The sequence below is a fragment of the Nelumbo nucifera genome, chromosome 7, assembly GCF_055504915.1.
Source record: "Nelumbo nucifera cultivar China Antique chromosome 7, China Antique-T2T, whole genome shotgun sequence".
NCBI lineage: Eukaryota > Viridiplantae > Streptophyta > Magnoliopsida > Proteales > Nelumbonaceae > Nelumbo > Nelumbo nucifera.
This window is the reverse complement of record NC_142655.1, coordinates 17664900-17793918: the sequence shown is the minus strand read 5'-3', so window position 1 is coordinate 17793918 and position 129019 is coordinate 17664900. Positions and strand designations below refer to the sequence as shown.

Here is a 129019-nt window from a genome sequence, read left to right as displayed (position 1 = left end):
GCTGGTCGTTTCTTTTTCTTTTTGGTACAGACTGGTGGTCGTTTCTCGTTCCTCATTGTTTATATCAGACTCATCAGTATATTCTCGTGCTTTTCCAACTACACCCGGAGCCGCAGGAGGACCTGCAACTGCTATAAGGGAAGCATAGCAGAAAATGCATCCATGGGAATGTCTCCACTTTCTTTTCCGGTTATTATTAGAACTAATCCAATCCAGAAGAAAGCTGTCGTGTCTCCATTAGTTGAGTTCGTTGACAAGTTTGGAATCGACAATAGAACCAATCCCTACAGCCGCATAATGACCGTCAGTGATTCTCATAAGTCTAACTTATCATTTAAAAAAATCTATTGGAATGGTCCAAATATAGAATGTGTAGAGATGGGAAATTGACCTGCCTGGTCATTAATTTAAGCACAACATACATATACCCTGCTTAGACGGAACCAGAACTATAAGAATTGTCATTAATTTTAAGCTTTAATTATTGGGTAAATTTCTTAAGCTATCCTTATGGTTTAGTTAATTGACTAAGTGTACTTTTACTGTTTGAAAATTGACTAACACTACCCTTATTGTTTCTAACAATTGACTAACTCTTCCCTTACTGTTAATGTCCGTTAACAAAAAGGCAAAAAAGACTATTTTACCTTTTCTTCTTCAAAATTTCAAAATAAAACAGAGAACAGGGAGAGAAACACTTACTTGATAGTCTGATTCCGATCCACAGAGAGTAAAAAAAAGAACAAATAATAAGAGAGAGAATGGCAATTCCTCAACTCGTACCTTCCCCATCTTCAACTCTCACTTACAGATGGAGAGAGAGATTCCTTAGCTCAGTCCTCTTTCTTATGAAAAAACCGATCATTACAGGTTTTTTTAGAGCTGATCCTTGGAAGGTTAGGGGTGTGGTGTTTCGTGAGGTAAGGCGGAGGCCACCGTTGTGCTCGTGGCTGGATAGAGAGGATCTGCCCCAACTCTACGCTTGTGCTCAGATTAAACTGGAATTTCCCGTCGCTACTTAGGCATGAGCAACCTGATTCGTCCTTCTTCGTTTACCCCTTCTCTTCTCTTCCTTATTTTCCTCCTCTCCACTTTTGCAACCTCTCTCTACTCATCTTCACTTCTGCTACCAATTTCTACTCTAGGTTTGAGATCAGAAAGTTGTTTTTTCAGGTTTTGCTACCGCTTCTAAGAAAGTTGAATTCTCCTAAATGGAAGAACAGTGTCATGGGAAGCCTTTCTTTGATTATCTTCGGCGCAGTCCAACCTATTTACGCCATAACCATCGGTGGCATGATCTCTGCCTTTTTCGTCTAGAGCCACGAAGAGATGCGTGCACGGTTCCAAACATACTCCTAGTCTTCTCCTCCCTCTCCCTCATCTCCATACTCCTTAGAAGTCGAGGTTTTTGAGGTAAGAAATTAGAAAAGAGTGGATCTTTGGTTACTCTGTTTCATTGTTTTCTTTTGAATTTTCTTCTATTTTTTGTCTATTTGTCATACCAAAAGCTTTTTCAAATGTTGAGTTTGTCAATGAAGAAACATGTAGAGAAAATTTGCTCTGCCGTATGATATGGCAGAACTGCTATGATGAGAAGGGGAAGACTCGTCGTGAACCAGTGGTCAATGTGCGGGCAAGAGAGAGAGAGAGTGGGGGGGGGGGGGGGGGAGGATTGAGAATGGAGAGAGATAGAGGTGGAGGGAGAGGTCTTAGAAGAGAGAGAGAGAGTTGGGGGTTTCAGGGTACGAGGGTAATATTGAATTTAAAAAAAATTGTATTGGTCACGTGCAGTCACATGTGCATAGATATTGATGGAGCATTAACAGACTTTAACGATAAGGGAAGAGTTCGTCCATTGTCAGAAACAATAAGGATAGTGTTAGTCAATTTTCAAACAATAAAGATACACTTAGTCAATTAACTAAACCATAAGGATAGTTTAAGAAATTTACCCTTAATTATTTATATCTTGAGCTTTTACAATCAACTTATATATACCCCTAAATATTCAAAACTTGGGCAAATTATTTCATCTTTTTTCATGGTCGCCAAACCAACGAGAACCCCTTATTCCTCCTCTCTCTATTAGCTTTTCAGGAACTCATTTGCCGGATAGTTTGGAGAAGAAGTGTACTACACAGTAATCCCTATTATTTTGTAGGCAGAATCCATTTTGGATAACATGGTAAAAGCTCGGTAAACCCATATCATATGTAATACCAAAAAAAAAAAGCGGTTTTGAACTCTTCACTCACTCCATTGAAAGCCTTGGGAATGGGGTGGAGAGTTCCTCTTTCACGACAATTCATTTCTCTCTCTTGATCTCTTTCGAGCACAAAAGTGCCCTATGGATTAGAATACTTCAGTCTTCAGGGAATCAGGGTTCTCATTTACCGACTCCATATATTAGCTTTGAACAAACAGGCACACTGAGGACAGACGGGGGGGGGGGGGGGCGGATTACCATATTTTGTTTTTCTTTGTTTGTTGTTTCCTTCTCCCGCCAACCCTTTTAATGGCACCGTATCAACTAGGCAACCCCTTATTTTGCCTTACAGCCAGTGAGGTGGACTCCATTAAAACAGAGTATCACCAATGGCTGGGATCTGATGCTTCGAATATTTCAGATCTCAACCTGTCCGACTCCGGTGCATGATAAGACAAACTGGCTTACTCTACGAGGCACCAACACACCAGCTACTTTCGAATTGCGCCTCCTCAAGCGATGCCTTCGCCCTCAATAGTGTCTGCATCGTATGGAAGAATTCCCGATGCACATGAACCCTCCGATCTTGCTGGTTATTCTGTCAGGTCCGCCTGTCAACCTGGTGATCCCCCACCCACCCCTATGCGGTTGCCAATTAGCGCATAACCTTGAGACGAAACAAGACAGGAACCATTTTTTCTTCATCCTCTCTCTGACTCTCTCTCCCCACATCCACCATTCCTAACCTTCCTCTGAACCAGAGTAGCAACAGAACCGCAACCCCCTTGGCCCATTCCCAACCAAACCGATTGCCATTGCCATCGATCACCATTGCTGCAACAGGAGTCACCGTTGATCCTCTTCATTGGAATACCGAACCAAAGCACGCATCTTCTCCGTTCAACATACATCACAGAAGATAGAGAGGCGGTAATTCATCTGCCATCTTTTCTCTCTCTCTCTCTCTCTCTCTCTCTCTCTTCTTCCATTCTCTCTATCACTGCAAACCCCAAACCCGATCGGTTTCCATTTCCATTCCGTTGTTGCAACCCCCAAGCAAATCGGTTTCTATCCTAAGAGTCCAGTAGATGCACTCTATGCTAGCCATCATTCACATGTTAACAAACACTAGTGTGTAGGTGCTTTCTACATGACAAATTTTATGACGATGGTGATGATAGAATATAATATATTTTAAATTTTTTTATATTTTTATGTCTATAACAATTACTCTTATTTATCATATTTATTATGGTTCATTAATATAAAGTATACCCAAATGTTTTCTACATAATTTATATATTGTTTGTATACTTCGTCCTTTAATCTTTTTAAAATTTTATTTTTAATTACAACTTTACAAGTTGGTACATTTGACCTGAAATATTGAATTTATTTATCACCAAACAAGAAAAATAATTTCACATTTGACCTGAAACGTTGTTTATTATTTTTTATTTTAATATGACTAATATATAATAATAGAGATGTTTCCAAATGTTTTCAACAAAGTTTATATTTTTTTTCATATTTTTTGTATTTTTATCTTTTCTTTTCACTTCTATTATTTACTTATGAAATCATTGGTTGACACATATGACTTGAAAGGTTGAACTATTATCCCACCATTAAGAAAATAATTTCATTTTTGGGTTGGTTTTAAATTTTATATTATATTTCTAACTTTAATAAAGCAAATATTATTTTTATCACACTTATTTTCTTAAATATGATTAATATAAAATATTAGATAGGTGCTCAAATGTTATTTATAAAATTTTGTATTATTACATAATGTTTTTATATTTTTTATTTAATTAATTATGACATCAAGGGGTAACACATTTGACTTGAAAGGTTGAATTGTTGACCTGTCACCACAAAAATAATTTTTATTTTTGGATTGGTTTTAAATTTATATTTCATTCCAACATCAATAAGAATGATTATTATGTAAAATATTATAGGTATGCCCAATTTTTTATATTTATTATTTATTTATATTTTAAAAGTTTTATATTTAATTATACATCACCGGCTAACCCACTTGACCTAGATGGTTGAATTGCTTACTTGCCACCATGATGGGAAAATGGTTCCATTTATTGTGTAAATTCAAAAACACATGAATTTTATATCGTTAAAATTATTGGATGTAGATCTAATTGATAGAATTTATTTGTTTTTATTTTGTGAAAATAAGATCTTAAATATAGGATTGAAAAGAATGGGAGTTAATACCTTAAGATAAGGCTTAATGAGAGGGAATTGAATGAGAAGAAATGTAGTAATTCCATATTACATTTTATACCCTCATAATTAAAGAGTAACCAAATTCAAAAATAGGGGTATTCTAGTGAAGAAAAGGATTTAATGAATGTTAATGAGAGTTAATACTTTAAATATGAGACTTAATGAGAGGAATCTGAAAGAGGAGAAAAATGGTTTTCAAATTACATTTTTGTCCTTAAAATTAGACAAGGACCAAATTAAAAAGTTGGGGTAAGTTAGTCAAACAAAAGTTCCACACCATTATTCACACTTTTAATAAGTATAAATAAGCATTAAATGAAAAATGTAAAATGTAAAATGATATTTTTGTTATAACTTGTTTTTCAATTATTAAACAAAAGTACTTTTGTGCCTCTTTTATCAAATAAATAGTACCAAATGAAGATGTAAAATAATAATTTTGCCTTTGCTTGTTTTCCAATTAAAACTTTAGAGAGAGGGCATTTTGTTGTCCAATGAAAATTCCATAAGTCAAGGACACATATTCACACTTTTATAGATAGTATAGATAGAAAAATGACCCATGTCCATTAAGTGACTAGGCTCTGGGCACAACCTAGATCAATCAAGCCCACCATACCAATCGCAACAAAATGGGCCCACCTTCTCCATCATTTCATCAAGAGGATAAAATGCTGATTTTTATTTTTTTTTAAGTTGAAACTTGTCCTTCATCCAGTGCAAAACTCTTAGCCGGACCAACAACATCAACAACACCTAGAATCCTAAGGAGGATGGTCTATTGCAAAGATTAACAATTCAATGAATGCAAGGAAACCAAGGTAATTGACTTGCTACTAGTTGGTGAATCCATAGTTAGAGTAGGAATGGAAACGGGGCAGGGCAGGGTGGGGTCGGGATTTTCTTGCCTTGTCTCTGTTCCCGAACTCATCTACCCCACCCTATCTTTGCCCTGAACCCTGATCAAGGGTTAAAAAACCCATTCCGACCGGGATGGGCTAGGCAGGATCCCACGGGGATGGGTCATATTGCCATCTCTAAGACAGAGGGACTAGATTAAAATGACCTAATGCTAGTAAACCAACTCACCAAGAAGACCTATTGAAGAGACTCAACATCACAACTACAACTAGTGCTTCAACTCCTTAGCCAATTCGTTACCCAAAACTAATGACCCTATACTTCTCTCAAACACATTGGTTTATGGAAATGGCTGCCTTTTTCCATTCCTTATTTCCTTCTCTTTTACACAGTTGTGTCAAGTGTCAACAAACACAATTGATTAAATACTTTGACATGATTGACGCCTTTTCCCTTGATAATATTATTTTAATGATACAAATATTCCAGTGTAGCCTTAAAAAGAGGAATTACTTGTACATACCTTGGTTGTAGAGTCTACTATTAGGTGATTTATAAATATGGGGATGCTTCCACCAGAAGAAAATTTGAGAGGTCACATCTTGAAAATCATTCAAGTAATTCACAAGAAGCATGTACCTACAAATGAAAAATAAACACCGAGTTTTATTGACTTAACAAGGATTTAATAAGAATTTCTAGAATGGGCAGGGTGGAGCTAGAGGGTGGCAGAGGGGAGACATGGCCCTCATGCCTTAAAAATCCCATAATCCCTAGAGAAGAGTGAAAGAATCCCATATGCCTTAAAAATTCCATAATCCCAAAATCCCATAATCCCAAAATCCCATAATCCTTAAAAATCCCATAATCTCCCCAGGATCGACCGCCTAGTGGACGCGACCTCGGGACATCAGCTGCTAAGCTTCTTGGACGCCTACTCGGGTTATAACCAAATCAAGATGGACCAGTCCGATGAGGAAAAAACCAGCTTCATAACCGAGTTCGGCCTATACTGTTACAAGGTCATGCCCTTCGGACTGAAGAATGCTGGGGCGACCTTCCAAAGACTTGTAAATAAACTATTTCGCCCCTTAATTGGCACAAAAGTAGAGTGTTATGTAGACGACATGGTCATCAAGACGCAATTCTCACGGGAGTTAATACAAGACTTAGATTCCGTTTTCCAAATTTTGTGTCGATTTAGCATGAAACTAAACCCCAACAAGTGTGTCTTCGGTGTCACCTCGGGTAAGTTCCTAGGGTACATTGTTAACTGACGCGGTATTGAGGCCAACCCGGACAAAGTAAAGGCTATCCTAGACATGAGACCACCTCGAAAAGTAAAAGAAGTTCAGAGGCTAAACGGCCGCATAGCCGCCCTGAGCCGCTACATGTCCAAATCAGCAGACCACTGTCTACCTTTCTTGAAGGCAATCAAAGGCAAAGGGTTCGAATGGACCCAAGACTACCAGCTGGCGTTCGACCAGCTAAAAAATTACCTCGCTACTGTACCAACGCTGGCCAGGCCCGAGGAGGGCGAAGTCTTAGAACTGTACCTCTTGGCAAGCGACGAGGTGATCAGTTCAGTACTTATAAAGGAAGCAGGTTGGGTCCAGCGACCCGTCTATTATGTTAGTAAAATCTTGCAAGGGGCAGAGGCGAGGTACCCGCAGATAGAAAAGCTAGCGTATTCACTGGTAATTGCAGCTCGAAAACTCCGCCCGTATTTCTAGGCCCACACCGTCGTGGTCTTAACCGACCAACCCCTAAGGCAAATCTTACTTAAGCCCAAGGTTTCCGGTCGACTAACGAAGTGGGCCATCGAGCTCAGCGAGTACGACCTCCAGTATAAGCCACGAACCGCTATTAAGGCCCAAGCCTTAGCGGATTTTATCGCCGAATGCACTTTCAGCCTCGAAGCCCCTGGGCTGATTGAGCCCGGGATCCCCAGTTCGGGCGAGCCCGAAGCTCCCAAGCCAATAGAGTCTGAACCCCGTAAAGTAGCAGCTAGTGTGGCATCTCTCCTGGTTAGGCCAAACGTGAACTGGGATGAGGAGCCCTGGATCCTCCACGTAGATGGCTCCTCGAACCAGTAGGGTAGCGGGGCTGGAATAGTCCTGCGCGGCCCAGGTGGCGCAAAACTGGAATACGCACTACGCTTTGAGTTCGCAGCATCCAACAACGAGGCAGAGTATGAGGCACTGATAGCCGGGCTGAACCTAGCGCAAAAGGTAAGAGCAAAGCACATAGTCATCTGCAGTGATTCTCAGCTCGTGGTCAACCAGGTTACGGGCGAATACGAGGCACGCGAGCTCGCTATGATCGCATACTTGGCAAAAGTAAAGAAGACTCTACTCAACTTCCAGTCACACTTAATCAGACAAATCCCGAGGTCAGAGAACACTGAGGCCGACACCCTGTCATGGTTAGCCAGCACGAGTCACAACACCATGAGAACCGTGTATATAGAAGACTTACCTTGGCCTAGCATTCTCGGTGGGGCAGAGGAGGTCGCTCCCGTCCTTTAAGCAGAACCGAGCTGGATCGACCCACTCGTGAGCTTCTTGCTAGATGAATCCCTCTCCGCAGATCGCAATGTAGCCAAGAGGGTGCAGTGCCAGGCAGCCAAATACGTCATAATAGACGAACGGTTGTACCGGCAATCTTACACACTCCCCTACTTGCGTTGCTTGCGACCTGCCAAAGCCGAACTTGTACTACGTGACACCCATGAAGGTCTGTGCGGCGGACACCTGGGGGGCAGAGCCCTCGCCCAAAAGGCACTCCGACAAGGATACTACTGGCCAACGATGAAGGCAGAGGCGATCGAGCTCGTCAGGAAATGCGACAAGTGTTAGAAGCACGCCAATATACACCATCAGCCTGCTGCCAACCTCAAGTACTTCACCAGTCCATGGCCCTTTGCGCAATGGGGCATCGACCTCCTGGGGCCTTTCCCACCAGCAACAGGAGGAAGAAAGTTCCTAGTGGTGGCAGTAGATTACTTCACAAAGTGGATAGAGGCTGAACCTCTGACAACGGTCACAGCCCGAAACATACAGAACTTCTTTTGGAGGAACATAGTATGTCACTTCGGGCTACCTCGGGTATTGATCTCCGACAATGGCAAGCAGTTTGAGGATACTAAGTTCCAAGAATGGTGCCAAGACATGGGAATTCGTCAGAACTTTACATCGGTCGCACACCCGCAAGCAAACGGTCAAACAGAAGTAATGAATAGAGCCACCCTCCGCGGATTGAAAGCATGACTGGACCGAGCTAAAGGGTTGTGGGCGGACGAGCTACCAAGCGTTCTATGGGCTCACCGAACTACGGAAAAAACCGCCACAGAAGAGACCCCCTACAACCTCACCTATGGCACCGAAGTGGTAATCCCAGCGGAAATTGAAGTACCTACGTTACGATTAGAAGCGTATGACGATCAGACAAACGGAGACGAATTACGCACCAACCTCGACCTACTGGATGAGGTAAGAGACCTCGCGCGCATTCGGACAGCGACCTACCAGCAAAAAGTAGCTCGGTACTACAACGCCAGAGTAAAGAAGCGGAGCTTCCGCGTTGGCGACCTGGTTCTCTGTAAAATCATGATACCCGAGCCCGGCGTGGGCAAACTTGGACCAAATTGGGAAGGGCCCTACAAAGTAAAGGGAGCGCTCGGGGGGGCATACGAGCTCGAAACCTTGGAGGGTAAGCGAGTACCCCGAACATGGAACATCGTCAACTTAAGGCGGTACTACCTATAGACCACCAAGGCGAGTACCCCGAACATGCCGAGCTAACAAGGCAAAGGCGAAGCAGAGACAAAAACGAGCTAGCAGGGAAGACTGTATGAATGGTCAATTCGGCAAAAATGCTCAGTTCGGAGATAGAACAACCAACACTTAACCAAAAGAAAAGCCATTTCATTTCAAATGATGGAGTGTACATTCAAAAACAAAAAAAAGGAAGCCATTTCATTTTTACAAGCCCGGGGCTACTTCTTCATTATCGGAAGGCACTTCAACGATACCCGAAGGCCCCACCTCGCCCTCGGAATCTGGTTCACCATCCGCAGCATTGGCCATCTCCTGAGTGATGCGCGAAGTGGATATAGCACTGATATCGAGCTCGGGGTACGTATTCCAGATCATCCACCGGCTTAGTTTAAAACCCCTCCTGTACGAATCCACCATCAGATTATCGAAGCTCGGCAAAGCAATGTACTCATCGACAACATTCTTCTTGGCATCTTCGATGCCTTGAGGAATGATCTGCGTCCTCTCCCTGATGTCCTCCTGAAGGTACTCGACCTGATGTTGTTGATCCAGCCTCAAGTTTGCCATGTGCTTCACCACCACTCCCATGGCCTCGGCATCTCTCTGAGACCTCGCCTGCTGGATCCGCGCAACACGAGCAGCCTCCTCGGTAGCACGAATAGCCGCTTCAGCAGCTCGCGCCTGCCTTGAGCTCCTCTCCACCTGGGACCCCAAGGTGTGAATAGAAGAGTTCACCTACCAAAAAGAACCGAGTGATTAAAAGAACCAATAGAACGAAACCCAAAAAAAGGGGGGAAATCACATACCACCATGTCATGGGTAACGGCACGACAGGCCACTTGGTGCAAAGGGAGATCGGTCCACGCCGCGACCTCCTCGGGGAAAATGGCCTCCTTACTCTTTTGAAGAGCGTGAGTAGGCGACAGCACACTTCTGAAATCCCCCGGGGCCCCCGAGCCTAAGGGCCCAACTCGCGTATGAGCAGACCCAGAGTAAGTAGGAGCACCAGAGTAGGTGGAAGCCCCTGTGTAAGTAGTCTCAGCATAAGGGGCCCCCGCCGGCTCCTGCTTAGGAGGAACCATCTCGGGCTCCCTAAGAAGATCTTCTGACGGATAATCTGACACCTCGGGCTCCGCATCCCGGGGCAGCTCGGCACGAGTTTGCTTAGCAACCCGCTTCCTCCTCTTCATGCCTTGGAACAAGTGCCCGCCACGGGTCCCTCGAGAGTCCATCACACATGCGAAAAGAAGTTCGGCATCAGTAAAAAGCAAGAGAGAGCAAGACAGAATTGCTAGGTGAAGAACCTACCCGAACTCAGGCCGGCCGCAATAAGCTTGGCCTCCGCCAGATACTGTTGACACTTCAGCCCAAGCCGCGCCCATTGCCGGAGGCCCTTCACCGTCTCTATGTCAAGTGTGACGCCGGAGTCGGGAGTGGCCATCCCCCACCCTGTTTGAAACGGCCACCCCAGCACACTTCGCACCCCGAAATAGTCCCGCTTCCACGCTGGGACCTTGTTGGGGAGTTCGTGTAAAAGCTTAAAGCCCGGACGAGGAGACAGGTAGTATGCCTGCCTACGCCCGGGGAGGGGACCCGCTTGCTTCTTAAGCATCAAGATGGAAGAAAAAACCTCCAAGTCTAAAGGAAAGCTCTCTTCGCAAAATAGGGAGATTGTCCTCACCAAATTTCGAATGGAGTTCGGGTGGAGTTGGCCGACCGTCACACCGAAGTGGTTCAGAACTTCGACAAGGAGGGGATGGAAAGGAAATCGCAGCCCTGCGGCGAGCTGCTCCCGGAATATCACGATTTCATCAGGACCGTGTTCCCAAGGAATGCTACCCGAAGGTATGAAGTAGGCATACTCCCCGGGCAAGTTATAGTAGTTTATGAGGGATTGGAGTCCCTCAAGCATCATGGTCGAAGGGCCAAACTTGTCTAACGTCCGACCCCGACGAGAGGTGGACGCCAAACTACCCGAGGCGCCTCGGCCTATGGGTTCCACCTCCTCCTCAAGCTCTACCTCGGGCTCACTAGAACTATCGGAGGACGCAACTCAGTTCGTAGAACCTGCATCGGACCCGCTTGAAGGACTGTCTGAGCTATCTAAGCTAGACATCGGGGAGTAAAAGATGGATTCCAAGAAAGGTACTCACCCGGAAAGAGGTTGGAGTAGACCACAGGAGCTCGAACGATCAAAAGGAACCTGGGACGCGAACTGAAAAAACCCGGGCACGAACTAAAAAGCCTAGACGCGAGCTGAAACCTGGACGCGAGCTCGAGAGATGTAGAAGTAACTGCGACTGGGGTCCCCTCCCCCCGCTATTTATATCCATAGTGACCGAGAAGCGACGGCTCAGATCAAAGCCAATCCGACGGCCCACAGTCACGTTGACCGCACGTCCTCTGAAACCAAGACGTGATTGGCGCACGTCTTCCTGAAACGGACAGCGTTGGCGCACATCTTTTCGAAACTGACGGGATGCCAGCGCACGTCTCCTCACAATAAAGGTGGCAGCGGCACGACTCTCGAATTTGAAAAAATGCCTGCTGTCTCGTCTCCCAAGCGGCGTGCTTTTTGAAAATTCGAAATAAAGCGTGCGCCGTCACGTCTATCAGCGTTCGGTCAGGAACCCTGACAACGCACCTCGCGCCATCAGTCACACAAAATTCAAAGAACGGGGCAAATCCACCTGCCACCTTGCAAACTCCCCGCGCCAAGGCTGGACCCTTAGCGCTGAGAGTGGGGGGCAATTGATGAAGGGAGATTTGGCTTGACCTTGCAATCACTCCATGTGGCAAAATCAAACAGCTCGGGACAAACAGCACACCCAAGGCACGGGCGTCAAAGGAACCAGCAGTCCAAGCTCCCTACTAGGAGACCCGAGCTCCTTACAAAGAGCTCGAGCCTCACAAGGCAGTGACCCGAACTGGCCCACCTCATGGCAGTTTGGGACACTCACCTATCCGAACTCAAGACTTCACCTCGCCTCGCCACTCCAGCACTTTGCCTCCCAAACGCCAGGCTGACCGAACGTACCACACCTGACACCGAGGGTGTTCGTATCCAAGGGCGGTGCACCTGACTGATTTGGGATTTGACTTTTGATAGCCGCACTTCAAATGGCCTCCTGCCACCATCGTCACCAGTCGCAGAGACGGCTCCGACAAAGGGAGTAGTGGTGGTTCTGCCCAGCCAGAGGGGATGACATCCGAACTGGCAGGAGCTCAAAAATAATCATGCCCGATTTGACAGAGCTTGGAAGTGAGTGCGCGAGGTGGTTATAAAAGGCTCCCGACTCCCCGAGAACAGGGTATGCAAACTCTGCGCTATCTGGTTTCATCTTGCCTTTGAAGGATTCTAACTTGAGCTTCGGAGCCTCCACACCAGGTCTCCCTCGGAGCGTTCTCACCCCCTTGGTTTCAGGTTCCCCGTAGTTCCGTTCAGAGGCTAGGTCATTGACAACTAGGACCAGCCGGATTGCGCACCATCACCAACCATGTGAAATGGCAAGAGAAGAAACTATACAAACACTGGTCGGTTTAACTACCAAGCTAAAGGTATCAGTAAATTCAACACCAATAATCTACAAAAAACCTTGGGCAACTAATATGGTTTTGTACCTCTCAATTGAACCATCAGGTTTCCTTTTAATTTTATAGACCCATTTCAAACCCACAACATTCATAGTGGGATTAGGAAACCAATTGCCACGTGCCATTTTGGATGAGGGCATGAAATTCAATGGCCATGACTGAATGACAATAGGATGATTTAGTAGCTTGAGAGTATGGAGAAGACTCGACTTCACTGTGATTTCTATCAGTTGAGAGATCCGTCGATATAGGATAACGAGTAGCAGACATGGCTTGTTAAGAGTGAGAAGTCATGGATGGATCGAGTGACCATAGAGTGAATTCGTCCAATTGGTGGATGAACTAGAAGGTGCACATCAAGAATCTCCTATACCAGCCTTGTACACTATATAGAAACCTACTGAGAATCATCAAAAGAGCCAAATTTATGAGTAGATGTAGAGGAATCAACTACAACAACAATATCAATAGGTGGAAAGGCTGGATAAACAGAATTTTGAGGAGGTGTCGTTTCTTGTGAAAAAACCACCTTTAAAACTAGTGGTAAAACAACAATGTCCTCCCACTAAGATGTAGGTGGTGTCAAGTTCTGTGAAATGTCTGGAAATCACTATTCATGAAATACAAGATGACAAGCAATAATAATATCTTGAGGTGTAGCTGGATTAAAACAACAGTATCTTTTATGCTTGAAATTGTAGCCAATCACAGTCCATCCTATGTTTGTTGTAGGGTCGTAGTGTTGCATGGACACTGACATGGGAGTTGGAAGCAATTGCATATCCATGAGTCTGACTCAGCAAGACCAGAAAACATGAATTTACAGGGATGGTACAAAAAAGTATCTACTCTTAAAATGGTTCATATTTTGTGAAACTCTTTATATACCTACAAAAAAAGGGGGTCTAAAATGTTTTGCCTTTGTTACTAACATTTTATAGGAATAATGGCACTCATCTTGAATGTTAACCATTCATTTATGTCAAATAAGCAAGGGGAAAGAAAAAAAATTAAGGGCCTATCACTTTTTATTTTGTTTGTTTAATTTATGCAAAAATATGGGCCTTACATCTCTTATATAGGGCTAAGGTTAGTCATCCTTTTATACAGAAAATAGAGCAAGCTACAAAGCTTTATTGCTGATTTGTGGCATATACATTGTGAACCCATGACCTAATGAAAGCAGAAAAAGAAATTTTACCGACACTTTGCCATCGTCACATGATCAAACAGCTATCTTTTTGATCATTACTATTTAGAGCATTTTGACCTGTTAGCAGGTAAGAAGGAACCTAAAGTGAGAAGCGAAACATCTATTCTCTTGAAATTGTCTTGACTTGTCCAGGATCCAAATGCCGGTGGAAAACTATCTTAAAATCAGCAACCTTAACTAGAGGAGTAACATTCACGCCATGTTTCCTCCTAATAATCATCAAGCACTTCCACCATGCCATAGTTGTTGATAGAAAAGCAGGATGATACGAAAACAAGAAAGATGGATGGAGAAGATAATAATTTCTCTTAATCTTAAATTCAATAGGTTATAATCTATTTATAATAGAACTAGGGATATTAGAATACAAAAATGATATGTACAGCTAGTACAGCTAATTAGATTAGAATTATCTCTCCTAAGATTAAGGAGATAATGATACTAAGTGTGATAGAATGCGCTAATACTTGTGTATCAGTTCATATGGGGTAAGCTAATCCAATTAGGGGACCAATTTCTATAGAGGGCCCAAACATCACCATTCTTGGGAAAGGTTCAAATAGAACCTTGCAATCCTTTGGCCCACTTGACTCTATGTGAGAAAGAATTTAAGGGAATCATTGACTTCATACCTCCCTACCCTAAAATCCCCACAAGTTTTTGAAAAAAAAACACAACCTACCCAATTTAGTGTGCCTAGCTCACTATTGGTTTCAGAGTTCAGCCAACTATCCTTGTCAAAATCATTGTGACTAGAAGAATTTCTTCCTAAATTGTAACTAGAGGTGTAAAGTGGGTCCTGCCGGGCTGGCATGGGTGTAGGCCATGCCATGTTGGCCCGTGGGTTATCACAGGCTGTGTTGCCCTCCCCAGTGAAAAATTTGGGGGTCAGCTCAGCATGGCACGGCATAGGTTTGTGCCATGCCGTAGGTTGGGCTGGCTCATGGGCCAAGCCTTGGCCCAAGTCGGGCCATGGATCGGGCCAAAGCTATTTTTGTCTATTTACTTAAAAAAATTGAAAAAGCTTAAAATTTTAATTTTATATGAGTTTTAATGTATACAAGTGCTTATATATACAATAATTAAATAAATCAGTATAATAAAATTGAAAACAATTATTTATTTTATTAATATATTATATACTATATATTATTATATAATTATAATTTATATAATATATTATATTATATGAATGAATATATAAAATATATATATATATATATATATATATATATATATATATATATATATATATATATATATATATATATAACTGCCTCTCTTCTCCTATTGGAGTCTTTAATAGGAGTTCAAATCAGCTCCCTACAGTATATCCTGCCGTGTATTAAGAATATCTCTTGACGGTGATATCATCATTTCGGATATATCATTGGGAGATGTTCCTAATACACAGCGAGGATGTGCTGTGAGACGTGGGGGAGCAGTTTTATGGGGTGTCTTTAATAGGAGTTCAAATCAGCCCCCCACAATATATCCTGTCGTGTATTAGGAATATCTCTTGATGATGATATTATCATTCCGGGTATATCATCAGGAGATGTTCCCAATACACAGCGAAGATATGCTGTGAGACGTTGTGGGGGAGCAGTTTTGTAGGGGGCTGATTCGGTCTCCTTTAATAGGAGATAATAGACAGAGACGTTCGCCGCCCTCGAAACTGAAAAATAAATATAATACTGTAGCTATGGCAATTGTGTTAGCAGGGTGCATGCAGATGTAAATGCTAACCCGCTTGTGCGTTTTGATAGAGAGTCAAGATTAATCAATCAAGAAGCTGTAAAAGCTGAAAAGCTCAGGGCATTATGTTTTCTTTGCTGCTAATCGTGTAACAGAGGTGGGGTACTCATCGATCAGATGTCTTTCTTAATTCTCTTCAATTTCCGTTCTTAAGCTTACCATATTTATATATTCAGAAAGAGAAATTTCGGCCGGCCATCTTCCTTCTCTCCATTCCATTCCTCCTCTAGCGCTTCCCCTTCTTCACCTTTCCGGTTCCATTTCATCTTCCTCCCATCCCTCCGTTTCTCTAACCTTTCCGCCTTTATCTTCCCCTTCTCTCGCCATGGGATGTCTAGTGTGTAAAGAATCCAAGAAAGCTTCTCACCATTCACCTTCATCCAATCTTCATCGTCTGATTGACGATACCGAAATCAACATTATGTTTGATTTATTACAGGAAAATGGCGTTGTTAAGCTTCAACATCTTTCTCGCACGAAGAGAGATTTTATTAAAGCTTTGGAAGACATGGAATTAGAGGAAGACGCTTCTCTTGACGAAATTAAAACTGCATTTACGTTTTTTGACAAAGACGGTGACGGAGCCATTTAAGCCAAAGATCTGCAACTCGCCTTGTTAAACTTGGCGGATGAATCTTTTAGTGAGTTGGAGTTGGAGTGCGACAAGATTTTAGACGGGAACCCTCTTTGTTTTCAAGAATTTTGCTCCAGACTTTACCAAGGTTGGTTCTTTTCATTTTTTTGTTTCGTTTCTCTGTCGATCTTCTCATTGGTCCTTGTTCTGAGTTCGGATGGATCTGCATATTTTTTCCTTTTTTAATCTATAAATGAATTTGAATCTCTCTAAATCTTGATATACACTTGACACTTGTTGTTTTGTATAGGAGCAAAGAGCTAAAGAAAAAGGTGGTGTATCATTTCCGGACACAAGGACAGAGTCGCCAGAGATAACTCATCAATCAAATATGCATACAATGTAACTAATTCTCATGTACATGTAATGTTTTTCTTTTTTTTTTTTCGTGGGATTTTTTTTTTTTTTAGAGTTCAGGGAGTGTTGCTTATACTTTGGGCTTGGGGCAAGGCGTGCTATGTCCTCCCCTGTATCTTTTTATTAGTAATTTGCTTTTAATAAAATTTTAAGGTGGCTGCTCCTCCACCTGGAGTAAAGTTTGGAGCTAGGGTGAAAATTAGATTTGAATTTGTTTATTCTATTCGGTATTAATTGGACAGAATTATTGAGTGATTGAAGATTTCACTTATCTAACATTTATCTGGATAAACGTTTCTTCGAAACCATTTATGTCAATAAGTTCACTTACCCATATATATATTATTTTGATTCTCAGATAAGCCCAAGGACTTCACGGAAAAAAGACATTAAACAAGTGTTTTGAATTTTGATCTCTGCTCTTGTTTGTTGTTTTATCTGTTTTTATCGTCTAACTTTCATTTTTAGTTGTATGTTGCAATGTTGTTCTACTGTGAATATATCTAAGTTCTTCTAGTATTATAGTCAAATAAATTTATTTTTTTTTTATTTTTATCAAAATTTCTATTGTAATTTTATTGTTTTAGATGTATAGATGCTTTAATTCATAATGCAAGGTAGATATTTGAAGCACAGTGTATGCAGTTGGGTGATACTAAAGGTAGTAAAAGGTGATTGCCATTTTCTTTTAGAATTATCTGCATATTTTTTCTTTCTTTTATATATATATATATATATATGTGTGTGTGAAATTAGACATAAAGAAAGCCTCAAGAAATCCTATTGCAATAACAAATATCTCAATTAGAAATGCCCAATTCTTAGTGGTTCTCCCAGCTGATTCTTTGAATATGGAAAGAATTTTTGACCCTTAGAATAAGCATGAGTTGCCTAAAATCCTACTAATCAAGTAGCCCTAGACCTGAATGAAGCCCCCAGGAGGCTATAATGGTTAGCAAATGATGCTCATCCACTTGAGTGACGTCTACAATACTCCAAATCCATCGCCATCCACAGAAAAGAAGTGTGCTTTTTTATCCAATTTCCTCCCCGGCTAATCCAGCTCCAACCTTTACAAAGATCCTAGGCAAATCCGACTTGGGAGAATCCAACCCTGCTACCAAACAAATTCTTTCTGGATAAACAACAACTTACCCACAGCCACAGGACGGGATTACCTCCTGACCCATATTGGGAACATATCCCATGAAAAGCTCCTCAATAAAAAACTTCATAAAGAAATAAATGCCATACAAGACACGTGCTTCCTTCCACTGAGTTCCGGGTTGGGCATTTGTAGACCCGGCTCCTTTATTTCTAGTTTAACCGATAAGAGGATGTGAATAAATGAGCAAAACCACCTGAAACTTGTCGGCATTTCAGCCCAGTTATACACATGGTTTCTTTACCCGACCCGAATTAAACGCGATGTATCTTTTTTTCTTCGAACGTGATATACTGTTAATCCACACCACAGATAAGAGATAGGTATCAATTATCATGGTTGTGGATAGATAGGATATTGTCTTATCTTAACAGTAATTTTGCCAGCTGGACTTGTGTTTACGTAGAGGTGGCATGGAGCCATGGACAATTGGACATGCTTATAAATATTAGAGCTACTTCCATGACTGTCCACCAGACCAGAAAGTTCTTAGCAATTAACAGATCAGAGACATGGGGATGGACGATTTGAAGCTTCTGGGAACAAAACTGAGCCCGTTCAGTAGGAGAGTCGAACGGGTATTGAAGCTAAAAGGAGTAAAATATGAGTTCATAGAAGAAAATCTCTTCAACAAGAGCCCGTTGCTTCTCTCATCCAATCCGTATTACAAGAAAATACCAGTATTCATCCATGCCGGAAAACCAATATCTGAGCCATGAACAAAACTGATTCCATATTACAACGAGAAGCATCAAAGTTAATTTTAATCAACCCAACTTTAGGAGGGATCCACTTAATGTTCTTCCAATTATTGAAATTGGCTCATTTCTCAACTCTTTGAATTCCTTGAAAGCCAAAGGCACTCTATCAATAATCATTTGGGGGGCACCCAAGTACTGGCAAAGATTTTATTATTTTATTCTTCCAAATCTGCCATAAAATAAGAGCACATCTCTCTTTCATATTTGTATTGTTTTTAATGTCCTCATTATGAATTTTAACCCACCATTCTTGATTGGTTGTTAATAAATTCCACAGGGCTAAGAATGTTGTTATCCACTACCAACCACACTTGTTTAACAAAATCATAACTCCAAAAGATATGATCAAGATCCTCTTCCTAACCACAAAAACAACCCCCCCCCCCCCCATCAATATTAAGACCCCTTTCTTAGGAAACCCTTTGTAGGAAGTCTACCTTTGAGAAACAAACATAGAAAAACATTAATTTTCGGTTGGCATTTAATGTTCCACACCATTGTTCCCCAATCGAAGTTTCATTTCTATTTTGAAATATGTTGCATTTAATTTTCTAAGCTTACTTTATAGAAAATTTTTCTCTGGAATCATTTTCCAAATAATAATATCCTCTTTTTCATAAGTGGGAATGAAAATTGATTTAAATTTTCCCAAACACCTTGCAGCACCAGGGATTTAATTTTGTTTTCCATCCAAATCTTTCTTTCTTGGTCAATTACCTTCCCAACATTCATATTTTCTGATTTTTGATAAGAGGCTTTAGAGCAATCCACAAGGGAATCATTCCCAACCCATCTATTTTTCCAAAAATTAATGCAATTACCATTAACTATGACCCAGCCAAGACCTTTTACCAATAGATCTCTTGAGGCAAGGATCCCTCTCCACGCCCATGAGGCATCCTTTTTACACGTAACATTAAGGAATTCTTCTCTTCTAAGGTATTTTCCCTTAACAACCTTAACCCAATTCTTTGGACAACAGGCATTAGGCCAACTTAGAAGGTGAAGCGGTTTTCTACCACTAAAGTTTGTCCACAAAAATTTTTTGTGCACTTTATCAATATCTTCAATGATACTTTTAGGTAGCCTAAAGGATCTCATGATGAAATGGGGTATCGTGCTTGCAGATGCTTTGAGCAGGGTTATTCTTCCTGCTATAGAAAGAGAATTCCTTTTCCAACTAGCCAATTTTTTCTCCACTCTTTCCTTGATAAAGTTAAAGGAGCTGTTTGTAACTCTGGAATTAATCAAAGGTGCCCTAGGTAGTAATTTATGGATGTTTCAATTGGAATTTTAAGAATTCTTGATATAATTTTCTAGAATCTTTTTGGCACATTTTTTTTTTTGAAAAAAGAATGGAAGATTTCTTCAAATTTGGAAGTTGTCATGAAGCACCTACAAAGTTTTCCAATACTTCTTTAATCCTAAGGCATGTAGGAATTGAAGGCTCTGCAAAAATAAGGCAATCATATGCAAATTGCAGAATAAGAATTTTTGGACTTTCTCTTGCAGCCTTGCACCCAATGGAATTTTCCAACATAGAAGGTTTCTTCTTGAGTTTTTCGAGAGAGCCTCTGCACAAAGAACAAATCAATAGGGGAAGAGAGGGTCCCCTTGTCTTAAGCTCTAGATGGGTGGAATTCCCTAGTTGGAGGCCCATTAACCAAAATTTGTAAAGGCATAATCTTAACACACTCCATCACTCAACCTATCCATTTTTCCTGAAAATCAAATTTCCAAAGAACATTTTCAATAAAGTTCCATTCCAATCTATCATAGGCTTTTTTCATGTCAATTTTACAAGCCATCATCCATTTTTCTCTTTTCTTTTTTTTTTCATAGTATGCATCATTTCATGTGCAACCAGGATATTATCATTAATTTGTTTGTTTGAGACAAAAGCACTTTGATATGGAGATATTAAGTCCCCCAAGAAAGACTTTATTCTATTTACCAGAATTTTTATAATTACTTTGTAAATGGTATTACACAAATTTATGGATCGGGAGTTATTAACAGTTTCGGGGTTTTTATTTTTGGAATAAGGTCAATAAAAGTTTTGTTTAGGATGGGGCATAATTTTCCAGAATGAAAGAAAGCTTTAACTGTCTCACAAAAGGAATCCTTCATAATGTCCCAAATTTTTTTAAAAAATAGAGCATTTAGGCCATCCGGGCCAGGGGGTTTGAGATCTCCAACAAACTAAAGGGCCTTGAAGATCTCAACATCAGAAACTTCCTTAATTATAAGGTCCTTTCGATCATTAGTGACACAAACATCCATGTCGTTAATAAAATCGCTAATCCCATTGGTTTCTTCTGATTGGAATCTTTTCCTAAATTCCATAAAGAAGTAGTTTGCTAAACTCACTCGATCTTCCACCCCCCCACATCTCATTTTTACTAAAAGTAATGATGTCTTTTGCCCTTGTTATGGTTGATGTTAAGTGAAAGAATCTGTTATTTCTATCACCTAGATTAACCCAATTGATTCTCAATTTTTGATCCCGATAAGTTTCCTCGTTTAATAACACTTTATTAATCTATTTTTCGAGGTCCATTTCAAGATTGATTTGGGCTCTATTTGTGTTGTTTTCTGCCAACTCCTTTTGGACCTTATCAAGAGACTCCATGGTCTATCTTTTGTTATTAAAGATATTTCCAAAATGGGTTTTGTTCCAATATTTTATTTTATCAACCAAGTTGCTTTTTTTTTTTTTATTAATTTCACTACCTTTTATGAGTCATTTGTTTCAATCTACCATGCTTGGTTAACTACTTCCTTGAGGGATGGGTCAAGGCACCACATTGCTTCGAATCTAAAGGGTTTCGGCTCATTAGTTTGGTGAAAATCAGAAAAAAAGAACCAAAGGGGTATATGGTCGGAACTCAAAAAAGGCAATTTTTTAAGGATTGCATTTGGGAACCTTTCTCTTCACTCTTCATTTACTAAGGCCCAATCTAGGTGTTCCCATGTATTCTAATTTCTCCAAGTAAAATCATTACCCTTCATCTCAAGATCCATTAATCCACAATCACTAATAAATTCATTGAAATCCCTTATGTCTAAGGGGAGCCTCCCTTCCCCCTTTTTTATCTTCTCTTGACCGAAATTTGTTGAAGTCACCTAGGACGAGCCAAGGTCTCCTATTATTATTTGCAATTTCTCTAACCCAATTCCATACCACTTTTTGATTAGTTTTACAAGGAGGCGCATAAATGAAGGAACAAAACCAACTAGCATTTGAGCTCTTTTCATTGATGCAAACATGAACTAATCTTTCATTGGAAGAGATGATTTGAAGGTTACAAAAGTTTTTTTTTTTCCATAAAATCCACAACCCCCTGAAAAACCAATTGATTCAACGATAAAATAATTTTCAAAATTAAGAGATTAAACAATCTTCTTTGCTCTTTCAGGAATAACTCTAGTTTCCATAAGAAAGCAAATTTCTAAATTATGAGACCTATTAAGATCCGAAATTTGACATCGGAGGCAAGCCCTGCCCACGCTCCTCACATTTCAGCTAAGAATCTACATGGTTAACCATTTCAAAACTTGGACCCATGTTGTCCCCTTCAATCATGAAAATTTCAACATTAATCTCGTTAATGTTCATTGAGTCTTCAACATTCTGTTTGATCTCCTCTGTCATCTATTTATCTTCAATTTCATCATCCTCTATGTTTCCTTCCTCGTTCTCTCCATCCTCTTTAACAGGGGAAGATTCAAACTCATGATTCACTTTAGAACCTTGTAGACTAGAGAAGTTATTATCTTCTGAATCATTATCCACGAACATACCTTGGAAATTACCGTTGGTATTCCAATTATTTTGTTTTGGATCCAGAAATTTGTTTTTCTAAATCCACTTTGTTTGCACCATATGGGCTGGCTAGCTTTTGGATGGCATTGATAAATCTCATTTTGGGAGCCTCTTTAGCCAACCTGACTCTTACCATTTTGGCTTGAGTCCACTGATCTTTCCTTGTGTTCCATGTCTGTTCCTTTCTTCTAGCCACAGACCTCCTATTCAGCTGCCTTGTTTCTTCGTTCAATTTGAAGAAATTCATCTTCCATTATTTTGAACCAATGTCCACCCGTCATCATGTTTGTTATCCTTAAGTTTTGAGCACTCAAAATACTTGTGACCTCTCCATCCATAGTTGATGCAGAGGTCAAAAAAATTTTCATAGAAAACTTTCAAATGGCTCTCCGTCCCCCCCTTTGGTAATGGGAATCCTAAGTATGAACAGTGTGTTTAGATCAACTTGAACATAGACTCTCAGGTACATAGTTCTTTCATTTTTTCTATGTCATCAACAAGTTTCACCACCAGAGGTAACCTCGGGAGTCTAACCCATATATCCATTATTTCTAGCTTTGCCTTGAATGGGTTAAACCCCGGCTTCCAGGGGACAAGGACCAAGTATTTACCTTTTATCACCCAAGGCCCCTCCTTGGCTTTCTTCGTGATCGCATCAAGGGGTTCTTCCTCCCTTAATATTTTTGCAAATAGGCTATTCGACCACCTCTCATCAATTTTTGAATTTGCCTTTAATTCATCCAGATTTACATCATGGGCAATGTTTGAGTATTGTCTGTCAGTACTTCCTCTCGCCTGAGAGGAAATTATTCAATTCACTAAAACCATTCATGCATAATGGCTTATTTATATCTGAAATTCACATGTGGGTTTTTGATTGCTCAAATCTCTTCAGTTTGTCATTAAAGATTTTCCTGAAACAATGAGATTACTAAAATTAATAAAATTCCTAATCTGACCCAAATTTGCAAGAGCATCGTATTTTAATATGATAATAAAGATTTCCCAACAGATTCAGACTCAAAAATAAGATAAAATGAATAAAATATGTAATTTAAAAAACGATTGAATCAAATCAGGCAAAAATTGATTTGATCTAATAAACAGATCATATTTAGATCCGGTTCAAGACAATTATGGATAAAATATATTCAAATTCAACTGAAAAAGAATCGAATTAAGTTTGATCCATTTGCAACCCTAATTGATTTAGGATTAGGGTTGGGGGTTTAACAACTCATCAGGTTGGGTTAAAACTTAAAATTGATCTCAACCCAGGTAGATAAGAGTTAATCAGCAATGAAAGGTTTCCATTTAAAATGCCTGTCCAAATTGCATTAACAAAGAATCAACTTCAATATGTAATAGATGTATTTTCTTTGGACCTCATTTATATGTATTTTGCACAACTTGTAAGGCTGTTAATAGTATCCAATTGTTTATATTTAGCCCATGTTAGGTAGTGTTTATTGGATAACTATTTATCCTAATAAACGTTCATGAGTATTTGGTGAGAAAGCACTTATTTCAAACATGAGCAGTATATCTATTTTTAAAATGAAATGAAAGACTAATTAAGACAGGCTTGAAAAGAAATAAGAATTTATTTAAATAAACACTTAAAAATAAGCTCCAATCTTGGATTTTTTAAATATGTTATTATTTGGACGAAATAAGCACTTATTCATGCTTATAACCCAAATACAAATAAAATTAATGCTTATTGATGTGGTTCCGGACCAAAATAAATATTTATTTAAATAATCACTCTCATAGTTCTCAAATTTAAATCTAATCAGGCTTTAGGAATGGCATTGGGGCAGGGTGGGGGCAGGGAGCCACACTCCATCCGTGCCAATGGTGACAAGGTTATCCCCATCACCGTCTCTATGGGATCTCTATTCCCTGTGATTTTTTATAATGTCAATCGTTTTGTTTTTTTTTTTATTTTATTTAAAAATTAAAAATAAAATAATTAAAATTTATATTCCTATTAAAAAAGGCCCAAACATATTTAACCATATTTTTAAAAATATTAATACACATATATAGATGTTAATTTGCATGTGTGTATATATATTAGCAGGGGGGCCCCATGGGATGGGTATTGGGGTCCTCCCAATGAGGATGAAAATTTCTCCATCCCCATCCTACAGGAGAACATCATCTCCATTCCCACCTCATTTGGGGCATGTGCCCGTGGAAATTGGGAAAATGAGGAAATTTGGCATCCCTAATCAGGTTGATCCCGATTCAATTTATCATGGTGTTTAGAAGCATGGGCGCTTTTGGGGACCGATTTTCAAGAAAAAATGCCCATGCTTCCAAGACCCGTTTTTCACAAAAAAAAAAACGCTTCTGCCACGTAAGCAGTGAGCAAAACTATGCTGTTTGGTAAGGTGATTTTCATCACCATTTTTCATGTATGTTCTGACAGGTAAGCACCACATAGGATACATATCAGTCAACCGTTAGGGGAAACGGTTCACCGATTGGCGTTTCATGCATCGGTGGGGTCCCGATTTTCAAGGCATGCCCGATTTTTTAATAATCGGCTGAACCAAACAATGAGATACATGGGCATTTGTTAAAACGCCTATTTAGATCCGACGTGACACCGTTTTTTAAAAAACGGCAATGATTATCCCCTATTTATGATTGGATCAGATTGGTTCCACCCCTATCTAATAATATAAACTTAAAAGCTATGCGTTATAGAGCATTCAATTTGATCCAGCCTATCAACTTGCACCCCAGCTTAAAAAACGCGTGAGCAGTCCCGGCACTAAGGACAGCACGCACAACACCGCCTGCAGGGTGGAGCCTGTGGTGGATCCCAAACTACCAGATTTGCGGGAGTTAACAGTGATGCCCCACAGCTCCATTTGCGGGAGTTTAACAGTGACGCCCCACAGTTAGACTTATTCATGGGCCGGGCTCAGATTTGACTTTTGGCAAAATTTGAATGGAGCCTGAACTGATATAATGTAAGTCAAGTTTAAAGTCCAGCCCATGAACAGGTTTACACACAGATAGATCTATTCATGGACCGGGCTGAGTTTGACTTTTGCCAAAATTTGAATAGAACCTAACCTGAAAGGCAAACCCAATATACTGTAAATTAGACTCAAAGCCTAGCCCATTAACAGGAGGTGCCCCATAAACACATCTAAGCAACATCTATCTCCCATACTTATTACTATACCATTAAAAATTTAGAAATAAGAATGTACTGTAGGGGCGCTCATGGGACGTACTCTGTGGAGCCCGGATCTCCTAACTACGAGAACCCTAGTCATACATAGAGAATTCACTGGAGGTGGTGTATTGCAAATTTTATTTGCGCCTGCCGAATGCCGACATCAATATAAGAATTCTTTGCAAAAGTAAAATCTTTCGGCACGTTGGAATTTGCTTTTTAGTGCAAACATTTTCTGCCTTCTCAAAGATGAATTATTCAGCCAACTCCGGCCAGCTAGAATGGCATTGGTATATATACTAAATAATGCAAGTCCAGAAGCTTCAAAAGCATAAGAAGATGCTCTGTCCTATCCATTGAAATTAGACAAATAATAACAACTCAATCAAACCGGAAAGGAGCAAATACTTTTTCTAGAGGAGGGAAAAAAGTGTTTGCAGTTTGGACTGGTCAGTTTCGAATTTACATCATTAATTAGTGGGTCTCATATATTATCAACTTTTGATAATTAATATAGGACCCAGGCTTCGACACTTGAGAGTACCTGTGGAAAATAATGCACATCTCATGCGTGGGACTGTGGGAGTGGGGCTACCCTTATTCAATTTGTTACTTTATCTAATTTACACTTCTCCACTCAATCCAATGTCAGCAGTTTGTACTATTGGGGCCTCATTCCAATTGAATTCAAATGTAGTTTCATTCAGTTCGAATTCTGGAGGGATCAATACCAACCATTACTAGAGGGCCTTCACCTCTTTGGCTATCTCAATGGATCGGTCCCTAATGTCATCACTGAGAAAGACAGTGCAGTTACCTCCTCAATCAACCCTGACTATCTCATCAATTGGTGCACTCAAGACAAACTGTTACTGAGTTGGCTTTTCGCAACTCTAAAGGAAGAAGCTCTGGCCACTGTGGTTGGTTGCAGTACATCTCATGAAGCCAGGAGCACCCTGTGCCATGTCTATGCCTCTCCATCACATGCTCATCAAATGCAGATTAAACATGACCTACATCACCTGAACAAAGGATCCAAATCAATGACTAAATATCTCCACAAGGTAAAGTTTCTAACTGATTCCTTAGCTGTCGCTGGGTATCCCTTATATATTGATGATATTATTCTATACACTGTTGGTGGATTTGGCTCTGAATATGACTCATTAGTCACTGCTATCACCACTAAAACTGATGAAATATCATTGATGAGTTGCATGGTCTTTTACTCCAACATGAACTTCGTCTTGAACACCAATCTTCACGTTCAAACATTACTCTCCAAGCTAATATTGCTATGCAAAAATCTCAACAGCCATAGGACCGACTCTTCTCTAATACTCGTGGTCATGGTGGCTTTCCCACTCGGGGAAGAGGTTGTGGTCGCTCTCCTAATATACCTGTACCTGGTTCTTCCGCACTAAAAGTGGCATGCCAAGTTTGTGGGAAAATAGGACACTCAGCTCTCTCTTGCTTCCATCACTTTGACCAAGCACTTAGAGGTGTCAATTGGACGAATTTGGTTCAACCCGATCTAGTCCAGTGTGAGTCCACTTACAAATGGATTGGACCCAATCCGATCCAAATCTAATACAAACCAAACCCAATCCAATCAATTAAAATGTAAATGGATTGGATTGGATCCAATCCAAACTGAATGAAATATCAAAAATTATACAAAAGCACTCTTGGCATTGAGAAAGCACTTCTATAAAAGTATTTTCATAAAAGTGCTTTTACAAAAGCACTTTATTGAAAGTACTTCGTAAAAGTGCTTTTGTCAAAGCACTTTTAGAAAAGTACTTCCATAGACTCTTATAAAAGTACTTTTTTAGAAGTGCTTTTGTATAAGTACTTTTGTAAAAGTACTTTCGTAAAAGTGTGTTTGTAAAAATGCTTTCGTGAAAGTACTTTTCATAGAAGTGTTTTTATAAAAGTGCTTTCATAAAAGTGTTTTCATAAAAGTGCTTCCGTAAAAGTGTTTTTATAAAAGTACTATAAAAAGTGCTTTCAGATAAGTACTTTTCTGAAAGTACTTCGTAAAAGTTTTTTTTTGTAAAAGTGATTTCATAAAAGTGTTTTATAAAAATACTTTTGTAAAAATGCTTTCACAAAAATACTTTTGTAAAAGTGCTTTTATAAAACAAATGTAAAAGTGCTTTCATAAAAGTACTTTCGTAAAAATGTTTTCATAAAAGTATTTTTATAAAAGTGCTTTTGTAAAAATACTTTTCATAAAATTAGTTTTATAGAAGTGCTTTTATAAAAGTGTTTTCATAAAAGTAATTTCGTAAAAGTACTTTCATAAAAGTGATTTTATGCTGGATTCAGCTTTTATTAATTTCAAATTGGACAAGGGTTTAACCTTATGATTGGATTATTTGAATTTTGGTTTAGGTCCAATTCAAACCAATAAGAATATGGACCAATTTATTTTGGGTTGGCCCAATCCAATAATTATAATGGACCGTCCAAATCCGATTTGATAAGGTTTAGATTGGATTGGATCCAAACCAAAACCAATCGATTGACACCCCTACTAGCATTTCAGGCATCAAAGTCATCTACCAACTCGAAGGCCTTATCTGCAATTCATACAACTGATACTACAGATAATGATTGATATCCTGACACGGGCGCAACTCATCATCTCACTCCTGAATTGAACAATCTCTCCATTCACAATACTTATCATGGCAATGACAAAATAGCCGTTGGGAACGACACAGGATTGGATATTCATCATACAGGGAATACTATTCTACATACTCCCCTTCGTTCCTTTCATTTAAAGAATATCCTTCACGTCCCTGTCATAACCAATAATCTCCTATCTGTTCGACAATTTTGCCATGATAATGATGTGTTTGATTTTACTGATTTTGAGTTTACCGTGAAGGACAAACACTAGAGGATCCCACCCGCTTCCGGGCAGCTTAAGGATGGTTTATATAATCTTGACATATCTTTAGTTGCTTCCAATGAGACTTCTAATAATGGATGACTTGTGGGTAGCACTCAGACTTCTCTTTTGGACTGGCACTATAGGCTTGGACGTCCACATGAGGGTGTACTTCAACAGTTGGCTCGTCACAAGCATATCTCCATCAATACAAAAGGCAGCTTACATGTGTGCTCCTCTTGCTTTTGTGGAAAAGCTCAGTCTTCCTTACCAACTTTCTTCTATTATCATTACAAAGCCATTCTGATATATGGGGACCAGCCCCCTTAGTTTCTGATGATGGAGATCGATATTATATTATCTTTGCTGATGCATTTAGTCGTTTTACTTGGTTGTTCCCTATTCATGCTATATCTAATGCACTATCGATTTTCATCGCCTTCCGTACCATGGTTGAAAAACTATTGGGTCACTCTATTAAAATTTTTCAATCTGACGAAGGTGATGAATTTAAGAAATTCAAGAATTATCTCTCTGAGGTTGGCATTGTCCTTCGCTTCAATTGCCCCCATACTCATGCTCAGAATGAGGTTCCAGAGCGAAAGCATCGTCAGAGGCTAGCATTGACTACTTACTTAGTCAATTGGTTGCCCTCGCCTTCTCTTTGCCACAAGTCTCCATTTGAGATATTATTTGGAAACTGCCCAGATTATGACTTCCTCAAGGTCTTTGGATGTAATTGCTATCTAAATTTGCGACCATACAATAAAGCGAAATTTGATTTTCACACTAACTTGTGCACATTCATTGGCTATAGTCCGAATCACAAAGGAATATCATTGCTTCCATGTTCCTATTGGCCGCATTAATGCATCATGTGATGTGGTTTTTAATGAGTCCTCTTTCTCTTATGAGGACATGAAAGACTCTCCCACCATTTCATCCTCAATGGACACCTTCTCTATTCTAGGGCCACCACCATGTGTGTTTCCTTCTCAGCCCACTACAGATGTTGTTGCACCTCCATTGCATCTACCACGTGCCCCACATACTGATGTTGATCCACCATGTGCCCCACATACCGCTCCGGGCACCACCATTAATGATGCCATCGTTCAGCCCGACTCCTCTACTATCACCATAGTTCCTACCCCCTCTAATGAGCTTCATGATGTAATTGATGTATCTTCTACCACATCCACTCATGGCATGCAATCCCGATCTAAATCCAGTGTTTACAAGCCCAACCCACAGTATTCCTTCAGTGTTACTTCTCTTCCCGAAGAGGAACCTTCCTCTTACTCCATTGCCTCACGTGATAGCCAATGGCATGCTGCAATGAGTGATGAGTTTCATGCTCTCTTATGAAACAGCAGATGGTCTTTGGTTCCTCCTCCCCATAGTCACAATATTATTCCTTGCAAATGGGTATGTAAAATTAAACGAAAGAGTGATGGTTTAGTGTAACGCTTCAAGACCCGTCTAGTAGCCAAGGGCTTCCACCAGCAAGAAGGCACTGATTTTGATGAGACCTTCAGCACGGTTGTTAAACCGGCTACTGTACGGGTCGTTCTCTCTCTTGCCATCTCACAATCTTGGCCATTCGCCAATTTGACATCAGCAATGCATTCCTTCATGGTAATATCTCTAAAGAGGTCTACATGGCCCAACCTCCAGGCTTTGTTGACCCTTCACGACCTTCACATGTATGCAAGTTACATAGCTCCATTTATGGCCTCAAGCAGGCCCCATGTGCTTGGTTTCAGCGGCTATGGGATTGTCTTGTTCTTTTTGGATTCATGGAATCTAAGGCGGATGCCTTGTTATTTGTTCTCCACACTCACTCTACAGTTGCACTTGTTTTGGTGTACGTTGATGACATTATCATCATCGGTTCTACAGCTGATGTGGTGGTTGCTATCATATCTCATATCTCCTCTAATTTTTCTCTCTTGGGACCTTGGTGGTGGCTTAATTGGTGGATTCTCTTCCAGATTATGGTGGACATTCGGGATCAAATCTCACTACCACAAGAATTGGGAATTATTTGGGTATGGGAAATGGGCTACACCCTGTTATGTAGCTTTGTGAACCAAAAAAAAATGTATATATTAATTTTTTAATGTTGCAATACCAATTGGTTGGGTTTAACATATATATATATATATATATATATATATGGTCCACTTCAACTAGATCCAAAAATGCATGTCTTAATGTCACCTGCTAGAGGCAGATCGAAAAGAACTTGGGTGAAAATAATAAGAAATGATTTAAGTATGACCCATAATTTAGAAATGGAATGGAAGGTCAAAATAGGATTCATGTAGTTGAGAGAACGGTTGAAATTATTGATATGAATCGTATCATATTTTACAATATGTGTCTAATTTTAAGGTTTTATTGATACAAAATATGAGGAATTGGAGACAACCATGAGCTTTAAACAATATTAATAAATGAGTAATAGTGGTAGTTTTATGGGCATTGACTAGAACTAGAGTTATATATAAGAATATATGGATGGTTAATTAAAAGTGCTTGGCAGTACTAAGTGAAATTTTCAATATATACCAATCCAGCACATCAATACGTTCAACCATCGATAGGACAAGGCTTAGATGTTGTTGTGTTTGATGATGATAGTGAAAGAGACTCTGTGGTGATTTATATCCTCTAAATTGGATTATAATTAAGAATTTTTAAGACCTTTATTGCTAGTTATTAAGAAATGGTGCACACAAACCTTCTTAATGGATAAAGATAAATCAAAAGTTTTCATTTTTTCAAAGTAGAAATGATGATGAGATGCAAAGTGCTAACCAGCTGGTTGGTAAGATTTCTCTGCTGGTGCCTGGTGGTAGCGAAGACTTGGGATCATTGCACCTGGGTTGCGGGATGGGCTACCCCATTGTGTTTTCCTTTCAAATTAAATAATACCAACAAAAAAAAATATGATGAGATGATAATTCATATATATTGGGGAAAGAGGATTCGCGCTTGTTTGTTTCTCAAAACTAATGAATTGTTTGGAGTGTAGGCAAACCAATATTGTACGAAAGAATTTGATTTGAAGGTGGCATACAACAAATTAAATCATGATCACTGTGGAAATTATTAATTAGGTTTCGATGATTGAGTTTAGGTGTGGTGTACAGGCCGGTCAATTCAAGAGGGAAAGGAGAATGAATATACACAGACTTAGGTTGGTTTTAGGATTGAAAATTGTATAAAATCTTATATTTTCTTAATTTTTTTTTCCATAGTGGACAGCGGATTTATCTCTTATATGTGAACGCAATTTTTGCTTTCTCTTTCTCTTTAATTTTCAATTGGTCTTTTCGTTATTTCTTACATTGAAAACATGAAGCCCAAATTGCCAAAAATATTGCCTTTCATGTATTATTATTATTAAAATTTGTACTTTTTACTTTCACTCACCCACAGTGCAAATTTTGCATCCCAAAAACTGTACCAAAATTTGCATCATCTTCTTCCTACCTCAATCCTATTCAGTTCAAAATAAATAATTAATCCTCCTCATACTCCCATTCTCTTGGTCAGGACTATCTCATTTGGCTTCCTATTTTACTTTTCCGTTTACAAATAGATAAAGACAAAAGTTAAGTCCGATGCTAAAGGCTCAGTTACGTTGATTGGAAGGAGTATAAATACAAAATACAAGGTTTTACACTCTACATATTTGTATTTGTACTCCTTCCAAACTGATTCTAAAATAAACCAGAATTTCTTATTTGTACTCCAATGCATTTACACAAATGCAAATTAGATTTGCACTGTAAACAAGGTGAGCCTGAATCCTATTATAAACAAATTTCTTTACAAACCCTAAAAAAAACTTAGCACTGCTCAAGTGTTAGTAGTCCTCCCTCTTTTCAATGTGGAGAAAACTTTGACTCGTTGTGCATGAGTACTAAACTCCAACTAGTCTTAGTAGCTCTTGACCTTAATCAAGCCCCAAAAAGACTAAAGGCTATGGCAAATGAGGCTCGCCCACATGGCCACTTGAATATGCTGCCGACAGACATCCACAAAAGTCCAATTAATCCACACCATCCACAGAAAAGGAACAGTGATTTTCATCCAATATGCTCTCCAGATAATCCAACCTCAGAAAGCCAAATACCATTCGTCTCATCTAACCTTAACAAAGCCAAGATCCTAGGCCAAGACCCAGTGGCCCACTTCAGAGGAATCCAACCCGCATTCAAACAAATTCTTTCCGGATAAACAACCACCCACCCACCTCACATAAAACAATCTTGAAAAAGAAACAACTGCGTGCAAGGCACGTGCTTCCTTCCATTTTGTCCCAGTAGGAAACACCCCAAATCGACCTTTTAAATGACGCATACCTTCAAATAAGTTCCGGGTTGTGCAGTCCTTGGCCCGATTACCAAACCCAGTTCCTTTATTTCTAATTTTGTGTTCCTGGATCAGTTTCAGAGTTGGATAACGAGATGGAGTCATGGGCCTATGGGGATAGGAAAAAATGAGCAAACCCAGCTGAAATTTGCTTGCATTTCAACCCATTTACACAAGGTATCTTCACCCGACCCGAATTAAACCCGATATACTGCTAAGCATCAACCCACAGATCTGGGATCTTATCTTAACTGTACTTTCGCCGGCTGGACTTGTGTTTACGTAGAGGTGGCATGGAGCCTTGGACATGCTTATAAATTACAGCTGATTCCATGATCATCGACCAGAGTTCCTGGCAACAAACAACCATGGGGGTGGTCGATTTGAAGCTTCTGGGAACAAAACTAAGCCCGTTCAGCAGGAGAGTTGAATGGGTATTGAAGCTAAAAGGAGTAAAATATGAGTTCATAGAGGAAAATCTATTCAACAAGAGTTCATTGCTTCTCGCATCAAACCCATATTACGAGAAGATCCCAGTACTCATCCATGCCGGAAAACCAATATCAGAGTCGATCTGCATTCTTGAGTACATCGAGGAGAGGTGGAAGGGTAACCCCATCATGCCAGAAGATCCTTACGAGAGAGCTCGCGCCCGTCTTTTAGCTAAATTTGCCGACGAAAAGGTCAGATTATTTTCGTTTAGTTTCATTGATGGTTTTCTGCTAATCTGGATTCTGACCAGATATTATCGTCTGATCTGCCAGTTCTTCGAGGCAATAAAGACAGCTTTCGAATCAATAGGAGAAGTCCAGGCGAGAGCAGCTGAATCAGCAATGGAAGCATTGAAAATCCTTGAAGGAGAGATAAAAGGGAAGAAGTTCTTCGGAGGAGATAGAATCGGGATGCTGGATATAGTGGTTGGTTGGATTGCTTATTGGCTGCAATTGGTGGAAGAAGCTGCCGGTTTCAAGGTAATGGACTCCAAGAAGTTTCCATGGCTTCATTTATGGATGAAGAACTTTCTGGAAGTCAAAATCATCAAGGAGAACCTTCCACCTTATGATGAGCTGCGTCCCTTTTTCCATTACCTAAGGAAAGTAAAGTTAGATTGTATGAAATAATCACTCTGGTCTAATGTGTTATTTTTCTCGTGGTTGTAGTTTGAGGTGAAAAAATAATTCAGCATGTATTGAAATTTGCTTTTTGCTGCTATTGAACATAGCCTCTTATTATCTTCATAAGTGATGAGAACGCGTGGATGCATGGTTCTTCTCAATGTTGCTTAAAAAAATCGGACCAGACCAGATGGTTAATCAATGTTGAACCAGGAAAAAAAAACAATTTTGCACTTCATCCGGTGCATAGATGATCATTTATAGCACCTGATCTTGCAAATTGAGAGCCAGGAGCTTATAAAAAGGGCGTAGGTCAAGGTAGTAAAAATTAAGAAATGATTATTTAAACGCTCATAAGTTAATTTATATGACATTAAACAAAAGGAAATGGCATACCAATCCCATATATAGTTGGGGTAAGGCTTGGATGATGATGGTGATGGAGGCCCATCCCAAGGCCCATCTCACCCCTAGGGGCGGCAGCTCCTAGGATAAGGTCAAGAGTCCAAGATAAGTCAAGAAAGGATAATAGGATAATTCAAGATCCATTAAGACTCTTCCAAGACTCCAAGACTTATCAAGAATTTAAGATTATCAAGACTCTTCCAAGAAGCATCAAGAAATCCAAGACTCCCAGATTCATGCATAAGGAGAGCCAAGGAGATCAGACGGTGGAAGATCAAGCCCAAGAATTCCAAGAGGGTTCGACCTTATCAAGACAGCCCAAGAGGATCAAGATCAAGATCAAGACTCATGTTCTTTCCTAGTTCTTTTACAATTCCCAAATGTATTATAAATACTGCTATTTTCCCAAAGTTATGCATCAATTCATACTTCAGATTTTCAGAATTTCTTCAAGTTCTCTTCTTCCTATTTTCGCCACCTTGTCTCTCTCCTAGACAAATCGGTGTTTTTTTCGCTAGGTGCTAGCGAACGCCTGGTGCTTGCATAGCCAACTCCAGTTTTCATTGCTTCCACGCTGCGTCAAGTGGTATCAGAGTAGGGAATTTGCCTAGTCATGTACAACCCAGACGATGGCAGTCGCAACCCACCCCGTGATGGAGATCAGGGGTTCCCAGCTGTTTGGAGAGCAATCGAAGAGCAGCGTACAGCCACACGTAACATCGAACGGCAGCTGGCAGAGGTGACTGAACAACTGCAAACCTTGTTACGAGAGGTTGTCCCACGAATCCGGAAAAATCCACAGCAAATCGCAGGAGATGACCACGACAGACCACCCGTCGCTACTGCGTCCCGACGTCCAGTTCTTGACGACGACAGTGATGACGATTTCGAATTTGGTGGTGCTTTAGTTCTTCCCGGCAACGACAGAAGCAGTAGAAATTGGCACAATCAAGGTAATTTTAATCCCCGTAGGAATAATGATGAATTTAAACTCAAGGTAGATATTCCTACTTTTAGTGGAGATCTTGGTATAGAGGGACTTCTGGATTGGATCACAGAAGTCGATAGGTTCTTTGATTACATGGAAATACCAGAGGAACGAAGGGTAAAATTAGTAGTTTTCCGATTAAAGGGAGGCGCATCTGTTTGGTGGGAACGGATGAGAGAGACCCGGATGAGAGAAGGAAGGGGTCCTGTTCAAACCTGGAGGCGCATGAAACAATTAATCAGAGGTAGATTTTTACCTCCTGACTATGAACAATATATGTTTGAATCTTATCAGAGGTGTGCACAGGGTCCCCGTAGTGTTAATGAATATACATCTGAATTTTTGAGATTAGCTTAAAGAAATCAATTATCTGAAAGTGATAAACCAACAGGCAACCCGTTATCTAAGCGGTTTAAGACCGTCTATCAGAGATAAAATTGGTGTACAGATGGTTCTTACTGTGCAGGAAGCAAGGAACCTAGCCTTGAAAGCAGAATTAATGTTCCAGGATAAGGCACGCAGTGATAATTATCGCCGATACAGTGGGAGCGACAACAGACCGGCAACTGTCGACAGGAACAAATCAGTTCCGGCAGTACCACCTTCTCACCCGGCAAGTACGAGTAACGCCGGTAAGGCTACCACAGGAGGACATACTCGAGGTAATCCTTCCAACCCTCCTAAACCCAGTAACCCTTATGCAAGGCCCGCTCCTATTAAATGTTTTAAATGTAATGAGGTTGGACATACATCTAGTGACTGTCCCAGGAGGAAAGCAGTTAATATGGTAGAAAGGGAGGAGGGAGAAGATATTGAGGAGGAAGTATATTGTGGACCTGATGGGGAAGATGAAGAGGGTCCATATGAACATGATGAGTATACTTGTGTGGTAAGAAAATTAATGTTGTCCCAGAAAAATAAGGATACTTGTCAAAGGCACAGATTATTTCGTACCAGATGTACTGTCATATTTTGTTAGGGAGGCCTTGGCAATTTGATACAGATGCAAGGCACATGGGTAGGAAGAATACCTACCAACTTGAAAAAGAAGGTACACGTTATACTTTGTTACCCATAGTAGAAAAAAATATTACAAATACTCCAAAGGCACAAGAGAAAAATTTCCTTACCATCACCAATCATCATGCTGAATTTTTTAAAGAATGTAAGGATACTCATGAGATACATTTGTTAGTAGTAAAAGGAGAAGATGTTAATGATGAAAATACAATTCTAGCTGAAATACAGGGACTACTGGATGAATTTAATGATGTAGTTCCAGAGGAGTTACCAAATGAACTCCCTCCCATGAGAGATATACAGCACCATATTGACTTTGTTACAGGTGTTAGTCTACCTAACCTCCCACATTACAGGATGAGTCCTAAGGAGAATGAAATTTTACGAGAAAAGGTAGAAGAATTATTGAAAAAGGGGCACATTCAAACCAGCATGAGTCCTTGTGCAGTACCTGCCTTATTAACACCTAAGAAGGATGGCAGTTGGAGAATGTGTGTCGACAGCAGGGCCATTAACAAGATCACCATTGGGTACAAATTTCCCATTCCTAGGCTGGACGACATGCTGGATCAACTAAGCGGAGCTGTAGTTTTCTCAAAAATAGATCTCAGGAGTGGATATCTTCAAATCAGGATCTGTCCCGGAGATGAATGGAAGACAGCCTTCAAGACTAGAGATGGCTTGTTCGAGTGGTTGGTCATGCCCTTTGGACTAACCAACGCACCCAGCACTTTCATGAGGCTGATGAACCAGGTATTGCACCCCTTCATTGGTAAATTTGTGGTAGTCTATTTTGATGATATTTTGATATACAACAAATCTATCACTGAGCATGTGGGACATATTAGGGAGGTCTTGAAAACATTGAGGGAAAATAAATTATATGCTAACTTGAAGAAATGCATTTTTATGAATGATAATTTACTATTCCCGGGATTCGTTATAAACAAGGATGGTGTGAAAGTAGATGAGGAAAAGGTGAAAGCCATTAGGGAGTGGCCGACCCCATCCACTATCACAGATGTCAGGCGATTTCATGGGTTGGCAACCTTCTATAAGCGTTTTATTAAGAATTTTAGTAGTATCATGGCTCCCATTACTGAATGCTTGAAAAAGGGGAAATTTCAATGGGGAGGAGAACAAGTGCAAAGTTTTGCTCTCATAAAAGAAAAGTTATGTACTAGTCCTGTTCTTGCCTTACCAGATTTCAATAAATTATTTGAAGTTGAATGTGACGCCAGTGGAGTTGGCATAGGGGCTGTATTGTCCCAAGAGAAAAGACCCATTGCTTTCTTTAGTGAAAAATTATGTAAAGCCAGGAGAAAGTGGACTACTTATGACAAGGAGTTTTATGCTGTGATTAGAGCCTTGAAAACATGGGAACACTATTTAATTGCAAAATAATTTGTTCTCTATACTGACCACCAGGCCCTAAAATATCTTAGTGGGCAAAAGCAATTAAGAAGTGATTTACATGCCAGATGGTCTGTTTTCCTACATAAGTTCCCATATAAAATTATGTATAAGGCAGGACAGCAAAATAAAGTGGCTGATGCGCTTAGTAGGCATGTAGCTCTCATCAAGACCCTCAGCGTTGAGATTGTGGGTTTTGAGTGCCTAAAAGACTTATATGCCCAAGATGAAGACTTCCAACAGGTATGGGAGAAATGTGTGAATAAACAGTCAGCAGAAGACTTCTTTATTTATGACGGGTTCCTTATGAAAGGGGAACAGCTGTGTATCCCTTGCACCTCCCTCCGCGAAAAGATCATCAGGGATTTGCATGGGGGTGGACTAATAGGACACTTGGGAAGGGACAAAACAATAGAAGCTGTTAAGGGGCGATATTATTGGCCGAAATTGAGAAGGGACGTGTCTACAATCGTAAGCAGGTGCTATGTTTGTCAGACAACTAAGGGACAAACCCAGAACACAGGTCTCTACATGCCCCTACCCGTTCCTACTGCTATATGGGAAGACTTGTCCATGGATTTCGTGCTAGGCTTGCCAAAGACCCAGAGGAACATGGACTCCGTCTTCGTGGTGGTTGATAGGTTCTCAAAAATGGCTCACTTCCTCCCATGCAAGAAAACAGCAGATGCATCCGCAACAGCCAAATTATTTTTCAGGGAGATTGTTCGCTTACATGGGGTACCCAAGACCATCACTTCAGATCATGACACACAGTTCCTCAGTCACTTTTGGATGACCCTGTGGAGGTTGTTTGACTCATCACTTAATTTCAGTAGTACAGCCCATCCGCAGACAGATGGACAAATAGAAGTGATAAATCGAACCTTAGGGAATTTAATTCGCAGCATATGCCGAGAACGGCCGAAACAGTGGGACTTCGCCATAGCCCAGGCTGAGTTCGCTTATAACAATGCAGTGCATAGTTCTATAGACATATCCCCATTCTCCATCGTATACATGAAGGTCCCCAACCATGCACTGGATTTAGTGAAACTACCCAAGGTACACAGCGCCAGTATCTCAACAGAACAGATGGCAGAACAAATCCGGTCCATCCAAGACGCCGTGAAGCAGAAGCTAGAGCAATCCAACGCCAAGTACAAGATGGCCGCAGACAAACACCGCCGACCTCAAGTGTTTGATGTAGGTGATGAGGTTATGGTCTTCTTAAGGAAGGAAAGAATTCCCGTAGGTACCTACAACAAGTTGAAGCCTCGGAAGTATGGTCCATACAAGATCCTGAAGAAGATTAATGATAATGCCTATATAGTGGACCTACCAAATCATATGGGTATATCCAAGACCTTCAACGTTGCTGACCTTCACCGGTACCTGCCAGAGATAACACTTGCCTATCCTCGTCACGACTCAGGGTCGAGTCCTCTCCAAGTGGGGGAGAATGATGGAGGCCCATCTCACCCCTAGGGGCGGCAGCTCCTAGGATAAGGTCAAGAGTCCAAGATAAGTCAAGAAAGGATAATAGGATAATTCTAGATCCATTAAGACTCTTCCAAGACTCCAAGACTTATCAAGAATCCAAGATTATCAAGACTCTTCCAAGAAGCATCAAGAAATCCAAGACTCCCAGATTCATGCATAAGGAAAGCCAAGGAGATCGGACGGTGGAAGATCAAGCCCAAGAATTCCAAGAGGGTTCGACCTTATCAAGACAGCCCAAGAGGATCAAGATCAAGATCAAGACTCATGTTCTTTCCTAGTTCTTTTACAATTCCCAAATGTATTATAAATACTGTTATTTTCCCAAAGTTATGCATCAATTCATACTTCAGATTTTCAGAATTTCTTCAAGTTCTCTTCTTCCTATTTTCGCCACCTTGTCTCTCTCCTAGAGAAATCGGTGTTTTTTCGCTAGGTGCTAGCGAACGCCCGGTGCTTGCATAGCCAGCTCCGGTTTTCATTGCTTCCACGTTGCGTCAGATGGTTGTTCAATGTAGGTTCTGATCCAAATTAATTAATTGAAAATCAAAGCATTAAAGTTAAATTATCTAGTATAGTTGCTGGAATTTTGTTTTAACTGCAAATGAATATTTTGATAAAAGGTACATATTTTATCATCATCATCCTCATTATTATTAGTAGTAGTATATGAATAGTATATGCGGAACTTTAGAAATGATGGTTAACTCAAATGGTTAAGAAGAATTGTGACCCAAACACCATCTATTATTGGGACCTGTCTAATGGTGGGTCTTATAAACTTCGATGGAATTCTTAATTTTATGTTGAAATTTCATGAATTTCAGTATTTGTATATATTGTGGGGGTTGGTAGCAGTGGTTTACTCCAAACGGGTGTTTGTAACTAATGTTCTTTTTTCTAATTTATGTATAGATTAGGGAAAGTTTATTTTCCTAGGTAAGTGCATTTACCTAGATTCTTTTATTTTTGAGAAATTGTCTAAAACCCACCATGGATTTTCAACATTTCTCTTGAACTCACCACAACTTTTCAAAATGTCTAAAACTCACCATGTCAGTAAGTTTTTATTTTCTAAAACTCACCTTCCATTAGCGTACCATTAATGCTTCTTAAAAGAGGTGTCCATGTCAGCATAAATAACAATTTTCATGACCAAATTACCCTTGAATGGTGAGTTAGAGGAAAATTGGTCTTTTTCAGTTTTCAATTTTCTTGTTTTTTTTTCTTGCATTTTTAGTGTTTTGCTATAATTTCCAATGTTTTTTTATAATTTTTATTTTTTTACATTTTAAAATTTTCTACAATCTATAAATTTTCCAGCATTTTTGTTATTTATTTACAATTTATATGTTTTTCTATAATTTTTTGTGTTTTTTCTACAATTTTTATTTTCTAATTTCGTTTTTCAATTTCTATTGTTTCTATAATTTGAAAATAATTTTTTATTTTGTTTGCAATTTCTATAATTTTTTATATTTTTTGTAATTTTTGTGTTTTTATGTATTTTATATTTGAAAATGTTTTTTGAACTTTTTTCTTTTTTTTCATGTCTAAATATTAGAATGGTAATATATTAACACCCATTAATTTATTTTGTATATATTTTATATTTTTCTATGAAGGTTAAAATGGTAATATATTAACACCCGTTAATTTATTTAACATCAAGTGAGTGACAAGTTGAGTTTTAGACATTTTGAAAAGTTGTGGTGAGTTTAAGAGAAATGCTAAAAATTCACGGTGAGTTTTAGACAATTTCCCTTTATTTTTCAGGTAAGTGATACCCCTCTCAGGTGGGTACTTACCCTCTAGAGAGGGATTGGACTATTGTAGTTCTTGGGGCAGATTTGAGGATGGAGAGGAGGTGGGAGGAGAAGATGGAGAGGAAGAGGCAGTGGCTTAATGTTGGGTCTCTGTCCTCTCTCTTTGTGCCCTAATGTTCTGGGACAATTTATACCCTATTTTGGCTCATTGCTTAGTGACTCAGGTTTGGTCACTAGACTAGACCAAATTGACTTGACCTCGGTTAGGGGTGATTTAAATTGAGACTGTAAAGGCCCATGACCTTACACTCTAATTATTTAATTGTTTGGTAAGCTTTTAGATCCACCCCTATCTAATCCCATTTGATCTTTTTCCATTCAATTTAAATAGATATTGATCATATAGACTTAAGATTAATGTATCTATAAATCTTAAGTATCTTAAGTATCTATAACCCGTTGTTGAGTCGAGTTGAGTTTTGGGTGGCTTAACCTCGAGGTCAACTCAAAATCTTGAAGCTCAAAACTCAACTCGAGCTCAATCGAGTTTTGAGTTTCATTCTTGAACTCGACTCAAGTCAATACTCGTGAGCAACGTTTTAAAAATTGAACCGGAAACAAAATCACTTTGGCCACCGATTTTTAGGTCAGATGTTTGACCATCCGGGTCAAATGGTTCAAACTGTTTAAACACTTTAACATGTGATAATGTCATCTTATCCATTAAATTGGAATATTAGGATAAAATGCATATAAATATCATGAGAAAAAGGGTTTGAAAATGAGAGTGAGATTTGAGAAGCTATCAGCAAAGAGAGTTTAGAAGAGAAAGAAGACTAAGAGTTAAGAAGAAGAAGGAGAAGAAGAAGAAGAAGAAGGAGGAGGAGGAGGAGGAGGAGGAGGAGGAGGAGGTCACTTGTGGCAACGGCGGCAGCAACGACAAACTACAGCAACAATAGTGGCAGCAAACTATAGAAGCAACAGCAGCAATAAAAGTATATCTAAGAGCTCCCTCTCCCGCAGATCTCTTGTCTAGATTGCTTCCCTAGATCTCTAAACATGAGATCTCTCAGATCTCACACATATCTCTCAACTGACCTCTCTATCTATTAGATCTCAGATTTGAGATATCTGAAGTTCTAAACTTTTCTTTTCATTCTTGTTTTGTCATACGTAATAAACCACAAACTGTTGTCCGAGTCAAATTTCAGCGGTCAAACTGTTTGGGTCAATGGTTCATTGACCAATTCAACAGTTTTAGGCCAGGGACCGAGTTTGGGGTAAAACGGAGTTGGTCATCTAGATGGTTTCTAGTCCAAACAGTTTGACCATCCAAGTCAACAACGATTTGAAAACACAAGTCGTGAATAGACCTATTCATGGGCCGGGCCGGGCTTTGGCTCTTTATTAATAGAAAAATGTTAGGCCCGAGCCCAAGCCTGACCCGATCAATGGGCCTACAACTTGGGCCCAAGCCCGACCCTGATAAAAAGGCCGAAGCCCGAGCCCGAAGCCCGACCTAATAAAAGAAATTTGAATTTTTTCTATTCAAATGGACATTATCTATTTTAATTCAAATGTTTTTTCCCCTATTTAAATGAACAATGGGCCTACAAGTAAATCAACAACCTTTTTAAATTAAAAAATTTATTCAAATGGACATCATATAGGGTTTTTACTTAGGTTTAACTATAGGTCGGATCGGGTTTACCTAGGTTTAACTATAGGTCGGGTCGGGCCGGGCTCGGGCCGGGCTATTTTGGCAAAGCCCGAGCCCGACTTGAATTTTACGCGGGCCAGGCTTTTTGGCCCGAGGTTAAGCCCGCGGGCCAAAAAACCTGTTCAAGCCCGTCCGGGGGTCGGGCCACCCGGCCCATGAACAGGTCTAGTCGTGAACTACTTGAGCTCAACTCAACTCTAGCTAATTATAAAAAAATGCTATAAAGAATTATAAATAAATTAATATTTAAAATATTATAAATGAATAATATATTACAAAATGTGATTATAGATTAAAAATTATAAATAAATCAAGATTATGAAATATTATAAATAAAAATATACTATGAAACTTATATTATAAAAAAATTAATATTTATTTATATTATAAATAAAAACATATTAACAAATAATGTTATTAGAAACTCAATTAGGCTAGTGATCTACTCAAGCTGGACACTACTAAACTTGAACTCAAGCTCAACTCACTTAGATAATCTTCAAGCTGAGTTTGAACATTTAGCAAGCTGAACCCAAATAACTAGCGAGTTTTGGTTTGGTTCACTCAAGGTTTTTAAAACTGAACTGGTTAGGGGTCCTTTTCCCGGGTCAAACGGTCCAACCGTTCGAATCGAACGGACTGCCCATTCTGACAAAAAAAATAAAAAACAGCCAAAATCATTGGACGGTTCAAACGGTTCGATCGCCCAATCATCAGTTTTCTGATCAAATCAACAATTTTTGGCGAAATAACAATTCTTGGATAAAACAGAATTTATCACCTGACTGGTTCACAGTTTTTCCAATCCAACCGTCCAATTCAATCCGGTTTTAAAAACCATGGATTCACTTAACCTAACCTATGATGGACAAATTTAAAAAGAAAAAAAAAATTATATATGTATCTATGTCCCATTCAATTCGATCCAACCTATCAACTAAATTATTTTTGGCAATGATCCAGCCTATCAACTTGCACCTTAGTATTAAGGACAAAATCCGGCACTAAGGACAAAGCACGTACAACCACACCGGTAAGGTGGAGTCTGTGGATCCCAGTCATCCCACACCACGAGATTCCCTTTGCACGGTAGTTATACATGCTATGTGTGCATTTTTCCACCATTGCTGCTGCCGTTGTGCTTACTGTTACTGCTACATTTGCGGCTGCCGAGTGGCGACATACCAATATATCACACAATTCATCGCAAAAGTAGAATCATTTTAGCACATTCGAATTTGCTTTTCCATATCTTTCTCAAGATGATGAATTGATGATTCTCCGGCCAACTTCAACGTATACAATGGAATTCTAGAAGATTCAAAACGCAAAGCACAAGAAGATGCAGTCCATTGAACTTCGATAATAAATACTCTCTCCAAAGTAAGGAGGGAACAAAAACAGGGTTATTTGGACTGCTCGATCGGTCTCTAAAGTAACATCAATTGAATTAATGTATATTTCCTTGTTAGACTTGCAAGATTCGGTGGGCCCATTGCATCCGATGCATGCGAGCGGGACCCACTATGGTGAACAGATCCACCTTGGCGAGCCTATATTAATTACTGTGGGTCCCACATCTATTTTCGATAGATATGGGACCCAGCCAGTAGTCCAATGTCAGATTGTAATATTGGCCTCATTCCACCAGCCACTACCAACTGTATCAAAAAAGTTTCTCTTTACCTCAAAAAGAACTGTATCATCATCTATAGCTATACCACATCAGGGATTTCTCTCTTCTCATTGTGGAAAAAATGAAACAAGAGGATGACAGTTTACTGCTTTTTTTACCTTTTTTTTTTCTTTTGAATTTGCGATAATCCACTTGATTGGCTGTTTGCTGTGTTCAAGAATGTATGGACAGATTGGAAATAAGAAAATAAATGGATTAAACTTTTGGGTTGATTCGTTTTTGACGTGAGGAGGTGAAGACAAACATCGGCATCATACACTAATTAATTAAGCATCTGCTGAGCAAAAAAACAAAAGAGAAAACAGATTTGATTAAAATCTTTTTTTGGGTTGATTCGTTTTTGACGTGAGGACCAGGTGAAGACAAACATAGGCATCACACACTAATTAAGCATCTGCTAAACAGCAAACAAAAGAAAAAAAGAAAACAATTGAACTTAATTTTGTCTTCTATTCTCTCTCTCTCCATATATTTATCTATGTGCAACCCTTCCATTATTTCAAGGATCTAAATGGGTCCCATGTGTGATTTGATCGGCCTCATCACCAGAATAGACCCTTCTTCGTGATAAAGATTAGATCAGAATTTAAAATTTTCAATTAATAATATTAATTGGCGTGGAGCTAGAGGAATTCTTAACTTTAGACCCTTGCTTAATAAGGGTGTTGGTTGGATTGGTGATGATGGTAAGAAAATAATTTTTTAGAAGGACAAGTTCATTGATTCCTTTGCTGAGATATGGTGAATAGAGATCCCACAGGTGAGGAAGATAAGCTCCGATTGATGAAGTTATCAATCATGAGAGGATGGTTTGGGAGGAAGATAAAATTCATAATCTTGTGCCTATCCATGTTTAGAAGCAGAATTAGATTCATATTCCTCCCTTCTCAGTCTAAGGAAGACAAGATGATTTAGAGACTTGATGCTAATAAAGGAAGATTTTCTATTAATTTTGCCTATAATGAAGTCGGTGTTATAGGCTAAGTGGGGGCTTAAGGGCTGAAGAGGATTGCCCTTTCTGTGGTGAGGAGGATTCCAACCACCTATTCCTCCACTGCGAGAATTCTTGGCATATTTGGACAATCCTTCAAAGGTGAGGTCCCGATTCTGGCTCCAGATGAAGAATTACCAAACTGGTGGGATCGGATAACCAATAGAGGAACATGAACTCTTCACAGTTAGTATTATCCTGTGGAATATTTGAAAGAGGAGGAATAATAAAATATTTAAAAAATAAACTGATGCCGCTGCACTTGGTGGTGGAGGGATTGTGCCAAAGTCTCTCGAGCCCGGATCTCCTGCTTACGAGAATCTTGTCCATGTTTATCTTAGTCACACATGGAGAACATTTCATCCTCTGATGCTCCCAATTCAAGGGGGGTGGTGTATTGTGGGTAGGGTTCTCGTGGGCAGGAGATCCGGAGTCAAGTTTCTCTCACCTCCCACACCTATTATCTATCCATAATACAGTCCAATGAAATCAAATAAAATGGGGAGACCTCACCTTCATACAATCAAAATTAATTGGGTAAATTACAAAGACCCCCCCTGTATTATGGGGTTTGTGACAAAGACCCCCTGTACTTTGTTTTGAGACAAATACCCCCTTATACTATGACCGTGAGACAAAGACCTCTTTCCTTAGCATTCCATCCAAAATCTACTATTACAGTTTTGTTTAATCCCCATACTACCCTTATAATTACTATTCAGACACTTTTAACCCTCTTGAGTTATATCTCACCTTGTTTCTCTCTTGCATTCGGTTTCTCCCAATAAGGGATTTCTCCTTTGTGACCAAGCTTCTACTTCTTCACCAAGTTCCTAGTTACAGTAGAAAGGGATTTCTTCTTCCTCACGAGTTTCAGCCACACAGGATTTGTTTCAGTCGCAATTTCTGAGTTACAGTAGCAAGAGATTTCTTCTTCCACACAAGTTTCAGCCACAGTATTTGTTTCAGTCGTAATTTCTGAGTTACAGTAGCAAAGGATTTCTTCTTCCTCACGAGTTTCAGCCACACAGGTTTTGTTTCAGTCGCAATTTCTGAGTTAAGGTAGGGGTTATCACTTATTTTCTGTTTTCACTTAATTTGTACTTCTATTAGGGTTACAGTCCGAAGGCATGCCTTTCAAAAGTGATAACATTGCAGAAACCCGGATGGAAAATATGTCATTGGTGTGATAGCAAGGGATGATGAGCATGGTTTTTAAAACCAAACTGGAGATTGTACCGGTCATGGGAACGGTCGGCCCGTTCTAACAGAAAAGTTACAAAATAAGTCTGAACTTACTCTGTTCAGACTTCAGATACAACACCAGAGGCCAGCAAGGATGGCGTCCACTACTGCCATCAACTCCCCATTTTCCACCAACACCACCAATTGTGTCCGGAAAATCACCCATTTCCGACGCGCTACGTTAATAGTTTCGTTGGCCTCCGGAAAACCACATTAGAGAATCACCATTCCCTCTCCCTAACTAAATCTCTCTCATCCAAAAACCAAATCCCCGTAGCTAGCAAATCCAGCCCCAAACTCTCCGGTCGCAACCTTTTATAACGGCGGAGGCCCAGCTCGGCTTTAATGGCTGTTGTACAGGTTTCCGCCGCTCAATACATGCTAGCCAGAGCAAGAGATGGTTGTAGAAAGCCCCGGGGGGGGGGGGGGGGGGGAAGGGGAATGACTAATGCGCACAGAGATGGTCGATGCAATCCTTCCACTATGTTCGCCTATTGCCGCTGTAAATCTTGGTCGCCGGCGATTGATTGTTCGGAAACGCAGTGTGTTGCTGTTTGCCAGAAGTTGGCCTTTGCAAATCTTGGTCGTCCCCTTCAAGTGCACGAAGACTGTTGGCCGCTACAAATCTTCGGTTGAAAACACAAGTGTCGTTGTTCTCTTCTTTGGTCGAGGAGATGCTATGCCAAATCTTGGTCGCCGGCAGTTGCTATGCCAAATCTTGTGGATTTTTACCCAGAACCGGTGACTCCACAGTAGTCGCCGGTGGTTGGCTGCTGCAAATCGCCGCTGCAAATCCTTGATTGATGAGGGCAGATTTGGCCCTCCACTAACATCATGACACATGGCATCTTGGAGCAACTGGGTGACACCCAGAACCACCTAGGCGAAAACTTGCCTTATTCAAAATGATGGAGTCCCAGCTAGCGGCACTGTCGTCGACCTAGCGACCTGGCGACCTGCCTCTAGCGTCGACCTAGCAACCTGCCTCTGGTGCACCTACCTCTAGCGCCGACCTGGCGACCTGCCTCTGGTACCGACCTGGCAACCTGCCTCTAGTGCCGACCTGGGGACCTGTCTCTAGCACCGACGTGGTGACCTGCCTTTGGTGCCGACCTAGCGACCTGCCTCTGGTGGTGCCGACCTGGCGACCTGCCTCTGGTGGTGCCGACCTGGCGACCTACCTCTGGTGCCGACCTGGCAACTTGCATCTAACGTCGACCTGGTGACTTGCCTCTAGCGCCGACCTAGCAACCTACCTCTGGTGCTGACCTGGTAACCTACCTCTAGCGCCGACCTGGCAACCTGCCTCTGGTACCGACCTGGCAACCTGCCTCTGGTGCCGACCTGGGGACCTGTCTCTAGCACCGACGTGGTGACCTGCCTTTGGTGCCGACCTGGCGACCTGCCTCTGGTGGTGCCGACCTAGCGACCTACCTCTGGTGCCGACCTGGCAACTTGCATCTAACGTCGACCTAGCAACCTGCCTCTGGTGCCGACTTGGCAACCTACCTCTAGCGTGACTTGGCGACCTGCCTCTAGTGCTGACCTGGCAACCTGCCTCTAGCACCGACCTGGCGACCTGCCTCTAGCGCCAATCTGGCAACCTGCCTCTAACACTGACCTGGCGACCTGCCTCTAGCGCCGACCTGGCGACCTGGCGGCCTGCCTCCACCGCCGACTTAGTAGAAACCTAGCCAGCGACCTCTTCCACGACTCATGGTGGCTAGCAGCAGCTCGTCCAAGGCTGACCTATGGTACCTCGTCAATATTGGCTGAAGCGACCACCCTCGAGGGCTTGCCGACCTGATTGAGGTCCAGGTGGTGACCTACGAGACGTGCTCGTTGTCGATTTCTGCATGCATCCCATCACTCCCAGGTCTCTCGGAGATCAGCTCTCACACCGAATGTTTTGGAAGAAACCGAGTAAGGCGCAAAGATTGGCTTACGTGCACGGCTACCTCTGAGGACCTCGAAGGTAGTTAGGCACGTCCTCCCGGAGATCTCGGACGTGTTGCGTGATGCTCACGCCAAACAATGCCTATATAAAGGCCTTACCTCCAACTCCAGGGGGCCACAATTTTTAGTTCTGGCAGTTCTCCAACTCTCTCACATTTAGCTATTTTAAAATCTCTGATTCTCTAACTTAAGCATCGGAGTGCCCACCCCAGGTAAAGCAACCTGAGCACTCTGACACTGTTTCCTTGCAGGTCACATCAAAGCCACCTCTCCAACTCGTCACCATTAAACTAGGCATCAGAACCACCTTTCCAGCTCGTCACCATTCATCTAGGCATTAGAGCCACCTCTCCAGCTCGTCACCATTCAGCTAGGCATCAGAACCACCTCTCCAGCTCGTTACCATTCAGCTAGGCGTCCAAGCCAACTTCCAAGTAGGAACCTTTCAGGTAAGCGTCCAAGTCACCTTCTAGGTAGGAACCATTCAGCTAGGCATGCAAGCCACCTTCCAGGTAGGGATTATTCAGCTAGACATTTGAGTCACTAGCCAGCCGGGAACTGCCAAAATGCACTTCATCATTGATAAATAGAGGTTGTTGCTGGTTATAAAATGCAAACCGCCGTAGGTGAAGTTCTCCGTCGTCGCCAGTCACCGTGAATCGCCATCAGTCGTGGCTGCCGCAAGTCATGAGTCGGGGTATGAGGACTGAGAGGAGGGAAGGGTTAGAATGAAATTGAATGCCTTTCGTTCTAACCCTAAAGGCCTATTTGTAAGAGTGGTTTTTTTTTTTGTTTTTATTATTTTTTTAAATCAACGAAAATGAAATTCGTAACCCGCAAACTGCTGCCCGAGTCGAACAGTTTAGCGGTTTGACCACCCGGATCAGTGGTTTTCTGACATTTTCAACAGTTATTTAGGATTTAGTGGTTTACAGTATAATCGGACCCGGAGGGCTGAACAATTACCGGTTTTCCAGTCCGGTCCGGTTTTGAAAATTATGATGATGAGGGGAAATCTCTTTGGGTATGTTGCAAGGACATAGGGGAATATTTGATAAATGAAGTTGAGGCGTGGGGTGCTCTTGAAACTCACAGAATCGGGGAGAGGTTTCTGGGCTTGAAGATCATAATCGAAGGTGATTCCAAACATTATTATAAATAGTCTTTGTGGTAGGATTGATATCCGGCCCGTGGATATATGGTCAGCTCTATCATCCAAGATTGTCTAGTCTAGCGTTGCGCCAGTGTTACAAAACCGATGTCTCCTACGTGCATGACTTCAATTCAGGGAAGCAATTAAACTTTGCAGCGGACAGGTTGCCTAATTTGGGGCATGAGTTAAATTTTTCGGGATCCAATCTATTAGATTTTAAGTTGTTGTATGTATGCTTCTTCGATGCATTTACCAGGCATCATTCTTCTTTAAGATTATGCTTGACTTGAAGGAAAAGGTAGGGAAAGAAAGAAAAATGTTGGGAAACCTATATAAGGTTTGTAAAGTAAAGGTTTCTCTTCTTTTCCCTATTTTTTCCTTCAAATCAAACACAGTCTAGAAGTGTTCTTTTGTAGCATTTCCATTTTTATCAAAAAATAATAATAATAATAATAATAATAATAATAATTATAATTCTTTGGCTAAGCAAGTTTAGTTGAAAAGATTTGTCAGTTTTGGAATGGTGGAATAATTTGGATAGAGGAAATAATTTGGCAGGCCCAGGGGCTCGGGAAAAGAGCAGTTTCATTCTTCGGTGTCTCCCCCCTTCCACTATCATAGAGCGAGCATCAAAGAAAAAATCATGCGGTGATCCAAACTCAAATCTTAATAACAAGAAAATTTGCTGTTGAAATAGCTCAAGAGAGGGTGCTATTAAGATGAATTTTGATACTTCACAGAATGATAATGATTTATGTTCGATTGTTTGCATTGCCAGAAACCATTTTGGGGTTGTCCTTTATTCCATAGGCTTGAATTTGATTAGTGTTGCTGAAGCTTGGGCTATGTAAGAAATTCATAATGTCAGGAATCATGTCATCAGTATGGAAGGGGACTCACTCCTTGTGATCTCATGTGTTAAGAAGCAAATTGGAATTTCATGGAGATTGAAACAGTGTATATTGGATAAATAACGAGTTGAAGGGTAGTCCTACTGCATCATTATCTACAGGTACTCAAGTGCCCCAAAACACAATATTATGGCATTGTGTCCCACAATATATAATCAAGGTGGACTTAATTCAATTGATGTGACTTAGAATCTGAGCAGCCCAATGTCCAAACTATTCTTCAGTGGCATAAATTCAATCTGTCCAATTTCAGTGGATATGCCTTCCAGCGTAAATGGATTATTGCGTTTGTTATGTGCTTTTCAATCTTTCTAGACCTCCATTGTATATGTTCAATTCAGCTGAAGAATTATTATCGTCTTAACAAAGCAAATTCCAATTCGTTGCTAAAAGATTCTAGCTTTTGCAATGAATTATATTTGATGTCGGCAGACAAAACTGGAGCAACAAGCACCACGGCACAAAGGAAACCTCGTGGTGTATGGGCTCCACCACAGACTCAGTTGTGCAAGTCCTATGCCAGACCAGGTGACACCGAGTTCACCGATCAATCCTACCGCGCTTCAGTCATGAACCGGATGGAAATGACTATATATAATAGGTTTTACAGGTAGACCTTGAAATTGTTTTTAATAGGCTAGGTTTCAGTTCCAAAAATCTTGAACTGACCTCTACTCTACAGGTAAGTAACCGAATTCAACCAACCCATGCTCAATCCAAATTTCTCATATATATGTTAAATTCATAGGAAAGTTTTTCAAGTTCAGTCGGATGCCCGTGTTCTCAAAGTATTAGCATTGTTTTTGCTTCCAAGTGATCTCGTTTAGTGATAGATACATTAGGGTTCACACTGTTTATTCAATCTGACAGCCGCATCCTTAAAACGGAGCCAATTGGATTTACTGATAAGGTCTTTAGCAGGTTGTAGTGGAGACTTGGGTTCAAGCCTCACTAATAATAGAGATGGGAGGTTATGGGTAGGAGGCGGTCTACCTAGTTAGAACCTAGTTTAGCGTAATTCTTTTCCATTAGAGTTAATTAGAGTTAGCTAGGGTTGGATTTGAGTTGAGACGAGCCAAATACCAATTTATTCAAACTCAGCTCACCAAAAAGATAATCGGTGCTTCAATACATCAAAAAGATAATCATGACTATATCTTTCCAAATAATTTCAAATAACAGGTCTTAAGGTCATTCAATTTCTGTTTGAATCAACCATGATTAAATTGATCCAAATCAGAAGGACCCATCCTATGCAAGAAGTTCACAAATATGAAACTTTCAGGCAGTTTGTAGGATTTGAATAGTTTCAAGTTTCAACTCAACCACCTATGCTTTAGTTTACTTAAGACAAGAAGAAATTCCAAACCATAATTTCAGTAAAGGTAAAAATTGATTGAACCATACCCTCAGTCATAAGCAAAACCATAAGGTTGTTAACCAAATGGAAGGCTTAAATATAATTCATTAGTTTATGAACTCAAGCCTGAGATCGAGATAAAGAAATTTATGGCAAAAGATGTTAGGAGTCAGTTGTTTTGAGTGAAGCAAAGTAGTAACTCCAATGGCATTATTTTTGTTAACACAGATGGTGTGTACATGAATTGGTATGGATAACCAATAAGCCCTTTTACATGAGGGATTCTCTTCTCCTACCATACTTGTATGATTAATACATTTAGACTCTTTATTACCTACCTAAACAACAAAACAAAAAAGCATGATTTGTTCATTAAACTCTAGAATCAGTAACAATAGGAAGTGCAAAATCGAGGTCTAACATCAGAAATGGAAACACAATTTTGGAAACCAGGTGTTACAGTGTTAGAAAATCATCAACTGGACTAAAAAATCCTCTAAGCCTCTTGTTTAAGCTGCATGTACACTATACACAAGGTGCATATGGCCATCTGACCATTTCATCCAATTTGTCAACCTCTTGTTTAAGGTTTTATTAGCAACTACCAAAACCTTAGGTCACACTCAATAGCACATAAATTGACCAACGAATTCTAGAATTTTTACTTTTTAGAGGTTAGTTGGAAAAAAATATGATTTAGAGGTCAAGGATGTAAATCTTGTGGGAGTAGAAGGTTTAATCTTTGTAGATCTATAAAAGTTCAAATAAACGAATCTAGCTAAAACAGATTCACCAAGCCTTGTTCATTGATTTCAGCATGGCTATTGCATGCTTCTCTGTTTTGTTTCAGGTTATGCATGTTGTAGAGCCATAGACCAGAACTTTGAGAGAGACCAGAACTTTGAGAGATACAAATACAATAAATTTTGTTTCAATGTTCCTAGGTTAGTATATATAATCTGATATATCACATACAACCTATAAATGCTAAATTCCTAATGCAGAGGAGGAGGCTAGCGGGGTTTATGACTACATGGATCATGTTCAGACCTTCTCAACAGTAGAAGTAGAAGCTCAATTGGATGGTTATCTGTTATTTGAATGGTTTTAGATAAAGGAAGCTGATGAATATAATATTAAGAAAAAGGTAACTGATGCAGATTTCTGCATGTTCAATTCAATGAATACCAACAGATATCAAGTAGGTTTTCTAGATTTCAGCAATAAATAACCATATATACTTACAAAAGAGTTTTAGAATAGAAGAAAAGAGAAGACGAGAGAGAATAGGTTATGGGTTTTAAGTTAGTCCCACGATCTCTTTTGATTAATTGATAATAAAGAAGGGGAAGATTACATAGATTCCCCTGTTTAGGAAGCATATCAAAAAGAACAAGAGTTAAACTATGATATTGGAAACACAAGATGCTGGAAAACTTGCAACCAATCAACCGGTATCATAGAATTGGTAGCCAATACTTTGGTTATTTATCAAAGGCATGTCTTTCCAGCCCACTAATAAAAGAAAAACAGGCCCAGTAAATAGCACGAAACAAACTATAATAAAGAATAGACAAACAAGCCCAAAACCATTTCCGAACACACACACACACTCCATCATGTATTCTTTTTCCTTTTCTAATCCCCGAGAGATTCTAGATGTCATATTTGGAGGAATGGTTTTCTCCTGTCATATGTTTGTTCTTTCAATAATCGTGATATAATAGAGCCTTGTGCGAGAATCTGCAACCAGTAAAGTTGAAGAATCGAAGAAACCTTCTGTGAGACTATATCAGACCAGACTGAAAGAGAGAGAGAGAGAAAGTGAATTTCGAAATTGTGTGTTTTGAATTGAGTCTCTTGATCGCACCCGATCGAATCGTGACCGTTGATCTGATCAACGGTGATCAACAGCCAGCATCGCACCAAAACTAAAGCCGCCCTTCGTGGGTCACGCAGTACGAGCAAAGTGCACCTCTAAAGCGCCTCATTGCGCCGCACACACGTGCACACGTGTTGTACGAACTCAAACCACCATACTCTCCTCTACTATTTCTAAAGAGTGTAAATCAGCTCCTATTAAAATATTAAAAACAAAGCTTATAATTTTCTAATGTGGGACAAGTTCAAAAATGGGTTTTGTAAGAGAAAAGCTAATTTTTCAATCAAGTGTATAGGTGCAATTTCTCATGTAACTGACCAATCAAACCCATTGGATTTAATCTCTTATGAGATTAAAATCCAACAAAAGCTCTGATGGGGTATAACACTGCTAACAATCAATACAATACCAAGATTTAACTTAAAAAAAAATGTCTGAAATATGACCTAATCCAACGACTTCAACCATGCACTCCCATAATTGCTAAAATAAATCAAAAGGAAAAAAGACTTGTAATATCTTAAACAAACCCCACAAATCCAAACTAACAATTTTCTATAAAAATGAACAACAACCATACAGAGAAGTACCGAATCAAGCTTAACTCACAACAATCAAAATAAATCAATACAACCTACAAAGAAACAAAAATAGAGAACAATCATAGATTTGAAAAAAGAATAGTCGGCATTTAATGGTTCTCCTGAGAAGATAAGAAGGAATACATGAATCGAAATTAAACTTACCAGCTCCAAGCATGTGAGGACTAATGGCTCATCCATTGTAGAAGATATGACAGTCAAACTCAACGTATCTAGCTTGCAAGAGATCAAAAACAAATAAAAATATTCTAAAAAATGCCGAGATTTGATGGAGGGGAGAACACAATAGTTTTAAGCAAAGAAATTAGGGTTCTATCATGGTCGCTTCCAGTGAATGGTTCTTGGTAGACTAACAGGAGACGTGCATTGCCAAAGAGGAGAATGGGTGTGGGAAGAAATTGGTATCCACGCGCCAGCTTTTGTTGCATAATTTCTCCATTGAAGTTAATTCTAAACCACTGATGTTGAAGTGAAATCAATGGATAAAAATAAATTGCTGATATAATGGCTTTTAAACGTGATTTAAACGGCGATTTAATAAATGCCACATAAAAATCATATATTTAGAGGCAATTTAAATATATTTTTAACGGCATTTTAATAATTGCCACTTAAAATGTATGTAATGGCATTTTTTATATGGATATAGTGGCATTTTTAATAAACGCCATTAAAGATAATATATAGTGAAGATTATATAAATGCCATTAAGAAAAACACCTTTAAAGCCTCACTTTCTTTTAGTGATATAAGACTCACCAGCCTCACAAGCTGAGTTTTATTAGGTTCGAGTTCGACTCAATTAGCAAATGAGCTTATATATTCACTCAAAGCTTAATTTAGACCAAACTGAATTGAGCTTTTCACAAACCGAACTCAAATAATTTATAAAAAACTCAACTCGTGATCTATAGAAAAAAAATCATACAATTAATATTATTAAAAAAAGTTGCAATCTTTAACTAAATACAGTTGGCTGACCAAAAAAAAAACTCAATACAGTCCTGTCTCAAATGTCACAACAAGAATGCCACCAACAGCATAATACTATTTTATTATACTAAGATGAATTTCCTACGGTTTTTTGCAATAAAATGGATATTAGATCAATCAATCCAAATTTATATATGCCAACAGTAATGTATTTTCTGTACAGAACATTTCATTTGGCTTTTTATACTCGTAGGAATTAGGATCCACTTAAATAATTAATAAAATAATGTAAATAAGATATTAGTCTCAGTGGAAGCCATCTAAGAAAATCAATGGTAATGATTCATGTGTTCTATCAATTGCTAGCTTAATTAGTTAGATTATTCCACCGTGGGCCCAAAAGGAGAGCAAAGACATTTTGCCACCACGTTCAATCAGAGTTCGGATCACCTACTAATAAAACACGTTTCAACCCTCTATCAATATGGCAGGTTCCATTTTTATAGTGGATTCCAACTTCATAGTGAGACGTGCGGTGTTAGATCAAGTTGATAGAGGGTTAGAATATATTTGGTTGATAGAAGATCTTAATAACTCATTCAATTAATCGAGAATTAATACTGATGACTTCTTACTGCGTACTTAGCATTGGATTGTATGGTCCAATCCCAATCCAATAAACAACAACATATTATGAAGTGTCAGATCATGTTAGTAGGCTGTTGGAATGTGTTTTATTGGCAGGAGATCCCAATTCAAGGAAATCTTATCCTCTATAAAGGGGACGACTGGATCTGATCCCAACAAACGATATCAACAAGCTATCCAAATAAAGCCATTGAAACTGTACATCAGGAACCATGAAAGACAAGAAAAATGTTTGCAATGTATGAATGTAATGACTTGTTAGGACCAAGTCCACTCTCTAGAAAGTATGTCGACATACAGAAATCACTGTCATTTGTAATACGATAATTTCCTTTTGATATGTCGACATGATGCGGAATTCATGGTCACTTTCAATAACAAAAGTCTAATAAAGAAGCCATGAGTGATTTCCATGAAATTGTGAGAAAGTTGATAAATCCATTAGAAATTTCAGTTCAGACCACAACTATCGCTATATATATATGTTGGCCGTGTTGGCCACAAAATTATTAATAAACAGCAAAAATGGCTACAGACCAAGTAACGTTGCTAGGGATGTGGGCTAGCCCATTGTCTCTTAGAATTGAATGGGCCTTGAAAATCAAAGGTATCCACTACGAATACATTGATGAAGATCTGGATAACAAGAGCCAACGCCTTCTCACCTGTAACCCTGTCCACAAGAAGGTTCCGGTGCTTGTGCATGCCGGAAAACCCATCGCAGAATCCCTCGTCATACTCGAATACATCGACGAAACATGGAGTCACAGTCGTATATTGCCTGAAGATCCTTACGAAAGAGCAATGGCTCGTTTCTGGGCTAAATTTGCCGATGATAAGGTAAGAAGTCATTTCATCGAGCACATTGCACACACTTACCAATAAACAGACCAACTACTTTATTTTGATTCACTAAGAGAGTTTTTAATCAATCAATTTCTCTAGATGTATTCAGTAGTTAAATGTCCGATTCAGTAAAATTATCATTTATAGTGATTGTTATGGGCTTGTGGGAGTGGATTATTTTCAAAATTATCTGTTAACATGTGTTCTTACATTCTTCAACTGTCTTCAACATATGAATTATAAGTTTATTTATTATTTTTACTATATAGAAACATTTCATTATATTCCTAGTAAAAAATACAGAGAAATCCATATATTGACGTTAAGGGGAACACTTTTAGCTACAATTTTTGGAGTAAAATAATATACTTTCATGAAATTTCCATCAATGCAAAAGATTCTTACCTCTAATAATACTTACTACAAGAGTATTTAGAAAAATAGGTTGGCTTAGCCTTGTCCTCAAATATAATTAACATTTTATCTGAAATTTAAATAATTAATTTATTAATTACTATTTTTTTTGTGATATTTGTTTCATTACATGCATCATTAAATTGATAAGTCTGATATTATGTTAAGTCTGTGGAAGATTTTTCTTTTAGAAAATTTCAGCCAATTGCTCTAATAATACAATTTTTGCACTTCTTCTTAGTGTTGGACAACAATCCATGGAGTTTTTACAAAGACAGGGCAAGAACAAGAAAATGCTAAAAGTGAAGCCATAGAGAGCCTGAAAACCCTAGAAAAAATACCCAGAGAAAGCAAGTTCTTCGGAGGCGATGCAATTGGTTTCTTGGATATTGTTTTTGGTTGGATGGCTTACTGGGTTCCTCTTTTGGAAGAGATTACCGGAATAATATTGGTTGGAGAGGATTCACTGCCTTCTCTGAAAGAGTGGTTCAAAAATTTTCTGGATGTTCCTTTAGTGAAAGAGCTCCTACCTCCAAGAGAAAAACTACTTCATCATCTTCAAACTTTCCGTCAAAAGTTAATTACTTCATCATCTTAAAATCTTTGAGTTGTTTACCCAAGCATCTTTATATGTATCAATCATTCACTTATAAGAAAGAAGAAGAAGAAGAAGAAGAATAAAGACTCATTTATTTGTATTTTAATTCATGATTATACCTGTATGTAACTATATTTGGGACTTTGTAATAAGAGATCAACCAAAACAATATGAGGCCTTAATGGTTGATCATTTGATTGGGTTTATATTTTATGTTTACTAGGAATGACCCCTGTATTATGTACGGGACCATTAATCTGAAATTCTGAATTATTTTAATTTTTAAATTATTTATATTAGACATTTAGGTTAGGATTTATATTTGATTTAAGAGACTAACTATGTTTTATCTAGAGAATGACGTCACACTAAGGGGCAACTACAGTATCATTTAATTTGAAATTTATTATTTAACTATAAAAAATTAATGTGTCTTACATCTTTGTAATTGACAATCTATTCTGACCTACTTTGTTTGAAAATCACTATTAATTTATGTTGTTTTAATATGACTAAAGAGATTAAATGAGGTCTTATTTGTAAGCAGTAACCCACTTTAATTGGTATTTACTATTTATTTGATAGATTTATTTTCAAAAGTCAAATTCGGTTATATTTCCAAAAAAAGTTAAATCTAGTTTGCAATTAATAAACTATTTCATCTAAAAGAATGTAACTACCCCATTTGTATAAACTGATTAGTCATTTTTATGAATTTCATTTATTTTTATTTTTATCCATTTAATATTTTGAATATTTTTAAGTTAAATTATTTGCTTAATCGTTACTTTTGAAATGGTTGTGTTTGAATAAAATTCAGTTATTACCATAACATTTGGAATGACCACTTTTTAGGGATTAGGATGCTACCAAGCTTCAAAGTATACAGGCTAATAAGCCAGTAGGGCATATCGGTCTATATCAGTACTTTTATTTTTAAGTTTTATTTATTTTCTTTTCAAAACTGGTTCAGAGAGGTCAGTTTAAGGCTCGACTACCCTATGAACCATGGTTTGACCCGATACAACCCCTGGAGGGGCGTATTGGGAAGCCATCAGTATGATACATATCGGCGAATACTTTGAACTTTAAATACTACGTGTGTGAATTTTAAGAGAGTGGAGTTATCACTTTTTTGTGAGTGACTAGACTTTTTTAAGAATGAGAATTTAATCTCTTCTAAGCTTCTATCTATTAAAATTTTACAATGCTACGTGTCTAAAGAGTGGGGGTTGTTGTTTGGAGAAGCCTCAGTGTTATTTCAATATTTTTGATGTAGAATTAGCAGTTAATTAATTAATTCAGTTGGACATAAAACTGAATTATATATGCACTACAGATTACTGGGGTTGAGCTCCTTTTCATTATGATTTTCTTCCCTTGTATAAAATAAAATACTGCAAAATTTACAGCCTTACTCTTATAATATATTGTAATAAAATCCGACCATTAATTTATATGTGAAAATTTTGACTGGCTCAAGTAAACAAAAGGAACTTGTGGTATAGTTTCATTTAACCTAGCTAGTCAAAATATTAACTTGGAAAAATCAGCATTAAGTTGGGGTATATATAGTCAAAGAAAAATAAATTAATTGCATTCATATTCATCCAGATTCCAGAAGCTATGTTCCTTTCAAACAATAAGGTGTTAACAATGAAATTAAAATGTTTATTATGGCCTGAGAAATATTTTGTATCCAAATCAGGAAAAAAAAGTAGGATAGATCCGTTAGTCTTATATGGTCCCAATAATCAAGCAGGAAGGCGTCAACTTTGGGACAATTTATATGATCTCACTAATTGGAATTCTTTAGCTATTGTAGAGATCAGATTTCCTACTCACTTTTCTTGCTCATTCCTTAATTGCAGCCACACATCTCTTAATTCATAATAGAAATGTGTGGCTCTAATTCACGGCGGGTAGGGAGTGGGTAAGAAAAGTGAATAGGAAATTCCGAATGATTATTGTATGTTTCATTGGTGATTTTAACTGTGTGAATTGTGGAAAAGAGAAGAAAGGAAATCGTCAGAGATTTTAGAAATATACTTGATAGGTGTGGTTCATGTGTATGGACTTGAAGCAACGAGTCCATATCTCCTACCAACAAAACACGTTCCAACCCCCTACCAACATGACCTGACATCGCACATCTCATTCATGTTGGATCCCATTTTTATGGTAGGTCCCAGTTTCATGGTGAAATGTGCAGTCTTAGATGAAGTTAGTAGGGGGTTGGAACATGTTTTGTTGGTAGGAGATCCCAACTCTGAAGTGACATGGACCTAGGAAGATAGCTTCCAAGAGGAAATATTAGATAAATGGGCCTAGTTGGGGTAGCATTCTTTCAGGTTTGGAGGTGGCCTGGAGTTGGGTCCATTAAACTTTATTTTCGAAAGAGACTACTCTAATGTTGTTAGATATCTGTTGGAGACAAACTCGAATTGGGATCTGCTCCACCTTACAGAGTGCATCTCTCACACTGATCTTACAGCCACATCTAATCATGTATTGGAACATCTCCCATGAATAATAGCATACAAGTATGGGAGATGTTCTCGATGTACAACTAGTACATGTTGTGAGGTCAGTGTGAAGAGCAGATGGATCCGGACTCAGTTCAATTCATGTATACTATGCTGCAGTCAGTGCAGTGTTCAGTATAGATGGGCTCAAATGAGGCCCACAGTGAACACTAACATGTTCACTCGTGATAAGTAGCCTAACCCAATGTGCAAGATTTTGTCTCCAGCTCATCCCATCTGGTTGAAGAGAGCATATTCTTTGCAGTGGTGTTTAAGTGGGTCAAGCTGCCGATGACAAGTGCCTACTTAAGTTTAACTAGGCCAAAGATAGACATATTGCCAGAAAAAAGTAAGTAGCTTTGCGCTCAGCCAAAGTAAGCAAGCATCCACACATTGACCTTCTTATCTGGACCATGTGGACCTAAGACCGTATATGATATGTTTCCTAAACAAGGAACCAAGGAATATAGTTGAAACTCATTGAAAGGTTTGGAATAGCTACCTACTGTTGAAATTGAAAGTAAAGCAAATGACCGGCCACTACTACTTAAAGTAGTGAACAGTTTAACACATCAATCAATCAGGACTCAGGAGCATCATGGGAGTGAGTATGGAGTCAGCAGATTCCGAACTCATCATCACTGACTGACTGGTGTGCACGACTGCATCCGGGAGCTGAGGGGAGGCGGAGGCCCCATTTAACATTAAACATGGATTCCCCCCTTGTCATCATTGATGTCAACTGTGCCACAAGTTCAGTATCCGAGATACGGAAACCAAGCCCAAGCCCAAGCCCAACCAGAAGTGGGCCATTAAATTCAATGGGATGGGATATGGAATGTCTCCTGCTCTCTCCCTAAAATCGCCCGAGCAATCTTATCGGAAGATTTATCATTTATGGGGTCGCACTAGCACTGCCCCCAGCCCCCAGCCCCCAGACCAGACAAATATAGCTAGTGCTCTGTGTCCTTCCTCCCCTGTTGGCTGTTGTACCAAGACGCACCAAATTGCATTTCGTGCGCCGTGTTGGACTGGACATGACTCCCACACAAGTCAGAACGTCGAGCGAGGGCCGAGAGGCTTCTCTGTGCAACTGCAACCCAAGAAAGCGAGGTTGGCGCTTGCTAGGGGTGTCCATGAAAAACCGAAAAACCAAAAAACTGAATCGAACTGCAAAATGTGATTAACCGAACCAGTTGGTTCGGTTTTGGTTTGAAATTTTTGAAAAACCGAAGGATCGGTTCGATTTTCGGTTAACCTATAAAAAAACCGACGGTTAACCGAATCAACCGGTATATATATTTATATGTATATTTTATATATATATTTTTAATATATGTCACATATTTCTTATATATTTTATATAAATATATATTCATTATATAGAAATATATACTTATATTATATTTATAATGATCTATTTACAAATATATTATATATTTTTAAAATATTTATAATCTATTATATATTATATATTATTTATAATATAATATTATACATATATTTATATAATATATATTATAAATATAAAAACCAAAAAATTAAAAAACCGAAGAACCGAACCGATCAAAAACCGAAACCAACGAACCGATTAACTAGTGATACCGGTTCGATTTTGATTTAACAAAATGAAAAAACCAATACCACATGTTCGATTTACAAAAAGGGTGTCCATGAAAACCGAAAAACTGAATCAAACTGCAAAATGTGATTAACTGAACCAGTTGGTTCGGTTTTGGTTTGAAATTATTGAAATAGCGTGACTTGGTGACCTGCCTCTAGTGCCGACCTGGCAACCTGCCTCTAGCACTGACCTGGCGACCTGCCTCTAGCGCCAATCTGGCAACCTGCCTCTAACACTGACCTGGCGACCTGCCTCTAGCGCCAATCTGGCAACCTGCCTCTAACACTGACCTGGCGACCGGCCCCTAGCGCCGACTTGGCGACCTGCCTTCACCGCCGACTTAGTAGAAACCTAGCCAGCGACCTCTTCCACGACTCATGGCGGCTAGCAGCAGCTCGTCCAGGGCTGACCTATGGTACCTCATCAATATCGGCTGAAGCGACAACCCTCGAGGGCTTGCTGACCTGATTGAGGTCCAGGTGGCGACCTACGAGACATGCTCGCCGTCGATTTCTGCATGCATCCCATCACTCCCAAGTCTCTCGGAGGTCAGCTCTCACACCGAATGTTTTGGGAGAAACCGAGTAAGGCGCAAAGATTGGCTTACGTGCACGGCTACCTCCGAGGACCTCGAAGGTAGTTAGGCACATCCTCCCGGAGATCCCGGACATGTTGCGTGATGCTCACGCCAAACAATGCCTATATAAAGGCCTTACCTCCAACTCCAGGGGGACACAATTTTTAGTTCTGGCAGCTCTCCAGCTCTCTCACATTTAGCTATTTTAAAATCTCTGATTCTCTAACTTAAGCATCGGAGTGCCCACCCCGGGTAAAGCAACCCGAGCACTCTGACACTGTTTCCTTGCAGGTCACATCAAAGCCACCTCTCCAACTCGTCACCATTAAACTAGGCATCAGAGCCACCTCTCCAGCTCGTCACCATTCATCTAGACATCAAAGCCACCTCTCCAGCTCGTCACCGTTCAGTTAGGCATCAGAGCCACCTCTCCAGCTCGTCACCGTTCAGCTAGGCATCAGAACCACCTCTCCAGCTCGTTACCATTCAGCTAGGCGTCCAAACCAACTTCCAGGTAGGAACCTTTTAAGTAGGCATCCAAGTCACCTTCTAGGTAGGAACCATTCAGCTAGGCATGCAAGCCACCTTCCAGGTAGGGATTATTCAGCTAGACATCTGAGTCACTAGCCAGCCGGGAGCTGCCAAAATGCACTTCATCATTGATAAATAGAGGTTGTTGCTGGTTATAAAATGCAAACCGCCGTAGGTGAAGTTCTTTGCCGTCGCCGGTCACCGTGAATCACCATCAGTCGTGGCTGCCGCAAGTCATGAGTCGGGGTATGAGGACTGAGAGGAGGGAAGGGTTAGAATGAAATTGAATGCCTTTCGTTCTAACCCTAAAGGCCTAATTTGTAAGAGTGGTTTTCTTTTTGTTTTTATTATTTTTTTAAATCAACGAAAATGAAATTCATAACCCGCAAACCGCTGCCCGAATCGAACAGTTTAGCGGTTTGACCACCCGGATCAGCGATTTTCTGATATTTTCAACAGTTATTTAGGATTTAGTGGTTTACAGTATAATCGGACCCGGAGGGCTGAACAATTACCGGTTTTCCAATCCGGTCCGGTTTTGAAAATTATGATGATGAGGGGAAATCTCTTTGGGTATGTTGCAAGGACATAGGGGAATATTTGATAAATGAAGTTGAGGCGTGGGGTGCTCTTGAAACTCACAGAATCGGGGAGAGGTTTTTGGGCTTGAAGATCATAATCGAAGGTGATTCCAAACATTATTATAAATAGTCTTTGTGGTAGGATTGATATCCGGCCCGTGGATATATGGTCAGCTCTATCATCCAAGATTGTCTAGTCTAGCGTTGCGCCAGTGTTACAAAACCGATGTCTCCTACGTGCATGACTTCAATTCAGGGAAGCAATTAAACTTTGCAGCGGACAGGTTGCCTAATTTGGGGCATGAGTTAAATTTTTCGGGATCCAATCTATTAGATTTTAAGTTGTTGTATGTATGCTTCTTCGATGCATTTACCAGGCATCATTCTTCTTTAAGATTATGCTTGGCTTGAAGGAAAAGGTAGGGAAAGAAAGAAAAATGTTGGGAAACCTATATAAGGTTTGTAAAGTAAAGGTTTCTCTTCTTTTCCCTATTTTTTCCGTCAAATCAAACACAGTTGACAAGGTTTGTAAAGTAAAGGTTTCTCCCTCAGTTGATAAGGTGCCAAGCTGAGGGTCACCCTCAATTGTTGAGGTGCTGAGCCAAAATCTCCCTTAATGACCGAGGTGCCAAGCTTATATATTCTTCTACCAACAAATTTTGGAATGAAGTAATGTTAATTTCCATCAATGCAAAAGATATAAGCTATACAGATATTAATAAAGTCTGTGCTATAATTAAAATGATATTAATAAAGTCTGTGGAATAATCTTTGATAGTCTAGTCTATTGTCTATAGTCTACCCAAAATAATCTTTGATAGGATTGTGAAAAAATCTTTTCCCTTCCAAAGTACACAACTTTCACCTTGATTGTGAACTCCTAGTATCAGAGATTTTAGAAATATATGCTCGATGGGTGGCTGTCGATAACCGAATGAATATGTCCAATCCGATCTGGTCCAGTACGACTTCATTCTAGTTCATCTTTTTAGGACTTTGGTTTTAATGGAGGAAGCAGGTCTCAAGTCATCCAATGAAAATTAGAGGCCAGGAGTGTCACCATTTGATGGCATCATTGAGGGAGGCCAGCGGAGATATTGTTGGACTTTTTCAGCTTGGATATTGTTGAACATTGATCAATGGATTGATTGGGCGGATAGTTTGGATAACTTCTGTCACCATTACAAACACTGGATAAAACGGAATGACCAAAAAAGAACTTCCGGTTCTTCAATATTTCTTCCCAGCCTTTACAAAATAAACCAAGTGCTGAGGCTACACACAGTGACTTGATAATCACAAACAGTGACTGCTCCATAAAAATGAAAAAACAAAAGAATGAAAAAAACCAAAAACATTGGATAGCTACGGATCATCGAAGTGCAATGATCAATCTTGTGAAGTTTCGTAGTGCAGCTCATGTGCTCTTCAATACTGCAGATGATGATGATGATGGAATCAAAAGAGTTTTGGCCGCAGGGAGCAGAGCAACAGCTTTGCGTTCTGGGTTGGAGTATTTCTTGTATACCACCTTCAGCTTGCTCTCTGCTGCCACTGAGTGGAAGCTAACCAACAGCTTAGCACAGTCCCTGTCACAACAAAATAGGAGAAACTCAGCAGGTAATAGATATAAATAAACTCTTAAAGCCAAGAAGAGAAATAGAAGATAGGGCTTACATAAGCTGTGCTTCTGAGTAACCCGTGTGGAGTTGAAGCGTTTCACTCCACAGAGGCAATTTGTTCAGGGTGCACCGAGCAGCATACACTGCAGAGGCTGCAATCATCGATGGACAGTACTTTGTGGTGGCATACTGCATCAAACCCAGCTCAGCAAGGAAGAACACCATATGCTTCATCTGGATTTCAAAGGAAAAAGCATTCAGTCAGCAAAATCTACACCATTGAATTACACACAGTAGAGATGAAAACATAGCAAGACCTCCTTATTACCTCCTGATCAGCAACAGAGGCCTTGATAAAGCGGACAAGGAATACATAGGGCGTAGGGACTGTAAAGGTCCATTCAAGCTTGCCCAGTATTGCTTTCTCAATGGCCAGTATCTGTTCTCGGTTGTATGCTCTATCTGATATGCAGACAAAGTCATTGACCTGCACAATTCCAAGAATCCATGGACTAAGAGTTAGCAAACAAGAAACAAGAAACATTTCTAAGAAATCTATGTTTTTACCTCTGGAGCCCAAATCTCTTCGTACTTGCTGGCTATAAGCATGGCACCTATTCCAACCAACTGCAACTCTTTTCTTGGAACAAGCTTCATGGAAAGGAACCGATCGACAATGAGGATGGTAAGATAGAGTGTTTCAGGCATAAGTTCAAACTTGTGGTGGACTTCGATTAACCAATCCACAAGAATTGCTCTCATCTTCTCGTTGATGTCTGGCTGTGAATCCATGTAGTCACGAACAAGGCTCTCGCTCTGCACCCAGATACAGAAACATCCATAGATTGGCTAATAGATGCTTAACTTCGTATATGGAAGCGTGTGTGAGAAACAGGACAAAATATATACCTCTGTAAGCTTGTAGAATTGGTAGATGTCTTCAACATACTCGACTACTGCCAACTGATCATTGACATCTGCTGCATCAATGTCGACAATTGGATCTTTCGGTTTATCGGTCAAACCACAAGCCACCTGAACAAATGAAACCCATTAAACACACACACACACAGCAAAAGAAAAAAAAAAACAGTTTCTCTCAACTGGGTCCTAGTTTAGATCTACAAAGGATGCTATACCTTGCTACGAGCAGTAAGGATTGAAGTGAGGGTCTGAACTTTCTTCCTGGACGATCCTTCCCTTGGCCTTCTCTGATTTACAGGAGGCTTCTCTTTGGTCACCTCTTCTGTATCTGGGCTTATCTCGATTACTTCCTGAGGTTTTGGCTTAACAGTGACCCTTTTTGGAGCTACTTTTGGTGCTGGATTTCCCTTTCCCACCGCATCAGCATCAACAACTATAGTTTCGTCGACAACTACTGCAACTTGTCTCTGCAAATTAAAAGAACCCCGTTTGTTCAAATAGCTCAAATTGAAAATATTAATCATGTATTAAGAAAATTGCTGAGAACACACGTTGTTACCTTGTTATTCTCTACTGCAACTCGTGCATTAGTCTGTGCATTGGCGAGTAGCTGCGCACAGAAGCTCCTAGGAGAGCAGAAAGGAAATAATTAGATAAAGAAATCAGAGAAGTTGAGAGAGAGAGAGAGAGAGAATGAAAAAAACCTTGTTGCAGGGCGAGAGAACTGCTGCTGGGGCTTCCCTTCGACACCTCGAACGGTGACTAGATTCCCAATATCTCCCAGTGCTCGACGGTTCTTTCCTTCCAGAGCGCCATTCTTCTGCTTGGCTGCATCAATGACTGCCCCACCTGCAAAGTTTTCGCAAGAGATGCCATAAATTCATTGAACAGTAGACAAAGAACAGAATCCCCAAACGAAAAAGGACGTAAAGTAAAGAACATAGAAACCGTAAGTAACTAACAACTCTAAAAACCCAAAATGAAAACCGCATCTTCTCAAACCATAACCCCCCAAATCGAAAACTTGGAAATCAAATGTCTATTTCTTTTCAAGCATACCCAGGCGACCAAGAACAAGCGCCAGAAACCGTAAGTGAAGTAACAACTCTAAAAACCCAAAATGAAAACCGCATCTTCTCAAACCATAACCCCCCAAATCGAAAACTTAGAAATCAAATGTCTATTTCTTCTCAAGCATACCCAGGCGACCAAGAACAAGCGCCACGTGCAGAGAATAATGAAAGTTTCAAAAAAAAGCAAAGTACCCAGATCACCAAGAAGAAACATCAAATAAACTAAATGAGTGATCTTCACCGACACCACAAACAGAGACAGACTAAACGAAAGAGAACTTCCAATTAATAACACCTATAAAATAACATTTCCATTAACAATTGGAAGAAACTCAATTGAAGATTCTAAAATTGAAGACAAGATGAAAATTCTCCTCAAGAAAGAGGACGACCCACAGCATACCGTCATACAAATCGAAGAAAAACAAAAGAAAATCAATATTAGAGGGCCATGGATGCTTTATTACCTCTGGGCTGCTGTGGAACAATTGGTCTAGATGCCATCTCCGCTTCTTGATTCTGCCCAAAAACTCCTCCAAGGTTCGAGAAAAGTGACGATAGAAATGAATGGAGCCTGCTGCTCCGCGTCTCCCCTTCTGGGTTTGCAGTCGCCACCTCGAGCAACAATCAACAACAGTGATCTCTCCCTTCCGCTCTTCTTTCCTTCTGTTCTTGCTTCTTTTCTTCCTCTCTCTTTATCTAGGCTGTGTTCCGAATGGAAATGAAAACTGACCGTAGCGCTTTACCTTTTTGAACCAGAGGGAGTGACGCGTCTTCCCGCAACGGTCTTATTTTTTTAAATCTTGAACCGTCGGATCTGTTGAAATCCAACGGATTAAAAGAGGGTTTCTACCTTCTAAATCACTAGGGCTTTATGATTCGTAAAAGTTACCGTTGATGTTACCGTTGGCTCTAAACAGAGTGGAAGAAGTATCTTCGCTATTTTTCGGCAGCTTTTTCTGGGGATCGCATTGGCTCCCTACTCAGCGGGCCACACACGCGCCCACAACACATCCCAACCGCGCATTAGGGAATATCATGTCACGGGGAGATGTTCACAGTGCAGGCAGAGATGTGCTGTGGGTGCTGCGTGGGAGCCAATCTGTGCGGAGGAAGCACTAAAATCAGAAAATAATTGACACGTTGCGCAGGTATCACGGATATGGAATTGCTGAGTGGGCCCTCCTCAGAAGATCCGAATCATCAGATATTATCATCAGGATCAGAGATTTTGGACTCTATGAGTTGACTCATCAAATTGGTTGGCTCTAGTCTTGTAGTTGTAGGTGGACGGTGGAGCCCGTTGAAACGTATGTTTCGGCTGTATCCACATAAAAACCTTGGATACGGACGCCGCGTGCCTGTCGTGTGCTTCATGTGCAGTTATACCATGGATTTGATTTGGTACGTGGGCCCCATTAGTATGTCCAACTGAGATGGGTTTAGTGGTCCCCAATTGAATGAGTTCCCCATGATGTTTCAACTTTCAACTTTCAACCATAGGCCTTCCCCAATCCCATTTATTAGAGTCTCCTCCTAGTAGGGGTCGGGTTGGGTCAGTTTATTGTGGTTTTTCCAATCGATTCGATTTGGTCGGGTTATCTAACATAGAAATCAAAATCAACCCAGTGTTAAGCAAAATCGACTTGGTCGGTTTGAATCGGGTTGGTTTCGGTTCTAAGTTCATCCCTGTGATAAAATCATGCTAATTTTAAAAACAGTCATAGAACATCATTTCAGTCATCTCCTATGATAAAATTTAAATGAAAAGTTAATCACAAAAATTGTTCATTAATCACTATTCACTAATCCAAAGTTTCTTGCAACTATTCAAAAACTAGGTGGCCTAATGGACTTTGGAATCGGTTTAAGAATTTACACAACACGAAACCGACCTGTACTGATGAAAACCCGGCCGACTCGGGTTGGATCGGTCCGGGTTGATCGGTTTAGTCGGGTTGAGCCTTCTTATGAACAGCCCTACCTCCTACTCCTAGTAAGCGATCTCTGCTGTGCTACCAATAGAACGCTCCCAATACTGCCCCAACAGTCCATTGCAGCCGCACATCGGGAACATTCCTCTTGTCATTCATGCGGAGATATTCATTCCCTTGCATAATAATAGTGAAATGGCTGTGTGACAATAGACATCGGACAAAGCTTATCCGCAGCCCAAGGTCCCATTTGGGAAGAGCCAAAAATTCAGTAAACTGATTCAGCTGCTTTGAAGCGTTCATTATAAGCTATTTAAAGAGGTTGAAGTGAACAGACCTTCAAATAACTGATGGGCGGCCATGTTGGGCTCTCCAAATTATTCACCAAACACAGTTTATAGAGTTATAAGGCTGTTCATGTGGCGCCCTTGGAAAGCCAGCGTTTAAGCCCTTCTAAATAGGAAGAGTCCCGTCGTTTATCCAATAATAATGCCACACATCAGTCATACAACAAAGTAAAAGATTGGAGTGACAGTAGCACATATACACTCTGAACTAGGTCCAACCTGAACTCATTATAACACTAGGAATTTCTCCACAATGATATAGGAAAAACTTACATCCAATCAACCGGAGTTGATTTTGAGAGATAATGAGAAAGAGTTACAACAAACTAGAATTTTATGGAGTTGATGCAATTTCCCAATATTCCTATTATTGTAACTCAAATGTTTGGCAAGCATTTTGTGAAATGTGAAGTGTTCACATCAACTCTCTTCACTTGGGTGATGGTGGTGGGCTAGGGATTTTTTAAATTGATGTCAATCAAATGGGTGGATTACCTATTCTAGGTATTCCTTATGAAGAGTTTATACCCACTAACTAATATTTATTTGCATTTAAGAGTAGAGAACGTATGTTTTCACCTATTATTGCTTAGGGATGGCAATTTTTTCCATTCCCATCAAATACCTGGATTCATAGACCTATTTAGTTTAGGGATGGAGATTCCTTGGTGAGGACAGGGATTGACAGTAATACTTGTCTACTTGATTGGGGACAGGGATGGGGATGGGAAGTGATGAGGGGTGATTTGGCCCAACTTGATATGTAAGGGACACGTGGGCGCGGCTTGTCAGCCAAATGACAAATCGGCACATAGTGCCACATCAGCAGATCGGGGGACCTCGAGTGCTGGGCCACTTCAGACCCGGAGCACTTCGGTACCCACTTGCGCCGAGGTGCCATGTAACTGAACTTAGGAGCTCGACAATTGTCTCCGAACTTATTGGGATCATGCCATATAACTGTAGGTCTCATCCTTATCCCGCCCGAATCGGAGGGAAACGGTAAGCCTCATTAATTGGTACATTACCCCCCTTCCAAAGTGGAACGGATCTCTACATCATGGGCCAGGGATTTCGGGAACGTTTCGCAAGACCTACGACAGCCCAGCTATATAAGGGCATCAACCCCAAGACTCAGGTATGCGCAATTACTTGCTCACTATCATTCTAGCATTCAAGCATTCAGCTCGCAACCAAAATACAATACTGACTTAAGCATCGGAGCGACCTCGTCGGGTTAGCCACCCTGGGTTCTCTGATCCTTTGTCTTGCAGTTTGGTCCAGCTCGCTACGCGATTAGTGTCCAGGTGATCTTTCAGCTAGGAGTTTCCAGATCGTGCACAATCAGGAATTGAATTCCCCACTAACCTCAATTATATATGTTAAATATCTATTATATATTAAATATATGTAGACATTATATTATTTACAACAAAATATAGTCAATTTTTTGTATTTTAAAAATCCATCTTATTTAAGTAAATATAAAAACAATTCTAATTTAAAAAAAAAAAATTCCAATGATTCGGGTCCCTGATGAGGAACCCATCTCCATCGAGGATTGGATATGGAGGGTCTTTTTTATCCCCATCAGAGATCAGGGTCAGAGGTAGAGATTTCTTTCAAAGTTGGGGTTGAGGGCAATGAATATGAACTCACCACGTTGTCATTCCTATCATATGAAGTTGATTAAATCCGTTGGTTGAAGCATTTTTATAGAAGTGGAATCAGTTATGAAGAGGTCATGAAGAAAACCAACCTCTAAAAACACTGAAGGTAGAAATAACAAGAAAGTTAACTCCTAAAAAGAATCTTCCTTCAAACATTGTAAAGAAAGATAACTAACAATTTATTTAGCATTTTGGTTGAATCATTTTGTTCTTCCATATAGTAGAGATGCGGTAAAGTTAAAAAGATTTTATATGGTCCCACTAATTGAAACGACAATCCCATAATCTGTAAATACCCATTTCCACACCTTCATGTCAAGTAGAATGGGTCCATTTCCATTTTATAAGGCCAGAGATATTTTATGGAAATCAGTGCCTGATAACATGGTTCAAGCAAAAGGACGCCAATTTTGCTTCGATGATGGTTCACAATACGGCACTATCTCATTTAGTTGCAACTTTTATTCTTTTCCATTCTTATAACTGTATACTACTATTAACTCTATAATACAATCGCTGGATATCATCTTTTGATCCTCAAATGTATCTTATTCTGCGCGAGTTTACCGTAGTAGGGCCTTTTTTTCTTCTTTTTTTCATTGCGGATGAAGAGAAACATTTAAACTTGGAAGATTTAGACTTGGATGATCAAACACCATCAACGATGCAGTCCAAAAAGAAAAAATGAAGAAACAAACGCCATCAATTTCCACTCAGATATCACCCAAAGCCAATAGTTTAATTAATAGCTGCACATGAATCGTAAACATAAAGTGGAAAAATTGTTACAACCAAATAAAAAGGCAAATAAAAAAGGATGCCTTTGATGTTAGGATGCAACCAGAATGGAGGAAGCCCAGCTTACAAATAATACAACACACCAATTCTTTCTTTTAATTGTTACAAACAAACAAATACACATATTCCGGAAGTTATACTAGTAATACTTTACATTCAAGGAAAGAGAAGCAAACCAAGTTAGTTCCCCAAAGGCGTTCGATCACCGGGTCCAGCAAGCATAATCTGGCAATTTAAACAATTAAATTTAGAATATGATTCTGATAAAGGATTGATAAATAGATTGCAAGTTGGAAGCCAGGAGATGCTTACATTACAGTCAAAAGCAAATCTTCTGGCAAGCATAATGGCTGCATTCCTTTCTCGCTCTGATTCAAAAGCTAATACCAAGGATTGTCCTTTCTTTACATGCCAAAACAATGCCTGTGGTGCCGCATTACCAGCCCCTCTAACTCCACATAACTGGGAAGGCGAAGAAAGTGTAAGAAATGCCCATTCACGGGTAACTCTTTCAATTCCCAAAAATATTTATCATTTAAATGAAAGAAACTGGCATTCTAGATTTCAATTAAAGAGCTAGAACTTGTAGAAGAAACAAAACATCTCCTTAACTGTAAGCAACAACAAGGTTCCAATGCATTAATTGCCAGTAAATAAGAAAACATAGTAATTAATAATCTAATAAACTTCTAGCAAGAGCCGATTAGCCATATTGATCGAAGGGGAATAAATACATAAAACATTAATTCCTTCTATGATTATGCCATTAGAAGTACTTTTTGACAAGCAGATCTCAGAAAGCATTTGTCCAGGTAAGAACTTGAGTACTGCCAAATGCTTTCGACAAAAGTCACCTCAGTTTCCAGCTTTGACACTTTACTTATCTTCAGAGAACATGATAGCACACAATATTAGAATCAGGTAACAATTTACCTGCATTGAATTGGAGTAGTTTTCTTTAGCCTTCGTAAATCTTCCTTTACAGAGCTTTATCCTCATCTTTCCCACATGAAATGTGTGAACAACATTCGATGGATGATCTTGTCCATTCATCTGGGTAATAACTACCTGTGACGATTATGAACACCAGACTTAGGAGATGGTGGAAGTTTCTAGGAAGCAATTATAAATTTATAATGCCATTATATAAAAATAATCACATGTTATGCACTAAATAAGCTGATACTTCCAAGTTAAATAGTACTACATTTCACCCATGGTTGGCACGGCCATGTATGATTGTAACAGTTTGTCCCCATACAAGTGTTGCACAATATCCAATATCAGTTGGAACGAAAAGCTTGTGGAAAGACTTATTTTAATATCCAAGATAGTAACTGACGATGATCAAGATACTTAAGATGAAGAGGGTGGAAGCAGGCTCAGTTGTTAAAGTCTCTGGCTGGCTCCAGCAGAGACTTGGGATTGAATCTGGTCTTCAGCAAGGTTAGGGGGTTATGGGTTTGGGGGATGGGCTACCCCCATTATGTCATCCCAAGGAACCATCATCATCATCTAAACCTTGTCCCAACTACATGGGGTCGCTTAATCCTGTTTCGCCATTCCATTCTGTTCAGTGCAATATCCAACCCTAAATTATGGGCACTTAAATCATTTCTTATTACTTCCACCCAAGTCCTTTTTGATTTGTCCCTAGTGCTTCTAGCCCCCTAAATTTGAAACAACTCACTTTTTCTATCAGAGGCTGTAGATGGTCTTTTATGCACAACTAAGACATCTCAATCTATTTTTCTCATTTTATCACCTATCGGAGCTACTCCTAGGTTTATTTAACTTCATTTCTAAACCTGCCCTTTCTGAGTTTCTGGTTTTACCACTCAGCAATCTAAGCATTCACATTTCCTCCACACTCGTTTTTTGACATGCTGTTTCATTGCCAGACACTACTCCATACAACATAGCTGACCTTGTAACCATTTTTCCATTTAGCCGAAGTGGTTTCACCTATCACATAAGACTCTGGATGCATGCCTCCATTTTGCACATCCTAATTTCATGGGCAACATCCTCAATCTCTACTTTGTTATGAATTATTGAACAAGGTAATGGAAGACACCACATTATCTCTTGGCCTCCAATCCTAAGTATATGCTGATTTGCACTCCTATTATTATTAAATTTACATTGCACATATTTTGTTTTAGTCCTACTTATTTTAAACCCTCTTGTTTCTAATGCAGTTGTCCATAATTCTAACTTTGCATTTAACCTTTCACCAGTTTCAACAATTAATACCATGTCATCAGCAAACATCAAGCACCATGGAACCTCCTCTTGAATATGTTAAGTCAATTCATCTATGACTAGTGCAGATAAATAAGGATGAAGTGTTGAATCTTGGTGAAGACCAATGGTAACTGTAAAATCTATTCTAACATTGGTTTTTTCACCTTCATACATAGCCTTATTAAGTCCACATATCCATTTGGGACTCCTTTCTTTTCCAAAACCCACCATATTATCTCTCCATAGATTCTATCATATGCTTTATCTAAGTCAATGAAAACCGTATGAAGATCTCTCTTCTTCTCTCTTAACTTTTCAATTAATCGTCTTAATAAAAAGATAGCTTCCATAGTTGATCTCCTTGGCATAACCAAAATCGGTTCTCTAAAATAATTGTTTCATGTTGTAACCTTTGCTCAATTATTCTCTCCTAAAGTTTTAAAGTGTGGCTATGAGTTTAATTCCATGATAATCATTACAACTTTGTATCCCACCCTTGTTTTATCCATCCATTGGAATATTTTCTTTGTTTCAATTAAATAGTTTAATTAGCCATAATAAGCCTACCTCTCCCATACCTTCCCCACACTTCTATTGAGATATTATCAGGTCCTAACACCTTTCCTTTCTTCATCTTGTTTAGTGCCTTCCTTCACTTTAGTAATTCTAATTTTGTGAAGGTATATGTTACTTTAGTACTATTGCAGTTACTAATCCCTCCTCCATTAGCACCCTCTACGTGTTTTTCATTTAATAATTTTTCAAAATAGTTTTTGCATCTTTACTTGATTTCCTGGCCTTTTATCAAGAAATCTTCCTCTTCAATGCATCTAACTTGTGATTTAAATCATTGTTCTTTCTTCTTGTTGATAGAACAAGCCTAAGGATATCTCCTATTTTGCAAGCACACGCTTAGAAGGACAAGCCTTATTGTTGAATCCTGGAGTCAACTTCCCAATAAAACATACTGCACTGAACAAAGAAGGATAGAAGGAGGAGTCCATTGAAGATGGGAGAATTTGTGGAGGTAGGCCATTGGAAAAAAGCTTTGAAGATTGAATCTAAGGAGCTCCTATTTGAGGAACTGAGATTAAATGGCCAGCTGAGCTTGAAAATCAGGGAAGCAAAGAGAGGGATGGTGCTGTTAGAAGGTTTGGGGGTAATTGAAGGGTATAAGGAGTTTGTGGAAGGTGCAAGTAACAAAGGCAAACAAAATAGTTGGAAAGAGCTTCTCTCAGAAACTGGAAGAAGGTTTGTTGTAGAGTGTAAGAGAAACCTTAAAGGTTATTTTATTTCTTTGACAGAATTTTTTGGCAAGGGTAGAAAGCAGATGGTCTGCTTCCCAGAAGGAAGGAAGAGTCAGGGCTGGAAGGCAGTTCATGGCGCCTTATGTGAACTGCTGCAACGCTTGGGTGCTAAAAGAGAAGTAATAGTAAAAAGGAAGATAAGCAGTTCTAATAGTATGGTGAGCAATAATAAACAAGAGACTCTTTTAGTGATAGCTGGGGCAGGTAAATACAGAATGGGAGTAAACATACAGAGAGGTGATTGGGAAAGTAAACTGATAGTTAAAGCTTCAGCTCACATTCTAGACTGGAGGAAAGTTGCAGATCTGTTAACAGCAAGTTTAAAGTTAAAGAGCACATTTATTTTAACACCTTTTGAGAAGGACAAGGCTTTCCTGGATCTGCTTGAGAATAGAGTAGAAGTTGAGGCTTTAAATATCCAAGCTAAACTTGGAAACTTCACAGTATCAAGATGGTGTCCGGGATCAAACTCCAAAGATTTCTTTGTTGAAGATGGAGTGCTGGTGCGTCTCTTAGGTCTTCCCTTTCACTTTTGGAAGCAAGAAACTGCTGAAGCCATTGCTTTGATGTGTGGAGGATCACTAAGAGGTGCCTTTTGGGGAGACCTTTGTTCAGCTTCCATTTTATTGAATGGAGTAAAACCTGAGGAGATTCCTCGGAAGATAGAGGTGCTAGTTGAAGGTCAATGCTACTCAGTGTGGCTGGCTTCATCCATTGAATCGGTGCTCTGGAAAGAGGCTCATAGGGAGCGAGATGAGAAGGTTGAAGAAGAAGAACTGCATGGCAAGAAAGGGTTGGAGGATTCAAACAAGAAAAGCACTTTCACTAAAATGGAAAAACAAATGCTGGAGAAACAAAAGGGTAGCATTCAGGGGGTGGGATTTTCGCATGTGGAAGCAGTGAACAGTCTGGAGGGTGGCAGGTCCTTTGCACAGGTTGTAACCGGCGCCAATCTGATTTTTTTGAACAAGGAAAAGGGGTTGGTCCAAGGAAGAACCAAACCTAGACCTGATAAAACCAAACCGAGCTCGGGGTTGGACGTGCGTGACCTTCTTAAAAGTCATGTGAGCTCGCGGGTGTTTAAGAATGGGCCAAAGCAAAAGCCCATGCGGACAGTTAGTGGTGTTATTAAAGGCCCAAACAGGTCAGCGGGCCCGACCCAGTTTGTTAAAAAGGCGCGTGAGCTTTTAATGAACCACGTGACTGGGGTTTCGACTAAGATAGACAACGTTAACGGTCTATCATCGTCCCCAGTCGCGAGACAAGGGGGAATGCGCACAGCACCGGAAACCAGAGAAGAAGCGGGCTTTACAGTGGGTTTCCCGACGAAGTCTGAAGGAGCTTAGCCCCTTGCAACGCTCCTCAGAGACGCCGAAGCCAAGTTTCGCTAGGGGAAGAACTGAAGAGAAAAAAGAGAAGATTGAAGGCTGGGTGCAGGGCAGTGAAGGCGATGATGAATCGAAGGACCTTTCTGTTGATGGCACTAGCGTGGGCAGTGTAAACAACGAAGGTAGTTGTGCTGGAGGTGACATGGATGGGTGGAATATTGCAAGCTTATTTTAGGGTGAAGAGTGCAATCGGCTTATCTCATTCCCAAGACTACAGAGTGTGCAAGGATTATCAGAAGGGGCAAACCGAGAGAACCGGAAGCAGAGCAGGAACACGCCATCTAGGGGTGAACCAGGGGTAGAGTGGAAAGATCACCAGGTTGACCAAAGGACAGATGTACATCCCAACCAACTCAGGGAGATAGATGTTTACCAACCTCTGGAACAAGAGAGGGAGGCCGGGAGCAGTCCTTTTCTAGCTTGTCCATCAGTCCAAGTAACCATGTGATTTCGGTTTGTGCTACTAATGTGTCTCCTATGTCTTTGGTTCTAGATTCCGTTTTTGTTCCATGTCCTGTAGCCCATGAATATGCAGCCAAGCTAGCAGGCGGGCTCTCCGAGGAGGGGGAGAGGGGAAGGAAGGAATGTGGGAAGGTGCGGGAAGAAAGGTATAGGAGTGGAAAAATGTGGGAAATCATTGAAAGAGTGCTTAAGGAAGTGAAAAGGAAGTTGATCTAGAGGAGGGAAGGGGACGAAGGAAGAGAGGAGGGGTTAGTGAGAGGAGGGAAAGGAATGAGGGTAGAGATGGAGAGGATTATGGGGAGAGAGCAAGGAAGGAGGGAGGTAACATGAAAGGGAGGAAGGATGGAGAGGAAAGAACAGAGGTGGGACTAGAGGAGAGGAAGGAAGGGTAGGTGGACAGAGATGGAGAGGATTTTGTAGGAATTGTAGGGCTGGAGGACTCGGTGAGAAGACACGATAGCAAAATTTGTAGGGAAATTGGGATGTAGGCTAGAAGATTTGAATGAGTTGAAAGAAAGTTTACAGAAGAGGAAGAAGCAGATCATAACAAAGAAGAGGAGATTGAGTGAAGTAGAGAGATTGAAGAGAGATGTAGAAGGAGACAAGAAGCTCGGGGTAAAAGGAGATAGAAGGAAAGGGGGAAAGTAGTGGGTAGGTGGCAAGGGGTTTTAAAAAAGAAGCGGAATGAAGATTCTTAGTTGGAATGTGAGGGGAATTGGGAGTGCAAAGAAGAGAGCAACAATAAAAGAGGTAATAAGACGGTACGACCCAGACATTGTGTTGTTGCAAGAGTCAAAGAGAATGGAGTTTAATGACAAGTGGGCAAGGAGTGAATGGAAAGCTAGGGGGATTAGCTGGGTGGCGGCTCCATCGTGGGGTGCTTCCGGGGGGATTGTAACAATGTGGAAGAGGGATGTGGTTGAAGGTCTGGAGGAGTTGATCAGAAAGTACTCGGTTTCCATGAAGTTTAAGCAGCAAGAGGATGATTATATGTGGGTGCTCACAAATGTTTACGAACCGAATGACTACAGAGAGAGAAAGGAGTTGTGGGAGGAATTGGCTGATGTTAGAGGGTTGTGGGATGGGCCTTGGTGCATGGATGGGGATTTCAATGTGATCAGATTCTCGGAGGAGTCCAATAAGGTTATCCAGAGGGTGACAAAAAGCATGAGGTGTGGAGGTCCTACCCCCTTTAGATTTGAAAATATGTGGTTACATCATCTAGGGTTTCCTAACAAAGTGAGGGAGTGGTGGCACGAGTGTAACCCGCTGGTGGAATGGGAGGGGATGAGATTCCATAAAAAACTACAATTCTTGAAAGCAAGAATCAAGGAGTTGAATTTGATGGAGTTCGGGAGGATAGAAGAAAGAAAGGGAGACCTGATGGATAAGATTGAAAGCCTTGACTCTAAAGAGGAAAGGGGAGAATTTGGAGAGGAAGACAAGGATCTCAGGAGAGACTTGAGAAGACAGTTAGAGGACTGCCTGCACAAGGAGGAAATTAGCTGGAGGCAAAAATCTCGATGTAAATGGTTGCAAGAGGGAGACAGAAACACTAGGTATTTCAACTCTCTAGCAGATGGCAGGAGAAAGAAGAACTCTATTTCCAAATTGGTAGTAGATGGAGTTGAGTTAGTACAACAAGAGGAGATTGTCAGGGCCTGTGTGGAGCACTTCAAATCTATTCTAAGAAGGCCTGTGAGTAGAAGGATGTGGGTAGAAGGTTTAGATTGGCCAGATGTAGGGGTAGAGAACAGGAGAAGGTTGGAAAGAAGCTTTAATCTAGAAGAGATCAAGGAGGCTGTGTTTTCTATGGATAAAACAAAAGCTTCAGGGTCGAATGGGTTCACAATGGCTTTTTATCAGGATTGTTGGGATACCTTGAAAGATGATCTCTTGCGGGTGTTTGAGGAGTTTTTCAAGAGAGGAATTGTCAATCTAGGTGTGAACTCTACATTTATAGCCTTAATTCCAAAAAAGAAAGATGCATCCCACCCGAAGGATTTTAGGCCAATTAGCTTGGTTAATAGCTTGTATAAGATCATTGCAAAAGTGTTGTCTTTGAGGCTGAAGAAGGTACTGCCAGATATCATTGCACACTATCAAGGAGCTTTTGTGAGTGGAAGACAAATTACAGATCAGATTTTAATTACTAATGAGAGTGTGGAGAACTTTAAGAGGGATAAGAAGAAGGGAGTGGTCTATAAGCTGGACTTGGAAAAGGCTTATGACTTGGTGGACTGGGATTTCTTGAGGAAAGTTTTAACTACATTCGAGTTTGGGGCTAGATGGTGTAAGTGGATCATGGGTTGTGTCCGGAATTGTCATTATTCAGTGCTAGTGAATGGGACAGTGGTAGATTTCTTTCCAGCCAGTAGGGGTATAAGACAAGGAGACCCCCTTTCTCATTTCTGGGATTGGGTAGAACTTGGGTCTAAGAAGGGATTTGAGAGACTCAGACTTCGACAGTATTTCGAGCCTTATTGCACTTCTTGATAACGTTGTCTTAGACCCCACTAAGGCAGATTCTAGAATTTGGACACCTACCCCCAATGGCATTTTCTCTTGTGCTTCGTTCTTCAAAGTCTTAAGTCAATCCACGAATCCTAACCTTCCCCCTTTCCCTGTTGGTGAGGTTTGGTGCAGAGCTATACCCCCTAGGGTTGGTAGTTTTTGTTGGGAAGCCTATCTGGAAAGAATCAACACTGGTGATCTACTCCAAAAGAAGAGACCCAATACTTGCTTGTCACCTCAATGGTGTGTTCTGTGTAAAGCAGATGGGGAGACTGGTTTTCACCTACTGGTGTCTTGCCACTTCGCAAGGTCAATTTGGGATTGGGCTTTCTCCTTATTTGGATGCAGCTGGAATCCCCCCCATCAGACTTGTAGGGCCTTTTCTCCCCGTCCTTTTTCAGGTGGCGGATAAAAAGGGGAAGGACAATGTGGAGAAAACTAAGGGCTGCAGTATGTTGGACACTGTGGGAAGAAAGAAACTCCAGGATATTCTCATAAACTCAAAGAGGAGTAGCAAATATGAGAGCTATCATACATATTAGGGCAGTACAGTGGCTGAAATCTTTGGAATTATTCACAGATTACACTGTGGATGACATGTTGAGGAAGTGGGGTGAAATTGCAAATTGCACGCAGACCAAGTCAGTAATGAGTGTGACTTGGACCCCCCCACCCAGTGGATTCTTGAAATTAAACTTTGATGGGTGTAGTAGGGGAAACCTGGGACAATCGGGGATCGGGGGTGTTTTTAGGGATGAAAATGGGGTTATCTCTGCTATGTTCTTAGGCCCAATTGGAGTGGGTGACTCCCTTAGAGCTGAGATCTTTGCAGTTATGGAAGGAGTCCGAAAAGCTAAGGAATTGAACATCAAGAAACTCATAATTAAAGGGGATTCAAAGGTAGTGATAGGGTGGCTGACTAAAGATCAAAATGATTTATGGAAGTACAATAATGAGAGGAGGAAATTCAAGTGGCTGGTGCGGGAGATGGAAGTGAAGACATGTTGGATTAAAAGATCGGCTAATTCCCTAGCTGACGGTTTAGCTAAACAAGGGGTAGAAAGGGATTCTTTGTTTTGGGCTAAGCTGTAACGTTAGTGTCTTTTTCTCTTTTTCTTTTTGTCCTTTCTTGAAGCTCTTTGTGACTCTTGGAAGATAAGTGTGTTTGTCTTCCACTTGTAAATTTTCTACTGATGAATTAATGAAAGTGTTATTGATCAAAAAAAAATGCTACTACAGCATACCTCACATCAACTTCATGATCCCCAAGTACAGAAATGACAGGATTCACTTCAGGCAAGATTGTCTCAATTTCCAGATAAGATTGTATTCACCAAACAAGTACTATTATTTTATTTATTATATGTATTTGATATATTTGTGCATCAGTAGAGTTTATTTCAGTCCAGCCATCTATTTTTTACAACAGTACTAGCTTATCCAGTCCACTTTTCTTACTGCATAATATGTTGAACCCCCCTTCTAAACGATAATAAGCATTGGAAGTTTTCAACTTTTCTCAGTTAAAGAAGGCCAAAAAAACAAGGGGCAAAAATTCGTCAAATATATAGAGGGTAAAGCAGGAAACACATTGAGCACTTCTAAGCCACCATTTAAGCTACTAAAGTAAAAGATTCCAATGTTGTATATTCTACAAATACAACACATTGTCTGGCAACTCATCCAAACAAAGAGCTAACTAAAATTAAGTTCTCCATTGATACATGTTAACTCAAAACATTATTTTACTTGCATCAACTAAAAATAATCAGTATATAACCACAACAATCAATTAATGTTCAGCATAATCATCAAAATAACAAATGGTTAAATACTGGAGGACGTTAGAAAACATACATTGAATTCAGTTTCAGGTTTCCTGACAAGTGCTTCAACATAGCTTCCCAATCCTGCAGCTGTATAAAATAGTTGTATTTTGGATTAGTTTTAACTAGCCTAGACAGAAAAACAAGTGGAGATACAATTCTCATAAACAAAATGTTCAAGTAGAAAAAATTTTTCTTCAAAAGGTTTTTCATATATTAATTGATATCATACTACAGAAAAAGAAGTTTTTGCTTGAGTGTTTAGTGCCAAAAAAATTAAGCTTTAAGCACCAAACCACTACATATTGCATACATCAAGTGGAATCATGAAATAGGGATTAGCCCTGCTTCTGAGGTTTCAAGGACCAAAAATCAATATGATCAGATTTTTTTTTTTTTATTAGTATATGATCAGACATTTTTAACCGTCTAATCTGATGAGCTTCCTGAAATGTCTAGGGTAAACTGCACTTTCTAACAGAAAATAATATTATTTTAAATGGCGGAGATAATATCATATTAATTTTTGGTCCCTGTAGATCTCTTAGGCTGAACCTGATACAGCGTTGCATCCAGATACCTAGCATGGCAACCATGTGTATGAATATGTGCACAAATTTGTGCTACAAGACATTCCAAATATTCAGACTAATGATTTTCCACTATAACAATTATGTTACAGATCCAGGACCAAGGCCAAACCAGGATCAATGGGACCAGCAGTTGTCACCGAGACTGTTTGGTCATCTGAAACAATATCAGCTTGTAAGATCCGCCCAACATCAAAAGGCTCTGGAGCATAGAATGGTTTAGTGGCCCCTGACATGATAAAAATCTGGAAAGTAAGAAATAACATGACAAAAAGAAAAGAAATGTGCAACATGAACATATGTGTCCACACACATACACAACAGGAATGCAAAACCAGAAACCATAAACAAATAATTAAACCACACTTGATGACAAAACAACCACAAGTTTGTTGTGAAAAGAGAAACAGTCTAAGCATCAGAACATGCACAGATCTACACTTCTTATAAACAAATGAATAAAGTGAATAAATGTCTGCAGTCTGCGCTCTTAATTGCATTTGCAGGACTATCTCCACGTCTCACTTCTCTCTTTTCAATAAGCAACATCTTTAATCAATTAATAATAACTTTGGTAATGTTTATGTGTAAAAGCCATATAGAAGGAGAGAAAAATAACGGTAGACGCCTTCAATGCCTCGGTAATTTTTCCACCTCAAATCAAAATTAGTCCCATTCATAACATTGTGCACTAGTACCTGATCCATAATAAAACCTCTGATGTCCTTGAAGATTCTGTGCACTGGTCCTGATTTCCTTGTAAATATCTTTCAATCTTTCTCCTTCCAAATACACAAGGTAGAGAATGGAGTAATGCTCTAAATGATTGTTTATGTTTCTCCAAAAGAGTTTGGACAAGATTATATGAAGGGGAATGTATCCAATTTCAGATCCTCCAGCCTACCCAGAAAACAAAGAGTAAGACACCTGTTATGGGCCCGGGAATAGGATCTCGTCACGTGTCGGTCCACGAGGAAAACCTCCTGTTTTCCCTTGTTCCTCCCTGCTCTTGATGAACCTATCTTGGTGCCCTAATGGTGATTTGTCATCACTGAACTCTCCTTGCTCTCTTTCTTGACTGAAATTTTCGATATGTTTATTGAATAATATCAGCTCCTTAAATGGGAGGTTACAAGAGGTACAATCCTACTTTTAGGAAGACTCCTTGCTAATCTACTACTCTATCCAATTAAACTGATAAGATAAGATAAGAACTGTAATTAGATAAGATAAGACTCCCTTAATCTATCCTACTGAACTGATAAGATAAGATAACTAAATAGATAAGACTCCTACTAATCCCTGCTACTGAAAGCAAATAAGGTAAGAATACTGAATAGATAAGATAGGAAGAGAACACTAAATTGTTGCTGCTGATAACACTAAATTACTGCTGCTGCTGCACTAAATTACTGCTGCTGCTACTGCCGGCGCCCACATCATTACTCCCCTCCTAGACTACGAGCTTGTCCTCAAGCTCGAATTCAGGATGGGTGTCTTGAAACACAGTCAAAGGAATCCCGGATAGGTGGAATGATTTTGCCCTCCTAGATCGGGTTCCAATGAAGAGGGTTCATCCTCAGACAGCTGCAGTGAGATACCAAGATTTGATCATGCATAGCTGCATTCTTTGCTGCGGCCAACTGCAGCCTTAAGGTACTTCTGAGATGTCTTGAACTGTAGAGTACAAAGATTGTGAAAGCCAAGCTGGTGCCACTAAACAGCGTCATCTGGATCCTCTTCTATTGCCTGCTTTAGTGCGTACAGAGCTCGCTGAGCCTTGTGAACCATGGCAAGTCCTGCCCATGCTATCCGAATCTCAATTGTTGTAGAGTCCCCTTCTCTGAGTATTGAAGCCATTTCATTCGCAGCCCATGAAAGTTGTTCAGTGGGATCCTGAGACCTTTCTGCATCCTTGATACGATGAAGCGCAACAGCATATCGAGTTGACATGCAATTAGGCTCCAGTTTTGTTGCCTTCTCCAAGCACTTTCCAGCACTTCTATGATCACCAGCCAAATAGTATGCATTAGCAAGATTCACCCAGATATGTGCAGCCCTAGGATCTGATCTGATTGCAGCTAACAAACACTCTTTTGCAACATTTGCAGCCGCAACATGAGGCATACAAGCTCCTTCACCAGCGATGATGACCTTGGAGTAGTTGCTCTTATTCTTCTTTGAACTCTCGTCGATGGAATCCTCGATGACACCGGATTCCTGCTTAATCGGAACATTCTGGGTGTTGCTAACTTGCACTAGGGCAACGACCTGCTGCTCGCTGGACGCTTCTGCCATGTTTGGTCGGTGGCCGGTTGTGGTTGCAGCCCCTTCCGGGTTCCTTTCCTTGCTGGAAAAGTACAACTCCATCAAGCGCCTTAATTCTCAGACATCGTCCTTGATCTCGCGCACCTCCTTGCTGTTTTCCACGAGTCTGTGTTCCAGATCATGAACCCTAGACGTCAACCGCTCAAGGTCACCCATGACACCTTGCTCTGATACCAAGTTGTTATGGGCCCGGGAATAGGATCTCGTCACGGGTCGGTCCACGGGGAAAACCTCCTGTTTTCCCTTGTTCCTCCCTGCTCTTGATGAACCTATCTTGGCACCCTAATGGTGATTTGTCCAAGAGATCACCTAACTCTCCTTGCTCTCTTTCTTGACTGAAATTTTCGATATGTTTATTGAAAAATATCAGCTCCTTAAATAGGAGGTTACAAGAGGTACAATCCTACTTTTAGGAAGACTCCTTGTTAATCTACTACTCTATCCTATTAAACTGATAAGATAAGACTGAACTGGTAAGATAAGATAAGACTTCCTTAATCTATCCTACTGAACTGATAAGATAAGATAAGAACTGTAATTAGATAAGATAAGACTCCCTTAATCTATCCTACTGAACTGATAAGATAAGATAACTGAATAGATAAGACTCCTACTAATCCCTGCTACTGAAAGCAAATAAGGTAAGAATACTGAATAGATAAGATAGGATGAGAACACTAAATTGTTGCTGCTGAGAACACTAAATTACTACTGCTGCTGCACTAAATTACTGCTGCTGCTGCTGCTGGCGCCCACATCAACACCCCAAAACCTCATGGAAAAGGGTCGCCTAACAAGTCATATGTCCAGAAGATGAGAAGCACCAATAGAAAGTTACCAGCAAGGAAATTGACATGAAAAAGTTCTAAAAAAACTGCAAGCGAATTTACATAGTCAATTGGCTAAATGTCATCTAATCAGACTGAATTTTTATGAAACCTCGTAAATCATAGCAAAACTACAGCACTGCTTCCCCAAACAAAACATTTCTAGCATTCACTTTAACATGAAGGAGATTAGACTCTAATGGAAGGATCTTGAGATAAAAGAGAATAAAGAAAAGGAAGATAGGAACAAGTAGATCCTTCAAATGGGCATCCCTCTTTCTTTTTTTCTAATGGTTAATCTGCTTCTCTTTCTGGATGCTATAATCAAAAATCCATAATAATACACCATGTATCATGTTGTATCATAATGGTGCCATTCATCAAATCTAGATAAAAAAGAGATATACTGGAACAATTGTCCATCCCTGATATTCATTCATTTCTGCATCGTCGAAAGGCAAGGAATAATGGCTACATAAGCCAACTAGTATCAAGTTTTAATCCTTGAACAGGATAAGGCTCACTCGACTTGTAACTTTGTTGATTGCTTGACCCATTATTTATTGCAATTTCATCAAATGGGGCATCTTTCATGCGCAACCACATTATTCTTGGAAAGATTTTATCCAAGGCAGAATGAACGAAAATTATCATAACCACCTCATGTGGGCAAAGTCTATTTAAAAAGTGTGTCACATTGGATTTGAAGAAACCAAATTTTCAAGGAACTTTTACAGTTGCAATAATTCATTTTATAAGGACAACTATATTTATTTTTACCACTCAAATATATCAAACTAGAAGCTACAAAGGATTATGAAAAGTTCCATACTTAAAAATAAGTGTTATCAGTTATATTGAGGCCTTATGGAAAGTCAAAATTACCATTTTACCAAATACATAAAAATAAACAGCTCTAAAGATCACAATAAATCAAATTTTGCAAATTTTTTACAAGGTATCCATCTAGACATATACCTAGTTCTTTTCCCGACCCCATGTAAAAATGATTATATCAGAGAAAATATTCATCTGAATATATAACTCAACTATCACCCAGAAATCCAAATGGAATTGCAGTTTGGCTTAAGCCATGAAGTTCTTACATTGCAGCTAGTAACATGAAATAACAAATAATAGCTATATGTGCTTTGCAACAGATGCTTTTCTTCAGGATAGCTGGGTTTGGTAAGGAAGCATCTGGGCATGGTATCTAACAAGGAATTTACACACACAAAAGAAATGAAGTATCCAACAAGATACAATACCCATACAGTTACCCAGGGATCATTGTGGATGCAGAGCAGATACAGAATTCAAACTAAAAATTGTAGCACTCAACATTGGTAAAAAACCAAGCATCCATAAAACATAGATCGCTAACACATGAAATCTAACACAACTTTTGTGAATCAAAGTTATACTAGGAGGCCACATCATTAACCATTTGAGTAAAGTTTGCAATCCAGGCTAAAAATAATGAAATCAGTGCATATAAGAAAAAAACACTGAAACAAAACACATTAAAGAATCAATAAAAAGTAGTTAAGCAAGTAATTACCAGAAATTAGTTCCTTCTTTCCACCATCAGGCAATACACGGTACCACTGGATAGAACATTTCAAAATATCTGGAGCTTTATCCACACAAGAGGTGATCCGTAAATATGAACCTAAGGTTTCAGAACCATCTATCACATACAACCGGGATTTGTTTTCCTGAAGCTTCTTGATCATTGCCAGCTGAAAGAGTAAAAGGACAAAAGTATAGTACAAGAAATTAACACACAAAAACAACTGCTCTTGGATTTCCATTTCATACCTCACAAGACAAACAAAAGAGAGTGCAAGTTCAATCATATGTCAGCCAATCAATGTTGTAAAACACAGACCAAACCAGATGGTCAGACCATCAGACTCAGGAACCAGAGGGAAATCCAGTATTTTAAAATTGGGTCATTTACTAAAACACCCCTATAGTTTCACAATTTACTAAAACCTACCCTATAGTCTGTATTTTACTAAAACACCCCTTATAATTTACAACATATTTACTTAATCGACCTTCATTAAGAACTATTTGTTTGCCAAATGAAAATAGTAACATGATCACCTAAACTAAGTGGAAAATGCCTAAGGGTATGAACCTATGGTTGTTTATTCCAAAAGTACCCTTAAACCGAGTGGAAAATGTTCAAGGGTATGGATCCATGTTTGTTTATTCCAAAAGTACCCCTAACACTTTTTTGTATAGAAAACAAAATTGATCAATTAGAGAAAAATAGTGGTTGTCCATGTTTTACTAGGGGGAAAAATGGCATTTTTGTTTTTAGTTTCTTTTGATTAAATTTATTTGAATGGATGTTAGTGGCAAAACTGTCATTTCCCACTTTCATCTAATGGAAGGTCGATCAAGTAAATTCATTGCAAAGTATAGGGGTGTTTTAGTAAATGGCCCTTTAAAATTTAAATCCTAATTTTTAGTTTTTCCCCAAAAACCATCTGCCAAGCTACTAACCCAGGAAAACCATTGAAAACTAGTTGGGTTTTAGTTACCCAGCTGATTTTCAATGACCCACCCAAATCACTATATAGTGTAAAATGATGATGATTACAAAGAACCGCATATTAACATTAAGCCACAAAACCTTTTGTGTTTCTTTAATGCCTATGTTGAATTTTACTGAAATGAAAATGCCTATATTGACTTGACCATATGTGCGTGTGCACTTTTTACAAAAACATGGTTCACAAGACTAATCATTTGAATGAAGATCAGAAAAATGACCATCAAACCACAAACAATACACATGTTATAGTATTATGATATATTATATAAAAAGGGCAGCCCAGTGCACGAGGCTCCTACCAATGAAGCAACCCAGCCATTAGCCATTGCACCAAGGCCCACCCTATATATATATATATATGTATGTATGTATGTATGTATGTATGTATGTATATGTGTGTGTGTCACAAGTCACCAGGCCAACCCAATGGTTGAACAGTCCAAGTCTTACAACATTGCAGCACATATTCAATGGCAAAAATTCACAAATAAGATACTAGTTTGCTCCTTAAATTTTGCTCATGTCATAGTACAGAACCATTGAGGCTGTCTAGGAATTATCACCCAACATACAAAAAAAAAAAAAACAACAATGCTTTATCAACTGGTATAATCAAGTATGATTCGCCCAGAAGTATGAATAAACAAAATCACCATAACATTCAATAATAGACACCACTTTGGAACAAGAACATAGAAGAGGAAGAACTGAACAGAACCATGCAGAAAACAGTTGAACACAGTATGGGTAATTCCTTCAGTAGACTTTCCAAATTTTTAAATATTAGAAATTTAGAATGGGAAACATAGCTATCTAGGTATTGATAAAAAAAAAAAAATCTATCCGATCACATCTACTTGGGTCATAAAAATAAACTACAAAGAAAGCAATATATAACCAAACAAATTTCAAAAAGTTGTGAAAACAAGAAAAATGGTGATGAAAACCATACAACTAGAGAAACTGGTGTTCACTTTCTTCCATCCAAATGGTTCAAGACCAATTAAAAAATGGGTAAGAAGCCAAAAATATGAGCTGTATGTGACAAGTGGAACTGCCATGAAAACAAAATAACTGCTAACTGCTAGAGATGTTCAACCATAGAATGGGAAACTAGAAAGAATCATAAAGAATTTCATATATAAGCCATATATTACAATTAATAGAGAAGAGCTACTTAACAGAGAACTGACCTCTTTCTGAAGCTGAAGAGAGTGCATAGACTTCTCTGCAAGCTGAGTTCGTAATGCTCGAAGTTCATGTTCCATGTCCATTACCTATATATGTATCACAATATAATAAACTATCAAGGGAAAAACAAGATAGTAACATAAAATTTGATAATGGCAGCATTCAGAATGGAAAAAAAGCACCTTTTTTTATTGGTAACATGAAATTGTGTCAATTATCAGAAAAGAAAGTATAGAGAAGGTACAAATACAATGACCTGATATTTAAAAAGAGGCATCCAGGACATCTACATTTACAAGGGATCCTCTCTTAGGGATACAAGCATACAAGCATATAACTTGGGCAGGTAGGCTAAGTTTAAGCCCAACCCTAATATAAGGACCCCGGGCTCATGGCCAACTCAAATCAAGGTCAAAGCCTGAGCCTACCAACCCAGGCCCAGCCTGATCTAAAGCAAACACAACTCAGGCCACACTTGGATGGGTTGGTCGATTATGAAAATCATCTCACATGTTTTTCACTTCTACATTTCATTTGGGTTCTATAATCCAGACAATAAAAGAAAGATTAATTGGCGCTTTCAACACTCCATGTAGTTTGCTGATCTTAAAAACTGTATGAATTTTGCATGGAAGATCATCCAACAAGACAAAGACCTTGTTTCTCTGAAACCAATTTATTTATTCCCTAATCTCCTTGTAGAATTTGTTTATAGATCGATTGATTTAGAAGACAAGAGAAAGAAAGAAGATGGAAGAGAAGTAGGAAAAGAAAGAACACAATTTGGAGAGGAAAAGGTATAAGAAAGAGCACAGCTTGAAGAGGAAAGGTATAAGAAAGAGCACAGCTTGAAGAGGAAAAGTATAAGGTGGGCTACATTCAGACAGTTCAAAAGATAATGGAAATGACCAGTATATCCTTGGTCACGTACAACAAAAAACTTGATATTCCTGTCCAAATAGAAACAAAAGACCAGAAAACTTCTGCCCAAAACTACCTTATAAAGGAAATATGCATAAACGATTGAGTAGATTACAATAAAAATCCATATGGTTAAACTTATACAGTATACCTTGCTTGGTTGATGTAGCATCTTAATTCTTCTAGCCTCTTGAACCTCCTTCCTTAAATCTTCCATTTCCTAACAATTTCAACCATGAAATACAAAATGACAAGCATAAAAGAAAAGAAAAAAAAAAAAAGAAGATAACTTGTAAGTTTCTTTTATCAGCTAGATAACTTGTAAACTATTATATTGTTAAATAATCAGCAGAAAATGCTAATTGGGGAGATTAAGAGGATCCGAATACTTGTGACAACACAGAATTAGATGAAGAAATTTACACACTTTCTTAATTTCCCTTAGCTATAAAAACTATTAAGCAGTCTATCTCCAAACAAACCTAAAAGTTTTTACATGTTTTTCCTCGTTCACAATATGAAGCAATTGATCAAGAACATTAGATTTAACTTCTCTTCTATCAAAAATCAAGTTATATCACACAATGGAATATTATTATGAATCGCAAACACATAATGGCAGTTCAAGGAGAAGACTAAATAGGTCCATGTAGTTCTTCACATCACACTCACTCTATGTGCCAAGATATAGGTCAAAGGCCTACTACAGCATGGCAGAGTCAACACTAGCTTTTCTGACTCCTCATTTGATACCTTGTTTATTATTCATATGTAAGGAGTATAATACATAAAAAACTTAATCTAGAAGTTCATCATCATTCATCAAATAGATGTCAGAAAGGACAAATAGTGTGATAATCCAGAAGGTTCTTCATCAAATGGACATTTTACATATACCTTACCATCCTCCCACTCGGAAAAATAATCCTCACAAGTTCTAATCTAGTAGCAATGTAACCAAGTACCTAAACATACCAAAATAACATGCATACAGCATGCTAATTAGGAAAAAACTGAGACAACTTTGTAAGGCTTTCCTAGGTTCATTGTCACCATTTTTCAAATCCCAAACTTCACTCGGGTGAAGGGACTCCAACCCAACATTATACTAGCTATAGGTTATTCTATGTCTACTAGGCAGAAGATTGGTAGTATTGGAAACAGCTTCACTTCATCCTCCCAAATAGGACCTAAACAGGGATTAATTATGCATCTTGATACAAAAACAGCATGATTATGACTCAGGAGATCAAAAAAATAATGGCTAAAGGGGAAGAACCCAAAAACCCAGGAGAAAAGAACGAATATGTAAAAACAATGGATGCATGGCAATAGGTATTTGGTTAATTAATACCAGATGAATTATGAACTGTAAAACCGGGATTAATCTTTATCATAAGGAAGATAAAGAAGAGTACTACCTCCTACATTGTAAGGCTGAATAAAATGCGGAAAATGACTTTTAGCACAGTTTCCAAGGCTGATTAGGGAATCCAAAAAGCTAATCAAGTCTGAATCAAGCATTGAATCTGAACATTTTTTAAAATGTTGGCATATTTCCATGTCATGAGCACCAACATGAAATAGGTTGGCATTTTAATTAATGAATTAGACATGAATTGGAGTAGGTCTCACAAAGAGCTAAATAGGTTGGCATTTTAAGTTTTGATTTAGTTTTGTTTTATTCAATTAAGATTTGACTAATTGTCTTAAATAGGTTTGATGAGTAAAAAGTTTAGATAGTTTGCATGTATATAGGCCAGTCATAGGTTTATGACTATGACTAGAGAAACACAAAAAAAAGACCTCTCCGACTCAGTCTAGCCAAGTATGTTGGCCCACATTTCTCTTACATTTCTGCTTTAAACCTTTAGTAGTTCTTTTCATGTGCTTGATCTCCTTTGTGAACACTTCCCACAATTTGATATGTAGTTTCTCACTAGAATTTCACGTATCACAGCATGATAAATCTTCCATGTTACATTTTTCTGTTGAGATACTTCTTTACTGAGATGTCAACTACAGAATAAATTAAGATTTTTTTTATCAGTTTCAGAATAAATTAAGATTATTAAATACAAACTTGAAAGTTACAATATTGTTCAAATTATGTTGCCCTTGTAATAGTATCGTTCCTGGTTCACAAAAAGTTATGTTAGATCAAGTCCTCATATAATAGAATAATAATCTTTATACATAAAAAAAAAAAAAAACCATTTCATTGCATTGAAGCACAATGCTTGTTTGCAAATCAACACACCCTTGAATAGTGCTGTCAACTGGACAGACCTGGTCCAGGTTAGGGTACACAGTCTTGACCCAATAAGTAAATATGTAGAAGTTCCAAACCAGGCTGTGTAATCAGAGCAATCAGGTCTGACCCAATAAGACCCAATTTGACAGGTAGACATCTATAACTTCAACTGTAATATGAACATAAACTTAATTATTGTTAAGTTGACACATTTTGGACATCTTAACAATGATGACATACATAAACATAATTATATATATAGACACACACACACACACACAATTATATTATATAGTTGGTTCAGGGCTTTATCGGTTTGGAACAACCAAAACTGATCCCAACCCAATTATAGATCGGACAGATAATGCAGACCCAGACCCTATATAATTGGGTCTGTTCAGTTCAGGTCTGTCAGGTTTGCCCAACCTATTGGCAGCCCTATCCTTGAAAGAGAATTCGTAACCAAAATATAGTGCAATTGTAATCCACTAATCCTACAGCCAGGAAAAAAGTTCTCAAATAGCAATGCGACAAAGTGTGAAAGATTCATATATTTGGAACAAATCCAGAAAGAAAAGAGTAACTGAAATAAGAAATGGCAAACTTGAATCTTCAAAGGAAACAGAAGAAAAGGTAAGCTTTTAGAAACTTCTATTGTATATTACTATATTTGTATGGCAGAAAAGACGATAGCAAACCTGCTTTCCAGAAGTTTGGGCAATTCGTTCTTGTTCCTTCAGAGCTTCTTCAACTCTCTGCACTGCTGCTCTAGCATTCTCAATCTCAGCACGTGCAAAAGACCTTTCCTCATCAACCAATTTTCTAGCATCTTCAGAAGCCTGGAATCAAATATATAGTGTGTTTTCCTAATAAGAAATGAGATTTGCATTGTTTATATCAGGGCCATTTGAGAATCCCAATTTGTGGTCCAATAAGAACATAACGTCAAAAGGTATAACTAAATTTATTATTAATTGTTGCGTTCAATAATGACAGATGAAAGAAAATTTCCTTAGTTTAAACCCTCTCTTTTAGTGAAATGCTGATTGGGGTAGGATTACTTCTCCTAAACAGAATGGAGGTCATGGTGGAAATTTTTTTTATCAAAGGTCATAGTAGAATTGTCTAGCCAGTACACATTAGGGACAACTGTTTCATGCCCTTCTTTGAACACTGGTGGCACTCTCCTGTTTCACCTCAGCTATCCAGCATGGAGAAGGAAGTTGGCTGACAAACAATATAACCAGATTGATTTCCATATTAGCAATGAGTAGCCAAAGGGTGACAGTTTTGTCAACCAGATATATATCACAATGCCTAGATCTGTCTTGTTTGGTAGGATGCTTTGTGAAATCAGATCCAGATGGATATTGCTAAATGATAAATAGTAAAGTGGAAGATAGTTTGCCCTTTTAATGTAAGAAGATTGAATACATTTTAATTTTACATAATTACATATTCAAGAGGGGGTTCTATGGTGCATGATGTTTGCTGATGACATGGTATTATTCGATGAAACTAGTGAAGGATTAAATGAAAAATTAGGTTTATAGACAACTGTATTAAAAACAAGAGGTTTTAAAATAAGGACTAAAATAGAATGCATGCAATGTAAATCTAATAATAGTAGGACTGTAGGAGAGCAAACCAGGGCACACTTAGGATTGGGGACCAAGAGATAACTCAATGTGACTTCTTCCGTTACCTTGGTTCAATAATTCATAAAAAGGACAGAATGAGGAGGGTGTTGCCCATAGAATAGAGCAGGATGGGCAAAATTGAGGGGTGTGTCTAGAGTCTTGTGTAATAGATAAATACCTCTTCAAATAAAAGAAAATTTCTATAAAATAGTAACAAGGGCAGCCATGTTGTATGGAACAGAGTGTACATTGCAAATGCTTAGATGGATCGGTGTTGGTGGAACTGTCGGTCATCCAAATATAAGAAACATATCGGAAATGTTGGAAATATTGTAAAAATTATAGACATGGTGGAAACATTGTAAACTATGCAAAATATAGAATCATATCTTATGAAATGATAAGAGAAGCACAGGCACACATTTTTAAATTATTATCTTGTTTAAAATCACTAAATAAAGCTAAGAAACTAAGGCTATAGACAAAAGAATATGTTCTGATGTTGCACTGTAAACCTTAAGATTTGGAGCTTCATGATAGAATGAGTTAAAGCAAAATTACACTCATAGAAAATGTAAATGGTAGTAATAGATCAACCAAATGATCTATTACACAAACACAAACTAATATTTAGCTTCATGTTTGAAATGAAATATTGAGTTAGCTCAAAGTGGAAATCATTTAAGTTAGGCGGGCAATAACATTGTTACTCCACATATCTACAATATTGTCACCAACTTATGTCATAATACTATCTCTTGTATTCCACATAGTGTGTTGGTAGTGTTCACTTGGGATATGTCGATTCTAGTAAAATTTCATGTTGCTGCCCATGGAAGTGGAAATGGAAATATGTCGTGGAAACTATCTCTTGTACTCCACATAGTGCTAGTAGTGTTCATTGGGGAATATGTCAATTCCAATAAAATTTCATGTCACTACCCATGGAAATGGAAACAAATATTAGGGAAATTAGGGACACTTTAAATCATGGGTAAAACAAGAAAGGAAAAGGTTAGAAATTAAGTTATATGAAGAAACCTAGGAGTAGCTCCAATAGGTGATAAAATGAGAGAAAGTAGATTGAGATGGTTTTGTCATGTTCATAAAATCTGCAGTACCGTTTAGAAAAAGTGATATGTTACAAGTTGAAGGGGCTAAAAGAGCTAGGGGAGACTGATGAGTTACCGCTCACCTCGGAAGCCCCTTCGAGGGTGGCTTAACCTCTTGAAACAGAAGATGAAGGAGAGAAGAGAGAGAAGGGTAGGAAGAAAATGACTCAGAGAGAGAGAGAGAGAGAGAGAGATAAAAGAGATATTCATTCACACTGCTTATTACATGATCAGGGCCTTATATAGCTGGCCTACATGTGTGCAATCATGGAGAGAATATCTTCTGGTGGCAGTGTAACTAACTCTGGAAGGCTCTGATTGTAACTAACTCTAAGGGCTCTACCGCGTGTCACACTACCCTTTCTGTCTTCTAGTGAAATGCTGATTGGTGGTGGCCTGCTCCACTCCCATAGTTGGGTTCGGAGGGAGTATTTGGGTTCCAACAATTTCTCCCCCCTTAGCATTGACCTTGCCCTCAAGGTCTAGGTTTGGAAACCTCTCGTTCAGCCTTAGATAAGGTTCCCAAGTGGCATCATCTGGAGGAAGCCTAGCCCATTCTACCTTGGCTTCTGGCACAACCTGACCACCTCGTCGAACCCAACGGAAATCCAATTTTCTGATAGGCTCCATGTCAATGTCCCCTTCTTCAGTGAATTGGGGCAAGTTGGATGAGACAGGAGTATGATTTCCCACCGCCTTCTTAAGAAGTGAGATGTGAAACACCGGATGAAGCTTTGAAATTACAGGGAGGTCCAACCGGTAAGCAACAAGGCCCACTCTCTCCAGAACCTTATAAGGCCCATAATACCTGGGTGCTAGCTTGTGCCAAGCCCGTCTTACTACCGAGATCTGGCGGTAAGGTTGGAGCTTAAGGTAAAACAAGTCACCCACCTGAAATTCTAGTGGGCGGTGGTGAGAGTCATAGCGGGCCTTCATTCGTTGTTGGGCTTTTGTCAAGTTAGACTTAAGCAATCTAAGAATCTCGTCTTCGCAAGTAGACAGGTCTCTACTTCTGCCACCTTGGATGACCCATATTCATAAGGTAATATGGGAGGGGATTCTCTGCCATATAGAACTTTGAAGGGTGTCATTCCAGCAGCCGACTGATAAGTCGAATTGTACCAGTATTCTGCCCACAGAAGCCAATGAGCCCACTGTCGAGGCTTCTCCACTGTGAAGCACCTAAGGTAGCCTTCCAAACATCGATTAAGAACTCCAGTCTGTCCATCAGTCTGCGGGTGATAACTCGTGGAGGGGTGTAGTTGGGTTCCTTGCAACCGAAAATATTCCTTCCAGAATGAACTCAGGAAGGCAGGGTCCCGATCTGAGACAATGGATCTTGGGGTTCCATGCAGCTTAGCGACGCCCCGTATGAAGATGTCAGCCACCATTGTTGCGGTGTAAGGGTGAGGTAATGCAGAGAAATGGTTGTACTTGGTGAGATGATCAACCACTACCATGATAACCTCCTTCCATGTAGAACAAGGAAGACCCGTGATGAAATAAGCAATGGGCTGCCCTTTCTGCATAAGTGGACTGACTTTGGTGAGCTGCTGAGAGAGCCTTGCTGAAATAAGCAATGGGCTGCCCTTTCTGCATCAAGACGGCCCCTACTCCTACACCCGATGCATCACATTCTATTTCAAAGGGCTGAGAGAAGTCTGGAAGAGTGAGGACTAGAGGGCTAGAAACTACTATCTTAAAGTCTTCAAAAGCCCGTTGTGCATTATCAACCCAACCGAAGGAATTCTTCTTTAATAGATGCGTTAGAGGGGTGGCCATAAGTCCATACCCCTTAATAAAGTGCCTATAATATCCGGTAAGCCCAAGAAAGCCCCGTAGAGCCTTTACAGTAGTGGGCTTGGGCCACTTCTGGATGTGTCTACATTTTCTGGGTCTACCATGACCCGCCCTACTACAACCACATGGCCTAAGTATTGAATTTGTCCTTGTCCAAAGGAACACTTTGTCATTTTGGCATGTAACTGGTGCCCCCTTAGAGTTGTGAGGGTGAGTTTCAAATGTTCCATATATGTGTCCCAATCCCTTCTGTATACCAGAATATCATCAAAAAACACCAGAATAAATCGCCTTAGGAATGGCCTGAAGATGTCATTCATGAGGACCTGAAAGGTGGAGGGGGCGTTGGTGAGTCCAAAAGGCATAACCAATAACTCATAATGGCCATCGTGTGGACCCGAATCTGATGATACCTGGACCCGAATCTGTGGATGTCAGCCTGGTGGACCCGAATCTGATGATACCTAGACCGCGGGTCTAATTTGGAGAACACTCGTGCCTCTCCTAACTCGTCCAGTAGTTCATCAATGAGGGGTATAGGAAACATGTCCTTCACTGTAATCTGATTCAAGGCCCGGTAATCTACGCAAAAGCGCCAACTACCATCCTTCTTCTTCACTAGGAGTACAGGGAATGAAAAAGGGCTGGTGTTGGTCTATATATGCCCTTTTGCCAATAGTTCTCTCACTACCTTCTCAATTTCCAGCTTCTGGAAGTAAGGGTATCTATATGGCCTCACATTTTCCTTCTCACATACACCATTACATTTACATGACATCTGACTCCCATTAGCCACATGGATCGAAAAGAGAGGAGTGGGTTGTATAGTCATACCTAGTTGCCTTGCCAAACGGCAAGTGATGGAATTCAGGGTAGAGCCACTGTCAATCAAAATCATCACGGTCCGGCCAACCAATCTTCGTTCTATTCGCATGGACTGAAGAGAGTTGAGGCCCATAAGGGTGTGTAAGGAGATCTCGACCCCGTCAGGTTCAGGTCCGTCTGGAATCGGTTCACAGTCATTTAAGTGCTCTAGTTCTGTCTCTCCCGGCTCTTCCTCTGTCTGTAGGAGAAACACCCGCTGGACCCGGCATTTATGCCCCGATCCAAACTTATCATCATAGTTATAACAAAGGCCTTTCTCGCACTGGGCATGCATCTCAGCCCATGAGAGACGTTTGAAGGGCATAGTGGGCCGAGGCAAGATGGGCTTCTGATGATCCCCAACCTGTTTCATAGGATGTTGATCGACCCATGGAGGAGTCCTCACATTCGGGTAGGTCGGTTTGTTGGCTCTGCGTAGGTTGTCGATTTTTTCTTCTTGCAGGCGAGACAATCCCACCGCAGCCATGACGGATATCCTCTCTGAGGCCTCCCACAAAATATCCTACTAAGGCTTTCTCCGGCCAACCGTGTACCCTGGTCGCCATTCACTCGAACTCGAGCTAGTACTCTGCTACCGTTCCAGTCTGCTTCAACCGAGTGATAAGCTCGTCGTAGTCCACGAACGTCATCGGCCCAAAACGGATGCACAGAGCTTCAGTAAACTCCGCCCAAGTTACCTGAGGATGATTTTGGCGATACCACTGGAGCCATAGAATCGCGTCTCCTTCTAGATGAATGGAAGCGATGGAGACACGCTAGTGTGCGGGAGTTTCATGGTATTCGAAAAATCTTTCTGCTCTAAAGATCCAAGGAATAGGACCTCCACCGAAATAGTTGGGAAAGTTGATCTTAGTGACTTTTCCAGTGGGGTAATACCCTGTTCTTTGGCTGCTAGAAGCAAAGGCTTCCGCTCTTACTGGGTGACTGGTCTCTCTGGATTGTTGCTGAGAGGCGAAGCTTAAGACAACCACTTTGAGTTCCCTGAGTTCGTTCAACACCTGGTGGAATCCAACCTCAAGCTGGTCGACCCTATCATCCATGGTAGAGGAACGTGTCTGTGGCATCGTGAAGCCTGTGATCTGGATAGCCTAGCTCTGATACCAATTGATGAGTTACCGCTCACCTCGGAAGCCCCTTCGAAGGTGGCTTAACCTCCTGAAACAGAAGATGAAGGAGAGAAGAGAGGGAAGGGTAGGAAGAAAATGACTCAGAGAGAGAGAGATAAAAGAGATATTCATTCACACTGCTTATTACATGATCAAAGCCTTATATAGCTGGCCTACATGTGTGCAATCATGGAGAGAATATCTTCTGGTGGCAGTGTAACTAACTCTGGAAGGCTCTGAGTGTAACTAACTCTGGGGGCTCTGCCGCATGTCACACTACCCTTTCTATCTTCTAGTGAAATGCTGATTGGTGGTGGCCTGCTCCACTCCCATAGTTGGGTTCGGAGGGAGTGTTTGGGTTCCAACAGAGACTGAAAAGCACTTGGGTGAAAGTAATAAGAAAAGATTTAAGCACCCACAATTTAACAATGGACTTCTTTTATAAGGAACAAAAATAATTAATTAAAGAAACCAACCAGCATGTATATTATTGGATGCATATGAACTCCCCCTATTAGCTAGGAAAGATTGTTTGATGTTGCCATGCTTCTGTGATTTGGACCTTGTGGTAGGAAAGGAATACAATAATTTTTTAGGGGAAAGAAAGAAGTAAGGAGGCAATAATTAAAAGCATTACAGTAAGGGTAGCAAATTGGGAGAAGACAATGGATTTTTTCTCAGACTTCACAATTAGGACAGCAGTTTCATCATCTAAAAATCCAAAAGTAAAGATGGATTGGACATTACCAATTAGGGGTGGTTGAAGCTGAATTTTGATGGAAGTAATTTGGGCAATCCAGAGCATTCCAGAGTCAGGGGAGCAACAAGGGATGAGAACGGGATTTTGCTTGCAATATATTTAGGTCCAATAGGTCAAGGATATTCAATCAGATCAGAACTTATGGAAACAATATTTGGAGTGCAAAAGGCTAAGGAAATAGGAGCTGAAAGATTGATTATTGAAGGAGATTCCAAAGTGGTAATCAGTTGGCTAATGGTGGGTAGTAAAGCTGTTTGGAGTTATAGAAATGAAACCAAACGATTTAGATGGTTTTCAAAAAGCATGCATCTAGAATCCAATGAGTACAAAGATCAGCTAATAGTTTGGCCAATGATTTAAAAGGTGCACCTAGGCACACAGGCAAAGCGCATTTTAGGGTATGTGCCTCGCCTTGGTCCTAGGCGCACGCCTGGTCCGCCTAGGTGTGCGCCTGATGCACCTCGTGCCTCAGCCCAAGCGTGCGCCTTTTGAAAATTTGATGTTTTTTTGCCTTTTTGTACCTAACGATTGGGTCAGGGGCTCCACCCCTAGACCCCCATGCCACACCCCTTGAGACAAGCCCAAACAAATCTGTTAAAATTATAATGTTGTTCATTTTAGGTCCGAGAACCCCCTATTTTCTAATGTTGTTCATTCATTCATCCTAATAAAATATCTTCTTAAAAATCAATTAAAATTATAAAATCATTATTTTTTATATGAGAATTAAGAATTTAAGACCCTAACATGGGCTTGTTTGGGCTTGCCTCGAGGGGCGTGGCACAAAGGTGACTCGTAGAATCAGGAATGTAATATGTTTTACGTCACATTAGCTACTTGAAGTAATGTGATTGAGGAAAAAAAGAGAATGTGGGTTTTACATGCTTCAAAATGTTTTATATGTTTGATTTTATTTTTAAATTCTCATTTGAATATGCTTTACATGTTATGTTTATGTATTTCAATTTTAGGTAATAGGTTTTTAAAACATTTATTTTAAAATTTAAGTTTATATTTTTTTATTAATATTATGTTTAATATTTTTTATTTTTTGGTATTTTTTTGAATTTTCTGGCATTTTATATTTTTTTAGAATTTTTTGTATTTTTACGCCTTGCTTCAAAAAGGCGTGTGCCTTGCCTTGCGCTTTTAAAACACTGAGTTTGGAAAACTTTCTGGCTAAAAATGGGACTAGTAGGAAATAGTTATTTTGGGCTCTCATGTAAGAAGTATGTGTTGGGGTAAGATAACAAGGGCCCTGTACACAAAATCTCTATGAATAGTAAATCACAACATCTTGTTGTACTTGTTTGTCTTTAATTAATGGAATTCATGATCTTTGCTACTATCAAAAAAAATAGTATAATTGCAAATATGCTATTGGACCTCTTTACAAATTCAGTAAGTCTTTCTAATCCTAGCCACTGGTTAAAGAAGTGGAATGGATAATTCAATAAGTCTTTCTCTACTAAACCCTAATCCATACCCTCTTGGCATCGTGGACTCTATACATATGATATTATCATATTAGAGACCTAAAAGTGTGTTAAACATCCAGCCATAGAGAGCTTAATTTTGGGAACAGAAAAGGCTACCAAAGGCCTTCACGTTAAGAGTTAAGTGGGTGAGAAGAACTACAAATAGCTTGGCAGATGGTCTAGCTAAGCAAGGGATACAAAGAACTCAATTGTATTGGGCTCAATTGTAATATCTGGGTTGAGTCAGCTTTTCTATAGCTGTTCTTTTTATTTTTCCACAACTTCTTGTTGTATTCATGCCTTTTTTTATAATGAAATCACTTCTGTGTTGCTGATCAAAAGAAGGCCTTCACATTAAGAGTAGATTTGCAAGTCTGGAAATTGCAAGTTGTGCCTAGGCCCAACCCAACCAATAATATTTTTATACATACATTACACACACACACACACATGTGTGTGTATGTTTTATTTTATAATATATGATATATTCAAATATATAAATATTATAAAATTACATAGAATATTATATATATATATATAATATTTTTATAAAAAGTCAACAATGTTAGTCCCAACTATCGATAAATGGTAACCTAGGCCCATTGGGTATAGGTGTAGTCAAGGATTAAAATTTCGTCAGGTATTGAGGCGTATCAGCCAATACATATTGTATCAATGACCCTCCGATATGCCCCTATACTAAGTGTTTCGGGGTCTTACCTATTTCAGGGGTAGGCAGGCCTTAAACCGACCACCCTGAACTGGATTGGAAAAAAACAAAAAAAAAAAAGAAAGCAGCTAAAGATACAGGCTGATACGCCGGATGGGGCGTATTGGCCGTATCTATATTTTGAACCTTGGATGGAGATTTTAGAAATACACAAGGCCACAACATTGTTATGTTTTCGGGACCTATCAGTTTTGGAGATTGTACAAGGGCTGAGTTCACTGCAGTACTTAATGGACTACAGCAGGTAACAGAAATGAATATCACAAATTTAGTTATTGAAGGTGACTCTAAAGTTGTGACTGGATGGTTAAAAATTCATGAAAAAGCAGTTTGGATTTATAGAAATGAATTGAAGCAGATCGAATAGTTAATTAGAAGCTTAAGATAGAATGGGTGCAAAGATCTGCAAATGGGGTGGCTGATACATTGGCTAAGCAAGGGGTTAACAGGACTCATTTGTACTGTGCTAGATTGTAACTTTTGTAACTTTTTTGAGGTAGGGTAGTAATCACTACCCTACCTCAGGGTACTTATACTCTTATTTGTGATTTGCAATAATAAAAGTGATTCAGTTACATATAAAAAATTAAAAAAAAAAAAAAAGTGATTCAGTGATAGGGACTGCCTATCACAAGAGCTTCTTTGAGGGAGCTCGGACCTCCTAAGAGGCACAGATAAAGAAGAAGAGGAAGAAGAAAAAGAGTCTGTTCGGCCAAAATGCCCCTTTCAGTATCTATTCACATCCATTCATAGCAGCTACCTTACTTGCACTGGATCAGAGCTAACTAACTCTGTCAATTGTAACAAATAACAAGCTTGCTGACATGGACCCCTCACATAAGTTATCTTGTATGAAAAAAGCAGGACTAAGGAAACGGGCCAAGTAGCTTGACTGGGCTTGTGGACATGCCCATCACCCAGATTGTTAAACCACTGACTCACCACAAGGGGAAGAAAAGGTTCTGTTTCCAGGTCATTTTTTAAAACTTTGCTTTTAAGTGGGCTCATAATTCAAAAAAGGTTGGAACCAAATGGATTGAAGGATAAAAGGATAGAAAAGAGGAACCCGATAGACGATTAAATTTGGGTAGTGACTACGCACCAACCAAGAGGTGTAAAAATATCAAAGAGCAGGTCAGTGATATGTTGAACCAGGAAGCTATGACATGCATAAGAGTCAATAAACACTGATAAACGTTAAAGCTAAAAGATAGAACTGAGGTGGGGTAGTAAGAAAAAGTGATCGAAGAAAATCTATCTCCAGCACTGTCCCTAGGAGTGCAATTTGAGCTGGATTGGGTTGGAAAATTGTTAAAATTTCAACGGGCCGAGGTGTAAACTCTTCAAATCAGGTATCCAACTTGTACCTCTAAGTGGCCCAAGAATCTGTTAAAGTTCTCCAATTTATTCATGTACCTCTAGACCAATCTAAAGATAAGTTATGGTTTAGTGTCGGTAGGTGAAAACAAGAGTAGGTAGGGGTGTCAATGGATCAGGTTAAGTCAAGTCATAAACCCACTTTGACCTGACAAAACTCAACCAGTTGACATAGTAGTATTGAAAAATTGTAAATATAGACTTCAATAAGAAAAAGGGTACTGTTAACAAAATTGGGTGGGTCGGGTTAAGTAATTCCTATTCGAGAAGTGGGGGACAGGTTCGAGTTGAAAGTCATGGATAAAGAGATTCCTAATGATAATGCAGGGTTTGGCAATGATGGTGATAATCAGACTCAAAGTGGAGTGGTTTCACCAATTTAGATGGTTGACATGATGGATGGTCTAGAAATTCACCATTAATCTCTACGTGAAGGCTTAGTTGCTTCTTCATGACGCCTAGGTTAGTAGAAAGTGTTAAGGTTTCAATTGGAGGGTTAGCATGGATAAGGTCGATGTAGGACTGTGAACCAGGGTATCACATTAAGACTTATGAATGGTAATTTGGCAGATTCACTGAATGAAGATAAGTGGAAGAAGGATCAGAATTTCCATAATAAAAGGTTCTGTTATTGTTCAAAAAAAGGGTAAAACTGCAGCTAGAAGATTTAAAAATTCCAAGAATCATAAGTCTAAGTTACTAAAGTCTTCTCTGTATTGAAAAGTGGCAGTAGTGGTGCTGATTCACACAAAAGTTTGAAGTCTACAAAAGAGGGGCTCAAAACAAAATCCACAGGTTCACAATCACTCATTTGGGTGGGAAAAAAATAATATTTCAGATGAATCTTCTACTGGTGTTGGGTTTGTCAAGTAATGAAAAGGATGGAAGAGAGGTAGGGAATGAATAGCCACAGGTAAGATAAGGAGCACTTAAAACAGATTGGTAATGTAGAGGACAAATACACGAAGAGGAACTCCCAAATTTTTGTTTTGTGAAACACATTATCTGCAGACCAGAAGAGGAAGTATGGAACACGTTGAGAAGGTCTGTTTTGATAATAGAAATGAAGATTCTGAAGTAGAAGAAAAACAGGAGGATGAGGGACTGAAGAGTTTGCAAAAAAGTGTTTTATTGAGGAGCATTGTTTAAGGGAGGGGTGGAGAAGTAAATTTGATGTAGCAAGGGTAAACTTAGGAAGGTATGGAGTCAGGGTTAGATATGGTAGGCAGGTAGTCTAGGTTTACTGTGGCAAAGCCTTTAGCTGTCTTTACTAAAATTTCATGTGGGTGTGTGGTTTTGTTTATAAGAATTTGAGTGTGGGCAGTATGGATGAGCATTGTTCGGTTAAAACCGAAAATTTCAGTTTCGGTTTCGGTTTTCAGATTAGGAAATTTGGTTTACTAAATTAACCAAACTTTATTATTTATAATATATATAATTATATATTAATATATATGTTATATATTATATAGAATATATATAATATATTATATTACATATTATAATATATAATATTATATTATAAAAATATATTATTATTATATATATACTGTATAATATATATAATATGTTAATGTATATTAATATATTAAATAAATTTGGTTTTAACCGAAATAACCAAAATTTTTGGTTTTTCATTATTTTGGTTTCAGCTTGGTTTTCCATTTCAAACTTTAGTTTAAAAAAAATGGTTTATTTGGCTCATTTTTTTAACCAAATAAACCGATTACTCACCCCTAGTGGGCAATATTGTATTTGGAAGAGGGAAAATGTGTTGTCATTAACTTCCATGTTCCATTTAAAAAACAATCCATGTTCCATGGGTTTGGATTGATGGTTAATAGTTCTGTTATAGTTGGGAAGGGATAGATAAAGATTGTTTGCAGGTTTGGATTGGTAGGAGAAGTTGCAGTGTGCCAGGAAGGTGTTGTTTCCTTGTCTTTTTCAATCTCTTTCACTAAGTTTTATTGCCTCTGTATCATTCTTTTTTTTTAATCAAAAAAAAATGTTGACAGCAATAAGGATTAATTTAAATCTCATCATCCCAGCAAAACAAAAAAGAAGGTTCAACAAAGCAAACAACTACATACATGCATCTACATGCATGGCACTCTAGTGAGAATAAAAATGACCATTCAATGCACGTGCTTGTATGTGCCATTGTTTCTTTCTATGTCTATGTAATATAATTATACATATGACAGTAAGTGCAAATGTGCAATACATATGACAGAAATATACATTCACTGCATGTGTATCTTTCTGTGTCTGTGTATGGCACTCTTTTTTTTTTTTTGAACAGTGCAATACAATACTTTATACATTTCATAAACATTACGTAAATGACAGAAAGAAAATATTGCCTCTTTTGATATAAGAAATAAAACACAGAAAATATGACTGAATGATTTATATACAAATTTTAAAGGCCACTACAGCACCTGCTTGAGAATATTTGCCAACTTTTTCACTTCTGACTTTTCATGAATTAGATCTCCTTCACTTTTAGTCAACTGTACTGCTAACGCTTCCACCTGAAGACATACAGTACAATACTGCAATTTAAGGTCTTACCATACATTTTGGTTAAAAGGCATCATATATAGTAAGAATAATTATATGAAATGTGCACAAAACCATAATAAACATTGTCAGAAGAAATTCATCAAGAAAGAATATATTTAGTTGTGAAAAAAGGAAGAAGACAATATAAATAAGATATAAAGAATTTTACAGCTAATATTTCTGACTAAAATATTATAGTCTTCATTTTAAGATTGACAAAGTTGGCTGTAATTATATAAGGCATTCTGAAACTAGGAACCATAATAAAAACTACAAGGGCTTTAATTGAATCATATAGGTTAAAGAGTAAAAGTCTTCAATTTCTCACAATATAAATATGACAGAAAGTATCTTACAGCTAATATTTCTAACTAAAATATGATCGACTTAACTTGACAAAGTTGGCTGCAAATCTGCAATTATATAAGACATTCTGAAACTGGGAATCATAATGCAACTACAAGGGCCTTAATTATATCATATAGATTAAAGAGTAAAATTCCATTATTTCTCATAAAACCAACATATTATCATATCATAACTCAACTCAACTAAGCCTTGTCCCAACAATATTGGATTGGCCACATGAATGTTCTGCCACTCCACTATGTTCAGTGCCATATCCATCATTAAATTATGGACTCTTAAACAAATAATCGCAATGTATATGCACAATATTAGAGGTGGTAACCAACAATCATATAAAGTAATAGATGACAATTGACAGCAAAATACAAATCAATAACTGTATAAAGCATAGACTTAATATAAAGATGAGGACCATAATGGCCCTAGAGTTTAAGCAAAGACCACTAGCTGGATTTGGCTTTTGGAACCAATTAGAGCGAAGACTGCAAATACATAACTTCACTTTTCTTTCGACACTTACTCAGAAGCAGATATTTTTACACGAAGCACTCCAAGAGGTTGCAGCCAGGTAGAGCATTATATTTTTAGAGTGCCCCGTTCATTTTACAAAAACAACTCAGGTAATAACTCATCTAAAAGATAAGGAAAAGAAGCACACAAAATCTTTTAATGACTAGATTCTATATTGTGGTATTTCCTTTCTAGAAATAAAAACTGGTTGAAAAACTAAAACAAAACTATGGTCCCAAGGAATAAATAACAATAGATACTAAACGGTATGTTTGATGAATATTTCCAAAAGTTTGAAACCACTCCCACATAAATAAGAGTATTACATATGGAAAGAAGATAAGAATATACAGAACCAACCATGGCAATTGCCTCCTCTACATCATCCTTGTTTCTACCAGCCACACGGCCTCTCAAAGATTCCAAAGCATCTCTGAGCTTCTTCAAAAGGACATGTCTCTCAAGTGAAGCCGCATCTTTAAATCTAGCCTGAATTTAAAGAAAGGCTCAGGTGCAATTCACTCAGAATATCATCAATTCACCTTTAATGTTGATATTCTTTTCCACTTTGAAAATTTTAAAAAAGGACAAGAAAAAGAAATAACAAAATACTATTGCTATAAGATGGAACTGATATTACTTAATGTTGTTTTCATAGTGATTTCAGGAAGAACTATACTGAATGAGACTATTAAAAATTACAAACATGTGTGAACAATGTAACCAGGAAAGGACTACAAATTTAGTAGGCATGAACCTCCTCAGACAACTTAGCAGCAGCAGCCAGACCCTTCTCAAATTTACTGGCAAGGTCCCGAACTGAGAGACGCTTTTTCTGTTCTATTAGCTTTGCGGTCTCCCGTGCAACAATATCTTTCATGGACGGCACCTCTGGACCCTCCTTCGGTTCCATAATCTTATTGTTGGCTCCTATTCTATAATGTGGAAATCGATTTGAGACAAAGCTCACATCGGCCGATACCGACGGAACCGCGTCCCTCTGCATGGTATTTCCAAAATCCCGGCTTACCCTCGTCATCTTCACTGACTGAACCTCTGTATATCATCAAAAGGACCAAAATGAACAATAACAACAACAAAAGAACAAGAACAAGAAGAAGAATTCTATCAAAATCAAGGTATAAAAATTCCACTAAAAATGGCAAGTCTTATAAAATAAAGCCACAAGGTAGATCATCCTCACCCCCAATTGTTTTCATTAAATTAAGTTACCCATTCTTCTAAAATTCAAAACAATGGGAAAAAACAGGTCAAAATTGGACTTTAAAGATAAAAAAAGATCCTGACAAACCAAAATCGTTGAATGGATAAAGGTACCTAACCTTTTCTTTCTCTCTCTCTCTCTCTCTCCTTTTCGTTTTTTTTTCGGCCGGGAGGGGAGGAGGAGCTCCCGCATTGCACTAGGATTTTAATTGGTAGCTAGTGATAGACATAGATGAAACTTATATAACATCTATTCTCCTCAGAATGCATTGTCACAACTAAATGTAGTAGTTTCCTCACACCCCCACTCCTCTGCTACTAACCAAACCTCCTGACTTCTTTAGAGTACAGAAAGCCATGAATTTTCATAGACTCCATCAAGGAACAATGATCCAAAATTCGCAAATTATGAAGCTCGAAAATACAATACCTACATAACTTTGAAAGGTGAAATGGAAAACAAAACTAACCCAGATGAAACCAATCCTCGCAACTCGATCATGAAACAGTGGAAGCTTCAACATTAAAACTCTTAGGACAAACAAACTGGAACCCCAGCCACTGGATCATTCAGAGAAAAACAGAGAAAAATAACCCAGAAAAGAAGCTCAACAATGAGAACTTTTTTTTACTTACAGATCATCAAGTAGGAATTAATGGTCAAAAAGGAGAGCTTTAATTATCAGATTCTTCGATCGGTCAGAGCTCGCTCGATCATCTGCTGAAGACTCCAAGTGGATATTTTTGGAGATGAGAATGAAAGAAAGAGCAGCAGAAAACAGAATGGAAGAGGAAGAGAGAGGGTTTTAAATATGAACGGAGAGAGAGACTAAAGATGTTAACTTTTTTAAAAGGAAAAGAAAGCAAAAGAAAAGCCGCCCTCGCCACCCTCTCTCTATCTCTCTCTCCCTCCCTCTCCCCACTTGAATTTTCTCAGCGTCATAAAGCTTCTGCTTACTTGAATCTTAAACCTCTAGACGGGACCCACTCTGGCTTGTTTCAACCGATAGACTGGGGGAGTCTGGAATTGCACCCTCTAGTTGTTCAAATTTACGATAGTGCTTTCGTTGAGCTGCTTTGAAGAAGTTATTGACCATGTGCGGGTGACCCCACCTGCGGAGTTCATTCCAAATCCTTTTGCTCCAAAGTCGAGGATCCCAATCTGACGGTTTTGAACGTGCCGCATCACATAGAATGTATTTCCTGCATAAATCCAGAGACCCCGGTTAAAATGCGGGAATGCTCCTCAGATGCCAATCTGAGGGCTGAAAGCAGTGGGGAACCTCCCTTCATCTTGAAGCCAACAAGTTAGATCTTTTCAACTCAGCTCTTATGCTTTTCTTGGTAAAAGTTCTTTTCAAATTAACAGTGTTGAAACATTGTTGGAAAACCCTAGCCAGACCAACCTAGTTACTGAATGGACCCAGTAACTTTATTCTAGACCCGGACCCAGTAAAGAAGCGGCAAAAATCATGTGGTTTTTTTTTTTTTTTTGGTTAAAACGGATTTTAGGGCAGGAACAGGATTTGTCATTTACAATCCATATGGGTTTTGGTTAAGCCTGAACCTGATCATCCGTATATTAAAATGCCCCTAACACTTAAAATAATTGAAAAGTATCTCGGTTATTGGGAATTTTGGTATTTTATTTCTGTTGTTTAATGCTTAAGTATAACATAGAAATGTTTATTAAGTTTAGTAATTATACCAACTTTACTAATTTAAATTATTTTTAGTAATTTTACTAACTTTTGTTAGATTTAGGTGATCCAATCCATCCCACCCTCAAAGTAGGTAAGATAGGGTCAGAGAGGGTTTTGTAATTTCATGTATAATGAAGATTCAGATTTTGAAAATCCAATTCATGCAAGTTTTGATTAGGGTATAATTGGGAGGATTGTAAAGATGCGATGTGAAAAGAGTCTAGAATCTACAAAACCCTTTTCAAATTCGTCCCATTACCATCTCTATCTGCTGAACTAAGAAAACCATTGAGTCATTGACAAGAATTCTCATCTTGGGGTTATTTTAAAGCTTAGAAGATCAAAATTTAGCGTTTTCCATTTCATAATTAAAACATGGAAAGACTAAAGGATGAGCTTTCAAAATAACTGAAAATAGTAAAACTTCAAATAAAACTTTTTGGTCTTTCTACACTCCAAATAACTTTATAATCGTTTCCAACAGCCTGATAAACAATTACCAAACAATCTTTAATTTTCAAATACAAAACCCCAAAAGTTCAATCCTTCTTTTTGGTTTGCTAGGTTGTCAAAAGTTCTATTTAGATTGCCGAACAGCCTCTAGATCTTTCTTTCATGATTATGATAAGATATATAAAAAAATCGGGTCAGACCATTCACTCAGCTACCTAATTCTAAGTTTCTAACAACTATCCCATTAAACAGGTAGAGTGTAGACCACCATCCAGCTTCCAAAGATAAGATAATGGTTGAAATTAGTATTCGCGTGCAATCAGAACGCGTAATTTGGAGGAAGTTATGATTCAGCATAATTCCCATGCAATAACTTGACTGTTTTATTTTGTTTGTTGTTACATTGATTATTTTGAGAGAGAGAGAGAGGGTTTTCAGACAACAAAAAGTGCTTTGATGTTGTCGCCATACCATCTTCTTTTGGGTCCGAAAGGCAATATTCAGCTGCATGTTTCCATTGACTAATGGGAGGGTTGGACTCAGCAGCTTTCTGATGTCCGTGCCCTATGGGCCCAAGAGATAAAGAACCTGGCTCCATTGTATGGACAATGCTGGGCATTGGTCTGAAGACTCTGAACAGATGTCAGATGACTGGGGACGTAGCTCCAGCTTCGTATTCAATGGTTATAGATCAACAAAACAGATCCATATATGCACATGATGCCATATCACCCAATTCTTTTTGAAAGCCCTGTGCGGGTGTTTGGTATAGATGCCGTTTTCTTAAAAAACGGTGTCATGTAGGTGCTACATTAGAGAAAATTGTGCTTTAAACAGCGTCCTCTTATTTAGTATTGCTTTTTCAGAAAAAAATGTTGCTCTATACTAAGTTTTGGAAATCAGAAAAGTGTCGTCTGTTAAATTCAATATTTTCTGAAAAAATAATTTATTGTTGTCAATGATGCAATGATGTGGCATCATCTTGAACGTTGAATAATATAGATTAATGTTGAAAATGTTGCTGCCAATACTCGTACCAAACAAAATCATTATTGTTTTCCCAGAAAATGCCTATGTGGCAACACCGTTCTAAACAAAAAATAGGCAGCGTTTTCTCAAAAAACAGTGCTTTCAACTCCACATGTTCAACACCATTTTTATGAGAAAATGATATGATTAGACCTGTTCACGAGTTGGGCTTTGGGCCTCACTTACACTATATCGGGCTCGGGCTTTGGGCTAGGCCCCATTCAAATTTTGGCAAATGCCAAGCCCAAGGCCGACCCATGAATAGGTCTAGGTGCAATGTTCCCAGCATTGATGCCAAACACCTATTATATCACCCAATTTAGCCTTGGGTTAGAATTAAACTTGGATATCTAGTATGAATTTATAAATGGGGCTGGGTTTGGACAATTTATATGGAGCTACTGGGAATGGATCAAGATCCACGCATATAGCCCAAGTTGGTCAATTTTGAGGAGGATCTGAATTGGGTATTATAGGCCATATTTGGAAGTGCTTAAAAATATGTGTTTATTCAAAATAAGTGCTTATTTGGGCTAAGACCACACCATTAAGTATTTATTTTGGTGTTTAGGAAATAAACCCAAAATAAGTGTTTACTTTAAAAATAAGGGCTTATTTTTAAACCCAAATTTCCATTTTTAAGTGCTTAAATAATAAGCACTTATTCGATTTTTTTCTAGCAAAACTGTTCATATTTAATTTTTACAATTCCATTTATGCCCTTTGAATGTAAAAACACATGGTTTCTTCTCCATTGCTCTCTGCAACCAGGGCGGAACGCTTGTCAACTGTCCAACAGCGGTGGAAACTTTTTGACAACCAGATCTCTCTCCACCGCATATTGATTTGGGTCTATCACATTTTGCTCTCACTCGTTTCATGGTGAAAACTTTATGACATCTAGATCTCTTTCTCTCTCACTATCTCTGAGTTTTTCAGTTTTTGTTCTTTGTTCCAGCGCTACCTCCGCAACTTCCCTACATGCCTACTTTGTTTTCTTTTAAGGCCACGTTCGTTTTTCGGTAAGTTATTTACCTAGGTAAGTGATTCTTAGGAAAGACTTACCCAGATAAGTGCATTTGCCCATATTCTTTTATTTTCCATGTAAATAAGGCAATGGCCATTTTAGTCATAAAATTTATTATTAAAAGAGGCATTTTTTCTCATTCAAGTATTAGCAACTTTTTCCCTAGGTGGGAAAGTTATTTATCCACATAAATCTAGAAAAAGATCAAACATGGGATTCTTGCTCAGTGGAAATCAAAATATCATTGACCAACTTTCCCCCTCTCAAAATCCAGAAAAAGAACACCCCCTAAGAGTTGCTTTCTCTAGTTCAATTCTCTTATTGCGGGTAAGTTTGGCACATTAAAGCCATCAAAGCAGCTCTTAATGCAGGACTAGGAGATTTTGATGGACGATTTCCAATTAGGAGCCTCTCGTCAAGAGAGATGGCTCTCACAATACTTAGGTCTTGCCCTTCTCGAGGTCTCTCTCCTCCATTCAAGCTCTAGCTCACTGTTTTCCTTGAAGAGTTCGTAGGCGTCTTGATTAGAGAATTCGAGGTCAAAGAGGCTTTCCGCCTATTAATCGAAGCAATGACATTGCCTCTGTAGAGTGCAAGCTCGTAGACTTGGTCAGAGTTAAATCCCACAGATGTGTTAGATTTGAATGTGTTTTGGAAGCATAGTCACTGGTAGTATTGTTATTGAAAAATGAATAGAGAAACTATGCTATGCTTGGACTATAGAGTATGATGGTATATTTTGAAGAAAATGAAGGATAAAAGAGTCACGAGTGTTTATTGAAAAAAAAAACATCAAACGCCCAATATGAAATAAGTGCTTGAAAAAGCTGAATGCCAAATGCAAATAAGTGCTTATTCAAATAAGCACTTATTTTTAACACAAACACTCCCAAGTATAGCTATAGAAAATCAATTTTTGTATTGAATACTAATGGATTAAGAGGCACACCCAAATGGCTATGGCATCTAAAAAGTAACTATTTCAGACTTGAGACGTCTGAATAATGCAATCAAACGCCACCTTAGTTTGGTTGCAAACTTAAAATAGTTCCTCTAAATTAGTTACCCTTGCCAAAAAAATAACTCCTTTTTTCAGTATAGAAACACTCCATACACAAAACTCAAAACTTAAAATCAGAAACAAGACCTCACAAAAAGTTGACACACTCCATAAGCCTAACCCAACCTTAAAAAGTGGATAAGGGTCTCTCGTCTAGTAACCCAAACTAGAATAGGATTCAACCAACCCAGCATTGACCTCTTTTCAAACATCCATATGTGTACGTAAGAAGGCCTAAGGATGAGGGAAATGGAATCTAACAGTATTTTTGCCTTTTTTCATTAAAATTACAAGAATGCCACTATATACCAACTCTCTCTTCTGTTTTTTTTTTCTTTCAAATTACAAAAATGCCACACACACACACACTCTCTCTTTCTTACAAATTACAAGAATGCCATATCTCTCTCTCCTGCCATCTCTCTCTCTTTCTCCTTATAAATTACAAGAATGCCACTCTCTCTCCAATTGAGGGAGACCTCAACTCGACATCTCGGCTACTAGGGGACCTACAATCAAAGGTAGTCGAGTTTGAGCCAAGCCAAGCTCGAACTTTTGAGCTCAAGCTCAAGTCTCTAATTTGAATCGAGCTCGAGTTAGACGATACCTCGACTAATTGAGGGAGACCTCAGCTCGACACCTCGATTACTGAGGGGGATCTCGGCTCATCACCTTGACAACTAAGGGAGACCTCAGCTCGACACTTCAGCAGTTGAGGAAGACCTCAATTTGGCACCTCAACAATTGAGGAAGATCTCGGCTCGACACCTTGGCTGCTTGAGAGACCTACAATCGAAGGTAGCCGAGCTCGAACTTTCGAGCTTTTGACTCGAGCCAAGCTCAAGCTTGATCTCAAGTCTCTAATTCGACTCAAGCTCGAACCTGATAGTTTATGAGCGAGCCCTTGCAATGCAGGGCCCCTTCCGCTAGTATGTTTTTGAAGTGGATTGAGGTTTAGAGCGAATTAGATCACATCAGGGATACATCTTTTCAAATTTACACTTTTGAACCAGCATTAACACAAATGGTTGAACTGTTAAAACCGGACAATAGCACCCATACTTTTGATAAAAAATAAACATTGACTTGATAAAAAACAACCTAATATAGAAGATTGAACCATCGACCCATCTGACCTGCAGGTCAACCTGAATAATTAGGATTAGGGGGCAAATCTTTTTACCAGCCCAACCCCAATTTTGCCATCACCCAACCCGATCCGTCTGTGGAGTACACATCTCCACCCCACAAGGGACCATCCCACAACGTTCCACAGAACATCTCCGATGTGTATTGAGAATATCTCCCAATGATAATACCAAAATCGATGATATTATCATCGAAAGATTTTCCAATACATGACAGGAATGTGCTGTGAGAAGTTGTGGGGCGGCCCCTTATGGGGCGGAGATGTGAACTCCCGTCTGTAGGTCTAAAACAAAACATGAGAATCTTGGACTATTCAAACATCTAACAATGTTATAATGAAAATGTGTCTAAGATTATTCGAAGACCCTTTAATAAATAAAAAAAAACAAATAAAGAGAAATAAGAGAAGAGATAAGCAACCAGTTAAACACAAATAAGTCAATTCAGATATTTTATGATGCATTACATTGGTAGCATCATCAACTACCCTAATGTATTAAAATAATAAAATCTTGACATTAGTCATTTACTAATTTCGGTTTCCAATTTACAACCATTATATCTTATAGCTAAAAAACCTCATATTTTACCAACAACAAGCCACCGAAGGTAGTGGTGGTTGTTAAACTAACAGCATCTCCAACTGCTTAATGTATTAAAATAAATAAAACTGATCACATTTTACTAATTGAATTCCAATCTGCATCCATTATACTCTCTGAAGAACATATATTTTGTCAATCAGAAGATCGGCCTACATCGCTTCTCACCTTTCTCATCAGTATCTATGTGCTTTGCTTTGCTTAATTGTGCAATTCAGAAAATTGCAAATTTTGCAGTTTTGCACTCTCTTGTTTAGAATCAAACTTAGTCCAATTCTCCAAATTTCTTGAATCAAATTGTATAAGAGATGTTTACTGAATGGAATCCCCTTACCTTCTGAAACAAACAAACAAAAAAATCTATGGTGATTGTTCATGTTGGGAGAAAATAGTAACAATGCAACAAATAAGATGAAGGATAAATCAAGGTTAAATCAAACATATGGTTGTGTTATTTTCTTATTAATTTGACTATATTTTATTAGCTTTTGCAGAATTTTTTATAAGGGCTTGTTAACAATGAAGGTTTAAAAAAATAACCCTTTAATTTTTGGCAGAAATTCTACAAATGGGTTGTAATTTGGTTAGATGGCTGGATTTTCAACTATATGGTTGGATTTTCTGTTTATACAGCTGGGTCAAAAAACCATACAGCCAGACCTGTTCATGGGCCAGGCTGGTCCGAACTCAGGCCGGGATGTCACTAGTTATTAACAGAATTTGGTAAAGCCTGAGCCCGAGCCCGGCCCTCATAAAAGCCTGAAGCCCAACTTATTGTTCCCAAATTGCAACTGTTTTTTTTTTTCTAAATTGTTTTCAAATTTTCTGAAGCATTGATTTTATCTAAAAGATTTCTGAAGTTTTGTTTAAGACCAATGGTGTGGTTGACTTGGATTGTTTGGGTGGAGGAGGTGGAAGGGTAACAAGTGTGTGTGGCCGAGTGAGAAGAACATGGAAGTTTGAAGGTTGAAGAAAGAAAGTGTGAAGAGCGATTCAAAAGAGATAGAAAAGGCCAAAAGAGGGAAAAGTTGGGTTAGGGTTTTGGGCTAATAATAAAAATTATATAATATATACAAATATTTATATATTTTTATTATATAAAATAAAGTCGGGCCAGGCTCGGGCTCGGGCTGGGCTTTTATGATAAACCCTGAGCCCGGCCCGAAAATAAAGCGGGCTTAGTGTTTTTAGCCCGACTTCAGGCCCATGGGCCTAAGAGTATGTGCAAGCCTGGACCGGGCTGGGCCAGCGGGCTACCTGACCCATGAACAGGTCTACATACAGCTATTGCATTATTTTCTAACTTTTTTTTGGATGTTGTTTGAAAAGCTAACAATATTCCATACATTTTGCTTTTCTCCGAGTACAAACCTTGGGTTGAATTGTCAAGGGCTTGTACTTTTGTACAAATAGGGGTGCAAGTCGAGACGGGGCTAGGTTGGATTGAGGTCGAACCTTAACCCATCTTGAGTTGTTGAACTTGAACCATAACCCACCCCGGTGGCTTTAGGTTGGGTTGGGGTCAGGTCGGGCTTGTGTTGGTCCAATTTTTTCACTCATTTTTGTTGAAATCTTATTTCTTAATTTTAAGATTAAGATTAACATATCAAAGTTGATTGATCAATTTAGCATTATTATATCTACAAGGACAAAATTATAGTAATACCCATGTCATACTAGAAAAGTTTTGCATTTAATTTTAAAATTGTTGATGGATATCTATTGATAATTTAGCATTATTATATTGATAGATGCATAACTTATACATGCATACATGAACATTTATATATGATATTTATGCATCATGTCGAGTTTGGGTTGGGCCAAGTTGCCCAAGGCTTCAACCTTAAACCAACATGAAGTTAAGTGAGGTTCATACGCTCATATTTTCAAGCCTAACTCTAACCCAAATTTCAACCCAACTTAGCCCAAGTTGGGTTCATTTTTTTCTAAAAAGATCATAGGCTTGTAAAATCTATAAATAGAGGTTTAATAATTGTGTTTATACAGAGCAATCTCCTATGGAAATTGGTTCAAACTCAAAAACCTGTAATTAAGACCATGAAGCATGGAGCTATCCTTGGAATCAACTTACTTTCTTTTTATTTGAAATCATTAACGTTAGATTATAATAGGTCAATTTTTCTACTTCCTTTTTTTTCTGAACATGAGTTGCATGTTTAATTTAATTTATTTTTGCTTTAATACTAATGATTTCATTCTATAATCTTGACGTGCAACATCTAACATATGCATAGTAGCTTGGAAAAAGTATCATGATTTAGATGGCGCTTGATAAATCTGAAATCTAAAGCAAGGTTTAAAGTATCAACACGTATCGGTCCGTATCGTCTAATAATGTATCATTCCAGGACCCCCCGATACACCCACTAGGAGCCTTAAACCAGACCCCAGAACCGATTTCGAAAAAAATAAATAAAAGGTATAAAAAGCAATATCGATATCGCCCGATACGCCCCTACCGACATATCAGGCATATCAATATTTTGAACCTTGATCTGAAGTTTGAAAAGCTAAAAACATATTAAAAGTGTCTGAAATCTAAAAGAGGCATAGATGTTTTTCTACCTTTTAGAGGCTTTGAATAGATACTGTTGTTTGTGTTGGATCGAACCTTTAGGATTCGAAATTCCTTGATTTTACTATTTTACCCCTAAAACAAACTATTTGATAATTTTGAGTTCAATTTGCACTATTTCATAAAAAGAAATTATTAAATTCAAAAATAATATTAAAATATGAATAAATTATAAAAATAAAAAAATATTAAAATAAGAATAAAATTGAAAAATACATATAAACTAATAAATTAAAAATAAATAATTAAAAGTTAAAATAATAATGAAAATAGTAATAAAGTCCATGAAGCAATGAGAAAATATTTAATAATTAGCAAATTAATATATTAAAACTATTAAAACATTTAATAATTAATAATTAATACTAATAAAAATTATAAAAAATAATAAATAATTTATTAAAATAAGAACAAAATTGGAAAGTAAAAATTTATAAATTAAAAATAAATTATTAAGAACTAAAATAATAATAAAAATAGTAATAAAGTTGATGAAACAATTTAAAAAATATTTAATAATTAGAAAATTAATATCCTAAAAACTATTAAAATATTTTATAATTAATTAAAATTAAAATAGATAATAATTAATTTTACATATTCTGTCTTACATTAGTTGCAGAGTAGCGAATGGGGCGGAGAAGACAGTGGTTGGGAATGGATAAGAGATGGAGAGGGAGAGAGAGAAAGGGGGAGGAAGGGAGGGTGTTAACCGCCATTGCTGAGAGTTGCAACGGCGGTGGCGGGATTTCACAGCGAGGCCTCTTGCATCAAAGTTTGATGGTGAACTTGAATCTAACTCGAAGCCGAATGGGACAGAGAAAATAGTGGTCTAGAGTGGAGAACAGATGGAGAGAGAGAGGGAGGGAGGGTGTTAACCGCCACTACTGAGCGTTGCAACGACAGTGGTGGGATTTCACAGCGTGGCCTCTTGCATCAGAGATTGACAGCAAATTCAAAGTTGAATCAAATGATCTGGAGTCCACATAGAGGCCATCGAAGTCAAATTTCCGCCAGAGATCGACGGCGAAGAACATGCCAACAGAGGCGGAGATTGGCAATTTTTTCTCTGTACGAGAGAAACTTGAACAAAAATGATCGTGAAGGACCGGAAGGATTTCTTGCATCAAAGAAATTTGAACAGAGGTAGAGATCGAAGCTACCGGAAGGGTTTCTGTGAGTTCTCAGAGAGAGAGAGAGAGAGAGAGAGAGAGAGAGGGAGAAGAATGGGACTTGGGAGAGATTTTCTTTCCGATGACATCTCCATCATAGGGTTTCTTCAAGTTCTCCATCGTCGTCTCCCTTCTCATTCGATGGCAAAAGATCTGAAATATGAAGGGCATAATTTGTCATTATAAAAAATATGAAGGATATTTTAGACTTTTGGCCAAGTCTGAAACGCATCTGACCGCATCCAGTGCCTAGCCTGGGTCTTAAAGTTTAAGATCTAAAAGTGACATTCAAATCAACTTTTAAGACATGACCCCAAACACCTCTTACCTCTGAAAAGTAAGTTTTTCAAAAATAAGAGGCAGATTTAGCGTTATCAAACACCTCGTTAGCTGATAAATTCATTATTAAGTAGCTCTAATTCATTTTTCTATGTTAATAAAGTTTAGGCAAAACCTGTGGTGCATCCGTTGTACATCGTAGCGAAAGATGTGATTGGTTGAATGTGAAGATAAGTACAATTTGCTAAATGTGAAAGCACACTTTCTGAAAGATGAAACAATGAAAAGTAAGCACACATTTATATGATTGGTTGGTTGAAATCACAATTCAATGTGCAATTAACTAATATTAATGAGTGCATCATAGTTAAATTCTAAAATTTATATGTTTAAAATATATTTTCTTCTTAAAAGATGTAAAATGAGCTAAATGCCCATCGATTTAGATACATTGAGAAGTATCTAAATGTCTAGCCACGTATATCCACAACATAATTGAAAAATCGAGTCATTATAGACAAAGATTCATCTAATTAAATTCAAAAAAATGGGATCCCATAAAGAATGCTTCTATGTCTACATTGTGGAAATAAAAAAATGGCCATACTTGTGAATCCTTTGTACCATTGACTATGAAAACCCTAGACGCAACAAAAGAACCATTCAAAATAGAAACCAAAACCATATTAGATGCAGTACTCCTTGCAGCCCATGTGAAAACCCTACAAAACAAAACCGAAGAGGTAAAGAGAATATGAAAAGAAAATCTTATACACAATAGGAAAATGAAACGCTAGACCAAACACTTGAGAAAAAAACATAGGAGATTTGAAATTAATAGGATGCTAAATCAGTTAACTAGTGACCAAAGCTATGAATAGATCAATCATATCAAGGGTGACTAAACATTGTCAATGGCTGTGGTGATCATCACTCATTTACTTGTGCAAATGCCATCACAGTGGAATACTATCATTTTTGAGGCATTGCATTACTGACCTGTACGCCGATCTCCTATATAGAAAAAAGTTAGTTTCAAATGGTAAAGAAGTCAAACCTTTAGAAAAAATGTTTCAAATGGTAAAGAAGGCTTGTTTGTGGGCAAAAGAAATGGGGCCATACCAACAGAAATCTTATGGTAGATAAAGAAAATGAATGAACAGAGAAGAAATTGGAAATAAAAGAGAGATAAGGAACGAACAGTGAACGAGGTTGGATTGCAGAGAAAGTGAGGAGTCGTTCGTCGAGAATAGACTTGGCTGTTCTAAGTGCAATTGTTTTTGAGAGCAAAACATAAAATAGTGACTATATTTTTGTCGGATTTGGATGAGGTAGGCATGGAGTTGTAAGTATGTTCAATGAACACTTGGAAATTTTTTTGACACCTGTCCCTTAAAATACCCTCACCCCACTTTTGAAAAAGATTAAAACCCATTTTTGACAATTGTCAAAATATTTATTAAGTGCTCATTTAACGTGTTTACTTTGATATGCCTATTAGATCCGGTCCCATTTTTATCCACTAAATATCAAAGGGTAAAATTATAATTATAGATGCAATAGAAAGTGCCTCTATACTAACGAAATATCTCTGCCTTCTTTAATATGGTAAAGAGGCATTTTTTTACCGGCTTCGGCCACGTGTATCTAAATCCAGGTATTCTAGTAGTGTTAACTTGCATTTTTTATTAATTTACAACATTTATGTTACATTCTTAAACCATGCATAAGTGGCTGATTTGGGAAAAATAATATAGAACTCTTAGTCATTGCTTAGCAACTAGCCTTATAATGGTATAATGAGAAACATGCATGGCACCCCTATATAGTAAAAAAATTTGGAAAAAAGGCTTTTCTATATTTAGCTTAGATTATTAGTTTAGGCTGTGTTTGATTTGAAGGAAAAAGTAGGGAAAGGTATAGAAACTCATAGAAGGTTTGTACAGGTTTCCCTACCCTTTCCCTCAAACCAAATGCAACCTTAAGATCTACCTAACATATGCATATATACTAAAAATTTCATATTTGGAATTCCATGTTACAATGAAATTCTATCATCATAACTTTCCTTCATTGCCAACAAAAAAAAAAAACGTAGAAAATAAATAGATGCTATCATTGTAACAATGGAAAACCCTTCCTTAAAATTCTATTTGTCTTATGTTTAGATTATCTAGACCTACCATTTAACATTCCTAAATTTCATTTTAATAAAAAAATGGATAATTTTTTTTACTGAAACTTAAGCTATATTTTGCCCCATTTTCAATGAAAACTACAATTTTCTACCATTTATATAGTTTAACAATATAAATGGTTTTGTTTTCTAAAACAAAAAGAATTGTTACACCAGCAAATCATATTATTTTTGTTGATGTGGCAGTTTTTTTTAATAGAAATCAAAATCATTCACATTAGCAAATATCACTTACATCAAAACATATTAGAATTGGTAAAAAATTTAAGTCATCATTTTAAAAAGGATAAACTGAAATATTTCAATAAAAAATATTCTATACTGATTTTATAGAAATGAAACTTATTTTATTAGAGAAATTCCAATATTACCTATTTCATTGTTTAAGTAGTGGGAAAGATACAACTTAGGCAGGTTGGGTCAAGTTGAGGTCAACCTAGGCCCAATCCTTATAATTAGACCTCAAGCTTGAGATTGGCCCAACCCAAGGTCAAACCTAAGTTTACAAACCGAAACCTAACCTAAGCCTAAGCCAATGCAACTCTCGCCGAACTTGGGAAGCTTAATCTGCATGGGCAATTTGGTTGGGCTTGAAAGGTTCTTGAATGTGTTTTATATATCCTCCTTTTTGTTGGGCATTATAGCCCAACTTAGGAGTATAATTGATTGAAAATATGCATAAATCATCATCATCATCATCATCTAGGCCTTGTCCCAATTATATGGGGTCAGCTACATGAATCTTGTATCGCCATTCCATTATATTTAGTTCTATATTCATTGTTAAATTATCATCATCGTAATGATCATCATTATCACATAAGCCTTTTTCAACTGTGGGGTTGACTACATGAATCCTATTTCATCATGCCATTTTATTTAGTGTCATTTTCATTGTTAAATTATCATCATCATCATCATACCCTTGTGCCAACCACATGGGCTCGATTATGTCAATCCTATTTTGTCATTCCGTTTTATTCAATGTCATATCTATCCATCATTAAATCATGGGCACTTAAATCATTTCTTATTATTCCACCCAAGTTCTTTTAGTTTGCCTCTTACTCTTCAAATAGATCACTTTTCCTAACAAGTATTGTAGATGGTCTTTTATGCACATGACCATACCATCTCAACCTACTTTCTCTCATTTTCTCAATTGGAACTACTCCTTAGTTCCTTCCTATGACTTTATTTCTAACCATGTCCTTTCTAGTTTACCACTCAATCCATCTAAGCATTTGCAATTCTATCATACTCATAAATAGGATCCATCACCATGAGAATTCGAGAAAAGTTTTAAATCAGCTACTAACATGAGTCAACCCTCCTCTTTTATATGGCCTTAGGACCAGCAAGGTAAGATAAGTTCACACTAGCAGGTTAGGCCCTTTTAGCCCCTTTAATTTGCAGCATATATATTATTTTTTACCATGAGTATTGTAGATGGTCTTCCATATGCATTTAACTAGACTATCTCAGTCTACGCTCTCTCATATTTTGATTATCTATTGGATTTATTCATAGGATCCTTTGAATGATTTTATTTTATTTTGACTCTAACCTTTCTAGTTTTTCCATTCATTCATCTTAATATATACATATCGAATCAGCTACATACACCCATTATATATAATTAAATATCTAGGATGTATATGGTAGATGGTACAAATATGTTATATACACTTTTCAAAAAATAAATAATTAATTAATTAGTCTATATTTAGTTTGAAGGAAGAGGTAGGGAAAGGAAGGGAAATGCATGGAAACCTATACATGATTTGTAAAGGTTTCCCTTCCTTTCCCTTCCTTTCTCTACTTTTTCCTTCAAACCAAACATAGCCTTAGATATCAATCAGCAGTTGCATATCAGTAATGCAACTGCTTTACTTAACTGACTTTCCGTTAAGAATGTTTATATTTCATCATCAGGATATGGGGGGCCAATTAGCTGGAGACAAAAACATACACACCCGGCTGAAGTACCTATCACAGTTGAACACACCAGTGTGGGTCTCAGATAGAACCCACAGTGAGCACTGGTGTGTTCAACCGTGATAGGTAGAAGTAAAAGAGACTGTTTTATATTGTAGAAGTACCGGACTGTCAGGATATGGCTGTAATAACTAACCTCTTAGAAAGAGTGGAAAAAGTAAAAGAGAATGTTTTATATTGTAGAAGTACCCCTAGCAACTCTGATCGTATCACCTGCACTTCATGCCTTCTATATAGATCAAGTTATAATGTGGAGGGAGGGCTTTGTTACTAACCCTCGATCGCACGCCTTCTTTAAAGGATCCAACTCATCATCCCATGCTATGGGTCCCTCTGGCAAACTGTTGTAAAAGAAGAACTGCATCCCACCTCCCATGCTTTCATTTGGAGATGTACATGTGTGTCGAGTACATTGCCACTTGAGCATCAACCAAAATAATTAGCTAAGATCGAGAAACTAAAAAATTAACCCTTCTTGTTCCTTTTGTTTCGAGCACGGCGAGATAAGGGACGGAGCATCTCTTTCTTCTTCATTGTCAGTTCCGGGAGGTGCGGTTCTCATCTCATCTTTGTCTTTGTATTGGCGAGGTTCGAGGAGCTGGTTATCACACATTAATTGCAAAATGGTTGGCGAGGTTCGAGGTTACCACACATTATATTGCTGAATGGTTGATCTCATCTCATGACTTAAACTGAAATTGGACCATCTCATCTTCTTTCTAACGATGGTTGGCATCCTCATACTCCCCGATGAATTATCAAAATAACTTGGATCTTCAAGTTGTTAGTGATGTGGTGCGATCTGGACACTCTTAGCTGGCGGTTGATTGACTCCTTATTGGCAACGAGCGGCACCTGAGCAGATGAAAGGAAGGATTCCTGGGGATTTGCCCGATGGGAATACTCTGAAACTTAAGTTAGTACTGTGTATGGGGAGTAAAGAGAGAAACGAAAGCTAAGAGTGGAGGTCGCGTTTTATCACTATATTCGAGATGTTAGAGGTCTCGAGAGAGAGTTTCTCCTCTGCCTTGGGGGCTTTTATAGGAGCGCTCTTGAGAAATCGGGCATAACCGCCACTGGGTCCCTGCCACACCCGTTACCTGCCAGGGCTGCGCAGGTGGCTGTTGGGACGTACTCCTTACTCGGGCGAGTGACACGTCCCAAAAGTGACAGGCACGCCTCCACCTACTGAGAGACGTGGACGCAGATTGTCGAAAGGACAGGGACTGCGCCGTCAGTTAGGGACGTGGCCCAGTCTGACAGGTACGGCTTATTAAATAGAAGCTTCCTGAGGAAATCTCGTGCGGCCCATTCGCGAGCTACTTTGCAACGAGCTTTGAATACTTCAGAAGTACCCTTAGTAGAATTGGTCATCAGATGATTTGCCTTGTTCGGGAGCTCGGGCGAGCTGGCTTTCTTAGATTACAAGTTAAAGTTTGCCTCGGAATATCCCTTGAGGTAGCTCGGGGAACTCGGAGCTCGCATTGTGGCGAGCCCCTCCTTTACCTCGCTACCACATAGCGGACTGCTTTATGGGTCTATCACTTAGTCGTAGCGGAACACAATGTTGAGCTGTCGCTTACGCTGAGTCAGTGTCCACGTGTCGCCGTTTCATAGGTCGGGTCAAATCATCCTTCATCAATTGCCGCCCACTCCTCGGGCTAAAAGTGTCGCCTTAGCACGGGGAGTTTATGAAGCGCGATGGACTGATTTGACCGAAATTCAAACTTGATTGACTGTCTTCAATAAATGCATTTGCAGGAATCAAGAGATCTTCTGACTTTTTGGATTCCGAAAACGTGCTGAGGTGGCCTTTAATTCCGAATGTCGTGCGGCCGCGACTACCTTAATCATGGAAGATGTGCCGCCAATCGCCTTCGGTTTTTAGAAGGCGTGCGGTCAGGGCGCCCACGGACCGTTGGATCTGCTTTGATCCGGGTCGTCGGTTTGAGAGGGTGTGGGCTATAAATGGGGACCCCCCCTCGGCCCTATCTCCGTCCACGCTATCTTGCTTTGGATTCTGAGGTCGCGTACTTCGCCTAATCTACTCGAGTTTCTCAGTCCGCTCCGTTCCGTCTACTATGGTGAGTTCCAATCGCCGTCAGCCATGTTTGGGTACCCACGCCATACCTACCACAAGGGCGATAGCCAAGATGATGATGCTCCCTCGAGCTCGAGGGGAGCCTGGGAGCATATCCCGGAGGCTCAGGAGGCCTCTGGCGACATGGCGTCTACTTCTAGAGGGAGGGAGCCTGATACCTTTGGCCCTTCCTTAATGATAGCGAAGAGACTCAGGTCTCTGATCTGCTACTTTCGCCTTCCTGGGGACCTGGCTTACAGCCTCCCCACTAGCAACTTCCCTTGGGAGCATGGTCCCAATGACATAGTGATCTTTCAGGAACAGCTCGAGGCTGGCCTGCGTCTTCCCTTGCACCCCTTGATAGTGGAGGTGTTGAACCACTTCAACGTCACTATTGACCAGCTTCACCCTAACGTTGTTCGAAACATGGTTGGGACTATATCCCTATGTCACGAGTACTGCCTCCCTTTGGACCTTGACATTTTTGCCTCTATCCTTTGTATAAAGAATTCTGCTCCTGGGGTTCCTCCGAAGAGGCGCTTTTATTACCTCTCCCCCCGTCGCGGCTATAATCTCTTATACGAGCTGCCGAATAGGATTCCCGCCTGGAAGCGGGACTACTTTGTGGTTCATAACCCCGAGGGGTGACCCTTTCCCACCGCTTGGAGGGGCGCTATCCAGGACCCAGGGGCCGAGATGGACCCTGAGATTCGGAAAACGATGTTGTCCTGGGCGTCGGTAGGCTTCCTTTGCTCGGACTACTTAGCCGAGGAAAAGTTCGTGCAGGCAGGCTTGAGCTCGGGTAGGTCGGTCTTTTAGGTCGCGTAGTGCCTTGTGACTGTTGTGTACACATGCATTTTGTTTCTTGTTGAACTAATATCTTGTGGTCTTTTGGCAGCCATCATGTCTAGTGCCGATTCGCGCCGCCTTCTCTCGGGCAGCCAGAGACGCCAGGTGAAGAGGACGCACCCCGACCGGACCCCTCCTTCAGGAAGCACTGAGTTCGGGTCTGCCGTGCCGGTCCTGCCCTCTCCACTTGAGGTTTCGACGCCCCCTCCTGAGGGGACTAGTGGGATTAACCCTAGGGGAAGCAAGCTCCCTCAGCCGGGGGAGGTACCCTTTAACCCCCTTCAGCCTCGTCCTTACCCCCGATTCCCAGTGGGAAACTGGGAAGGGGTAAATGATTATCTAGTAGCTCGTCGGAGGAGTCGGAAGGCAATCACCAACGATGAAATCGCTCAGTGGGGAAACATGGAGCCCAGGGATCTCTCCGCGTTCGCCTCTGCGCACTACATGGTGGTAAGTGGCCTTTTTCCCTTTTTCTCTCTTGTTAGCCCTTTTCCGCTATCTTCTGATCTTTCTTTTTCGTCGATAGGTAAATTCTGCCATCCATGCCATGGCCCTCCAGAAGCGCATCCATCGCGTCGACGCCCTCGACCAGCGTGCTGCCAACTAGAACCTCCAGCTCGAGCTCAACCGGATCCGGGGCGAGCTCCATCACACCCGCAAGGGGAGCGAGTCTCAGGAGCTGCTCGTTCATGACCAGGAGGCTCAAATCGCTCGACTTACAGAAGAGAACGCACGCTATAGGGAAGAATCAGCGAGGATGGCGGGGGAGAGGGAGCTCCTCAGGCAACAGGTGCGGGACCTGGAGTCCACTCTTTTGAATCGGACCCGAAACTTTGACCAGATGGTGGAGGCTGAGCGAGAGAAAGCAATTTAGGATTTTAAAGACTCCTAGGAATTTCATGACCTCCAGGCGGAGTATGGCTCGGGTTCGTACCGCTCAGGGTTTAAGCTCTGCCGGTGGCTGGTTCGGAAGAAGTTCTCCGGGCTTAACCTCAATGGCATTACTATGAAGGGTCTGTCCCCTGAGACAGTAGACCAAGCGGACGAAGAGGAGCCTGACTCTTCGGAGGATGAGGAGGCGGATCCTTGAGGTGGCGTTTCTCTGGGCTTCTGTGGCTTCCGGGAGTCGTGAACTCAGTCTTTCACCAGTTTTTTGGTTGGGCGGTTGTGCCCTATGATCATCAAACCTTTCCCGAGCTGCTTAGCTTGGTTGCTGCACTTGTTATTTTCCTTTACTGCATTTGTTTGTTGTTTTTTTTTTTTTGACAATGAAAATTTCTCCCCTCTTCTGAGTATGATGAACTCCTTCTATTTTTGCTGAAGCGATCTCATCATTTGGGTTATTAAAGTTACCTACCCAAAGTAGGGCTCTTCGGTAGGCGTTCTCCCTATTTGTCATGTTTAGGGCCTCCGTGGCATACAGCGAAGTGATTACTACGTACGCCCGAACTAAGCATTGGTTGGTATCCCTTAGTTCGACTGACGTATCGAGATGAGCTATGCTTCGTAGGGTTTGAACCCGAGCTACTTACTTCTTTAATATTTCATACTTTGCCTTCGCTATAGAGGTAACTATCTTTCTTCACACCGAGGTCTTTGTTAGCTCGATGTTTTGGTCCTTAGGCTTAGAGAGGGACCCGTAGTCTGCTATTGGATTCTCCCAAGCCGAAGTGGCGATTGGGGTTTTCTTGTACCAAGGTCATGTTAGCTCGGTGCTCTGGCCCTTAGGCTTAGGGAGGAACCTGTGGCCTACTCGCTTCTTACAGATAATATTGCCTCAGATTGACAATTTTCCATGCTCGAGGTACTTGTTTCCCTTCGAGGGTCTCGAGCTTGTATGTTCCTTTCCCGAGCACCCGTTTAACTCGGTTAGGACCTTCCCAGTTGGACCCGAGTTTGCCAATGCCGGGTTCAGGTACCATAACTTTACGAAGGGCCAAGTCGCCAACGCGGAGGTTCCGCTTCTTGACCCTAGCGTTGTAGTACCGAGCTACTCTCTGCTGATGGCTGCGGTCCTAATGTACGCGAGATCCCTTACTTCGTCGACTAGGTCGAGGTTGGTGCATAGCTCTTCTTCGTTTGTTTGATCACTGTATGCTTCTAGGCGCAACGTTGGTACTTCAATCTCTGCGGGGATCACTGCTTCGGTGTCGTAAGTGAGGTTGAAGGGTGTTTCTCCCGTGGCGGTTTTCTCCGTGGTCCGGTAGGCCCATAGAACACTGAGTAGTTCATCTGCCCACAATCCTTTAGCTCGATCCAACCGTGCCTTTAGTCCACGGAGGATGGCTCTGTTCGTGACTTTTGCCTGACCATTTGCCTGAGGGTGCACGACTGAAGTAAAGTTATGTTGGATCCCCACGTCTCGGCACCAGTCTTGAAATTTGATGTCCTCGAACTATTTGCCGTTGTCGGAGATCTATACCCGAGGTAATCTGAAGCGGCATACGATGTTCTTCCAAAAGATGTTTTGGACATTTCGGGCTGTTATTGCTACGAGGGGTTTGGCTTCTACCCACTTGGTAAAATAGTCCACTGCTACCACTAAGAACTTCCTTCCACCCGTTACTGGCGGGAATGGCCCGA

The 129019-nt window shown here is 39.3% G+C and overlaps 4 protein-coding genes and 1 long non-coding RNA gene across 9 annotated transcripts; 3 read left to right on the top strand and 2 right to left on the bottom strand.

Annotated features, from left to right (window-relative positions):
* The first annotated feature begins 33167 nt into the window (after positions 1-33167).
* On the top strand, positions 33168-34132 carry LOC104607863 (putative glutathione S-transferase). The gene is made up of 2 exons (XM_010273619.3): positions 33168-33577; positions 33659-34132. The coding sequence occupies exons 1-2, from the start codon at positions 33227-33229 to the stop codon at positions 34013-34015; spliced, it is 708 nt and encodes a 235-aa protein (XP_010271921.1). The 5' UTR covers positions 33168-33226; the 3' UTR covers positions 34016-34132.
* Positions 34133-45188: 11056 nt separating this feature from the next.
* On the top strand, positions 45189-51143 carry LOC109115464 (uncharacterized). Its single transcript, XR_002023243.2, has 2 exons — positions 45189-46567; positions 50418-51143. It is a non-coding gene; the product is annotated as an uncharacterized LOC109115464 (long non-coding RNA).
* A 5505-nt stretch (positions 51144-56648) lies between these two features.
* Positions 56649-58303, top strand: LOC104607862 (glutathione transferase GST 23-like). The gene is made up of 2 exons (XM_010273617.2): positions 56649-57035; positions 57697-58303. The coding sequence occupies exons 1-2, from the start codon at positions 56721-56723 to the stop codon at positions 58051-58053; spliced, it is 672 nt and encodes a 223-aa protein (XP_010271919.1). The 5' UTR covers positions 56649-56720; the 3' UTR covers positions 58054-58303.
* Positions 58304-65096: 6793 nt separating this feature from the next.
* LOC104607861 (G2/mitotic-specific cyclin S13-7-like) lies at positions 65097-68233 on the bottom strand. The gene is made up of 9 exons (XM_010273616.3): positions 67978-68233; positions 67142-67286; positions 66997-67063; positions 66653-66904; positions 66423-66548; positions 66081-66329; positions 65842-66000; positions 65569-65747; positions 65097-65480 (listed from the first exon to the last, which is right to left on the bottom strand). Exons 1-9 carry the CDS (start codon positions 68012-68014, stop codon positions 65309-65311), a joined length of 1386 nt encoding a protein of 461 aa, XP_010271918.1. The 5' UTR covers positions 68015-68233; the 3' UTR covers positions 65097-65308.
* Positions 68234-72148: 3915 nt separating this feature from the next.
* On the bottom strand, positions 72149-109262 carry SCAB1 (plectin-like protein). Of its 5 annotated transcripts, XM_010273613.3 has the most exons (14): positions 108876-109180; positions 108710-108785; positions 107773-108071; positions 107376-107504; positions 106013-106105; positions 93382-93522; positions 90581-90649; positions 89511-89594; positions 87310-87490; positions 82706-82822; positions 82035-82093; positions 73193-73327; positions 72572-72721; positions 72149-72484 (listed from the first exon to the last, which is right to left on the bottom strand). In XM_010273613.3, exons 3-14 carry the CDS (start codon positions 108052-108054, stop codon positions 72440-72442), a joined length of 1485 nt encoding a protein of 494 aa, XP_010271915.1. In that variant the 5' UTR covers positions 108055-108071; positions 108710-108785; positions 108876-109180; the 3' UTR covers positions 72149-72439. The 5 variants fall into 5 exon arrangements, with proteins under 5 accessions (XP_010271915.1, XP_010271916.1, XP_088747586.1 ...); XM_010273614.3 differs by lacking the exon at positions 108710-108785 and having other exon boundaries at positions 108876-109262; XM_088891460.1 differs by lacking the exon at positions 82706-82822 and having other exon boundaries at positions 108876-109153.
* Positions 109263-129019: the final 19757 nt, after the last annotated feature.

What these genes read in the sequence shown, in the direction of transcription:
- LOC104607863 (XM_010273619.3), top strand. Translation starts at nt 33,227, where the DNA reads ATGATCATCGACCAGAGTTCCTGGCAACAAACAACCATGGGGGTGGTC. An exon ending in CTAAATTTGCCGACGAAAAG is followed by an intron (nt 33,578 to 33,658) that starts GTCAGATTATTT and finishes CTGATCTGCCAG; the next exon opens with TTCTTCGAGGCAATAAAGAC.
- LOC104607862 (XM_010273617.2), top strand. Translation starts at nt 56,721, where the DNA reads ATGGCTACAGACCAAGTAACGTTGCTAGGGATGTGGGCTAGCCCATTG. An exon ending in CTAAATTTGCCGATGATAAG is followed by an intron (nt 57,036 to 57,696) that starts GTAAGAAGTCAT and finishes ACTTCTTCTTAG; the next exon opens with TGTTGGACAACAATCCATGG.
- LOC104607861 (XM_010273616.3), bottom strand. Translation starts at nt 68,014, where the DNA reads ATGGCATCTAGACCAATTGTTCCACAGCAGCCCAGAG. An exon ending in TTCTCTCGCCCTGCAACAAG is followed by an intron (nt 67,064 to 67,141) that starts GTTTTTTTCATT and finishes CTGCTCTCCTAG; the next exon opens with GAGCTTCTGTGCGCAGCTAC. An exon ending in AATTCTACAAGCTTACAGAG is followed by an intron (nt 66,330 to 66,422) that starts GTATATATTTTG and finishes ATCTGGGTGCAG; the next exon opens with AGCGAGAGCCTTGTTCGTGA.
- SCAB1 (XM_010273614.3), bottom strand. Translation starts at nt 108,054, where the DNA reads ATGACGAGGGTAAGCCGGGATTTTGGAAATACCATGCAGAGGGACGCG. An exon ending in TGGCAAATATTCTCAAGCAG is followed by an intron (nt 93,523 to 106,012) that starts GTGCTGTAGTGG and finishes ATTTGATTCCAG; the next exon opens with GCTTCTGAAGATGCTAGAAA. An exon ending in AAAGAAGGAACTAATTTCTG is followed by an intron (nt 82,823 to 87,309) that starts GTAATTACTTGC and finishes TTATCATGTCAG; the next exon opens with GGGCCACTAAACCATTCTAT.